The 128776-nt window shown below is 43.6% G+C and overlaps 1 protein-coding gene across 3 annotated transcripts; it reads right to left on the bottom strand.

The window, feature by feature from the left end:
- Positions 1-7532: 7532 nt before the first annotated feature.
- On the bottom strand, positions 7533-113294 carry Xpo6 (exportin 6). 3 transcript variants are annotated; one of them, XM_020159483.2, is made up of 24 exons: positions 112682-113294; positions 81784-81874; positions 78900-79012; positions 77015-77212; positions 69828-69987; positions 67268-67345; positions 58424-58877; positions 54973-55099; positions 47153-47262; positions 40623-40731; positions 39288-39380; positions 38093-38162; positions 34183-34342; positions 28808-28900; positions 23828-23972; positions 22102-22248; positions 21310-21499; positions 16355-16510; positions 15246-15360; positions 14897-15068; positions 13149-13310; positions 10890-10988; positions 10487-10717; positions 7533-8126 (listed from the first exon to the last, which is right to left on the bottom strand). In XM_020159483.2, the coding sequence occupies exons 1-24, from the start codon at positions 112682-112684 to the stop codon at positions 8025-8027; spliced, it is 3378 nt and encodes a 1125-aa protein (XP_020015072.2). In that variant the 5' UTR covers positions 112685-113294; the 3' UTR covers positions 7533-8024. The 3 variants fall into 3 exon arrangements, with proteins under 3 accessions (XP_020015072.2, XP_073915509.1, XP_073915510.1); XM_074059408.1 differs by having other exon boundaries at positions 39288-39377; XM_074059409.1 differs by lacking the exon at positions 81784-81874.
- Between the last annotated feature and the right edge of the window lie 15482 nt (positions 113295-128776).

Genomic DNA, 128776 nt, shown 5'->3' with positions numbered 1-128776 from the left:
GGGCAGATGGCCTGTGACCCCAAGCTCCCAACTACCTGGGCATCTCCAGAGCAGACTGGACCTGGAGAACAGAGGACAGGCGAGGCTCAGGCACCCTGTGCTGTGACCCTGGGTGGGCAGGTCACATTTTAGTAGCCTTGAGCCCCTGATAGCATGCATGAGGCCCTCAGTTCTGACCCTAGCACCACAAAATAAACAAAGAAACAAACCCTCCTGTAAATTCTTAGGCCAGAGAGCAGGCTTGCTGTTAGCAGTGAAAGGTGAGAAATTAATATTCCTTTTTGAGTTAAATTTTATTTTAGTGCTGTATTCAACCACACATAAACTGAATTTGATTTCACATTTGTATCTCTTTTTTGTGCTGAAAATTTTGTTCACTAATTATCTTAATATAGGGCTGGGTTTTTTGTTTTCATTTTTGGTATTGGGATGGAACCCAGGGCCTATGTATCCTGGGCGAGCATCCACCACTAAGCTACAGTGCCAGTCCAATGCACTTATTTTTATGCCTCAAAATATTAATGAAAATATGAATTACCAAACTATAATTGTGGACAAAGCTTTAATATTTTTCAAGTACTTTTGCTTAGTCTATCCTGCTGTGCTGTAAAGTGACCTGAAATTCTCCTGTGGGTACAGATAGGACACCACACTGATAAGTAATCAGGCACTTTTTTTTCATTTGACTTTGAATTTTACGGGTTTTGAAATTAAATTGGTTTAGTATTGTTGAATAGTTATGGAAATACCACTGGATAAAATCCAGTTCTCATGAAACACTGCTCAGTCCCTGCCCCATGTTTATTTTCCTCTGCCTTTTTTTTTTTGACAGATAAAAATCGCAACAGAATGGGTTCTGTTTAAACAGCAAATTAAAAAAATTTTTTTTCTCCTGCCATCAGCTTTGTAGAGCAAGAGGAGGTCAGTTACAGGATAAGGTACATTTGAGCTGGGTGCAGTGGCTCAGGCCTATAATCTCAGCTACCCAGGAGGCAGAGACTGGGAAGATCAAAGTTTGAGGCTAGCCTGGGGGGACAAAGTTAGTGAGACTCCATCTCAACAAATAAGCTGGGTGCACACCTGGAATACCAGCTACTCAGGAAGCTAGGTAGGAGGATCGTGGTCCAAGGATGGCCCTGGGCTAAAATGGAAGATCCTACCAGAAAAACAATTAAAGCAAAGAAAGGGCTGGGGGCATGGCCCAAGTGATAGAGCGCCTGCCTGGCAGATGTGAAACCTTGAGTTTAAACCCCAGTACTGGAGCTGGGGAAATCAGGTACATTTTGTGTAACTCCAAGTCAAGTTAGGAAACTAAGTCTGGTTTGTCAGCTGCATCGACCCTCCCCCACACACATATATTATTGTCATATAAAGCCACCTGGAACCTGCTGTGACCGTCCCTCCTCTCTGAGGCCAGGAAGCCATTCCCTGCCACCTGTTCTGCATCCAGCACCTGTCACAGAGCCTTAGGAAATCTGTGTCCCTGGGTTGAGGCAGGGAGCTCTAAGTCAGATATCCATAACCAACTCCAAAGGGAACCCCAACTCCTGTCCACAAAGAAGCCAGGGACCTCACGCTCAAAACCAGGGCCTCTCCCAAGTGCTGCCCGCCGGGGTTGCCGGCTGAGGATTCTGCAGATCGCTTCCCACGCCTCCAGGGGAAGCAGGAACAACTCGTGCAGAGCCCCACTGTGTGTGCAGCAGAAGCTCATAAAGGGATGGTGGCCTGGCAGGGGTGGACAGGACGGGTGGTCAATCTGGGGCTCAAACGATTCCATTCTCAGCTTTCCGTGCCTCCCGCAGCCAGGCCAGCCCTGGAACTCCTTGGGCACAGTGCCCACCTGGGCAGTGAAGGGAGCCAAGCAACCCTGCAGTTGAGCTGATTTCCCACCTCACCCCATTCCAGCTGGGAGACCAGCTGTGGGCAAGCCATGGAATAAGCTCTGGACCCCACTGTCCTCCCAGCTCAATGGGAACAGTGACAAATGTCTGTCTCTCTGACCAGGATGAGAGGCTTATGGGTAATTGACATAAGCACAGGAGGCTTCCCTGACCCCTCAGGAGGACACAAGCTGCCTTAGTTTCCCCAGTGTGACTAGGGAAGCAGACCAGTGTGCAATGGCAAGGCCGAAGCCACAGAGGATGCAGGCCACAGCTCACCTGGGCACCTGTGTCAAACTGCCAGCCCTTTTGCTCTGGTTATTTTGGAAATAGGGCCTCACTTTCTACCCAGACCAGCCTGGACAGTGATCCTCCTACTTTACACTTTGCCTGACACAGCTGGAAGACCAGGCACACGCCACTGATAAGCTTATTTCACAATTTTTTTTTTTTTGCCCCGCCTGGCCTGGAACTGTGATCCTTCCCATCTCAGCCTCCCAAGTTAAACATGCCTGCACTCAGCTGTTGGTTGGGGGTGGGGTGCTCTCAAACTTTTTGTCCAGGCTGGCCTGGAACTGCAATCCTCCCCATCTCAGCCTCCCAAGTTGCTAGGATTACAGATGTTTGCCATTGCAACTGGCTTCTCCATTTATCATTAAGCATGTTTCCTGTAGGCAGGAAATCCTAGGGAGTAGGTAGGTGCCTGCAGAAGGCAAGCCCTGAGCTGGTCTCCTCCAGGAAGTGAGGGAAAGGGGACATTTTTAGAAATTTAGGAACAGATTATGACAGGTACTTAGAAACCACTTTACTAAAAAGCACTGACACCTTACTTGGGCCCACAAGGTAACTAAAAACAGGAAGAAAGTTTGGCATCTCTGCTTCCATTTTGCCTGTCTCCTTTGCTGTGTCTCTCCTGCAGCCACCTTGGGTTCCACAACTGATAGATAACATCTTCATGACAAAGGTCCGAACTACCCCCAAGGAACAACAGAGCCTCAGGGGCAGAGCAACTCCCAAATGAGGACAATTACCTGTGATAAGGCTGTCCCCTGGAGCAGGAGTGATCATCTTATGGTGACCAGATTTCTCCCCTCAAGTGATGACAGTGAAGAGAACTTCTCTGGAACCCCTCCCAGTTCTAAAACTGAGATAATGGTCAACCAGGCCACACTGGGACTGGGACAGTTGAATAATTATGCATGCCTCCTACCCCTGCTCCAGTTCTTCTGTTTAAACCATCTCTGTGCCCTGAAGATTGCTGGAGTGCTTACAGTGCCCATACCACAGCTGTCTGTTAAATCTTCTTTCTCTGCCCTTCATCGCCACTCTTCTCTTTATTTGGCATACTGGGGCAAGTAGCTGGGCCTGACATGTGGAACCCCTGGAGTTGGGCCTTCTAGCCTAGGACTCTGGTTATAAGAGCACTAAACTTAAGTCCCCACCACCACCCCTTCCCTGCTGGCCCTCCCAAGGCCAGAATCACTTCAGCTCCAGGGTCCTTCAGAGACTAGAAACATGGCTGTCTTGAATCCCCAGGCTCAGGAATCATCAACCCCAGCATGGCACACAAGGGAGAGGGGGAGAGGCAGCACCAGCCAGCTGCAGACTACACAAAATGGGGACTATGCCACCCCTAGGCTCCAAGAACAGTGGTGATATCTGACCATATGAGGACAGCTGGAGACACCAGCATGGGGCAGAGTCCCTCCAGGGCCACACCTTGCTTCTGCCCAACTGGCTTAGGTTAAACAGTCAGACACCTGTGGTTTTTAGAAGGCCTGCAAGACCTGCCAAGGGCGTGTGCAGAGGCCTCAGGGGTAGGACTCACCACACGTGTGACATGATCTGAGAGTCAGGGGTACAACAAGGGTACATGCACACACATACACAGAAAGGTACAGAAGGCCACCTGTGGGGATGTTATTAACTCACTTAGCACCCAGGCATGGTGGCATACCTCTGTGATCCCAGCACTTGGGTGGCGGAGGCAGGAGGATCTTGTGTCCAGGCTGGCCTGGGCTCTGTACTGAGACCCTGTCTCAAAAAAAAGACTTGGGAGACTGTTTTCTTTTTATTTATCTACAAAGAATATGTATTATTTCCATACTAAGGACAGGGGGAATAAAAATTAAGCTTATTTTTTAAAAAGTAAACCTGTTACCCAAATGCCGACCTATGGTATGCCTGTGAAGCTCCTGGATGTTTTATTAAGTAATTAATTTTCCAAACCCTCACAAAAGCCACTTTCACCCTACAGAGGACCCTGGGGGCTCCAGGCTGACTCTGGTCAGCTGCTTGGATGCTTGGGCCTACCCAGGTCTGCCATCAACCCTGGCCCCACCCAAATCCAAGGGCCTTTTAATTAACAGGGCTTTTAAAAGATATCTCAAAATGATACAGAAGGAGGAGCGGAAAAGGGAGCCCTTGAATGAATAGCCTGTTCTCAAGGGCTCTCACTGCAGAGTCCTGAAAGGTCTCTGTTCTGAGACTTTTTTTTTTTTTTTTTTAAGTCCTGGGGTTTGAACTCAGGGCCTCCTGCTTGCTAGGCAGGCACTCTACCACTTGAGCCACTCTCCTGGGCCTAAGGACAGGATCTCATCACACTGAAAATGAGTCAGAAGTCACTGGCTCTGGGTGACTCAGGAAAACCCACAGGGTACATCTGAAAAATCCTCACGAATTCAACATTTTAGGGGCACTGCTCAGAGCGAAGTTCCCTTCTTGGTGGTGGTGGTGGTGGTCACGACGCTCTAGGGTGGAGAGGAAGGAGTGCAGAGGAGTTGGGGGAGATTCTGGCTGGGGTGAGGTAAATGGAACAGTGGCCCAGTGGAGAGGAGGGGGAGGCCAAGGCCGAGGCTGAGGCCTCCCAGAGAGCTGTGGGAGGTGAGCCAGGGCAGATCTGTGCTCACCAGTCTGCTCCACGCCCAGAACTTGCACCACCCATCACCCACTTGGGCCTAGCAGTGGGTTTGAAGTGGGAAGGAAGAGCACTGGTAGGACTTGTCCTCTCTCATCTTTCTATCACTGAGCCAGGCACATCTTTTTCCATCACTCGGGAGAGGAGGCGGGAATCCTGGTGGACAGCTGCTGTCCCAAAATTTTTGCACGTGTCTTGGTTTGGAAGAGGGGTGACCAGCACACTCCCCATAACCCACTCAAGCTTCCTAGAGATCCACAATGTCCTAGTCAGCTCCGGCCTGCAGATGCTGTCACCCCTCTGCCTCTTTACCTTCTCCCCGAGACCCCAGCCTACTCACCTGCCCACAGGTGAGTTCCTCCATATGCTCCAGTGACCCACAGCGAGGCCTTCCTTGGCCCTTAGCCCCAGCTGCTTCCTCCAGAATCCCTCCACCCCCAATCACAGAGCTGGGCACATCGTTTTACGGCAATCTGCCGGCCTGTCTCCCCACTGGCCTGTGAATCCTTGGGGACACAGGCTGTCTCTCACTAATCTCCAAGTCCTTCATATTGGCCCAGCACCTGGCTCGCAGATGACTTTGACAAATTGTGTGTTAAGTTAATGAATGGCCATCAATCACAGTTCTGCCAAGGCACAAGAAGCCAACTAGAAGCACCAGCTGCTGTCCTCTCTCCAGTCTGCAATCTCAGCTGTCCTGCAGCTGTGTTACAGAGGGGCACTGGGATGAGAAGGTGCTCAGAAGCACACAGGCGCCCTGGCTGTGTCAGCCCAGGGTTGATTTAGTCAAGTGGCCCCCGTGGAGCCTTTCTGCTCAGACACCTTGCAGCTCCAAAGCCACTTTTATCCTCCTTCAGAACAGAAATCAGGCCCCAACAGCAGCCACCACAAACTTCAAAATCATTTGAGACCCAGAAGTTATGGAATCTAGCTTATGGAAACAGACAAGTGCAGAGTCATGTACCCAGATGTTCACAGCAGCATCATCAGTAATAAAGTCATACAGATGGTGGTGGTATGTCTCCATGATGGAATGCCACCTGTCACTCACAAGCATGCTTTTGTAGTGTATTTAATAGCACAAGGAAACAGTCCCCATGGATTAAATGTATAAAAAAGGGAGAGAGGGAAGGAGGGAGGGAGGAAGGAAGGAAGGAAGAAAGGGAGGAAAGGCCGCACATATTTGGACCCATATAAGGGAAAAAAGGAAAGAAAATGGTATCAAATATCAAAGGTTATTTTCTCTGAGCAGTGAGATTATTTTTTTAAAGAATTTAATGCACATTTTATGTGTTCTACAACAATCATTTAATAGTGGGTAGAAAAATAAATGCTGTTTAAAAAACAAAACTCCCCCCTGCGTTGTGTGAGGCAAAGGTTGGGAGTGGAAGATGCCCTAGGACTTCTGAGGATGAAGACTTCACTGCTCTCTTCCAGAAGTCAGTGGCTGTGTCTCTTGGTAAACATAAAGGACACACACGCTCCATGCACTCCCAGGTGGCAGGGACAGACTCACCAAATAGCTTGCTCTTGCCCATCTCCATCCTTCCCACCCTGTCCTCCGAAAATAAAGACAATTTCCAGATTTGTCTAGGACCTAAGAGCTCATCCAATCCCACCCTGTGCCAGTTCCTGCGTGGGGCTCTGGTCCCCTACTGGGGAGGAGACAGGCCAAGAACTGAGAGCTCACACAACCCTCAGAGCTGGGGCCATGCCCATCTGCCTTGTTCCAAACCCCTCCAGCCAGCCTGCCCACCTTCCTCCCCAAGGCCTTTGTTCCTCTAGCCCACGTCCTGCCTGGGCTCTTCTGCCCCAGGGTTGGGTACATAGGTGACAAATCCACTATTTCTGGGCATGCAGACAGACTCTCCTACCTCCAGGAGGGCAAGCAGGGTGGTATTTTACAGTTTCATGAGAACTGTGTGCTCACTTTCTGCAGAAGAGCAATTGGTGCTCCAATTCCTCTTTTCCCAACTCTGAGTGGAGGTTAGCTGCAAGGCTGTGGCTGACCGAGAGCAAAGGCAGCAATGCTTGCGCACGCATGTGCTCTCTCTCTCTCTCACACACACACACACACACACACACACAGAGCCCATCCCACAACTCCCTTTTCCCCCACCCAGTTCTGCCCACAAGCCAGTGCCCAACTGCCCCCTTCTCTGAAACTTGGCTTCACTTTCTAGGGAGATGTCATTGGGCTAGGTGTGACTCCACATCACAACCTACCATGGTGTGCCTGTCCTGTCCTGTCAGCAGGACACCTGAAAAGGAACTGCTGATTTGTTGTTTTGGAAAATGAGGACATGTGCCGTTTCCACATGTGGATGGCTGAGAAAGCTCAGCTCTCATACACAGCGGAAAGCCTGCGCCTCACCCACTCCCAGCTGGCACACTCCTCTTCTCCCTCTCTGTCCCCTCCAACCTGCTCTCCTATTGTCCTCAGTCAGATTTCAGTCCCAAGGAACAATTCCTGACTGGGCCTCTAAGAGGGGATCCACTTGTTCCCTGGGAGGTGAGGAGTCAGGACCTAGGCTCACTGTCACAGCAAGTATGAGAAATGGGGACCGTTTCTTCACATGGCTTAAAGGAGATGTTATCTAGAAGGTGGGGCACAACCGACTCTATGCCAGCCAGTCTCCTCTGTGGTGCTTCCTCACAGCACAAGGCTTCAGGCACCATTCAGATGGATGCTGGCCCGAAGGAGGCACCAGTAGAAATAAGGTTCCCAGCCAGCATTTCTATAACAACAATGTAAGCATTTTATTTTCTTAGTATCACAATGGAATGATGAGAAAACAAGAACAAAAACATAAGTCTTTGCAAATCTCTGACAAAGCAGAGACTTCAAGGCAATTGGAGGGGTGGAAGGCTCGACAGAAACAGTTCCGGTCGGTCTCTCCTTAGCTGCTGGGCCAGGGAGAGGCGGGAGTGGAATGGTGAGAAGGTGGCACTGTTGTAAGCTGTCCTTGGCAGTTCTGTCCCATGACTGATATGCACATAATCTGCACAGACCACTCATGGGGGCACCCAGCCACTTGCCCCTCTACCTGCTCCAAATGCTGGGACTCCACCAGTGCTAAGGTGGATCCTAAGACGGCCCTACTAGGTGGCAGCAGGAGGGTGGAGGCAAGCTGTGCTGCTCAGGGTGCAGATTCCAAGGAGTGGTGAGACTTGTCTGGGATGCTGTGCTGCAGGCAGAGGTGGTGTGACAGGCAGCTCAGGCCGAGCTAGAGCTTCACAGTGCCGGGGGGCAGGCTGTCGTTGCAGAGCCGGTAGTAGCGTAGGTCGTTGACCAGCCTGTGCACATTCTGGGTGAACGAGGGTAAGTCCTGAAAGGCAGGGGCACAGCTACAGCCTGGCCCCTGAAGGCCTGCCTGTCCCCAACACCCCAGGGCCCCACCCACCAGCTGCTTCCACACCTGGGCCCCAAGTGTGCTGTGGAGCTATGCAGACCTTTTACACAACTCAAAGTTCCACATGTAAGGCACTGCAGAGAAAACAAGAAACAGCTAAAAATACTCCTCTAGGGCTTCCATGGGCCAGGAACCACAGCAATTAATTCCCAGATGTCAGGTCTTTATACAGCAACGTGGCCCTGCAGTGCTGCTTTTCTCAGCCTGTCCCCGATTGTGCACACAGGGAGTGGAGGGTCCAGGCTGGAGGGAGCATGTTGGCCCCCGAGCCCAGCTTCTCTAGCACCAGCCTAGCTGCCCCTCAACCCTCTCCTTCCCCACCTATGGGGTGTTGGAGACAGACTGTGAAGAGGGGCAAGGTGGAGAGACTTGCAGACTGGACTTCGAATGCTCCCCGACCCACTGTGACACCTTCCTGGCTTTAGTGTGGGGTGCTGAAAGCCTACCATTCAGGGTCTGTAAAAGGAGAATAGAGAACAGCAGACAGAGTCCTGCCATAGACACAGCCAGCTCCCTGCCCTGGCTGGTGGTACCACAGTGATCCCTTCTTCAGCAGCCAAGGGTCCTCCAGCTCTCCGGCCCCAACATTTCTCCCACTGAGTGAACTCCTCTTCCAGACTCAGCTCAAAGCTGCCTCCTGCAAAGAAGCTGCTCGGAGGTCTCCAAGCCAGCCAGGTTGGTACCTATGCTCACACTGCAGCTCTGTAGCTACAATCCCCAGCCTGGATCCTGCTCTCTGGCTCTACTACTTCTAGATTCTGTACTGCCACTTGCCCACCATCTTCTGAGTCTTGGTTACTTGTGAGGTACAGTGAACAACAAGAACAGCAGATGCACTGCAGGTTACTAAAAGCTTAACTGGCCCAGAAAGGAAAGTGCTGGGCACAGTGTGGTCCATAGGGGGCTCTGTGCTACTCCCGCTGCACTTGAGTGGAGACAGAAACAGGTGTCCAGTGCCTGGCATTGGGCTGAGGGGCAGCTGGCCTCAAACACACAGCAAACAAATGAATGAACAGAAAGTATGATTCCTTGCTCATTCGAAAGAAAACCAACCGAGAGATGTCTTTTAAACCAATGGCTCTCAAACACCAAGCTAGGACTTTCTTGGTAGAATACAAGAGCCCGTTCTTTTCCAGTTTTAATACATACACTGGAGGCTTCTGATGAATATCCTGATTTGGAAAGTATTCTTTAAATCAAGAAGTTAACTGATACCAACATCATTGAACACCGATCACTAAATACTGGAGTTTAACACTATCTGGAAACAAGAAAAACCCCCCAGTGGCTGGAGTAAGCTTCAAGCTTAAGAGAGAATAAGACAGATCCGAAGAGGAAAGGAAGATTCCAAGACAAATGACAGTAGGATCTCAGTGTGAGACAAGCTCTCCTGGCACTCTTCACAAGCGAGAGAAGCAGCAGCAGTGTGGCCAGCAAGAGCTGCAGGAACCAGCCCTGAAGCGGGATGGGGATATTCTGCTTAGGTGCAGGAGTTAAGACACCAAGAATGCGGGGGAAAACACAGGCTTCTCGGCAGCTCACCACAGGAGGGTCGCAGAGGAATAACTTGTTCTGTAAGAAGAGTTCCAAGAAGGGTCTACAGAGAGGAGATTTGGACACCTGGCACGGGAAGAGGCAGTGACCTCTGTCCTAGGACAGGAAAAGCTGGGCACCATGGGTCCTGGACACCAACAGCGATGCTTCATGGGCCTCCAGAGCCATCAATGCCCCAGCGCCAACCCATGGGACAACCTAAGTTGGGCAGGTCACCCAATCTCCCTGAGGTGGCACTGGAGGGTGAAGACCTGGAGCAGCTTAGCCCACATAGTGCTGGGGCCAGGCTAGAAAGAGCTCTGGGAAGAGCCGGGGCGTTTTCTAACTCTGGGGACCCAGAGCTGCAGCTCCCAAGCACCGATCTTCTCAACCTGTCTGCAAGTTTGGGCATAGTGGCAATGTAGCTTTCATTATACTTAATGGGACTGACCCTGTAAGAGCTCATTACCCATAGGAAACCTTTCCCTCTGGTGGGGTGGAGCATGTTAGAGAAGCCAAGACAAAGTAAGTGGTCTGCTAGGGCCAGGAGTGGGAATTCAATGACTGAGACTTCCCTCAATCTACTCTCACTCTCTGCCGCTGGTGAGTCCTCTAGCAATGCCGGGACTGCCACCAAGCTACTGAGAACACAAAGCACACAGAGGCCCTAATGTGCCTCTGCTGCAGCTGTCTCCCTCACTGAATGGGCGACAGGCTTGCCACACGCCCTCCTTTCTCCTTACCCGGTCCAGCTTGAAGTTCCGCCCCAGCACATTTTTCTGGTTGGTGTCCACACCGTCGCAGCCAGTCAGGAACTCTGGAAGGAAGGCTGAGAAGAAGCCCTCGAAGTCGACAGATGCCATGTTGTAGATGGCAATGCCTATCTCCTCCTGCAGAAGGTCATGGGACTTGTGGACCAGGACCTGGAGCAGCACATTCACAAACTGGAACAGCATGGTCGTCCGGAAGATCTTCTGTAGACCGAGGTGCAGAAAGAAGTGTTGGTCACGAGAGCTCACTCAGGCCCCTGAAGCTGCCCTGGCCCTAGCCTACGCTCCATTATGCTCCCCAGCTAGGGACTTGAAGAGGTGGAACTGAACCCAGGATGCTTGGATGCAGGAATCTTTCCAAGAGATGGGCACCTACCTTGTGATACAGCTTCTGCTTGGTGTTGAGCGTCTCCAAGTAGAAGAGATTTTGCTTGAAAAGATGGATGTCGGGCTGGAGAAAGGACTGACCAAAAGCCTGGGAAATAAGACCACCACTTTATAAGCAGCCTCAGGCCCTCGCTTTGACCCCATCTCAATTCTCCTGTCTGCTCAGATCTCTCCAGTGCACCTTGTAAGTCTTAGTGGCTAAGTCTTCCCCACCAGGTCTCACTTCTTTTGGTCTCCCCTTGCACCTTAATCAGAAACCACTAGTGTCCTTTTAAGGGACTGTCTTTGAAGCAAGAAGCAGCTTACAGTACTAGTCAGCAATCAGCACACACCAAAGCCTGCCTGCCTGCCTGACTCCCTGCCTCGTCAAAGCCACCAATCCCTTTAGGAGCCCTCCTGCTCCTCAACTCCCAGGGCTCCTGGTCCACAATCCTTGAGGATCCTTCTCAACCAGCTACCTCTGCCTTGGGGTTGAGCAACAACAAATTCTGAACTGCCTTAGAATCTGTAAGTGTAAAAGTTACAAGTTCAGAGGCAAAAGCAAATGATCCCCCCCACCCCAACACAAAGTGGCATGCTCCAATAGAAAGTGGTTGGAGATGGGTGGGGAGAGGCCCACAGGAACCCTCTATAGAGGAAATGGCCAGCTACTACTCTGCCATTCTGTCCTGAGGCCACTATAAGAAGTAGAGCTTGTAATCCCTGCTGCAGCAATGGGATCTCCATGATGCCAAGAAGTCTCCACCATTTGTTAAAGTCAGGTTGACTGAAGTGACACAGTGAAGCTTTGGCACTGTAGATCTGACCAGCATAGAGCTGTGCCACTACCATCACCATCGAGACATACGACATCTCCCTCACACTGAAATGTTCCCTTCACCACCTTTGCAGCAATCCTCTGCCCCGAGCACCAGGCAAGCACTGCCCATTCTCTAACCCTGAAGTTCTGCCTTTCCCATAATGACATACAACGGAAGGGCACGTGTTACACAGCCATTGGATATGCCTGTTTCATCTAGCACAGGCACTTGAAATTCACCCGGGCTATGTGTGCCAACAACGTGTTCCTTCTTTTCCTGCTTTTGAGTAGTGTGCACGCCTGTACTAGTTGGTTTCTCCATCCACCAGCGGGAAGATACTTGGACTGCTTCCAGTTTGGGTCAATTATGAAAACAGCTACTATAAACGTCTGTGTGAACATATGTTTCACTCAACGTGAGCAAAATACTTAGATGTAGGATTGCTAGGTCAGAAGCTCAATTATATATCTAACACTGTAAGAAATTGCCAAATTTTCCAGGTGCCAGTGGCTCATGCCTATAATTCTAGCTACTTGGGAGGCTGAGATAGGGAGGATCGAGATTTGAAGCCAGACCAAGCAAATAATTTGCAAGACCCCATCTCCAAAATAACCAGAGCACAATGAACTGGAGATATGGCTCAAGTGTTAGAGTGCCTGCTTTGTGAAAGTGAAGCCCTGAGTTCAAACCCTAGTCCCACTAAAAAAAAAAAAAAAAAAAATAGAAAACTGCCAAACTATGAAAGTATGTTCCAAAGTGGCTTTTACTAGCCTTGAGTGTAGGGGGAGGGGGAGGTGGGGGGGTGTGGAGAACCAGGCCTCAGTGTGCAAAGCAGTCTTAAGATAGCAAGGATGGAACCAGAGGAAGCAAACACCCAACCACTCCAAACCCAAGTCCTTGGTAGAGATCAGAAGATGAAGGACTCCAAGAAAAGTTTCCACACAAGACTATGAGTGTACATGCACCCCCATGCATGCTATGCGTTGGCAGGGAGGCTGAATACCTCCTTGGACTTTCCTATGAAGAAAAGCATGTACTAAAGAAAAACATAATCTTCTAGCTGAACGAGGGTTTCATATCATAATACACCTGAGTTTTCAAGTGCACTGATCTGACAGTGAGTGGTAATCCATAGGGCAGCATTTTTCCCAACATGGCATGAACCATGATGACCCCCCTACACCCCTTCCCCTCTCCCTCACCATGTACTCAATGCTGCTTCACTTACCTCACAACAATCCCCTGAAACAGGCAATGAGGCCCAAGACACTAATTTACTTGGCAGGTATTAACAGGCAAAGCTGGCTTCAGACCCATGCCTGTAGGACTGTGAGAGCTGGGTTGGAGATGTAGACTGTATGCCAGAGAAGAACTCAAGGAATGTTAGGCCACGGGACCAGGCAGCACCAAGAAAGACCTGTCTGTTTTCGGTCACGCTGAAGCCTCACCTGCATGATGGCACTGAACTGGGGCTCATTCTCCATTTGATCCTCTGCCACACTCCTCTGCACACTGGCCAAGACTGTGGACTTGAAGAAGTACCGCCAGTTGTGATGAAGTGTCCGGAAGAGGAGCTCAAACAGCTCAGCCTTCACATCAGGGGAAGGGCGCTGAGGAGACACACACAATTGACCTTGACCTTCTTCTTTGTGTGTGTGTGTTGTTTGAATCCAGGGCCTCAAGCTTGCCTAGCAAGCCAAGCCCTTAGCTTTTTTTTTTTTTTTTTGATCTTGGTAACTTTACCCAAGCTGGCCTTGAACTCAATTCTCCTGCCTCCACCTCCTGAGTGCTGGAATCATAGGTGTGTGCCTCACCTGGATGCTCACACCTTCCCTTCTTGTAGTTCGGAGGACCACTCACAGCCTAGGCCCAGTGCAACACAGAAGCCTGAGACATCTGGTGACAGCACACTTCTGGTCCAGAGGGCATCAAGCCCTGTGGAGTGGGCAGTTCACAAAGGAGCACTTCAGCAGAGATAGGCCTGCACCTGAGCAAGGTGCACAGGTCATTACCAAGGGGCCTTTTTTCTGACAGAAGCACTTGGCTTTGTCCACTGGCTGTAACATAAAGAAGTAACAAGAATCCGGACTTTCTCTTCAGAAAGCAGCTCACTTGATCTGCCCTGTCTTCCTAGTATGCTGCTCTTTCCAGAATAAAATGCTACCGCAGCTGACCTGCTGGCCTCAAGCAAATTCTAAAGCCAAGGTGCCTCAGAAGCAGCTGTGCTCTCCACAGACAAGGCGAGGTAAGCACCTAGGAAGCACAGAAAGAACCGCTGAAGAGAGCCTTGCCGTGGAAGCCACAGGCTAGGTTAACTACCGTCTAGGCCTCTCTTCTCGTCTATGGCAGTCAGGATTCTGGTGCAGCACGCATATCTCACTTAACCAAAATCTCCAAGTCATTACGGACATGCAAGTCACATTATTCCAAGTGTATCTGTAGAACTCAAGAGACCTTTAATCCAGAGAGAGTTTTAATCCAGCTTTGATTAAAATTAAATTGGCACCTGAGGCATGCTTCCACAGCAGGAAGCTGTAGAGGGTGCACAGAGTCTCAAGAGGCCAAGCACCTGCTTGAGTTTTGGTCAGACAGTTAAGCTTAGCTTTTACTTCCCTAACTATTAGCATAAGCCCCAGTTACCGCTGCATTTATCCTGGATCTTACCATGCTGAGTGCCTGTTTTCAAAGGATGCAGCCCTTTCCTATGACAAGGAAAGGTTTTTCTGAATGGTTTCAAGACCTGCCCTGCATCCCTGAGACCTTGGAGGAAAGTACATTTGTCACAGTGTTCAGCTATAGAAAACCAGATAGTCACATCACATTATAAACTGCTTGCTACAGGAAACTGACTACCTAAACTAACCTGCTATGCTGACACCAGAGTAGTTCTAATTTACTTGACCAACTTAACAAGACTACCAAGTTAAAGACATTCTTTTTTGGAAACAAAACAGAACAAAACCTATTTTATAGGAGTACTAAAATAACTCATGAACAGACATTACAGCACATGCAGTGAGTGTAAAAAGTGGACTGGGGTTGGTATCAGTAGGAGGGATAGCAGATGAGAGAGTATGAGGAACGGAAGAGGTTCGAAGTATATTACATGTACACATATAAAGACAGTATAATAAAATCCACCAAATACTATTTTAGAAAGGGGGGGCTGGGAGACTAATGCCTTGGCCCCACCTACCTCAGCAATGATGGGGTACACCTGCTCCATGCACAGGGCAATGATGCTGGGGAGGAAGGGCTTGAACACCTGGCCAGGCTCCTGTACCACCACCTGGAGGATCTTCAGGAACTTCTCTACCACCCGGCAACCAGTGCTGCCTTCATGGAGGATGCTCTCAGCCAACTGTTCTCTGCAGACAAGAGAAAACCACACAGTAAAGCAAGACCTGCTTCTTTGAGGGACTAGCATGACAACCAACACTTGTGGTGATTGAAGAAGAGGGGCAAAAAGCCCCAGGATCTGTAGCCGGCCCCCGCACAGCTTCCCACCTGACTCTGCAGAGCCTGGGCAACGGGCATGTGGTTACCTGGTGAACATACTGAGGAATGTCTGTATGGTCTGCTCAGTGAAAGACACACCCATCTGGACTCTAAGGCCTCGGAATAGAGTGAGGAAGAAGCTCAGCATCTCGTCAGTCACATCTGAGTGAAAGGGCAGAGCAAGTAGTCAAAGCGTGCGCTGAGCACAACTGAAGCCTTGCTGTCTGCACTGTCATCTCTCTAACGCTTCTGATGGAAGACATTTCCCCAGTATCCTCACAGCCAATGACGGGAAGTGGAAAATGCTTAAGGATCTGCTGACCAACAGCTCCAGTTCAGGGAAACACTGCCTGACACCTTGCATCAGGAACCGGAGGTCTCAAAGCCTCGCTCATTACCCAGCATTCAGCCACGGTCAGCTTTTACTGCAGGACCATTTTGTGCTCACACAGATGAAAATACTCAACTGGGTCAACACCCGAGCACCTTAGCTACTTCTGTCTGTGACTGGGTGTCTGCAATCGACTGGGCTTAAGTGGCTGAAAGTGGATAATGAGGGTGTACTTGGGACGTGTGGCCCTGGTCCATTATGTGGACCGACTATAGAAACACTGTTCCAGTTAGTGTGGTTTTACTTACAGATCTCAGCAATCATCTCACATGGTACATTCTGGTTCTCATCACACAATTTGCTTGCACAAGATAAACAACGAATATGCTGAGTAAGAGGCCCTCGTACTTCTCTCATAATATGACAAGTGTACTGTAAATGTGTTCAGGAGTACTGAGCTGGAGCACCTCTATCAGTGACAGCGGGTGAGGGGAATGATCTCAGCCTTACTCACCTTGCCACATGAGTAAGCAACATGATCTGAACAAAGCCTCTTGCCTCTCTCATACACTGCCCACTAACTACTCTCTCATCCACTCATGTTCCCTCCTGGGGGAAGGCAAGGACTTCAAAAGGAAGACTAGACAGGCAGCACCACATCAGGTGCCGCCTACAAGCAGTCCTGCCCTATGCCTTCAGTGCTGCTTCCCTCTGCTGAGTAAGTACAGGCCTGCACTGGCTGACCCAGCATGCCCTGCAGATCTAAGCAGGCATGTGGCTTTTGGTAGCACCCCTCACTCATGAGGCCCTTGGGTTAGCTCCTACCTGACTGATGGATGAAAGCCGGAAAGAGGGCCAGGGAGACCTGAACAGATTCCTGCAGTGACTGGTAGCAGATCTGTCGGGACTTGGTGGACTCTCCAGAGATGTTCTCCACAATATCTTCCAAGACACTAAGTGTCTGGTGGATGATCACTTTGGCTGCAAATCAAGATTAAGCTACAGGTTATACACTGTCTGAGAATAAAGTACAGTAAGAGGGAACACCAGGGAAGGGGAAGAAATTTGCAAATGGGTCAGTAAGAACAACACAAACAGAGTCTTACTAAAAGAACATACTCTCTCTTGAGAGAGTTAAAACATTTCCCTCTTTCTCTCCTTCTCTTCCTTTTTACTACCAGACTCCAGTTGCTTGCCTGAATGATTTTGGCTATTTCGCCTTACCCACCCAGGCCCATACAGAAGGAAAAAAAGAAGTGTACCCCATTAGATTGTGGCTAGACAGTGAGAAAAGAAGCATCAGCAGGTAAGCATGGAACATGCAGCTCAAACTTTTTCCACCCCAGCTGCTAATCCACATGAACCATGCCATGCAGGGTAATAAGTTGGTCAAGAATAAATTATCTGACCAACCCACTGGCCTCCCAGGCCTGTGCCCTGATAATACATGTATCATTAATGTATATATGCATTACTGAAAAGACATCTCATTCTAACAGTATGCTAATATGTGACTTCACAGTACAACTCCATGTAGTATGCAGGGAAAACAGAGGTAGTTGTCAGTCAACACAGGAGGGGCACAGAGGTCTGGACATGAACTGCAGATGGTCAACAGCTTGCCAGAGCCAGGCACCTATGGCTTGCACCTGTAATCCTAGCTACTCAGGAAAAGGAGATCAGGAGGATCTCAGTTCAAAGCCAGCATAGGCAAATAGTCCATGAGACCCCATCTTGAAAATACCCAGCACAAAAAGAAAAAGGGGGAGGGGAGTTCACGGCTGGCAGAGTGGCTCAAGTGGTAGAGAACCTGCCTAGTAAGCATGAGGCCAAGTTTAAGCCCCAGTACCACAAAACAAAACAAAACAAAAATTCCCCACTCTAGATGCCTTGAGTAAGACCCTGGTGAATACCTTGGGGATGGTCAACAGTGCCGCCTTTGCAGGCTTGCTGTGAGGATTAGAGGCAAGGCTCAAAACAATCCCAGCAGAGCACCTGGCACAGAAAGTCCAGGGCAGACAGCTGCTGCTGTTCCCCAGCACAAGGAGAGACCCCATGGCTCAGCCATCATCCACCTGGCAGTGTGCTCTGGACTGCTCTGAACCCTGCAGCTCACTAGCTGTGAAAGGGCTAAAGGTGCTTCCGCAGATGGAGTGGCAGAAAGAAGACGCACTCAGGAGCTGCACATGACTAGCTCTGAGCTCTGACTCTTCTCGCTGCTGAGTTCTGGTTTGCTCACTGGAAAATGCGGGTCAGTAACATCACTTCACCCACAGGACTGAGGATGGAACAAAACACTGGCTCCTAACAGCCCTGGTCACAGGAATGCTGGAAGGTGAGTGCAGACACCAGTGGCTCATGCCTGCAATCTTAACTACTTGGGAGGTCGAAATCAGGATGATCACAGTTCAAGGTCAGTTAGGGCAAAAAGTTTACAAAACCCCCATCTCAACCAATAGCTGGGCACAGTGGTGTGTGCCTACCATCCTACCTAAGGCAGAAAGTGTAAAATAGGAAGACTGCGGTCCTGGATAGTCTGGACAAAAAGCAAGACCTTATCTTCAACATAATCAGAGCAAAAGGCTAGAGGCATGGCTCAAGCAGTACAGTGTCTGCCTAGCAAGCCCAAAGTCCTGAGTTCAAACCACAGTACAGAAAAAAAAAAAAAACCAAAACACCAAAAAACCTACTATAAGCACACAGACTTTTACCAAGATAGGAACCCATACAAGGCAGACATTTTCCCAAGAGTACAGAAGGCCCTGGAGAAGTAGTTTAAAGGGAAAACTCAACAAGAGTCCATAGACCAAAATCTAACTTTGTACACTTAACAGAAATTAAGACAAAGGACTGAGGTATCTACAAAACTTTAAAGGATATAGAGTAGGAGAATGGGTTAGTAAACTGTGCAACTTCCACAGGGACAGAGTATTATAAAACCAACAAAGCTGACCTCAGCACTCAGGAGGTGGAGGCAGAAGGATCTCTAGTTCAAGGCTTCCCTGGACCACAAAGTAAGACTCTTGTCTAAAAATAAAAAAACAAAAATCAAAGTAACAATACCACTAAAATACATGTTTTCAAGAAAGAGGCAACGAGGTAAAGCAGTACGGAGCTCTAGATGTGGAGGCATTCAGACCCAGACTCCTGACCCCACCACTCTCTAGGTCCTGAGTAACTTCTACCCTTGGAGGAAAGGTGCCTTTCCAAGGAATAGACTGGCCACACTGCCTCAAAAGCAAGACCAGCAGAAATGATGTAACAAGCAGTACACATTACTGCACCAAACTTGCTAGGGAACAATGAGACAGAATAAAATCAAGGAGTGTTCTGCAAGAAAACACATCTGGGCTCTTCAAGAATGCCAATGTCAAGAGACACAAAAAGGGGGATGCCTTCTGAATTGAAGATTAGAGATGTCACAACTGGACATAATGCATTGGCCTGAGATTTTAAAAAGCAAAAAAAAGACATTTTGGTGACAACCAAGGAAATCTTTAATCAGAAGGGTTTTGTTTTGTTTTGTTTTGTTAGCAGTACTGGGGTTTAAATTCTGGGCTTCACACTTGTTAGGTGCTCTACTGCCTGAGCCACACCTCCAGCCTGGGGAAATCTTTAATGTGACCTAAATGTTAAACTGATACTGTTCTAACAATGTTTAACACCTTGGTTGTGCTCATGGCATTTTGGTTATGTAGAATACCATGTTCTTTAGTATTCAGGTATGAAATGTCAATGTGTGCAACTTACTTTAAATGTCTGGGATTTTTTCAAAAGTGTGTGTTGGGGGAAGAACTTCAGCACAAATGCAGCAAAACATTAACTACTGGTGAACCTGGGGAAAGACAGCAGTTGTTCATTTTCTTATTCTTTCAACTACTCTAGGTTTGACATTTTTCAAAGTATAAAGCTGTGAGAGGAAAAGGAAAGCTTTCCTTCACCACTGTGGAATGAGGACAGGAGAGGCTCAAAGGGTTAGAGAGGACCTCACGAGTAACACATACTGAGCTCCCTGCCCAGTGCCTGCCCGGTAACCTCAGAAACCACTAGCCATGCTTTTACTTATATTCACTGGAGAAACCAGAAATGCAACTTGGCAAATATTTCCAGCACATGGTAGCCTCACACACTCCACCCACTCTGAGGTTAGGTCATGGACACGCAGCCGGCTCTCGCCAGTGAAATATGAGCAAACGTGGCACGCATCACTGCCAGGCAAGAGCTTAACCACCTTCTCCTCAGTTCACCACATGCTCTCCCCAGTGTGAGTGCACACTGAGACAGAGCTCACCAACCTAGCGCCTTAAATGGTACACGCATCTGCTCCTGTGACCAGGGTTGACAAACAGCATGAACAAGACTTAATTTTTCCCCCTGCATTAAGCCATTAAGCTGCTGGGGTTGTTTTGTTACCACTGAGCACCACCTTGCCCATGCTGACCGATATAACTACTGTGTCTGTTAAACCTTATAAAGCATGATTCCCTAAGAGCTATATATAATCCACGGGCAAGTTACTTAAGCTTCCAATACCTCCGTGCTTTGCAATTGCAAAGCAGGCACTCTACCACTTGAGACATACTTCCAGTCCACTCTGGTTATTTTGGAAATGGGACCTCACTAACTATTTACCTGGGCTGGCCTCAAACTGTGATCCTCCCAATCTCAGCCATCCAAATAGTAGGCTCACAGGTGTGAGTTACCAGTGCCTGGTTCATACCTCAGTTCTTCATGGGTAAAATCAGGATAATTAACATTCCTTAACTCATAAAGCTAATGTCAAGACTAAATGAATTACTGAATTTTTGAAAAATTCTTAGAACCAGGGTCCAGCAAACACAGACTTTGAAGGTAGATGTTGGAAAAGCCAGCAGTTTGAGGATGGACATAAAATCACTAAGACCAGTACACAATATGCCCTCAACACATTAGCTGTTCTCTTCTATGTAACTATCAAAATGCTTACAGTATAAAAAGGAAAATGACAAAGTGTAGTTAAAATGCTTACTTTCCAAAATACTAAAATCAGTGATTTAGGAGTTCCCTTTTTCTTGTTTAAAATATTCTATTTTAAAATTTTTGTACAGAGAGCACTTGTTAATCTTCTGATTATGTTTTTTAAAAGAATGCTGAGTATTTGACTTCCTACAACATTCACAAAGCTCTTCTGCTGACATTCTATAAATGATACCATCTAATGTTTCATTATTTCCTTATTGTGAAAATAGGCTATTTTAAAAACATTTCTACAATATTTGATATTTCCGGGAGATTTTTCAGAGAAATCTAGTATCTTATCCTTGAACTAGCCTTCTCCTGATTCAATTTTTCTCCCTATCAAATTGAAACAAACTTCAAGTGCCACTGAGAAGATACTCTTCTCAAGTCTCTGTATCTGGAAAAAGGTTAGAACACCTCAGAAGACAAGACTTGTCTTCAATATCCCAGAGAAGAAGGGACTGCTCTGTTTGCCTACCCAAAATCTGAAACAGATGACTCGAGCATCTTCCATGGACATTTCCCTTAGGTGTCCAGTATTTCTTACGCTTTACCTAACAGAAAGGCAGCCTGCATTCAGGAAATACATCCAGCTGATGTGTTAACTGAATTCCATAGGTAAGTAGGATTCTACTCCAGCACCTGAAATTTCCACTCAGTAGCAATTTGATATGGACAACTAAATTCACCTCATGAGCTTAGGTGCAAATTTCACTACCACAAGGAAGAGCAATGTCTGCCTAGCTAAATCCCTGGGTTGTCCCTGTCCAAGAGCTACTCACTGTCATCCAGGGCCATCTTTCTCTGTGGAGCAACAGCATTGGGCTTCAGGCCACGGTAGTCCCGGGAAAGGGCCGAGATGAGGCTGGCGTGGCTGATGGAACGCACAGGCCACTGCTGCTCACTCTCGGGGAGGTTTGGCCATGGCAGCAGCAAGATGTTCGAGAGCGCACGGCACACCAGCACCTGAGCCTAGAGGAGACCAGAAGGCATCGTAAAGAGTCAAAGGGCAACTGAAAGCCATATACCTTGAACTCAGGACCCAGGCTCCTTTCCTACAGCCTGGACAGGGCCCATAGTCTACCTCTGAGATGACCCATTTCTAAGGAGACATAGAAGTAACCCTGGAGCATGGTCTGGCATAGCCAGGCTCAGCCTCCAGAGGCCTTCACTGGTGCTCAGACTTCCCTCTAATTTGTGCCTGCAGCATTACAGAGGCAAAGCCCCACTGCAGACAGAGAATCTGCTGTGGCCCTTGGCTGCTGCCTTTGACATCCTGAGAAGCCTCTCAAATCAGGGCTGCAGGACACTTCATCATCAAGGACCCTCGTTGAACAGTCAAATTACCAGTTTTCAAAGCAGCCCAACTTCTCTATGTGTGGGGAGCACTGAGGTTGTATCAGCATTCTGAACTTCAGTGAGTGCCATAAGACTATGCTGATACTACCCCATAAGCAGTTTACTTAGCTGGCATGCCTACAGACTCAGTGCAAACACAAAGCAGCCTCTTCTGCCTCCGCTTCCCTGGCCCGAGCCACCCGACTCTGGGCTTGCCAGGATGCCAGGGCTCTTACCTTATCAACAAGTCGCTGGGCAGAGGCATCAGTGATCCTATTGAATACCTTCTGGACTGCAGGGATGCTGATCAGAAAAACGGGCCGCACGGTGGTGGCAAGTGAGACCAGTAAGTGGCATGCAGATAGCAACAACTTGTCCTGGACCTGGAGATGAAGAGAACATGCTGGCTAACTATACCCCCATGTGGCTGGCATTAGACACCGTGCCGGGGCACCACAAGCTCAATTTGGCTCATGGCTGCAAGGCTCCTGTCTTCTTTGCCACATCTACAGCTCCTGCCCTCCAGCCACTTCCACTCCCCATTCCTTCTCCACAGCCATGACACCTTTGACATCAGTCACATCTTGGCTCAGAACCTACGTGGCTCTCCACTAGCTGCTGCAGTACATGCAACCCCGGCAAGAATCCCCACATTACAGACTCTTCATCTCACTTCCTCTGGCTCTAAACAAGCCAACATCTCCCCTGCCTGTCCTTTCTGTGCTTCCATCACACCAATCTCTCCTACTTCTTTCAGCTCAACACGCCTAACAAAGTGTGTATGATAACTTCCAAATTTTTAAGAGCAAACCTTTTTGGGGGGAGGAAGATTAGATTGAATTCAGAGCTCCTGTGTATTAAGCACGTGCTCTACTGCTGAGACCCACCCCCAGCCGCAAGAAAACTTTCATGTGTGGTAGAAACAGCACACCAAGAGTCAGGATGCACAGAATAATTTAGGAAAGAAATATCAGTGTAATTTCCCAGAACATAAAGTATTCCTATCTTTAATGCCATAGGCTCCACTTATTCTAAGGTAATTACCTAGAAGGATAAAGCTGCAGTCATGAATACAAGCATCCCAAAATTACTAGTAATCACTCTTTTAATGGAAGCAGCCTGAAAGTCTGACAACAGGTAGACAAATTATGGAGCACATACCTTAGGGGACATTGTAACTCTTACAAATCCTAACTATAAACAACATAAATTTATGGAAAACAAGATACTATTCTTATTAAAAACAATACATTGACAAAGGTGGTACAAAACACTGTATATGATTACAACTACAGAAAAAGAAAGTAAATGAAGCAAATATCTATATGGTCTGGTCACATAAATTGACAAACTTCTTGGAAAACAGCTTAATAGAATCTGGCAGACTTGACATGAATATGGGCTTTACTCAGCAATTCTACTCTGGGAATCCATGGTCTAAGGTCCACTGGCATGTAAACAGAAACACACAGAGATGTAGCATGCTTCTATCAACAGGAAAACCCTAATACATCCCCATAAAAGAACAGCACTGGGCCACTTGAAGAAAAACTGAAGCTGTTCTACATATACAGAAGAAACCAAAGCAACATCTCCAGCTAGCTACAAATTTTCATTTATGTATGTAAAGTCACAGGAAAAAAGTCTACAAGAACATGCAACTGACTACTGGCAGTGCTCACCCTGGGAAGGGATTAAAGAGCAGCAATACTTTTTAGTGAGTAAACTTGAACAATGTTTTACTTGTTCACAATGAGCATGTATTCATGTGGGACTTAGAGAACTAAAACAAAGTTTTATTTGAATGCATGTGGTCTATAACTGAAAAGGAACATGAAATAACACAGTTGTGTTACAGTGGTAAGACTTGTGGTTCTAATGCTGTGTGATACTGTGGTCTTAGTGTAAAAGCAGGTATAGGGACAGAAGGACAGACAAGAGTTAGATAAAAGGTCTTAAGACCTTGGTGCTGATCAGGGGCGTAATTGCATCCATGGTGGTAGAGACGAGTGTCACAAACTGCTGCGTGTTCTGCCGATGGGCTTCACTGCAGTACTGTGCTAGCCAGTGGGAGTAGGCCTGGAGAGCAGCCAGCGACTGGGCGTGCCTGCGAAAAGGAAGGAAGATGTGATCCACAAGGGTCAGGAGAACACAGATTAGTGTGAAACTTATTTTCATCCCCTGTGCTGTTCTGGGACACAGAGACAGTATGGAAATTACTGACTTACTCACACAGGACCTAAAAACTAAAATACTCATCATATGCACATGGCCTTCTTGAACACAGACTGAAGTGAATAAATGTCTATCAGATCTAATCCTTCCTGAAACACATGAGTTCACCTGAGAAGATGGTAAGTTATAAAAACAGAATTATCAAAATTCAAGTGATAATTATGTTGACTTTAGAACTAGTAAAAGTTTAACATCCAAAGCTACAAACCAAGATGGAAACAGGTACAAGGTATTATAAATTTGTACGATAGCACTGACACGAGAAGTTAGGCTTCCCTCACATCATCTCTCTGGCTAGAGCAGAACTAAGGAAGCAAACACTGCACTTGGTCTCTGCAAAGGGGGTACTGCATTGCACGTGTAATAAAACATATGTCAACAGAGATCACAATTCATCAAGATGAGAAACACTGAATCTTACCAAGTAACATTGTTGTCTAAGAGCTTCTAAACACCAGACCCTGTAATATACCTAAATGTCATCTCTCCCCTTTCTGTAATAATGATAGAAATCTGTGTGGTGACACTTTGAGATAATATAAACATACTGCTGTCCATGGCTGGGGCATCACTGGGGGCCTTGAGTAAATTATCACATTGCTGGTTGCAAACTGTTGATTTTTCTGTCTTTCCTTTTCTATTCATTTGCTGGCAGTCGTCTGTCAAAAGAACTTTCCTTCCCCTCATCTTTTTTGGTTTTATCAATACAAATGCAAGACTTGTTTTATTCAATGTAGTATAATCCATTATTCTCCTTATTTTTTCTTGATGATCAAACTTTCAACTAGGAAAAACCCTTTCAAGCCAGTCCATTGTGTCTTTCTCACATGCTCCTGCCATTCATGAACCACTACCTCACATTCTCCAAGATCTCCTGCCAAGGCCTTACAGCATTTCTTCAAGGAGCTCTGATTTCTTTTAGTGGAAAAAGTATTTTAGAACCGAGACAACGCTTCATGCCAGTAATCCTAGCTACTCAGTAGGCAGAAATTAGGCAGATCACAATTTGAGGCCAGTCTGGGCAAAAAGTTCATGAGACCCCTATTTCTGTCAATAAAACCCGGGTGCAGTAATGTGCCCAGCTATGCAGGAAGCATAAAAGGGATGACAATAGTCTAAGCCAGCCAGGGTATAGATGCAATACCCCATTTGAAAAATACCTAAAGTAATAAGGGATAGGGGTGTGGCTCAAATGGTAGAGCAGCTGCCTGGCAAGCACAAGGCCCTGAATTCAACCCCCCAAGATTGCTCCATGTCCTCCTCCCCCAAAAAACTATTTTAGAAACCCAGTCCTGGGGGTCTGAAGGGCTGCACTGTTACTGGAGTGTCACTGCTTCTGGGACCAGGTAGATACCACTTTCTAACCAAAAGCACCAACAATTACAGGGCAAATTCACACTAAGAGCCTTCTGCTGTGGTACAAGAGGAAAGATGTCTGCTTCTCCACAAGTCTCTCTCACACATACAGGAGCACATGCATGCGTGACTGGGGGACTGCTCTACACTACAGGAGAAATTTAATGTGTGGTTTATGATTAGGTAAGCCTCGAATCCAAATATACATTTGATGTTCCAGGGACAATTGTGGACATTTGAATACAGACTACATATTAGATTACATTACTGCATCCATTAAACCTTTTGAGTGCTGACAATGGTACAGTTACATAGAAGAATGACCTTATTCATAATAGATTCATGCTACATAATTAATGGGTGAAATGACATGTCTGCAGTTTATGTCCAAGTGGTTCAGACAAAAAAAAAAAATTGTAAATGTGCATGTGTATAGAAAGCAAAAATAAGAAACAGTAAGAAAGATGGCCTGATGACTCCAGGATAGAGGTATGAGGGCATTTATTCTATGGTTTTTCCCATATTCTATAGGTTTGAACTTTTTCAAAATGAGAATTTGAATAGGAAAAGGTACTAAGTACCCTAAAGAAAGAAAATCTGGAGAGTGGGCATTTGAAATTCATAGTAAGCAGGCAGGTATTTTATATTAAGAATCCATTAATCCTTTATCCTTTATTTAAGGAGGAAGAACACTGTCATGGTTTGGATATGAAATACCCTCCACAGGTTCATGTGCTGAACACTTGGTCCCCGCTAGTGGTGCAATTTGGGAAAATGGAAACTTCAGGAGGTGGGGCTAACCTGGAGGAAGTAGATCACTGGGTGCTTGCCTTTGAAGATCACACCTGACCCCAGTCTCTTCCTCTCCTGCTGCTTCCTGTCGGCCATGAGGGGAATAGCTCCTCCATCCTCCCCACACCAGCTCCTGCCTCTGTGATGTTCTGCCCAAGCACATGAGGTCAACAGACCATGAACTGAGCCCTTTGAAAACCATAAGCCCAAATAAATATTTCCTCCTCTAAGTTACTTTCTCAAGTATTTTGGTCACAGCTATGCAAAAGTCAACAAATGAAACATCAAAGTTAGCCTTTGAAATCTAGGGTTTCAGTCCAGTCTAGCACACTTAGGAGTTCCCCAAAGATAAGAGGGGCTCTGGAACTTTCTGAAATTGCATGCACATTGTCAGGTTCATGAGCAAACTCATCTTTTTCACAGATGCCTCACAACATCATTCTGCAGTTCTCAAAAAGGAAAGCAATGTTTTAAGAAAAGAAAAAGTTTAAAAACCATAGTAAATAAAAGATTCTTTTCTATCATTTATTTAATTTGCAGCTCAAGAATACTCTAGAACAGACTTTTTGTAAAAAATCACAGTGTATCTATTTTAGGCTTTGCACACCATTCTCCCTGTCACAACTAATGACTCTGCAGCTAATGTGTAAACACAGTCACTGTAAATGAATGGGCATGGTTGTATCCCAATAAAACCTGTGTTCAATAAAAATCACAAGAGGCCACTGTTTTGGATTAAGCTTGTACACTGGGCCCCAAGAGTCCCATCTAAAACTCACAATGGAATGAATCACTCTAACTGAAGTTTCACATCACTACACTCGAACTAACCTGTACTGTTTATCTTATGATCCTAGAATTCAGGATTGAGAAAGAACAGTCAAATCAACCAAACAGGGTAGTTCCGAGTATCATAATACTGACGTTCCCTCTGCCCTAACCCCTACACAAAAAAAGAAACCTGAAGTAACCTGATGTTAGCCAATCAGTTACTTTTCTATTGGCTGTCTCTCTGTTGTTGTTTTACAGGGAAAGTAACTTTGAAATGAGCACTCGCCTTTTGTTTCTGCCTTCTTCAGTCCCTTCTGTCTTTAAAACCACCCTCCTAGCCAGGTGCCACTGACTATAAACCTGGCTACCTGAAAGGCTGAGACCAGGAGGATCACCACTGAGGCCAACCCAAGCAAATAGTTTGTGGGAACCCATCTCCAAAATAACCAGAGGAAAATGGAGGTGTGGCTCAAGTGGTAGAGCACCTGCTTTGCAAGTGTAAAGTCCTGAGTTCAAACCTCAGGACTGCCAAATAAATAACCTAAGGGTCTTAAATATTTAATGTGCAAATACCTGAGCCTTATACCATCCTACCAAAATCATCATTTCTGAAGGAGCATATACCCCATACCGTTCTCTGCCATGTTGAGATAGTATGACACGTTTTGCTTTTGTCCACTGTTCCCTCAACCCTTGTTATGTCCTAAATGACTACAGCAATAGGGCAATTTTTATTTTAAAATATTTTCCCTTTCAGCCTCACTTCCTGCAACAACTTCATGGCACCGAGAGGTAGTCTTCTGCTATTTATAACAAGTCCTTCCAAACACAGCTGAGAATTACATTAAGAATGATTTTTTGCAAAGTCCCTAGATAGCCAGGAATGGGGGCCTAGCTATCAGAGGAACCAGCTATGTGCTCAGAAGTTGAAGTTTTCAGCCCCATCTCTAATCTCCGGGGCAGAAGAGGACTAAAGATCCCCTGGTGATTTAATCAGTCAATAGTGTCTTCATACAAAGGCATCCATAAAAACCTAAGGAGGCTGGGAAGGCCAGAGAGCTTGTGGACAACCACACATGTGGAGGGAGGCCCCTCCCGCATCTTCTTGCCTTGGCCAGCTCCTCCCCTGGTGTTCATTGGTGTCCTTTATAACAAACCAGTGTCTCCCCAAGTTCTGTGATACACTCTAGCAAACTAAGGAAACCTGAGGAGGTGGTTGTGGGAATTCCCACTTAGAGCTGCAGGCCAGAGCATAGGAAAAACATTCTGGGGTCTGCAACCAGCATGGGAAAGGCACTGAGGAAAGGACAGTTTTGGGGACTAGGCCTCCACCTGTGGGCTCTGATGTTACCTCCAGGTCATGTAAGATGGTTCCTGATGCTTACCACGGAGAAGCCCCACATCCCACCCCTGAAGCATGTCATCAGTGCTTTCTCCACACATCTTCAGTTTCAGTGAGTGATGTTTAAGGTCCCAAAGGACATACAAACTCTTTTCTCACCAGAGTGCACTCCCTAACTGCATGGCTTCCACAGCATGTGCCTCCTGCAATGCCCACTCTACAGAATCTCCTTCTCCTCAGGCACCCAGTGCCCAAGAAACTCCACTCACTCCAGCACCCCCTGCCCCAGACATACAAGCCAACAATCTTCTTCTTTCTGGGTTCCAAGTTTAAGGACTTCACCCCTACTGATGGCAACTGCTACTGTTCCTTTCCTTCCACCAAACCATTTGGAGGTGGAGCACAAGGTCTTGCCTGAGAAGGCGCAGAAACCAAACCCTACTTACACATCAATGAGGTCAGGTTTCAACACCGATGGCACAGCTGTTTCAATGTTGTACAGTTTTATCTGAGATCCATACAAAGTGACTTTAACCAACCTGTTGGCAAAGAAGATGAGAAAGAACCTTCAGTGTGAGGAATAAAATGAACAAACTGACAAGGTACCAACAAAGAAAAGGACTGACTTTTTCATACAAAACAGAATCAACATTAGACCTTCAATTTTATCCCAAGGAAATAATCTGAGATGTATATGAAGGTTATATACAAGGACACTTACTAAAGCATTAATTACATTGTCAAGAAGTCTAAAAACAATATAAACATCCACCACACTGACACCTATAGAATGCCTCTATAAGTGAGAATAAACAATATTTTTAAAAAGCACACCTGCAATCTCAGTACTCAGGAGGCTGAGGCAGAGGAGCATGACTTCAAGGACAGCCTTAGCTACAGAGACCCTATCTCAAAAAACAAAACAAAACAAAAAACAGGCAGACATACTCTTCTAAGAGTATATGTAAACAGACTGACAGAAACCTTCCATAAAATCTGTATTGTTAAAACCAACCTGGCACCAACTTATTTTTGACAAAGGCGCTAAAAATATACGATGGAGAAAAGACAGCCTCTTCAACAAAAACTGCTGGGAAAACTGGTTAGCAGTCTGCAAAAAATTGAAACTAGATCCACAAGAGGCCACGAATAGCCAATGCTATATTCAGTCAAAAGAACAATGCTGGAGGTATCACAATACCTGACTTCAAACTATATTACAAAGCATTAACAATAAAAACAGCATGGTACTGGCACAAAAACAGACATGAAGACCAGTGGAACAGAATAGAGGACCCAGATATGAAGCCACACAACTATAACCAACTTGTCTTTGACAAAGGAGCTAAAAATATACGATGGAGAAATAGCAGCCTCTTCAACAAAAACTGCTGGGAAAACTGGTTAGCAGTCTGCAAAAAACTGAAACTAGATCCATGTATATCACCCTATACCAAGATTAACTCAAAATGGATCAAGGACCTTAATATCAGACCCCAAACTCTGAAGTTGATACAGGAAAGAGTAGGAAATACTCTGGAGTTAGTAGGTGTAGGTAAGAACTTTCTCAACGAAACCCCAGCAGCACAGCAACTAAGAGATAGCATAAATAAATGGGACTTCATAAAACTAAAAAGCTTCTGCTCATCAAAAGAAATGGTCTCTAAACGGAAGAGAACACCCATAGAGTGGGAGAAAATATTTACCAGCTACACATCAGACAAAGGACTGATAACCAGAATATATAGGGAACTTAAAAAACTAAATTCTCCCAAAATTAATAAACCAATAAAGAAATGGGCAAGTGAACTAAACAGAACTTTCTCAAAAGAAGAAATTCAAATGGCCAAAAAAACGCATGAAAAAATGCTCACCATCTCTAGCCATTAAGGAAATGCAAATTAAAACCACACTAAGATTCCACCTCACTCCTGTTAGAATAGCCATCATTAGAAACACCACCAACAACAGGTGTTGGTGAGGATGTGGGGGAAAAAGGAACCCTTATACACTGCTGGTGGGAATGCAAACTAGTACAGCCACTCTGGAAAAAAATTTGGAGGTTTCTTAAATATCTAAACATAGATCTGCCATATGATCCAGCAATACCACTCCTGGGGATATACCCAAAGGAATGCGACACACAGGTTACTCCAAAGGCACTTGCACACCCATGTCTATTGCAGCACTATTCACAATAGCCAAGTTATGGAAACAGCCAAGATGCCCCACTATCATGAATGGATTAAGAAAATGTGGTATTTATACACAACAATGGAATACTACTCAGCCATGAAGAAGAATGAAATCTTATCATGTGCAAGTAAATGGATGGAACTGGAGAATAGCAACCGGAGCAAGGTTAGCCTGGCTCAGAAGACCAAAAATTGTATGTTCTCCCTCATATGGGGACTTTAGATCAAGGGCAAACACAACAAGGGGACTGGACTTTGATCACATGATGAGGCAAGAGCACACAAGGGAGGTATGAGGATAGGCAAGAAATTCAAAAAAAAAAAACAAGATAGCATTTGATGTCCTCAATGCAAAAGAACTAATGCTGAAACTTTAAAGCAACAGAGGCCAATAGGAGAAAGGGACCAGGAACTAGAGAAAAGGTTAGTTCAAGAAGAATTAATTTAGAATGTAACACATACGTACAGGAAAGCAATGCAAGTAAACTCCCTGTATAGCTATCCTTATCTCAACTAGCAAAAACCCTTGGTCCTTCCTATTATTGCTTATACTCTCTCTACAACAAAATTAGAGATAAGGGCAAAATAGTTTCTGCCTGGTAGCAAAGGGGTAGGGGGAGAGAAGGAGGGGACAGGGGGAAGAGGGGAGAAATGACCCAAACATTGTATGCATATAAGAATAAAATAAAAAAGTAAATAAATAAAATAAACTATAGTATGGTAGCTAAATAAATTTGGTCTAAAGATTAAAAAAAAAAAAAACCAACATGGCTTTTAGCTTAAAATCACTTTCAAATTTTCTAAAGGAAATGTTTCAGACAGACTGATAGATAGTAAAGAAAATACAGAAAAATACACATTGTAGAACCCAGGTGGTAGCCACATGCATGCATACATATATGCATGTATATATACATAATGGATATTCCCTTCACTGTTGTGAAGGTTGGAGATGTTTATGGTAAAACACTGAAGTAGAGAGATAGGAGAAGCAAGTGCCTGTTGAATGAGCTAAGGCATGGCACAGCCCCAGGATGATTCTCTCAGAAGCAAGGTGGGCCCACTGGTTGCTCAAGGCTTACTGCACACAAAGGAGCTCTAAATGCATCACAGGCTGTGGCTGGATTCTCTGGGCTACTGTGCATGGAAAGCTGGGAGTACACCTATCAACTGGGAATCTGCTACCATGCAACCCTGGTCCCAGCCCACGGGCAGACTCTGGAAAACACCAGCTCTGAAAAGCACCCAGGACTGATGCATGAAGGCCCACACTCTGGAAAATGTTCCTCTCTGGAAAGGAAAGAAAGCAAGACTTGATTCCAAATAGAAAACCATAAACTATTCGGGGTTGGAAAGCAGTTAGAAAGGGTACTTAGGGTACTTTTAGTGAGTCAAGAGAGGGAAGGCAGGGCAGCGTGCTTGCCTAGCACTCACAGGGCCCTGAGTTCAATACTCAGTACCACAAAAAAAAAAAAAAAAGTGAGGGTAGAGAGCCAAGTTCTTAATTTGAAGTTCTAGGATGTTCTGGAGTCAAATAGTAACTCTTAGTAAGCAAATACAATGACACCATGCTCCACACTAAAAATGGACTTCTAAATGTCTTTTAACAGGCCTGTGCTTAGCTAGGCACCGACAGTCACGCCTGTCATCCTAGCTACTTGGGAGGATCATGGTTTGAGGCCAGCTTTGGGCAAATAGTTCTCGAAACCTCCAAATCCAAAATAACCAGACCAAAATGGACTCAAAGTGGCAGAGCACCTGCTTAGAAGCATGAGGCCCTGAGTTCAAACCCCAGTCCCTCTCAAAAATAAGAAGCCTGTGCTTAGCAATTTGAACACTAGGTTTATTTAATGTGACCTTTAAGTTAAGTTTAAGTTAAGTTAAAACACACTAATCACACTGGCTAGTCTAGTCAGGTGATGTAGGCACACTCTAGTCTATAAATGCAGACAAAGCAGCAAGTATTGCTCAGTACTGAGCTTAAAAACCTAACAACTCAGGAGGAGCTCTCAATGTGATCTCACCATAAAGTCAAAATGACTGACAGGCATGTCTATATCACTTAACAAAGTAAAATAACAAAATGGACATCTTATCCATAAAGTTAAAGCAGGAAGGCATATCCTAACCCTGCTAAACATCAGTGCAAATGGATGTAGCACAGGTCCAAGAAAACAGACAACTCTGGAAGCAGAAGTGCTATAGTTTAGAGCAAGAGCTCACATTTGGACTCAGGAAACATCTGGACTCCCTCTCATGAAGCAAATGAACTGCACAAGGTACTTACTACCAATGAGCCACAATTTACTCAACAGGAAAATGGCAATACTGGTCTCTCAAAAAAGGGTATAGCCACTTTTGAAAACTTCCCACTACTGTATGCCACTTTTATTTTTAATAGTAGCTTGGCTTTTCAGGGACTTAAAATTCTGAGTTATTGAAAGTGGGTATTTATACCAGGAGTCAGTAAGCAACAACCTGCAGGCCAAATTTGGCCCAGTTTATTTTGTATGGTACAAACTAAAAATGGTTTTTATATTTTTAAAAGGTTATAAAAGTATAAGTACACTACAGACCATATGTGGCCTGCAAAACCTAATAAAATATTTAATATCTTTGGAATTTGCTGACCTGTTTTATATCATTAACTATGAGATTAACAAAACTTTTACCTTTGTGTAGAAAGTTAAAAAAGAAAAAAAAAAAAGAAAGCATGGTTAAGGAAAAAGAGATATGTTACTTCTTCATATAGTCCTATAACCATGCCATTGCAAAAATAACCACCTTTTTTAAAAATAAACTTTAAGTCACCAAAAAAATAAATAAATAAATAAATAAATAAATAAATTCTGAGTTATTTCTGTTTTTAAGCCAAGATGTAGCAGCCTGAGAAAAATCGGGTTATGGATATAATTCAGTCTGTTGGGGCTGTTTCCACATGTGTTACCAGTGAGGAGGCTACTGAACCAATGAAAGCATCAGGGCTCAGGGCCTTTGGACTGACCCACGCCTACCCAGCTTTGATCTCATCAACCCTCTAGTTACCTTGAAATGGTCCAAATTCCCCATTGCTTACATCTGACTTTTAGTGTGCAGACTGTCAGGGAGGACTGGGTACAACGAACAGATACACCTGCATTTCACACAAGGGACACAAGGGATAGCAGGAAGAAAAGGAGCTAAGTGGTAAAAGGTTGGAACCACTCTTAGACCAGGCCTGGAGGATAAGACAAACCACTGACAGCCCTCCACACTCATGGCAGCTGGCATCCTGCTCAGATATACTGTCCCTTATCTTAATGTCGTTTAATCCTATGGGAAGACTATACACACCAACCTCACCTGGCTCTTTCTGAGTCCAGAACTGATTTTCTACCTATACATATGCAGCGAGTAACAGCTGTGTTTGTTTCAGTGCTAGGCACGTTCTAAGTGCCTTACTTACAGTAAACCTACAAGAAATGATTTCCTCTCCATTTTACAGATGTGGCATCAAAGTTCAGAGAGGCTAACAGTTCACTGCTCCACACTTGCTTGTCTGGGCAGAGCTGGCACTCACAGCGCACCTCCTGTGAGAAGGTAGGAGTCAGCTCTGAAGGGGATCAGGCTGCACTGTGCCCACCTACCTCTCCACCACAGTGAGGGCATCACTGAACCGCGCAGCAAACACGTCCCCAATGAAGTACTCAGCTAAGCGGCCCACAGCCTGCAGCAGGGAGCTCAAGTCTCGCAGGGAGCAGTGCAAGCGCCGGCAGTCATTCTCCGCGGTGATATTCAGCCTGTGTCCTGGAACACAACACCACAGACTGTTGTTCACAGGAAGAACACACTGTAGTTCACATAAACAGCAGTTCCACTCAAGCTGCCCAGGGCAAAACCAATCAACCCACTCATAGCTTCCTGCTACCAAGCAGGGACACTGGGTACAGCCTCCACCTAAAGCTATACCCACATGTGCTCCTGGTGCCGGGGGAGGGACAGACGGCCTGGGATGTGCTAACACAGAGGAGCACAATCTGATGCCTCTTGAAGCTGGTAAGGCATTGACACCACCAATTTTATATACAAGGAAGTGTACCAAAGAAGGCCCAGTCAGTAACATGCCCAGCATGGTCCTATTTCTAGAGCAGACCTGGCGCTCTCATCTTGACTCCAAACCTGCTGCCCTGGCACATGGCTACTTCAAAATAAAATCCCCCTGGGTGAAAGAGTCACCCCTACAAAATGACAGGGCTGTGCTATCATGCAATTTACTATTTTTACAACAAAGTTAGAATGCATTAAAAAAACTAAGTCCTGGGCCCCTTCCACTTTCCGTTACCCTCCCAACAATCCCTGCCATCCTGACCACTCCCCTCAGAACTTGCCCAAATTTGTCTAGCAAAGTGTAGTGCCTAGAAAGGAAAACAAAAAGGAAGTACTATGTGTCTTAAACTACTAGTCAGAACCACATGAAACTAGAGGGCTGAGCACTTCTATCTGAACAAAACTGCAAGTCCACACAATTGAACTCAGTTTCTATATGCCATTAAAGGTTCGTGTTAACCAAAAGGGCAGGTGGTTCTTCCCTATTCTGTCTGCAAGACAGACTGACACACAGGCAGGAAGTACCACAAATCCTGCCCATCTCCAGCCTAGTTACCTACCATCTCCCTTCTCACACACACCACCCCCCAAAAAAACACGCAAGGCACCAACTAGGGGGAGGTGAAAATCTATTCATTCTAACCCACACTTTCTTCTACTTGACTGAGGCTTATATTTTTCTCCCCAAAGTACTGAGCATCTATAAATCAGAAACTTTAGATGAGACCACTGCAACATATAGGTTTAGAGAGACTTTTAAAATGTCCCTTCTTTCATAAACCAAGTCATCCTGAAGCAGCCTACATGTGCTCTAAATCACATCCCATGAACGGCTCTAACAGAACCAATTATAAATGAACCCAAGCTGAACAAAGAATGTAAATCTAACATTTTTATTTGTTGTAGAAGAAACAATCTCTTAGACAGGAAAAGTATGCATGGCTAACTAAAAAAGTAAAAGGGGTTACTTATAGCTAAGGGAAGCTGTCAGCGAGGAGTAGCAAAGCCAAACACAAAATGGATATAAGGAGAACAAGCAATGATAGGTTTCTTAACTCACAAACAGTAAGACAGTGAAAGCAAGGATGACCGGTGGGGGCAAAAGAGGCACAAAGCAACTGATAGGTAGGGAACTGATATGCCACACAGACACAGAAATGTTTTGGTTTGGTCTTACATGAGGAAACAGAAACAAGGTCAGTGGTGCAGAGGAAATGGTAAGCATTCCAACTCTTCTGAATGTGAATGCTCTAACAAAACTGAGGGGGGCGGGGTGTTTCTCAGCTGAGTGACAACTTTATAGGTTAAAAATACACCCAATTGTCACCAATGATCACAATAACAGAAAAGGGAAGGAACTATGCCTGACTCCTACCTACACAGGATCCCGGGTGAGACTCAGAATGATAGGCTGAAGGGCTAGGGGGTATAGTTCAACAGTACAGCACCTGCCTAGCATGTTCAAGGCCCTGGGTTACATCCCCAGCACTGATAATGGGGAAAAAAGTCAAAGGCTAAGCTAGAAGGTCAATGCAAATAAAAGAAGAGGCTACAACCTATGAGGGGAAAAGAAAAAATGGTTTCTGCTGAGAGCCAGTAAGTCTGACCAATATAGCAGGGGCAAATGTTCACAGGAACCAAAGACAAACTGTACTCAGCAATTTCAATTTTTTAATAGCCTTTGCATTGAAAACTTGGCTTCTCAGCCACTAAAGCATGGGGGAATGCTTCATCTTGGATAAGAAAGCTCCTGTTAAAACAGGAAATAAGTATTTTTCTGGCCTGAGAGGTTTTGCCACTTAACAGGCACCAAGGATCAGTACTGGAAATGTGATTTCTAAATGATCTGGAAGAGCCAAGTGTTCTGTGAAAATGCCAGTAAATGGGCTTCAATGAGGACAGGTATATGACATTTGACTTAGGGAAAAATACATCACGTTATCCATCAAGAATGGGAAGCTCTTGAGTTATCATTAGTCTTAGCAGAAGGAGGATTAAGGACTCACTGCATTTCACCTAAGGACAGACTGGACACGGCATAAAAAGGTCAACCACAATACTCAACAGGAAACTGAGGAGTCAGGTGGGAGCAGGGGTACTCATTTGATTTTTTTTTTTTTTTAGAAGATCAAGAATTGTAGTGACATGTGGGTTTGAGGCCAGCCTAAGGTACACAGCAAGCCCCTGTCTTTAAAAAAGAAAAAAAGAATAACGCCCTTGGGGTCTGGAATACATTCTAATTTGAATAATGGCCCTGAGGAAAAGACCATCTGGATATATTGTACAGTCAAATGATTTTCATTAGTGATGACAGGCATTTTACAGGCATGTTTATTTTGAAAAGTTCCTTTTCAAAGTTTGTGTAAGCTGTTCAAAGTCAGGGTCAGGACTTGAGGCATGCCAAGTCCCATCAGCCTCCTGAGGCCCAGTGGATTATTTCAAAGCTAATAGTCATGGACACTAGCAGTCAGGGGCCACCAAAAACGACAGTCTCAGAAAGGGGCCCTATGGAGATCTTGTCACAAATGACAAGCTAGCCCACGAAGTTACTGCCCTCTGGCCAGCATGGTGCCAGGCTGAAACAATAGGGACAAGACAGTGGGACTGAAGGTCCAGGCGTACCTCCTACAAGTTAACACCATGAGGAAGAGCGATGTGAAATGGCAGAGGAGATGGCAGGGCAGGAAGCACACGTGGGACTTTATAATACTGGTGTTTTCAGCCATCAAAAAATGAATGTCACTTATGGCACCTTCTCATCACTCCCTATTATACCTTGTTGGAACTAGCACTAATCATGTGACCTTGGGTAAATTACCATCTCTGAACATCATGTCCTATTCTGTAAAATATGGGTATACCACACAGGACAGTGAGGAAACAACACTGCACCTGGCATGTAATGAGTGCCTGAGAAACGGAGGCTATTATTAATATTATCAGCAAAATATCAAAGTGCTAACCCTACACCCCAAGCAGGAGACCTGTGAAGTGCAGCCCAAAGCCTTTGCAGCTAGCTGTGGGCAGCGCCTCCTGCAGGCCACTCCCAGTAGAAGAGAACAACTGAGTGGGGTGTTGTACCCTGACTGCCTGCTTGGATCTGCTCCTCTGTCCTTCTGGTCCTACAAACCAGAGAAGGAGCCCATCAAAGAAAGGTCTAAGGCCATTTTCTTTCCAACATATTTGCTATTTGAAAGGACATAAGGAAATACTGTAGGATTTTCAGTCAGCTCTGTGCTCCAAATTCTCTGGAAATCAATGTCAGAGCCTCATCGTTTACCTCCCCCACAGCTTCTCTGTATCAGGGACTCTTAAACACTTGTCTATTTAGAAGTGGGGAGAGACATGGGGAAGAGCAGCTGCAGTGGGAAAGTCATAAGTGGCAGGAGTTACTGTCAGTCCAGTTTTTTTTAAATGATAGGTTAAATTTGAAAATAAAAATCAATTTACCTGACCCTGAAGTAACTATGAACTGCTGCAATCCCAAATAAACTTCCAAATTGTCCTGAAGAACTGGGAACTAAAAACAAAGAGAAAAGGATTTGTTTTTTTTTAAAAAAAGGGAAAAAAAAAGAAAAATCATAAATGAAAGTTTTAACAGCACTTTAACATTATGGGAAGAGGGTCTGGATCAAGAACTTTTCTTCAAGAACCTTTACATGCAGCTAAGATGAGGTGGCTGGCTCCCCTTCAGTGTTCCCTCCACCCCCAAAATTCTACAGCTAAAACCACCATCTAATACCCAGACTAAGAAGGAAAACAACATATGAGTTTGATTTCTTTTTTGTGCAAAGTCAAGGATGCTGGGATATGAATATTACAGTCCTAGCAGAGGACACAAAGCTCCAAAGTGACATACACCTTCCAGAGCGCTGAGACAAGGCCTTATCTCCCTTCAGTTCACGGGAACTCAAATCCCTGCTCTTGAGAGAAATATGCCTTGCTAATATCTACAGGCAAAATGAAAAGACCAGCCAAATTATTTGGAAATAAGTTTTCCTTGATCATATAGCAACCAGGATTTAATAACGAGAGCTGGGTCTTTCTTTCTAAAGCTGCCTTGTTCACTGTAAGACAAAAGCAAGACTTACATGGGGTCCCCTTGTAAGTGCCTAGGAAGGGCAGATAACAAAGTCAAATGGTGCTTTCCACTAGAGAACACCATGCAGTTGGGTCATGTATGAAAAGCTGACCCCAGTAAGCTTGCCTTTGCGGAAGATAAGAATTTAATGAAATCATCCTTGTAACTAAAGATTCCAGCACATAAACACTGGCAGAGAGAGCCAGTGTTTCATAAAATAGCATTTCTTCAGCAAGGCCTAGCCACCTTCACATCACTTGATGTTACTTGTTTTAAGGCATTTGTAAAATTCATATTATGTCTAAGAGCTTCCACAAGTTGACAGTAAATTTGAAGTCTGGCTATGGTAATTATTATTTGCTGTTTAAAAAGAGCTGGGGTGGGGGAGGCTGGAGGTGAAGGTCAGTGTACAGTACTTGTCTAGCATTCATTCATGACGCCCTGGGCTGTATCCACCAGCACAGGGAGAAAAATTATATAGAGGGCTTGAGAAAAGTGAGGGAGAGGAGAAAGAGACAGGTAGACGAGCCATGTGGCTTCAATCCCCCTTCAAATGGTGTTTACCAGAGTGGAGAAGGCGTGCGTGGGAAGGAGCTCCATCACCTTGGCCACCACCTCCAAGCTCTGGCGTAAGTACCGCTGCCACTCTGTCTGCTGCTGTGGAGGAAACAAAGGCATCAGCTCTCCAGCAGGCAGAATCCTGTCCTCTTCCCTGCCAGGATTCCCTTGCTTTGTCTGCTCACAGACATGAAATTTTGAAGAAACTGAAAATGATAGAACCAGGTTATTCGGCACCTTAAAAATGCCAAGTTAGAATTATGTTTTAGTCCAAAAACTGATTTCATAAAAAGCTACTTCCTCAGAACACAAATGATCCACATAAAATAACCCACTCTTCCCCTGGGGCAAAGACTGAATTGAAGGGCCACCTGTGAAAGGTTCAGGTGCCCTTTACCTCATCCCATTGATAGGCATCACTCACTTGCCCACTTCTGAGACTGTCCATGGCTAAGTTTCTGTGCCTGTAACTGTCTAAACCAGCAAGGCTCAAGGAATGGTTCACAGGTGAACAGCATAGCATCATTCTCTCCTGGGGGCCTGTCACCAATGCTAACTCTGTGGCCCCCACCCCCAGACCACCAGAATCAGCATCTGTTTCAATAAGCTGTTAATGACGCACATCCAAGCAAAAGGTTAAGAAGCACTGGCCCACACCATAGTTCCTAGAAGAGAAAGTCAAGTCTACGAAGCACCTATTATGACCCCAGCACGCAACCAGCCCCGCCACATATGCTGCCTCGAGTAACTGCCAACAAAGGCTAGTATGACTTGTCATTCCCCTTTGGGAAGATAAGGAAATTAAGGCTCAGAGAAACTCAATACAGCACCCCCATCTCCTCCATGCCTAGGTTACATGCCCTTAGGACATTTTTCTCTTATCATTGTTGGTGCACCAGCAACAATATACATTCTAGGCTAATTCTTTAAATCAGTTTATAAAATACATTCAAACCTCCATTCATTCTAGCCTTACTATTGAAATACCCCTTTTAACTATTTCCACTGGCATACAGTTAGGTACTCTTTGTTGCCCAGGGTAAAGACCAGAGGTGGGGGTGCAAGGCAGGGGAAATAAAAAACAAGAGTTCTCACTAAACCACTTCTCATTGTACATGTTTTCTCTACTTAGATTTCTAATCCCACAGGTACAAAAGCCTATAAAGCATTTTTACAGTCAATGAGACAAAATAGAGATAAAAATTTCAAATGAACAACTCAAACCATAAGACTGCTCTGATTTAAGAAGTCTCTAGAGAAGAGTTGCAGGTTCTAAACCTCCATTCTCATTTCTATCCCAAGGCAACAATGATTAAGGCTCAGTTCAGGTGTGCTGCTTACGTCATCATCCAGCGTTTCATCATCCAACTCCTCCAGCTGGGCCTGGTTGTATCTGAACTGGATTCGATTCAACACCTCTGTGAGCAAGAGGACCAGCGCATCTTCGTACCTGTGTAGGAAGGAGACTCAGCATCAGGTAAAAAGAAGCTTTTAGCCTCATGTGTTGATGAGGCATCCTGCGCTATGAAAGAAACAGTGCCCACAGTGGATCACCACACACAAGAAGAATGTAAACTCCATGGCAAAGACATGTGAGTGGAGCAGTATCATGGGTATTTAGATACTTAACTATGTTTCAGGGACCACATATCTTCTTAACGGATGACCCTTTTACCATTATAGAACATTCGTGTTCATCTCGGGCAAAAATTTTTGTTTCAGGGTCTCTTTTGTCTGGTCTTAGTATTGCTAGCCCAGCTCTCTCTTATTTGCATGGAATATATCTTTCTTTCTCTTTTTTTCTTCCTCCCACCCCATCCCTTTGTAGTTCTGGGGATTGAACCTTGGGCTCTGCACATGCTAGGAAAGCACTCAACTACGTAAGCCATGCCCTCAGTCCTTTTGTTTTTTGAAATAGGGTCTCAATGCTACCTTTGTTCAGACTGGCACTACAGCCAACTGAAAGATTAAATTTTGCAGCCTCCCTTACAGATAGAGGTGGTTCTTGAGAAAGCAAAAGTCATTGAGCAGGGCTTCTAGTAAAGCTTTGGTTGCCCAATCTATCCCACTTCTAAGTCCTGTTACCCAAGCATCAATCTTTGACAATAAGGTGGCTGTGGAGATGGAAGCCATACCTATGCATAAGGCTGGTAGATAAAACAGCCTATTAAAGGATTCAAAAATTACTTGGTATATAAAATATGAGAAGACCTTGACAGCCAACATACCAATCTGAAGTCAAACTTTAATGCTGTTATAATATCTTCCTTGAGGTTCTTCAGATGAAAGATGTCAGGGACAGAACTGTGTCCCTCCTCACCCTAATTCATATGTGGACATACTATCCATCAATGTGACTATATTTGGAGATAGGGCCTACAAAGAGGTAATAAAGGTTAAGCTCTTAATTCAATAGAGCTGCAGTCTACACAGAAGAAAGGCTAGTGAGCAAGAAGGTGGCCAGCTATCTGCAGAGCTCTCATCAGAACCCTAATCTCCCAGCAACTTTATCTGGGCCTTCCAGCCACCAGAATAGCAAGAAAGCAAACTTCTGTGATTTAAACCACCTGGACTATGGTATTTTGTTATAGCAGCCTGAGCAGACTAATACCAAAGGTAAATAATATGAGAGAGAAACCTAGAACTTCAAGAAGGAAAAGCAAGAGAACTGGCAATTGTCAACTGTTATACTGATAAGTATAATAGACTATTTCTCTGCTCTTAGGATCTTTAAAATATGGGTGTTTGATGAAAGCAAAAATTAGAACATGGTTTGATAGGTTTTCAAAATAAGTGAATGTAAACACCCAGTGACCATCATGTAAAGGAGAGGGGGTAAAAGAATCTATATGGTGGCATGGTTTATGACAACCACTAAAATAAGCCCATACAGTCAAACATGTAATAGACTCGTTGAGAAAAACTAAGTGTGCATATAGCTAAAATCAGTCTCAAAATAAATGAAGCAAAAACTAATAGAACTGAAAGAAGGCACAGACAAATCCACAATTATGTTGGAGAAACCACATCTCTCAGCAATTGACAGAACAAGTAAAATAAAGAAAACATGTGTAATACTGTCAACTAACTTGACTTAACTCACACATGCAGAACACTCCAGCCAATAGCAGCAGAATCCAGGTGCACAATAGTCCCCAAGAAGACTAGGTTATAAAACAAACCTTAATAACTTGGAAAAAGACTGAAATCATACAAACTGTGTTCACAGGCCATAATAAAATTGAACTAGAAATCAAAAAATACACAGAAAATCCCACAAAATCTAGAAATTAAACAAAGAGATTTCAAGAGAAATTAGAACATATTTTAGAGCAAATTAAAATGAAATGCAACATATGAAAGCCTGCTGGATAAAGCTAAAGCAGGGCTTAGAGGGAGAACAGCGTTAAATGTGTACATACACAATGGGAAAAAGCCCAACTGACCTCACCAATTCTAAGCATTAGAAAAAATGATCTATGCTGGTGCCCAATAAATACATGATGAGTAAACAAATAAGCAAAGACATAAAAAAGAACACAGAAAACAGCTATAAGCCAGACAGCCATGAAGGTCTGAAGCACAGTCCTGGATAGCTTTTTCAATTAAACTAAGACTCCATTCCCCTGCTCTCAGGTATAGGCTGGGCATGAATTTCTCCTACCGGGAACTAAAAAGTTACTAAACCTCTAAACCCAATTAATATTTTTATTAACTTATCAAATGTCATTTGTAACAAAGGCACTTCCTCTATTAAAAGCACAGCCCACTCCAAAAGAAAGCAGCAACTTTTCTCACGCCTACCCACATTTGTTTACAGTCCAGTGTAATGTCACCCAAAATCCCTGTGCTCATCTATGGCCAGCACTTGCCAGTATTCTTGTGACAAAGGGGTTCACAGGACATGACTCAATAACTTTAGAGTTGCTTCACACACTCAGGTTTCCTCATCTTTCTGTAAAAATAAGTTTCTACACAAGTGACTCCCAATACATTGATGAGCACAAACGGAAGTAGCAGAGAACAGCCAAGAGAATTAAAACTTACTTAATGAGCTTATTTAATGATATTTATTTAATGCCAGTCACAGTACTTTACACACATTGGCTCATTCCACTTAAAGGGCTGGGAGAAGGCACAACCTTCCTTCAAGCACAAATGAGAAAAAAAGGAGGCTGAAATCCAGGCCTTTCCTACTACCACCTCAAAATGGCAATCAGCAACCATTTCAGCAAGGTTTGTCACAGCAGACTTCCTCTATTAACATTGGGATTCAAGTTCTCTAAAGTCCTACTAGCTCTGATCAAGAAACTCTCAGCATTCTCGCTGAGCAAGGAACACGCACAGTTCTAATTTCCAAGCTCCTAGGACCAAAAATAAATCCACGTACTTTTGTGTTTCTAAATTTGTAGCCTATTATGCCTAACACTTTGTGATGATAAATGATGCAAAACCTTTAAACCACAAGGGACAGGAACTGAGCACTGCCTCTGTGACTTAACCACACCTACGTTTCCAATTGAAGACACTTCAGACTACTTCCTGCAAGATCAATCGCTTCTGAAATTCTGGTGCAAGCCACAAATATGATTCCAAAAGCACCCACCTGTATTTCACCAGTTGAAAAACACACAGTTATATGCTCTCAGGTAAAAGAAACATGGCAGTCACCAGCAGCCAGTGCTCTTTGCCAGCTGCACCTATGAATAGCACATCTCCAGTACTGGCGCCCTTGTGGAGCAGTGACTGCCCAACTTGTCCAACTTTCATTTGAAATCTTCTGAGCACACCCCCTTGGGTAAATGTATAGCGCAAGGGGTTACATAAGCCACAACTCACCCAGTGGGCTGCCTGGTCCACTCTTCTTTGTAGTCAACTGACTTAGACCACTAGAGGGTGTCTGACAAGATAAGCACCAACCTTTAACAATACTCTACAGACCAGCTTTGAAGGGCTTTTGTTTTTTAAAGGCAGGTTAAAAGTGCTTTTTGTTTATATGTTTTTGTTTTGTGTGTGTGTGTTTTAAAAAATAAGTCACGGGGCTGCGGATGTAGCTCAGTGGTAGAGCCCAGTATGCACAAGGCTCTGGGTTCCATCCCCAATACTGCAAACAAAACAAAATCAGTCATAAAATATAAAGCCTTAGTTAAGGTAATAACCACACAATCAGGGAGAAAACTTCCTCCTGTTTAAAGTGTTCAGCCAGAACAACAGAGGACTGTGAAATCAGATGCCCATGCAGGCAGGTCAGCTAAAGACCATTAGCCTGTCCAGAGGCCTTGTCACATAACTCTGATAACTACACAGATAAGTGGCAGTAATATTTTCCACTACTTGTTCCTGCTGTCATCATCAACACCATAACTATTTGAATGCATAATATATGTAGATCCCTGGATGTTTACACACAATGATTCCCTGAATCCTAACTATCCTGCAAGAAAAATATTAGTACATCCACCTTGCAAGATGGGATTAGCACATAACCTGACAAGAGCACTGTTACCACAAAGCAGAAAAGGAATTTAAACTCTACCACTGATCCATCTGTTGGTACAAATGATCTGCACACTGCACAGGTAGCAAGAACGTACACACTTGACAGTAACAATCTGCTAGTGTGTACTTACTTTCTCAGGTGAACCATATTCTTTACAACTCCATCTGACTGTGCTTTAAAAAGCATTTTCATACTACTCACTTCTTCAGTTCTCTCAACAAGCCTGAGAGCTACAAAGGAGTATCAATCTCTAGATAGAAATCTCAAGCACAATCCCAGGACCAAAGGACATGCCTGCTTGGTATACGATAAACACAAGTACTTAAAGTTGGCCACTTCACTGAAAACAGGATCTACTATTGTATACTGAGGTTTCTGATGCATGAACCTACTCATAACCACATTTGACCAGACAACTTAGCTGCTATTCTGTAATCACAAAGTAATGTTTTCAAACAAAAGAACAAATGCTTAAGCCTAGAATGCCAATATTCTGTTTAGAATTTTAAAAACTCATAAAAACTCAGCAATGAAAAGGATTTTACAGATCTAGTCCAACTTGTCTTCCCAGGTTGACTTTCTCTATCTCCCTTCATTTAACCCATTTCTGGGAAGGGATGTTCACTAACTCCACCACTATGTGGTTTGGATATAAAGCATACTCCCGAAGACTCACAGATTGGAGGCTTGGTTCCCAGTGCAGCAATGTTCAGAGGTAGGGCCTTGAGAGATGACTGGATAGTGAGAATAGTGACCTGATCAGTGGATTAATCCATAGATGAGTTCATAGCTAAATGAACTATTAGAAGGTGGAGCCTGGGTGGAGAAGTAGGTCACTGTGGTCAAGCCCTGGAAGGCTATGTCTTACCCCAGCCTCTGTGTATATGTGTGTCTGTCTGTCGCTCATGTTCTGCCTTACCACAGTCCAGCCAATAGATTATGAACTGAAATCTCTGAAACCATAAGCCAAAATAAACCTTTCATCCTGTAAGTTGTTCTTGCCAGGTATTTTGCCACAGCAATAAAAAGCTGACGAACACAGCCACCAGTCACTGGTGCCATTTATTGACAATTTACAATATATCAAGCATTCTAAAGATGTTAACCCATTAATGTCTCAATAACTACCGGCATCATTACCATTTTATAAACAAGGAAACAAAGCTACCAAAGGTTCCAAGTACAGGCAAGTCAAAACTGCAAAACCAAGATTCAAATCTAGGGCTGTCTGATGCCCGTCTTGGCATCCCCACTGTAGAACCTCAGCCACTCAACAGCTTTCACATTTGGTGCCCACTTTATCTGAAAAGGTTCTTATCAATAAAGACAAGACAAAGAAAGCCAAGGCAAAGACAAGAAAACTGTAAGCACTCCCTTAACTAAGTGGATAAAGTACCCAGTACAAGCTGGATCGTAAACTATGCGCCCGAGAAATGGAAGAATCAGGTTTTGTGTAATGAGAAACTCTTCTAACACTACCATGTCAAACATAGGGTCTGTGCCTCCTTCAAGCCCGCCTGTGCAGCATGTGACTGGAACATAGATAGATAAGAAAAGCAGCCACTATATTTTCCCTACCTGTAGTTCTACTATTCTATAATTCTTTTCCTAGCATGCTGAATCCCCAGCTTCCCTCCTCCTCTCCCCACCCAGTGTCACTAGATTTATTACACAGAAAGCATGCTTTCTGCCTGTAAACAAGAAAAACGGATTGAAAAGCATATGAAGGAAAACAAACCTTCCCTCATTTTCTGTGTTTAAAAAAATATAATGAAAAGTATAAAAGTATTTATCTCTGAAGTATAGGATTATGGATAGCTTATCTTCCTTATATTTTTCTGTATCTTTTCCTATTTTGAAAATAAATATGTTTTTTCATGACAGACATTCATAATTTAGGAAATTTTTCTCTGCAAAGGGAATAGGAACATAATAAACCCAAAGTTCCTACCAACTAACTGTAACATCATTATTGACACATGGGAAACCCTGTTTCTTTTATACACCCAATGACTTCCCTTCTACCCGCAGTGGGTTATTTTAAAGCAAATCCCAAGTGTCATATCAATTCATTCAATAAATACTTGTTTTAATCTCTAAAACAAGAGTTTAAACACACACACACACACACACACACACACAAAAGCATTATGATACCTAAAAAATAACAATATATATTACTTTAATTAGAAAAAGTGTTCTAAGAAAATAAGACATATAAAGAAAAAAGATGGTGCTCAATGGCATTACTTTCTGAACAGCTTACATGACTTAGGCTCACTGAGCAGGTCTATCCGCTTGGGTGTCCCTTCAGGCCACAGGAATAACTGGCAAAAATGGCTATCACTATTTATCAGTGTTTGAGGTTTACCTGTTGAGAACTGCTTCCTTGTCTCCCAGACGACTTTTAATTTTACTTGTCAGATAGTCCAAAAAGAGTGTCCAGATATCCAAACAAGAGAAGTAACCTTCATGAGTAGGCTATGATACAAAAGAAATCCAGACAATGAAATTACTTAATGCAACTATTGCTTAGAAACACACACCGCTGTTTACTTCCTCCAGAACAGTAAAACCATAGGCCTAGGGTCCCTCCACTTCCTGGTAACCACCACTGGGGGCTTTTAGTCAGTCTTCACCATTGGACCCCTTTGAAGCTAACACAACAAGGACACCATGGAACACATCATGGGGAGATACAAGGCAGGACAAACTGATTACACAATATGCCAAATGAAAACCTATCCTAAACATCTGAGACAGTGTGGAGAAGATGAAAACCTATCTAAACATGTAAGATAGTGTGGAGAAAGCTCTCACAGAACACTCAATTCAAATCTATTATAGAGAGAAAAAAATCAAGGTCCAGAGATGAGTTGTTAAAGGTCACAGACAGGAGCAGGTCCCTTTGTGTTCCCCTCCCTCTATGCTCTCTTTGCATTACAAACCACCACATAACCAAAAGTAAGTCAGAGTGGCTTCAAAGATGACAGGTTTACACTTTGAATGTAAGGAAGCATTTGAAGATATTCCTACACGTAGATGGAAAGGAGCTATGAAGTAACATCCTTAGGATACTGTGTATTTGGAAAAGTGGGGGTGTCAAACAGGCTAACAGTATTCTCAAACCAGGTGTCAAACAAGGACAACAGGTAAGATTAGAAGTGCAAATCTTTGCAAGATCCTAGAATCTGGACTATTGTTAACTTAAGAGTGTTAAGGTTCTATTTCATGCAAAACCCAGGCACCATACTGTCCAGACACACCCAGTTTCAACATGTAGCCCCCAATCTGAGAGATCCACTCAATTCTGGCCACATACAGTAGTCCCTTGGTTTTGCTAATGACTGCTTCACTGAACCCTATATGTGGGGGCAAGATCAGATATGGGAAGAAATAATACCACCACTTTCTTGGATCATTTCTTTCTTTTTCTGATCCATAAGGAAATACAGATGTTTGCAAGGATGTATGAGGAATATGTCCAAGAAATAACTAACAATAGGTGGTAGGTAGCATGCCATCAGAGTTCTACACCCAAGTTTAGCTCTCAAATAGAAAAACTGTAATTAAAAAACCCATTAGGAATACAGGGTAGTGGGGAAAAAGGGGGATGAAGAAGAGTGGAGGGTGCTGGACTGATTTAAGCACAATATATCTACAGGTAAAATACCAAGGCAAAATCCCCACTGAACAACGAAAGACACAATGAAGGACAGGAATATAAAACAGGCCATGCTAAGGGGAGGGTACTAGTAGGAGAGGGAGGGTAAATGAAGAGGATAAAGAAGAGTGAATATGATTGGTACAGTTTCTATGTATGTATGAATATGGGACATTGAAACCTGTTGAAGTTACTGTAAGAAGGGGAATGGGGTAGAAGGGAGAGTAATGGAGGAGATGAAACAAACTAGGATATAATATATGCATATATGGAAATGTCACAACAAAATCCCCTGTATAATTATCACATACTAAAAAAAAATGTTAAATAAATAAATATAAATGAATAAATAACCCATTAGGGATGTAGTTCAGTGGTGGAGAGCTTGCCTACCATATGCCAGGTCCTGGGTTCCACCCCTTGCACTAAATGATAAGATAAGGTAAGGTAAAGATAAGATAAGATAAGATAAGATGAGATAAGATAGGCAAGCAAGCAAGCAAATAAGCAAATAAATAAATGCCAATTAAAATCCATCCTAAACCCAAAGAACAAGCCTAGAGCTAGACTTCTCCAGCTCAGTCAGAACGTGGCAAGTGCAACCCGAGAAAAGTTAGGTGGCTATGTCCTCTCTCTGCTTCATATCTGGCAAGCCCAGAATGCCCATGACACACAATGAGCCAGGAAAACCAATGAATGAGCCACATGACAATGACATGGGTAGACAGGCCACTGTACTTGCCCACTCAGCAGATGCAGTCTTGTCATGGCTTCAACTCGCTGAGTTTCCCTGAGTTACCCACCAACTCCTCAAAAGAAGATCAGATGCTGGTGGAAGTGTTTTGGAGAAAAGCTACCACTGAAGTCCAACTGTTTTGGCTACACCAAACACTTTACAGTTATACGTCCTCATATATGCCTCATATATGAGGATAAATGTCTATTGCTAAAATAAAAGGAGGCATATATACTATTGCATGACCTGACATACCACCACTCACATGGAGACCCGCAGGCCCCTTTGTGAGGCCCACATGCTGCCTGTGATCTGGCCTTGGCCGTAAGTCACAAAGAGCATAGGCTAACTTCACTTTCCAAGTCATCCAAACATGAAAAGCCCTCAGAGACCCAGTGTCTTTAATGTATCTATCCTCAGATTTACTTTTCGGATTCTGGGATTCCTAATCCTTAAAAATTCTGACAGCTATCTTTAAGAAACAAATACTACCTCTCATACCTTCCAAGCAGCTCATGGCATTTCGTATTAATCTGCAATGGTCTCCTATTTGCTCTTCACAGTAGCTCAAGGCTTGCCCAAGATGACAAAACAGCTGAAGAGCAGAATCAGGAGTGTGCCATGAGCTGGGTTCAGAGTGCTCCCGGCCCTGCCACCTCAAGCACTGCTTTAGGAGGAAAGGGCAAAATGAACCATTACGGCTGCAAAGGAAATGGTGAGGATCTATTAAGACTGGGGGCAGAAAGGCAAAAAAGTCTCAGGCTCATACAGACGCCCAAGAGGCTCAATGGCTAACAACAGTCACAAGAGTCACAGTGGAGGCAGTGCCTGGGGAGAAGTGGCTATGGATTGAAGCAGAATACTGAAGTTAAAGAAGAATGCAGAAAAAGGAAGAGAACATAAGAAATGGTTTAACAAAGACACCAGCACCATCCTCTCTATTTTAGTACTCTTCTTTCAAAATATGTTTTCTAGCAGTAAGACAAAAATACTGAATACACTCATCATAACCCTCTAGATAAGGACATATTTTCCCACTTTGCAGATAATAAGATTATGATAAAGTAATATCATGCTGTTAGGGAAGAGATGAGAATCTGAAGCTCTTCAGACCACTTAATCCTGTATTCTTAAATCTCACTTCAAGAACTCCTCAATGATCAGACCATAGACCCAGGGTACACAATGCCACCCCTCCCTTTGCTCTGTCTCTCCTACAATAAATTGGGACAGAACAGGCTCCTGATCCTTCTCCCTCTGCTTGATGCTCAGAATCGCATTCTGTCTAGACATGAAGAACTTCTATCCCTCAGATGACCAGCTTGCACCCAGAAAGAAAGGTTCTTACCTAAGAGGTGCAGAGAGCAGGAGGGAACTAAGCTGACAATGATCTCCAGGTAGAGAGGGCAAAAGAAGCTTACTGTGTGCTCTTAATCACATGTCTATTTCTTTTCCCAATATATAAATGTAATAATAATAAATAAATGTGAAATCACTACTTCCCATTCAGTGGAAAACTAACATAAAGAAGGTCAGTGAAAGAATCATGAAGATAAAACACCAGTGAAGATTTTGACCTCTCTCCTGCAGCCCACCATCTTAGGTGAGGAAACGGAAATCTATGGAAATTAAAATGACTTGCACAAGGACACAGACAAAACAGAAATAACCAGAGCTCAAACACAAAGCTTTTGGGTACAAGTATGAAGAAGGTTTAAGACATGTATATTTTATTCATTTTTTTCAGTACTAGGGATTGAACCCAGGGCCTCACGCATATAAGGAAAGGCAAGGGCTCTACCATGCAGCCACACCTCCAGCCCTAAAATAGGGTTTTAGCTTTCTTCTATACCTTATATACCAAAAAGTCTCAATTTACATGGAGAGTGCATCTCAGGACATCCTCACCCCTTCCCCATATAAGCCTTCTCTGACTGTAGATCAGGCTCTTGGTCTTTTCTTTCTGTCTCACTTGTCTCGAGTTATTTATGTTACATGCACTCAGCCTTCTCTCAAATGCTTGTTTCCTGTTCTCCTTTAAGGTCTCTTGAGAAGTTTTACTGTGCTTTGTTTGTTTGTTTTCTTGCAGGGCTAGGGATGGAGAGCCCAGGGACTTGTGCAAGCAGGGCAAGAGATCTATTACTGAGCTACACCCCCAGCCCAAGATGTCTCTGAATCTGTCTCAAAGCGCTGCCATCTCTCTGCTCCTCTCCTACATCTCCTCTCCCAGTCTCTTCCTTACCTCTTCCATCCCTGCCCCCCACCCCGACCCCTAGGCCTGGGGAGCTCAGCCTGTTTTCCTTAATGCTCAGCACTGGCCCCTCTACCAGACATCTTGACACTTCTTTAAGCATGGGTCTGCCCTCCTCCTCTACCTCCTGGGCCCCACCCCTACTCCCAGGAATGGTTCACCTCACAATGCACTGGGTACTGTAATTATGTACCCAGCCCCTCTTTGAGAAAGGCTAGCTTTCACACCAAACCCTTGCTCCAAATCTCCAATCATACACACACAACCCTCCCAGCCTAGACCTTTGCATCTTCTGCCCCACTGAGCTGCAACGTTAGAGGTTCAGAAAAAAGAGTCTACTGTTAAAATCAATAGCCCTTATGGACCCAGCAGTGGCTTATATATCCTTGATGGATGCCAAAAGAAAGACCTATCTGAGTACTTGAGAAAGCATGTCCAATAACAGTCACTGTAGCACAGTTCAGCCACTCAGAACTGCCAGTGGACAGTTCAACAGTGGGATGGGCTGTCACACAACAGCTCACCAGGACATAACAAACAACTCACTATAACACAACACCATGAGCAATCAACTGCCACAAACACAGTTTTTACAAACAACGTCAAACAAAAATGCCAGACCAAAAAAATACACACAATACACTTCCATTCAGAGTGTATGTTCTGACAGGCAAAAGTAGCCCATGAAGGTCAGGACTAGGGTTACTTCTAGGGAAAAAGGAGGGAAGTGATTTGGGAAAGGGAGCGAGGGGTTTCTGGGGTATAGTAATGTTCTATTTCTTGACTTTGGAGGTAGTTCCATGGGTGTGCTCACATGGGGAAAATTCATCATGCAGTATACATATGCTGTAGGCACTTTTTTGTATGTGACATACTTTCATAAAAAGCTTCCTTAAAAACACACACAAGCCAGGTGTAGTGATGCATGCCTATAATCCCAGCACTCAGGAGACTGAGGCAGGAGAATCTACAGTTTAAGGCCAGTCTGGTTAGCAGTCTGCAAAAAACTGAAACTAGATCCATGTATATCACCCTATACCAAGATTAACTCAAAATGGATCAAGGATCTTAATATCAGACCCCAAACTCTTAAGTTGATACAAGAAAGAGTAGGAAATACTCTGGAGTTAGTAGGTATAGGTAAAAACTTTCTCAATGAAACCCCAGCAGCACAGCAACTAAGAGATAGCATAGATAAATGGGACCTCATAAAACTAAAAAGCTTCTGTTCATCAAAAGAAATGGTCTCTAAACTGAAGAGAACACCCACAGAGTGGGAGAAAATATTTGCCAATTATACATCAGACAAAGGACTGATAACCAGAATATACAGGGAACTTAAAAAACTAAATTCTCCCAAAACTAATGAACCAATAAAGAAATGGGCATGTGAACTAAACAGAACTTTCTCAAAAGAAGAAATTCAAATGGCCAGAAAACACATGAAAAAATGCTCACCATCTCTAGCAATAAAGGAAATGCAAATTAAAACCACACTAAGATTCCACCTCACCCCTGTTAGAATAGCCATCATCAGCAACACCACCAACAACAGGTGTTGGCGAGGATGTGGGGAAAAAGGAACCCTTTTACACTGTTGGTGGGAATGTAGACTAGTACAACCACTCTGGAAAAAAATTTGGAGGCTACTTAAAAAGATGGACATCGATCTACCATTTGATCCAGCAATACCACTCTTGGGGATATACCCAAAAGACTGTTACTCCAGAGGCACCTGCACATCCATGTTTATTGCGGCACTATTCACAATAGCCAAGTTATGGAAACAGCCAAGATGCCCCAGCACTGACGAATGGATTAAGAAAATGTGGTATCTATACACAATGGAATTTTATGCAGCCATGAAGAAGAACGAAATGTTATCATTCGCTGGTAAATGGATGGAATTGGAGAACATCATTCTGAGTGAGGTTAGCCTGGCTCAAAAGACCAAAAATCGTATGTTCTCCCTCATATGTGGACATTAGATCAAGGGCAAACACAACAAGGGGATTGGACTATGAGCACATGATAAAAGCGAGAGCACACAAGGGAGGGGTGAGGATAGGTAAGACACCTAAAAAACTAGCTAGCATTTGTTGCCCTTAACGCAGAGAAACTAAAGCAGATACCTTAAAGCAACTGAGGCCAATAGGAAAAGGGGACCAGGAACTAGAGAAAAGGTTAGATCAAAAAGAATTAACCTAGAAGGTAACACCCACACACAGGAAATCAATGTGAGTCAATGCCCTGTATAGCTATCCTTATCTCAACCAGCAAAACCCCTTGTTCCTTCCTATTATTGCTTATACTCTCTCTACAACAAAATTAGAGATAAGGGCAAAATAGTTTCTGCTGGGTATTGAGGGGGGGAGCAGGAGGGGGTGGAGTGGGTGGTAAGGGAGGGGGTGGGGGCAGGGGGGAGAAATGAACCAAGCCTTGTATGCACATATGAATAATAAAAAAAAAAAAAAAAAAATTGAACGCCATTGCTCTGTGCCTCAGTGTTGAAACAAAAACAAATCAAAAAAAAAAAAAAAAAAAAAAAAAAAAAAAGGCCAGTCTGGGCTACATAGTGAGACTCTATCTCAAAAAAAAAAAAAAATCAAAAATAAGGTTGGCTATGGTGGGCATATCTATAATCCCAGTTACTCTAGAGGAAAACACTAAGAACACTGTAGTTCAAGATCAGCCTGGATAAAAGATAGCAAGACCCCCATTCTGAACTAATAAGCCAGGTATGGTGGTACACTACTGTACTCCCAGCTATGCAGGAGGCATATGCAAGAGGATCATGGTCCAAGGCTACCCCTGGGCAAAAAGTGAGATCCAAAAAAACTAACTAACTAAAGCAAAAAAAAAAAAAAAAAAAAGGCTGGGAATATGGCTAAAGTGGTAGAGCACTTGGCCTAGCAAGCACAAGGCCCTCAGTTCAAACTGCAGTGCCACCAAAAATAGAAAATGAATAAATAAATATTTCTTCAACAAAACTTTTTATAAAATATAAATGTATATGCATGTGTAACATAGCAGGTCACTAAGATAAAAGCTCAGTGAAGACAAGGGCTTTGATGTGAAGGCTATATGCCTAGATCCTAAAATGCAATGGGAGCTCAAGAAATATTTATTGAACAGGAAAAAAGACGGATGATCACCAAAACATAACTATTGGAAACTTCACTACATATAATCTTCTTCGGGAAACTGTTGTGACAGCCACTAAAAGAAGAAAAGGCCCTAATTCCAGACTTTCCCTCTCCCTTGCTTCTCTCACATCACAGTGGTGAAGAGCACAGGCTCCATGGGTTCAAATCCTAGCTCAAACTTACTAAATTTAAGGTTCTGTGCAAATTAGTCATTGTCTCTCCATCTGTAAAATGGAGATGATCCTAAGACATACCTCAGAGCGTTGTTATGAAGATTAAATGTACTATTCTTCCTACAGCATGTACCATGTGACTGTGTGGGAAATAAGAGTTCCTTCTCCTGGAAATAACAAGAACCCTCTTGTCTGGAAGGCAGGGCACTGTGGGGCTTTACCTGATGAAACGTGTATTTGAACAGAAGTGTCAGAAACTCCACCACAGGAAACTGGGAGTAGGACTCGATTCTCCTTAGGTGAACACTCACAAAGAGCCGCAGAAAGTCAGTAAACTTCTCAATGTAGCTAAATGAGACAAGAAGACAAAAGGTGACATAAGAAACACAAGCCACCACTTTAGAAGAGAACTTAAATTCAATCCAAGTTTCTTTTAGTACACAAATAAACAAATTTATGTTTTCAGATAAAAATATAAAGGCCTGCAGCAATTACCTACGAGACAGGCAACCCTTCATTCCATTACCACCTGAAACATAGCAGAAAAGCAGCTTTAATCCTCAGATACCACCTGCCAACACTTGTCATAAGCTAGCACTCACTCGCTTGTGTATTTCCTATCTAATCATTAGTATTATGAGTTAAGTGAAATGAAATGGTGCTAAGAAGTTGACGAACAGATTATGATGTCATTTCAAATCTAGAAAGCTGGTTTCCTTTGCTGAGAGGCCAATATCAAAATGAACTGTACTACAGACAAGACCAAGATGATACAAGGAGCCATACTCAGGCTTGTAACCTAGTGTTCATTTCTCCCCCTCTGGCTCTGGGTGCCAATGAAATACAGTGCATCTACCCCATGCTAGAAGGCATGTTCAGCTCCAAGGGAGGAAGGTGTTAAGAGAGTCAGACAGGCCTCAGGGACAATTTAGCTGCATGTTCACATTTTGCAGGTGAGACCCAATGAGGTCATGTATTGGGCCTACTGTGTCTTAGCCAGCTTGTGGCAGAGGATACTGCCATTCACTCCCAGTCCAGGGGCCCCAAGAGCTCTTTACTAAAGACACAGTACATTACCACTCCCATGTCATTTTAAGCCCAAAAGATCAGAAAATGAAATGATCACACCTTCAAAAATCATAATTCAGAAACCAACAAAAAACGTGAAGACATACATACTAAGCCTTAGCTGAGAAATAATGTCTAAGAGCAAGTCTGAAATTCCTAACTACAAAAAGTTAGGTTTTAAAGCAGAAACATGTGAAACAAAAAGGGAGAGAAGACAACCACTCTTTAGAAGAACAAAAGTGGCCCAGAAATAAAATGCCCCATGCTGCTCCTGGGATGGGCCTCTGAGAGTGGTCAACCTGACTGTCTGATTCTACAGCTGGTTCACACATGTAGGCTTATTTACAGCTTTAAAAAAATAAAAGATTAATTTGTCCAAGAAGGAGAATGGCTGTGTCTGTGGATCATAGAGTCAAACACTAGAAAAACAGTAAGGCATTACAATCAATTGTGAGAGACAGGAAAATATAAGGGATTCCTTGTGCTGCCCCTAGTCACTAACACTGGGGAGAGCAGCAACGGCCTACTCCCCGTTCAGCATGCTGGTTACACTGTACCTCTATATGGACGTGCAAAGCCCTTACCGAGCTTACTGCTCCCCTTCTCATGAAACAAAGAGAAGTCAGGGGTAAAATACCCAGCAATCTCAGTTTTAGTTTAACCTCCAACCCAATTCAAAACAACTACAGGGTCGGATGTAGCTCAGTGGTGGAGTGCACTTGTACAGTATGCACAAGGCCATGGGTTGGATTCCCCAGCACTGCAAGAAAACACACACACACACACACACACACACACACACACACACACACACAAAAAACAAGTCTGTTCAGTAGCTGAAAGTACAAATTTGATTCCTCTTCATTTTCATTGCCACGCCCACATTCTGGTACAAGCGCTAATGAACAGTAAAAAGTTAAGAAAAAGGCAATAGAGGAGAGAAGTCAAGGCCCTGGTTAAGCAGCTCCTGAACAACTTGAGAGTGGACAGAGTCCTTTAGAATTAGTGTGAGGGACCCAAATGCCAAGAGGCAAGCACACAGGATTGCTTATGTCACTTTACTGCTTCCAGGAACCTCTCATCTTGCACAGGGCAATAGGAAGCATAGAATTAAAATACAAAATCAAGAGTACAAAAGTGACACAGAATAAAATCAGAATAAAACCTATATCAATCCATGATAATCCATCAGGTAGTCTGTAACCCCTAAACACAACCCAAGTGTGAGCTCATACTGCACTTCAAGGAAAAATCAAAACATCTGATATTCCATGTTAAAAAGCTATGTATTTTTCATTAATATATGAAGACAAGACCTTTCTTAATCAAAGTTAGAAAGAACATGAAACTGTATAAATACTGAAGCATTTGAATTCATATAGAAAGTTATTACTAAGTACTGAAGAAAATGATCGCATCAGATTAAGAACTATTTTGTGATTATACCAAGCAAATGTCACACGAAGTTTGTTTATAATGAATCAAATCAAAATAATCTTATGTCAATTTTTTAACCTTAGAAAAACTTTAAATGCCCAATTTAAAAGGCACTGAAAAAAAAGTTTAAAAAAAAACACTAAAACTTTCTTAATTTTAGGCAGTTGACTTTATAATTTGCTACTTATTCTAATAACAACAGACAATGAAAGGAAAATTGAAATATTAACAATTTTTGCTGCCAGGCCATTTGTAAATATTTACTAATTCAAGACATTGTATCTGCTCTGGGTGTTTGTCAACAGCCCACATGGTAGTTGAAAATGCAACTTCCAATCACCCTCTTTTTTTTGGAAGTTTGAGGGATTTTGAACTCAGGGCCTCACGCTTGCTAGTCTTAAGTCACTCCAACATCCCTCAATCTCATCTCTATTCAGCAGTAGCATCTTGTTAATGAAAGTTGTAAGACACAAAAATGACATCATCTGCAAATGAAATTAACAACCTTGCCTCAGACAACTATGCCAAAGTCATCTTATAAGGAACTTTAATAAAAATCATCTTGGGAACTGTAGATTCTGTTCAAGAGGACAGCAGCAAAACAAAACAGGTGTGCCACACTGACCTGCACCCTCATGAGCATCTTTCCTATCTTTTGATGAACAGCTGTCATTTGTATAAAACTCAAAATACTAACGCTACTCCTATATACCACAAGATGTCCACTGGGAAAGAGTCCAACAGTGAAAGCCAACAAGCAGCACCAAGTGAAAAAGGGTGACAGAACCCTTGTACCTCCGTGGGCCTCTTCTGTTCTCGCCTATGTAGGCAGGAGCCGGCGCTCTCAGTTCCTGCACACCTGAGACCTGCAGGCAGATAGTGAGGAAGAGGGGCAGAGGCGTGGACGGGAGGACAGGAGGCAGATGGATGGGGAAAACACACAACAGGCCTACACAATCCACCATCATTGTCTACAATCAACTCACTTCCCTTAACCACCCTAGCCCTTCCAGCTCAGCCTGGACTTGCTATATACACCTACTTACCTTTCCGTTCCTCACCAGGAACCCCATATTCTGAAACCAAAGGCTTTACCGACAGCATGCAGCACGCATAAGTAGTCAGCCCTTTCTCAGGGCACAGCCAGCTCTAGCCAGTTTGCATTACCTCTCATCGAGCTCCTCTAGCCTGCTCTTCACCGTGTGGGCATTGTTATCCCTGGTGATTTTCTGCAGGAGGTAGAAGGTCTGCTGGAACATGCGCAGTAAATACTCCTCAAATTCCATAGGCACACAGTTCTTGGACATAAGTTCATTGATGCAGGACATGGCCAGCACCCCAAGTCGGCCACGCTCCTGACCCAAGACACAGTTCTGGCTGCTACCATTTACTGATGCCATCTTCCTGGCCCGGATATCACAGCCAAAGCGTGCAAAGTGGAAGATGGTGGTGAGGAGGGACGGGGTGATGCTGGCAGACAGAGGAATCCAACTGAAGAGATGGGCCAGGCACTCCAAGGCCAGGGAACAGATATACTCACTCTCTGCATCAAGGATGGGGATGGGTTGATTCAACAGTTTGGCTGAGCTAGGGCTCTGCAACAGGTTACTCAGTAAGTCGCCTGGAAATTTTAAAAAACCTTTTATAAGACCCAAAGTCAAATCTCTTATAGACCACTGTAAGTAATTATTCTCCCCCCTCCCAAAAAATCCAATTTAATTACCTTTGAAATAAAAAAAATAAAATCAATATGCTCAATGTTGAACACCAATTACAGAGGCTGAGGTGTGGGTCATTGATAGAACACAGGCTTAACAACTTAGCATGCACAAAGCCCTAGGTTCAATCCCCAGTGTGTGCAGACACACACACACACACACACACACACACACACACACGTGTGCACGCACACACAAATCATAACAAACTAACAGTATAGCAAAATAAGATACTGATCCTGATTCATGAGGGAAAAAAAATCTGGCATAATCTTTAAAGTTTTGACCTAAATCTGGTTTCAGTGAGATTTGCAGGCAGTTTCCCAAAAGTAGAGGAAATACTAAGGGGACTCTTCTCTAGCAACAAAACACCATGCTGACCCAAGTTTTCCTTCTCCTTCTTCTGCTCTCTAAAATCATAGCCTTTCTTACAGAAAAACAATACATGCTCACATAAAATAAATAAACCCCCTTAGCCCCATGTATGAAGTTAGACAGAAATGAGCTAAAGACTTAAATCAAAGACAAAAGTTGATAAAACAAAATATAGGAGAATCTGAGCCACTACAAGAGAGGAAAGACTTATTAAAACAACCACAATGCAAACCTGAACAAAAAGGCCTTACGAGGGCTGGGGGCGTGGCTCCAGTGGTAGAGCGCCTGCCTAGGAAGTGCAAGGCCTGAGTCAACCCCAGCCCCACAATGAACAAACAAAACCTAACCAATTCAATACATCACCTACTAGTTCATAGTTTCTAACAATGAACACATTAAAGGAATGTGACCAAGCAGATGGTAGACTGCAAGAAGATGGTGACAATTTCTAACACCAAGAAGGATAATTTAAAAATATAAAAGAAAAATGCTGTATATCAACAAACACCACCCCAAGATGAAGACAGGCAATAGATAAGAGAAATGCAAAAGGGCAGTCAGTATATGAAGAGATACCAGATTCATCTGTCATTAGAAAATGCAAATTAAAGAGACTGAGAAGATCTGAATGTGGGAGAATGCCAAGTGGGCAGAAATGTTCCCCCACACTGGCAAGAGAACAGCCAGCACTCTGGAACCCTATTTATGCATGTATCCTGATATCGGACCCTCCCCTCCTGATGTGTCCAAAGCAGCCTCACACAGGCCTAGAAGGGGGCAGGCAGAGGGCCCTGAGTGGGGACAGTTGGAGGCAATCTGGGCTCCTCGCCGGGGAGAAAGGACAGGTAAGATGCTTGGGCAGAGTGACCAGAGGCAGTGGTCTAAAGGCACAGGCAATGCTTAGCAAGACCTCAAAAGACTACTAAAGAAAAAGGCAGAAACAGAACTATGGATTATCACACCATTTATATACTGAAATACAGGAACATCAGTAAGTTTTTCACAAGAACATGTAACCAAAAAAAGGGCACACATAATATACATTAAAATGGCTATTCACTGTGGGTAAGAGGGGACAGGAGGAAAAAGAGTATGGAAGGGAATGAACAAGAAACAGTGAGAGGGCTCAAGCTACGAGCTGGGCAGTATGATTAAGGCCATGCTTGCACTGTGGATTAATCTTTAATCCAAGTATTACTACAAACCTCAGTTCTCAGTTTGGTCTAGAGACCCCAGAGGGCTCCCAAGGCCTTGCAGAAGGTCCACAAATAAACTTTTTTCTTTTTCCAGTGCTAGGAATTGAACCCAGACCTCACAGATATTAAGCAAGCACTCGACTATACTTGCGTAATTTTTTAAGTAAATTTTATATTAAGATATATTCATTATGCAGGGGAGATACGTAGTGACGATTCTGATTAGACTTATATTGTATGTTAGTTATGCACTTGCATAATTTTTTAAAGCACTGAGTTAAAGGAACTCACAGAGAATAAAACAGCAACAAAATTATTTTAGGGAAAGAAAACTTTTCTGACATAAAGATGATTCAACAAAATCAAAGGGTACATCCTGCCCCAAGGAAAAAAATGACAAAGTGATCACTACTAAGAATTCTTACAATGAATAAAGAAGACAGGCAGAAAAGGCCCACATTCAATAGAAAAAACACCTAGTTCCAAATCCTCTAGAGCTGCATTCAAAGCCAGAAAGGGGTGCTGTGTCTGCCTATGAAAATAACTTAATCCAAAGTTCTCCTTTGAGTATAAAGGTGACGTTTTCTCAATCTTACAAAAACTCAGGTAATATACTACTCCCCATTTCTTCTCAAAAAAGAATACTGGACAATAAAACCATGCAAATAAGCCAGGCACAGTAGTGAGAACTTGCAGTCCCAGCTACTTGAGAGGCTGAGGCAGGAGGATCACTTGAGCCGTGGAGTCTGAGACCAGCATGGGCAACTCAAGACCCTCTCTTAAACAAACAACTAAAGAAAAATACTGCAAATAAACAGATTAACCAAAATGAACATTAAGGAATGAAGAAGCCATGCAAAAAGGATTAATGCCAGCACTGAATTAAATACAGCATCAAGACTAAACAAAGGTAAGGGCTGGCGGAGTGACTCAAATGATAGAGTACCTGCCTAGTAAGGGGGAGGCCCTGAGTTCAAATCCCAGTACCAGCTAGGCACTGGTGGCTCACACCTGTAATCCTAGCTACTTGGGAGGCTGAGACCAGGAGAATCACATTCAAAAAAATTTTGCCCAAGCAAAAAAAAATTAGTGATACCCCCATCTCAATGAATAGCTGGGTACATCTGTTATTCCAGAGACAGCAGGAATGCAAAATAGGAGGATCACAGTTCAGGGTGGCCTAGGCAAAAAGCAAGAACCTATCTCCAAAATAACCGGAGCAAAAAAAAGAGTTGGGGAATAGTTCGAGTGCTAGAGTGCCTGCTTTGTAAGCGCGAGGCCCTGAGTTTAAACCCCAGTACCAAAAGAAGGAAAAGAAAAAAATTACTATCTCTTGTAGAAAAAGCACCTCAAGGTCAACAATCCCTTCAATTTAATATCTTCTGCTAAATTCAAGTAAAACTAAAATTTAATGTTTTTCTTAAATATAAAAGTTTACGTTATGATGCCACCGTCTTCTTATCTGCATCTGTGAATAGAGAAATGTGTACAATAATCAGCAAACATTATTTCATGCTATTTCTATGTAGTGGACGATGGGGAAATAGTTTACATTTTGCTCTGTACTTTACAGTAGCAGGTGTGAAATGTGTGAGCCCCAGAACTTCTTTACTCTGAGGATCCCAAAGAGCTTTTGCTTCTGCAGGTTATTTCCACTGATATCTGCCATTAGAAATTAAATGCATGAAATGCTCAAATACTTACCCCACCTAAAAACAAACATGTTAGCTAAATAGCATTCCTTTTAATGAAAAAAATCCCTGTTTTACTCCACAAAATTAGACTAGCACTGTTTTGGAAATCTCTTTAACATCTGGTTTCAAAGAAGATAGTTGGATTCTCTCATCTGCTTCCTAGATTCGATCTGTTGCCATGTGAATTAAAGATGCATGAAAAAAATTCAGTTTCATGTGGAAATTGAAAAAGAAAGATTTTTAGATATCTTTTCGAATAACCAGTTATTAACTAATATGTTAAAATTTCTCACAATGTTAACTGCAATGTGAATCTGAATGAGCTATTTTATTCTGTTCACTGGTGAGAAAATGGGACTAAAAGTAACAATATCTTAGAATTTTTATGAATACACATCTAACCTTTGGGACTCCAGAGGAGTGTAAGGGGACTTCCCAGGGCCCCAAACCTATTGAGAACTGCTACTTTATACTAATGTTGGGTAAATATAAACAAGTCCATTAATTTTTCTCAGTCTCAGTCTCCTTGGCCTAAACGGAGGATTTTATTTTATTAACAGGGTATGATTTCCTTATTAAAAGTAGACTTAAAGTCAGGCAGTGGTTGTGCACAGCCATAATCCTAGCACTTGAGAGGTTGAGGTAGGAGGATCTGGAGTTTGAGTCCAGTCTGGGCTACACAGAGACCCTGTCTCAAGAAATGAAATAGGGCTAGTGGAATGTCTCAAGAGTTCAAACTCCAGTACCTTTAAAAAAAAACCACCTGTAATCTCAGCTACTTTGGAGGCAGAGACAGGGTAGTGGTTCCAGGTGGGACCAAGCAAAAACCAAGAGACCAGATCTGAAAAGTGAGCTTTTAGTTTAGGACTGGGGTATGCTCAAATGGGAGAGTATACCCTGAGTTCAATCTCCTGTACTGTTGTCCCCCACAAAAAAAAAAAAAAAAAAGCCACCTACCACTTATGTTTTTATTTGCTTGGCCTTGAACTGAAAGTACTGAAAGCTTCATGTGCACATTCTTACGTTCTCATTAAATGCAACTGCTCATTTTAACATCTCTAAGGCAGGAATTAATGTAAAAACAACATGCGCACTCCATAACCGAAACATACGCAGGACAAAGACAACAGAATTACACAAAGGATCATGTTTAGGTGGGAAGAATGAGCCATTATCTTTTCATTCTCTCAAAAACAAAACCTTTTAACATTGTTTTTCAGTAGAGATTATTTACACACTGGGCACAGTGCTGCACCCATAGTCCAGAAGGATGAAGTAGGAGGATTGCTTGGGCCTAGGAGTTGCCCCACCCCACACCTTAAAAAGGGCTGGGGGAGAGAACACGGATTTTATACAACGTAACTGCTTCAAGGTATTTTAGTAGATTATGAGGGTTTTTAAAAAATTATATTGTAATCAATGTGGTTAAAATTACCGAGAAACAGGGATAATGCTTCATGGTGCAGCATTTCCAACACTATGTGAGAAGGCACCCTGATCATAAAACTGTGACTGTAAAGGCCATGCCCTCGCAGCAGTGCACACCCACCCATCCCAAAGAGGTATGTGGGGGCTAGGTGTGGTGGCCACAACTATAATCCCACACTGGAGAGGCTGAAGCAGGAGGATCAAGTTAAGAGGTCAACCTGGAGTACATAGCCATAGACTCTGACTCAAAAAAAGTAGTATATGGACAAGTCTGGTGCATTCACTGACTTGGAAGAAACCGCAGTGGCTGTCACACTTGTGACAGGCTTTCATGCAAAGATCCCCTTTGGCTTTTTGTTTTTTAACTTTCTGAGATTTCCTATGTTTTCTATTCAGTCTGCATTTACTCCCTCAGGGTTTCTCAACCTCAGCACTATAGAAAAATGTGGGACTGGATGAACCCTCAGCGTCCTCTGCACTGAGTCTGATCAGCAGCATCCCTGGCATCCACTTACCAATGCCAAACAGCTCTTGCACAGCAAAACACCCCAGTTGAGAACCGTTGTCTAACTGAAACCTCAATTCAGTGAAATGAGGGGAAAGTACCCAAGCAGGCCTTCAGGGAGGAGATACGAACACAGGCATTGTACTGTGACTGGCACTCCCAAACCTCATCTTTCTACGTGTAGCTGTGAGATATATGAAAAGGTATCACAGGTACGCAACTGGAAAAGAGTTTGGGAAGTAGCACAGTGCATATTGTCTCAATTCTTTCCCTCTTTTCCCCTTCAGTATATGTATGGCTCTGGATGTGACCACACACCATGTGGATCAGAAAGACACAGCCCCTAAGTTTTCACTACAGAACAATCAAAGCCAACTTCAGCATCTACCTAATTTCATTTTGTACTTTTTTTTCCCATAAGACCAAGCAAGAAGTACAGATGAGAGGAGACTGAGACAAAGGCTACAACAACAGGGAGGGGCAGCTGGGACCAGGGACTCTGCCAGACTGTGTGCCCAGACTTGGGGTGGTGGATTTCTACTTCCCCACTGACTGTGGGACCTCTGGCAAGCTGCCCTCCAGAGTTCCCGTTTTCTTGCCTGTAAAGGAGAGAGGAAATCATCAGGTGCTCTGCAGCAGGCCTACAGTCTACTGAAGCTGTGACCACCATGCAGCAGGGTTAGGAGATTAGACAAGTTGGGTAACTATTCTGAGAAACAACCCACACACACACCCCCCTCAAACCTTTTCTACATCCAGACTGTGTGTTCAGGTTGTTGCAAGGACCAGTTTGCAGAGTTGCAGACTTTGTTTGAATATGAGCAGATAGAAAACTATACCACAAACAAATGTATAGGCAGAGACAAGGCATGTAAGGAAACTCTCCAAACGCTGATCAGAGCGAGTTACCCAGGAATTCAAGAGGGGTGGGGGGCACTGACCAGGAACTATTGTGGGGTACGCTCAGGAATTAGTTTGGCTTATTCACTGAGCCCTAAGCTTTCTCAGAATAATTTTCCTCTACAAAACTGAGCTTATGGGGTCAAGAAAATCTCTTGAAAGTTTAACTTAATTGTGTTGTAAGTGCACAAAGATGAGTGAGCAAAAGCAGCAAAATAAATGCTGATTGGATCATCTGCACTGCCCAAATAATGGAGCAACATCCGCTGACTTCACTCACAAGTATCATAAAGAAAAAAAAAACATAACAAATGAACACGCAGTTCTTTTTAAAGGGGAAGTACACCAACTTAAGCGTTTACTTACTTCTTAGGTGCCCTACCCTCCCAAAGCCTCAATTTTTTTAGGTTTTTCTCAACTACTAAAATTCAAGACTTCAGAACATGTGCGTGTCTAAAAAGTACCACTCATGAAGAAACACATGCTTAGGTTCTGTTAAACAGGAATGTCAGGTTATCACCTAACCTCATGAAAACTTAGGCAACACATAAAAGCAGTAAACACACATTTTTGATTAAGTATGATCTAATATTCCCTAGCCTGGCCCCAAGGAAAACAAAATCTACCGAAGTACAAATGGAGTTAGATCAGAAGAAACCTGAGAAAGTCAACTACAACACTTGGCTATTGGCACTGGAAAATGATCTCAGAAAAACAAGTGTGTCTGACCACAGCGAACTGCTGCAAAGCTCACTGCCCACTAAGCTGGTACTCCACCATGCAGAGACAAACCTAACACAAAAGAGCCCATCTTGGCAAACCATTCTTAAGTGAAACACAAATTTAAAGACTAGGCAAACTGTGGGATACTGCATATGACTATCCAATCACAAAATCAAATGTCTACATCATTTGCCAATTTTTTTAACCATTCAAATACTGCAAAATATAAATCGGTGACACCTCAAATACTCACCTTAGGAATGATGTGTTTGCCACCAGGTACAAATAAAGTTCAAATTTCTGGGTGTTTTAAATATACTCCCTAATTCTGGAATAGTTTTTAATCTAAGTAGTATGGTAAATAAGTGTCTAGCAGTCTTTAATCCTAGTATGATAAACTGCATTTGAGATTATTCATGTACTATGAGCAGTCCTCAAAACTCATGGCATATTTCCAATTCTATAGAACTCTGAAAGAATTTCACCTTCCAAATACAACAGACTACATGAACCGGCTTGGGCTTAGAGATGCTGATTTCAACAGCCCATTTCCTTGGAGAAGTGTGGAAACAGTTCTCATTAGTCACATCAACCTTTACAGGAGGATGATACATGTGCCAATTCACAGGATGTACTCTACTTGGAAAGCATCTGTGATCATCTAGCGTAAACAGAAGCATTTAGAAACTAAAAGTTCCTGCTCAGACACAATTTCCTCTTTCCATCCAGTCTTGAGTCAATGACTCTAGAAATAGGTGTTTACTTAGATGAGTTCTGAAACAGGTTATTACTAGAACTATGCTTTATGAGATTATTCTTAACATTCTTTTTTGTTCGGTACTGGGGTTTGAACTCAGGGCCTCATGCTTGCTAGGCAGGCACTCTACCACGTGAGCCGCTCTACCAGCCCAACATTCTTAATTATTTACATTAATGGTGTAAATTCAATGCTGATTACTACACACTGGTCCCCAATGTACCCTGGACAACATGGGAACCCAGTACAGTGGGGAAAACAGTGTCTCCAACCCTACATCCTGTTCTTCAAGCCACTGGCACCTCCTGTGACCCTGCAGAGTGGCAAAGTAGATCTGTCAAGTCCCCAGCTCATACAAATGTTGGCACAAGCAACACAGCAGGAAATCTGAGAAAAACAAAGAGGCCACAAACTAGAAGGGTCAGTCATTATAAACTGACAGGGATGGAGGTGGATGGCACAAGATCAAAGATGACATCTCCATGATGGGCAATGAAGCAGCAAAATGTGCTATTCAAAATATTATTAGAAAATCTAAGTATTTAAGAAAAAGTAGTAAAAAGCTAGCTATTCAGAAAACATGAGCAAAAAAAAGGACAGAACAGATTAGGGAAGATTCAGCATCTATATGGAGGTATCTGAGCCACTGCTATGCCCTGCAGACACCCCCCAATTGCATTTAGCTAGGAATGCCATAGATGGCGGCAGACCATACCACTTTCTCCTGAGGTCGGGGATGGCGGTGGGGTGGCAGCAGTAACAGTGTGTTTGTCCCAGACAGTTTCCAAGATACCTACCAAGAAAGAAGAAACAAGTTCGAGAGAAATATAAAGTCTATCATATATAAAAGCCAAATTTTAAAAAATGATTTGCTGATGACTTTGATTCCACATGAGAATTTAAGCACCCTTCCTCACCTGCATATCTCCTGGCATAGCTAATGGCTATGCCCATCTACTTCACTTGCTGCTGCAGAGTCCTATCCCTACTCGGGACCTCTACTACTTCAACCTCCACCTTGCCATGTGGCTTCTCCCCACTATTTCCTCCAACATTGCTCTTTGCCAAAGTCACCTGGTTGTTATGTCCACTCAGGGCCCACTTTAATCCTTATACTCTGTGGCCAGTCCACTGTTCTGGGTCACTGTCCAAACTTCCCTGAGCCCATGGGGCTGCTTTTCTCTGGTTTCTTAAGCATGATTCCACTCCTTTCGCCCCTACCACCACCTGTGCCCATCCACCCTTCCCTTCGCTGACCCTCTCATTTCACCCTCTCTGCCGGAGCAACTCACCCTCTGCCACAGCTTCAGCCAGACATCCTGAAACCTCTCAACTTTCACTCTCTCTAGGACCAAACTCATTCTGACTACACTCCAGGTCTGCCTCACATGACAGGCATTCATTCACAGGCCTGCGCATCTAGCTGCTCCCTGGACCAGGGAGCCCAGACTCAGCCTTCTTCCCCACAGACCTACCAGTGACCTTGTCATGTTCTTCACCAGATAAATAGCACCACCCCTCAAGTTTTGGCGCCTGGCCTCACCTGTCCCAACCTCCAGGCCACCCCCAACACAAGGCTTCATCATGCCAAACCTGTGCCTTCAATGTGCTTCCTTCCTTTTCAATCTCTGCCCTGCTCTCCTCCTCCAAATCCCAACTGACCTGTCCCATGACCACCTGCTACCTGTCTGTCCCTCCCAACAGTGGTCACCTCCTCTAGGAAGTCTCTCTGCCTACCTACGTTTGCCTGCATATGAAACTCTCATCTAGAGTAGTTTTTTAAAATGTCATTTTATTTTATTTGGCAGTATAGGGCCTTAAGCAAGCACTTTACCATAAGCCACAACCCCAGCCCTCTAGTGTAACTCTTAACTGCTATTTTTTAGCTGTCTCCCTCAGGAATGTGTAAATTCTTGATGATGGAACTATTTTATTCCTCCTGTGCTTCTGCAGAGCCTGGCACATCAGATGATCATAGGAGCTTGTGAAAATTTTTTATCCCCCAAATAGTTAATATTGAAACATGGATAACTCTTAAAAACATGATGTTAGTGAAAGAAACCAGACACATTAGATGACTCCATTTAATGAAATGTCCAGAATAGCAAATCCACAAACAGAAGGTAGATTAGTGAACCCCAGGGATTGGAGGGACAGCAGAATGGAGAGTGACCTCTACTGGGCACAGGGTTTCTTTCTGGGATGATACAAATGTTCTGGAATTAGACAGTGGTGATGTGATGGCCACCCAACTTGTGGGTATACTTAAAAACCACTGAATTGTTGCATTTCAAAATGGTGAATTTTATGGCATGTAAATTACATCTCAATTCTTAGAATATTTTAAATGCTGGCAGGTACAGGACATAGAAGCGTAAGACATGCTCACTATGATGTAACACCTAATTGGGTATTAATATTAATGGCGTGTCTTGAATGAATAAATGTTCTGAGGTTCAGCCTGGGATTTAAGGAAGGGTGAGGGTGACAAATTCACCTTCAGTCAATCATTCTTTCAACCAAATTTAAGTGTCCACCACATGCCAAGCACTATGGTAGATGTACAAAAGAAAGCTCCCAGAGGTCCAAGAAGCAATCTAGGTGGAGCAGCTGGAATTAAAAACACTCTTTCTCACTCCAACCCCTTCCAACAGCAGGCCTGAGCTCCTGGCACCTCAAGGGCTTGGCCTGGTGGCCAGGTACTGTACACACAGCCCTGCCAAGCAGGCCCCACCAGCAGTGCCACCACAGTACTGCCCCTGGGGACACTCCATCTACCCCAGGCCTCATGGGTGGTGTGCTTCCTGTTCATTCTTACTCTTTACACATTGTCATAAGGCTCTAATTAAGGAGATGCTATGAAATGCCCCATATAACTACAACCTAGGTACAGATGCCAATTCCACACCTTGTCACATCTCCTTACACAGAATGGGAATTTTTCACATCAAGCTACTCCTCCAACTTCTCCTGATTTTAAATTCAGATTATCTTCAATGAAGAGCTTGCCATCCACCTACTTAAACTCTAGTGTCAGCATTTTCAATCACATCCCATGACATGGATGGCATCTCATTAATTGTAGTTATAGTGAGGACCAAGTAAGGAAAGATAGGGAGGAAACCAGGTTACAAGTCTATTCTGGAGTCCTACCACGGGCTAGCCAGTGGGTTATGCTATGGCTGCTGGAAAACAGCACTCAACTCCTTCCATTTTTGTGGTGAGTCTCACCAACAGCCAAGAGGCTGAACAAGCTCTGGGCACAAATTGCTCACCTGTCAGGAGCCCAAGCACGGTCTGCACCTGGTCCAGCAGCAGCTTCCGCAACTCCTCCTTCCGAGCCACACTGAGGTCCTCACGGGGACAAGCTAGCTCTTCTGAAGTCGTCTTCAACATGATCAGCCCAAGGGGGGTTGTCACAGGGGACTGAATCAACTGACAGGAAAAAGCAAGCTCTAAGCAGTGTCAGACTAAGAGGTACAAAGAAGACTTAGTAGCATTAAATATGTGAAGTACCTTTATGTGTTTAACTTTATGTGAACAGACTACATAAGTCAATGTTTCAGAAAAATGTCTGAAAAGTCATTTATGTAGCTTTACCTTACTAACCATTCAAAACATATTCCTCAACTTTTTTAACAACAAAATTCTAGGGCTGGGGGGCATGGCTCTAGTGGTAGAATGACTGCCTACCACATACATGGCCCTGTGTTCAAACCCCCAGTACCACAAAAAATTAATATAACTACATAAATATTTTCTAATACCATTAACTTAAAAACAGCTAGAAAATAATGTTCTTTTATATCTAAAATGACAATTACTATGCAAGTCCAGATTCTCAACAGTTTTGGTTACGTTGCCTCAGTAACCAAGTTTTACACATACACCACACACAAGACAGGCTGGGGGGAGGATCACATTGAATTTCTGTTGAGGACAAACTACACATATCCTGGTGATCTCAAATTATAATGGAGATGAAAATTCCTATCACCTTGTATTTCTGCTGTACCTTTTCCATGGTAAGATATATTTAATATACACAAATATTTACCACTGAGTCCCAGCTGCCCACCATACCCAGTAGAGTACCATGAGGTACAGGTTTGTAGCCAAGGTGTGTATTAGGCTCTACCATCCAGGGGTGTGTAAATACTCTCTGATGTTCACCTAACAATGCACTTTTCATAATATGCTCCATTGTCAAGGGACATATGACTGTACGTATGTTAGGGGTACACATATTTTATATAGTAGTGATTAGCGTATATATACATATAGATAGATAGATCAGTTTGTGGTATCTTTTCAACATTCAGGTTGCTAAGTCAACTTTTACAATTCTAGATTTTAGATGTATAACTCTACATGCTTCAAGAAAATTCAAGATTAAATATGGCAGAGCTGGGGACATGGCTCAAGTGGAGGAGCACTTGCCTAGCAAGCACAAAGCCCTGAGTTCAAACTCCAGTACCACCAAAAAAAAAAAAAAAGATTAAATAGATTAAATGTGACACAGCAGCAACACACATATGTCATTAAACTGCTACTACTCAGGGTGAAGAGGGGAAATTTTTAAAAAATAAACTACTTATACTACAGTTATGTTTTTACAAATACCTACGTAGCAAATTAAACTGCTTCTTCTAGGACTTGTAATAGTCTCTCTAGCATAAGTACATAAGAAACAGAAAAAAAAAGTTACCCTTTCAATAGCCTGATACTACTTACATCTTATCATTTTCATGGAATTCACAATATTATTATTATGTTTTGTTTTTTGGTTCCAAAAATAATGAAAGTGAGTTGCCACTGAAGGTCTCTGCTGAGTTACATGCCACAATCTACTGAAAAGCAATTTAAAGAGCATTTCCCCTTTTCATAATTAACTTTAAATGTAGTTCAGGGCTGGCACAAGTGGTAGAGCGCCTGCCTCACAAGTGTACTCAATCTACTGCCAAAAAAAAAAAAAAATGTAGTTCATACCCTGATATAAATGTTTGTCACTTAAGTGACAAAAGCTTTGCTAAGGGGCTGGTGGAGTAGCTCAACCAGTAGAGCATCTGCCTAGCAAGCATGAGACCCTCAGTTCAATCCAGCTTTATAAACTTTGGGGAAGAAGACACACAGGAACTGCATCCATACAAACCAGATATTCTTCACTTCAAGAAATTCCTTTTACTAGAAAATAACTCCCCCATCACAGACCAAGGAAAAGCTCATCTCCCAAAAAGAAAGGAAAGCAATGAGCAGTGAGAAATTAGGAATAATTCAGTGGCCCTCAGAAGCAGCACTATGCAATGGACAGGGTGGTAAAAATGTTCTCCAAAAACTGGGCATGAGTGCTCACACCTGTAATCCTAGCTACTTGGGAAGTGGAGGTCTGGAGGATCCAGGGTCGAGGACAGTCCCCACCTCAACCATTGAAAACTTGGCATGATGGCATGCCCGTCATCCCAGCTACATGGGAAGTGTAAATAGGAAGGTCTTAGTCCAGGTCAGCTTGAGCATAAAAGTAAGAACCTACTTGAAAAACACCTGAAGTAAAAAGGCCTGGGGGCATAGTTCATGTAGTAGAGGACCTGCCTAGGAAAGCTCAAGGCTCTGAGTTCAAACCTCAATACCATAAAAAGGCCCTCTATAACTACCAGCTTTTGCCAGGTACAATGGTGTACGTTTGTAATCCCAGCAGAAGAAGGAGCATCACAAGTTCCATGCTAGCTTGGGCTACATGGCAAGACTGTCTCAAAAAGAAGAAAAAATCCCAGCTCTCTTGATGCTAAAACTTTAAGAACATCTTCCACAATTTTTCTCCTTATTTTCTACAAAACTGAAGTATTTCTAACACTAACTTAAATTGAAATAATGCACTAGAAGAGGAATAGGAGCCCCACCCCCACTCAGTCTCATTCCATAATAAAGCAGAACTGACCCTCCATAGCCTCTCTGTCATTTGCAGAACTCTGGGTCATCAACTGTATTCTAAAAGTGTCCCTCTTCCCTCTTTCATTCTGTCCTTTCTCCTCTACCTCTTCTGTCTCTATTTGCCCCTAATCCCTCATTCTTACTCTCTCAACTGTGAATGACCCATACTGACAAATACTCCATGTAGAAATCCTCACTTTCTATAGGTATGAAATACTTCTGGGCTCCCCAGAGGAAATTCCTCCTACAGTATGGACAGTATATCTTAAAGTGGTCCCTTCTCTCATCACTTAGTGGAAGGAGAGAAGGTCAGCAAGAAATCAGATGAAAAAGAAAAGTCATTCTTCCTGACAGCTTTGGTTTTTGTGGCTGTTCTCATCACGTTTTTATTGAAATGATACTTCTCTTTACCATCTTCCCTTTTACAATTAAGGTTCTACCACAGGTAATCTCTGCAGCTAATTTCAATACACAGTATCTTTAGGTTGAAAAACACATTCAGGCTTCTAGTGAACTTCTGAAAAGGTTCATCAGTTTTTATTAGACACCTAATCAGAGAAGAAGCAGTAACTCCTAGACTTTTGGTCTTAATTATCTGAGCCCACACACAATGTCACCAAAGGTTTGGCTCAGCAGATTTCAGGAACCTGAAAAACAGATTCTGGAAAGGTGCCATGTGTGTGCTGATGTGTAGAGTTGAGAGTGGGAGAAAACTGAAGTAAGTTTCTACTTCAACTACTTCCTTCTCCAGTGCTTTAGAAAGGACACAGCCAACTCACAGGGCGTTAAGTTGCTTCTGGGGCCCTGAATCAACTCATCTACACAGGGTATGGTGGCCACCACAGTTACAGCATAACCTGCAGATATTCCTAACTGTCACAGAGCTTTTTAAAAATACAAAATAACAGAGCTGGACATGGTGGTTCAAGACAGTAATCCTAGCTACTTGGGAGGAAGAGATGGGGAGAATCAAGATTCAAGGCCAGCCCAGGCAAAAATATTCATGACACACCCATTTCAATCAGTGGCTGGATGTGGTATTGTATGCCTATCATTCCTGCTACAAGGAGAAGTATAAATAGGAGGATCACAATCCAAGCCAGCCAGGCAGAAAGTGAGACCCCATGTCAAAATAATAACCAATGCAAAAAGTGGTAAGAGTGCCTGCCTAGCAACACAAGGCCCTAAGTACCACCAAAAAAAAAAAAAAAAAGACAATGAAGACAAAATTATGCACTCCAGACTGCAAACAGACCAGGATGGACTTGAGACTAAAAAAAGATTAGATGGTTTACTCAAAGGTTGGTGTGATGGTGAATTTTATTTCAAAACAAGTTCAGTCTTGCTTAGCACCTGAAGAAAAGGTTTCCTTTCTCATTAGTCTATGGAATGTAAGCAGTGACCAGCTGGTGTGGGTAAGTGGGAAATGACACACTGGAAAGAATTACAGACATTCAGCCTAACCCTGTCACTTCACAAGGAAGTGGGCAGACTTGCTAAACTCAAAGATATTTTGACACACAGGTGGATGCAGAACTCAGCCTTGGGCCTCCCAGTCTAGGCCCTTGCCATAGTGTAGAGGGTTCAAAGTTGGGAAAGCTTCAGAAGGTCACAGAGCCATTTGTGAACAAATGCAAAGGGGCAAGTGGTAGAGACGGAGGTAGACTACAAGCCTTTTTAACCCTCTATAAGAGCTTCAGCTGCAAGTGCTCTTCCCAATTCTTATTTCTTATAAACAGACTTCAAAAGCAGATAGGAGATGCTCTGTGCTTCGCCAGGAAGGAAACATGCTCCTCTCACCTGCTACAGCAGGACTCTGGCTCTCCACCTCCCACTCCCTGGCTGCCTCTCCCAGAACACTACTGACAGACACAACTGAACTCACTTAGCCTAACCTGTCCTGACCTGTCCATCTCATCTCAAACAGCCATCCTCAACTTGGAGTGAGGGCCAGAGTCTGTAAGAGAGAGAGAGAGAGCCAGGACAGCCTCTGGCCTCATGACACACCATTCCAGCTTACTGGCCTCTTCACCATTCCTCAGGTTCTTTGCACTTGCTGTTTCCTCGCCCACAACACTGTTCCCCTAGACACCCGCACGGCTCACTCCATAGCTCCTCCTCTCAGGTTTCTGCTCAAATGTCTGTTCCCCAGAAAAGCCACCCACCAGCATGCCATCTACACACCTCACTGTCTCTTGCCTTACCTGGAGTTAGTTTTCGTGATAATACGTGTAACATCTCAAAGTGTTTTCCATTTCTTTTCTTATTGTTTCCTATTGTTTACTGGTGCCTCACCTGGAGATTATAAACTCCACAAGGGCAGGTACTTTGCATGGTAGTCCTCCCTTACCCAGCTTCACTTTCTGAGGTTTCAATAACCCATAATCAACCATGGTCTGAAAACGTTAAAGGGAAAACTCCAGAAATAAACTACTCAGAAGTTTTAAATTACATGCCATTCTGAGTAGCCTCATAAAATCTCATGGTATCTTGTAACAATCTGCTCTGGTGCGAATCAACCCTTTGTCCAATTTGTGCTGGCTGTACACGCTACCCACCCATGTCAAAGAGTCACCATCTGCACTATCAGATCACAGTCCCAGAACTGCAGTGGCCAAGTTCAAGTAGCCCTTATTTTACTTACTACAAGCTTAAAACACAAGAGCTGCCATGCTAGCCACTCCTATGTGCCCCAGAGAGGCCATCAAGTGCTTCCTTGAAGGGACAACACGGAATACAGGAAGGCACTCAGGAAGAGAGTGGGCCCATATTCACTTAACTCTCCTTGTAGAGACTGTCATAATCATTCCTTATAGTTAGTTATTGTTGGTGATCTATACAGCACCTGGGTTATAAATTAAACTTTATCATAGGTATGTATTACACAGTAAGCACAGGGTTCAGGACCATGAGTGACTCCAGAGTGTGGCTTGGTATGTGTCCAAGGTGAGGACACAGCTGGTATTCAACAATTTACTGAATAAATGCATTAATCTCCTTTGCAGAATCAATCTGATGAGTCTCCAGATAAATGAATCATTATGTAAAGCAAAACTCAGTTTTGTTTTACAAACTGTGCCACTTTGACAGGCAAACTGAGAGAAGCAATAGGGCGGCTTAATGTTTTTAAATTGCTGCGTCATCAAATGGTCTGTAGGAACAGCAGGCAAAACATTAGAAAATTATATTGTTCTGGAAAACCCTAACCTAACCCTAACTATAGCCACTTTTTCAAAGAATGTCACTTCTCTAAACTGTACATAACATCCATTTCCTATTCACCCACCACCTCAGCAACATGGAAAAATGTTCCAGCCTTGCTCATAGGACTCAAGTGGGCAATAGCACCCGCCTAGGCCTGGAGGCCCACCTATTCTCAATAGCTTCTAATCCTGACCCAGAGTCAGGCCTCCTCCTACGCCCAGATGCACATTTCCTATGTCCCACTAGACAGCACACAGAAGGAACACATAAATCCTAAATGCCTTCTTAGGCTGGTGGAGTGACTCAAGCAGTAAGAGCAACTGCCTAGCAAGCAGGCCCTGAGTTCAAACTCCAGCACTGCCAAAAAATAAATAAAAAAATAATAAAAACTACTAGTGCCTGCCTAGTAAGCATGAAGCCCTGAGTTCAAACCCCAGTACCACCAAAAAAAAAAAAAAAAAAAAAAAACACACTATGTTAAATGCCTTCTTGCCAAATTGAATTCACAATCCACCTTCTGCCCAAAACTATGTCCTATGTCCTTTCCTTAGTCCTTGGCCTGGAAAATATATCTAAGCCAGAAACCTGGAAGTCACTTGAGGTTCGTCCCTTCCCTCACCACTACCAACTAGTCAATGACTAAAGCCTCCTGCCCTGTCCCCCAGATGCCTCACCTCCATCTACCAGATCAGGGTTCTTCTGCTTGGCTCAGATCTGCCTCATCTTTCCAGGACTTCCTAACAGGACATGAGCTAGAGTCATCATTCCATCATGAAAGTGTGACCATGTTTTTGGCCCTCAAAACTTATCATTTGGTCCCAAGAAAGGACTATGAATCATACATCAAAACCTCCCTGCCCGCCCATCAACACAGCCTCTCAATCAAGGACCTCACACCTCACCCCAGCACCACTGAGCCTTGCTGCAACAGTGCTGCACTATGCATACTATTCCACTTCAGAAAGTCACCTAGTGCTGGCTCGCTCATTATAGTTAATACTGCTACCTTCCCACTAAATTCTGAAACTACCAGAGTCCTCCATCCTTACTCACGGCACTGGTGCAACACCAACCAGGCTTTCAAAGACTTGCTGAACATAATTTCCCAAGAGGTTAACAAAGCAGCTGGTTTCCTCCCCTTCCTTCTCCACTGCACAAAAAGACAGCATGTCTCAGGAATATAAAGTGAAGTGAATGCAATAACCTATCCTACAATAATCTTGCCGCTGCAGTTTCAAAACACTAATCTCAAAACTCTCCAACACAAAGAAACAATCACTTCTACAAACAAACTATTTACAAGACAGAGTTTTCTCAGGTATATCCTTACCTGTAAGATATTAGTAAAAAAGTCATGGTAGAACATTGGCCAATCTTGACGTCCAATATCAACAATAACTTTGCAGAGTTTATTCCGGATAAAGTAAGGTAAGGTTTTATGGTGAGCCAAAAGAAGTTTGGGCAGGCAGCTGCGTATTTCCATCTTATCCTGAGATGGGACCCCAAGCCACATTTTATTGATCAGATTCTGAAAAACAAATATACATGTTTTAAATTAACAAATCTAGATGCAAAAATGACTGGGTTTCATCCCATGGTTAGCTATAACACCCACCCCACCCACCCCTACAAAAATAATAGTTTGGGGCCTTTGGCAAAAAGAGATATAAAAATATTAACAGCCTTCTGAGACAGTAATCCCATTCCTGGGAAGAGCTGCTAAATAATTTAACATGTAAAAAGTTGTATATGAAAAATCTTTCTATCATGCCAGTCTCTAATAAGCATCAAAAACTAATGACAGAAACAACTGTCGACGGGCACCAGTGGCTCATACCTGTAATCCTAGCTACTCAGGAGGCAGAGATCAGAAGGATTGCATTTTGAAGCTTGCCCAGGCAAATAGTTCATAAGACCCTATCTCGAAAAAACCCTTCACAAAAATAGGACTGGTGGAGTGGCTCAAGGCGAAAAGGCCCTGAGTTCAAAGCCCCAGTACTGCAAAAAAGAGGAAGGAGGGAAGAAGGGAAGGAGGAAAGGAAGAGTGGGAACAACTGTAATGTTTAAAAGTAGGCAAATAAAAACTAGAGGTGTGGCTTAAACAGTAGAATGCCTGCTTTGCAAGCTCAATACCCTAAGTTCAAACCCCAGTTCTACCCCCCCCCAAAAAAAAAAAAAGAGCCTGGGATGTAGTTCAGTGATAGAGCATTTGCCTAGCATATGTGAGGTCCTGAGTTCAATCCCCAGGACCAAAAAAGATAAAGACAAAAAAAAAAAAAAAAAAAAAAGCAAATAAGCCAGGTGCGGTGGTACACAAGTAATTCCTGCATTTAAGAGGCTGGGAAAGGAATACTGTAAGTTCGATGCCAACCTGGGATACATAGCAAAACCCTGTCTCAAAAACACAAAAATAGGTTCATGCATGATCATACACGCCTGTAATCCCAACTACTTGGGAAGGAGCGTTCAGGAGGATCATGGTTTGAGACCCTTCTAGGCAAAAAGTTAATGAGACCCCATCTCAACAAACAAGCCAGGATGGTGGTACGTCTGTAATCCCAACTACGTGGGAGGCACAGGTAGGAGGATTGCGATCTAAAGCCAGCTCTGGGCAGAAAGCATGAGACCCTATCTGGACAATAACTGAAGCAAAAAAAGAGCTGGGGGCATGGCTCAAGTAATAGAGCACCTGCCTACCAAGTGCAAGGCTTTGAGTTCAAACACACATAGCACCAAATAAATAAATAAAGTGACTTATTAGACAGTCGCCCAATTACTTATGAGACTGTACTGCAAAGGTAAGTTGGGGTGCAGAATACAAGATAACATGAGATTATTTAAGTGTACACAGAAGATAAGAATTGGAATAGAGTTAACATAAACGAGTGTTTTTGTGGTTGGGGACACTGGTGTTACTGGTGTCACCACTCCTCCCAAAATGCTTTTCTTCAGTTTAGCTTTCTCTTTTGAAGTGCAGCAGGAAAGGCAGAGGCCCTCGTCACCAAACACAGTCCAGATACTGAACCACAGGGCCGACGCCCACCCGCTCTTTCTGCAGTTGAGAGGAGAACAGAGGCAGTGCCAGGGTGAAGCCCCTGGCTGAGTCTCCTCCGCTTCCCAGTTGTCTGAGGATCACAATTAAGGTCTAGTGCCAATGGCATGGCACTGTGACCACCAATGACTTCAGTGAAGTATAAAATGGCCTGACAACTCACCTCGAAAACTGTCAAACTGTACATCATCACATAGTCATTCCTAGTGCTGGACAGAAAATACAGGCACAATCTCCAGGCTCCTATTTGCTGAGCAAAGTTATTAAGAAGCTCCTCTGTAAAAGTGAGATAGCAACAAAAGAAGACTGTAAAACACATGAAATTAATACAGGACTGAACCATTTATCACTTTTTAAAATTTGCCTCTCCATACAATACAAATGGTATCAAAACCAACCACCAAACCTAGTTGATTCTTTAAGATAGAACAAAAAATCATGCACTATTCTGACTCTGAGGTGGCCATTAAGGCAGACAGTGCTCTCCAATATCTGAAAGCCAGGAACTACTATGGATGCATTGGCAAGCAGAGATGCACTGTTAAAAGTTGTGATTTAGGTAATGTGTGGGGAGCAAATTACAAGAGTATCATTTCACCTTCTTAAAAATGATGGCTAGCTGCTTTCCTCAGACATAAGCTGTATTCTCACCACTCCTCTATGAGAAACTTCAGTAATGTCTACAATGTTCACACAATGACAGCTAGAGAGGCAGAGGAAGAGAAACTAAAAAAAAAAAAAAAAAAAAAAAAAAAAAGCCTCACAAAGACAAGCTCAGAAAAAAATGTAAGAGAATTCAAGTTGGCTAACTCACTTCAATTTGGTCAGTTTTGTTTTAAAATACCAAATACCCTCGCCCCCCGGGTTGTGAGAGTAACAATCATGTCTTGAGAGTTGCCAGGTGCAGCCCTGTCCACACACAGAATCATTAAAAATGGTTTTCCTCCACCGTAGGCAGTGGAGGAAAAATTCGCCAGGCAGCAGGCCATGTCTCTAGACCTAGTGCACTAGCTGTGAAATGTCACGGCTCGCTGTGTTCCCTGCAATTTAGGTTAAATACCACAAGGCAGTCTCTTTAAAAATTCCATAAAAGGAAGATGACAACCAATCCTGATAATTAAGCAAAAGTCTCTATGCATTCCAGAGATGAAAGATGAAGTCAAAGCAAAGAGAGAGGGCTGGTGGAGTGGTTCAAGTGGTAGAGCGCCTGCCTAGCAAGCATGAGGCCTTGAGTTCAAACCCCAGTGCCACAAAAAATAAAAATAAAAAAATGCCGGGAACCGTGGCTGGAACAGAGGCCCTCTGGGGGCCACTATTCACTGAGTCTCATCCCAAGCAGCAAGCCACTGCTCCTCCTGATGCTTCTACTTCCTGTTGAAATCGCCAGACTCATGAGGTCCCACTAAGCACTCTATCAGCATCTTTGGCCCTAGTAAGTAACTGACCCTTGCTTAAGGGTAAGTGGAGCCCTTTCAAGACCAGACCTCATTTCTGCCATCTCAATAGAAAATGCCTTTAGTTTACCCTTTGACCATAGAAAAGAAGCAAAAAGTGTTTCTAGCCCATACACTCAAATAATGCTATCAAGAAAAGCTACAAAGAGAACTGAAAGGAGACAACCTACTGCACAGAACCAGACCTCCAGGTTCTCCTTGGCCCACATTTCAATTAGACATTTGTAGCATCTGGTTATTTAAAGCTATTTTAAAATCAGATTCAAGTGTGAACATGCTATAGAAGGTTCCACTTTTAATTTATAAGCACGCAAGGTGAGCAACATTTGATTTGCAAACCAAAAACTAAGAGAAAAACCAAAAGCATATTACAACCTAAAAAGAAAAAAAAAACAGACTTCAAAGAAATTAGAGCGTGAGACTATAGTATACTAGTTAAGGGAAAGGTACTCCATTTCCTTTGGTAAAGAGATCTTCACTATGGTACTCCAGTGGCCTAATACTAACCAGGGAGTCACGATGGGCCAGTGGCAAGGCAATAAGAGAACCAGAGAAAACAGCAGGGAAGATCTTCTTAGCCAGATGCCTCACCACTGCTTGGGCTCAACTTCCATCAGTGACCTCTTGTCTGTAAATTCTGATGCTCTACAGTGCACATCCTCAAAACAGAAAGACATGTAGGGAGGGGGCAGATCCAAAAAAGACACTGAGTTTAAAATTAAAAGGGATAAGAAGGAGCATCTATCAGGAGATGATGTGATGTTTAAAGGATGGAGTGGATAAAATGGAGCCACGGATCTTCAACAATCTTCCAGAAAAATCTGAACCCCAACCAAGCTTTGGGCCACAAGTGGAATCCATCATGACATTTAATTGGCCAACATGGTTAAAGAAGCAAGGGAGACAGAGAAATGGTCCTTTGGGGTCCTGGAGCCACAGAAGACCTCAAGGAGGTGGAAATAACTAAGGTTAGCATAGAGCAATCAGAACCCAAGGAAAAAGCCTTAGGTTGGAATACAGAAAAGTATCTTTCATTCTCAAGTTCAGCAGTGAGACTCACAGGAAAAAGACTGCTCTATACCACAGTGGCAGAAATCTGACACTCAAATGCTCTTTAATTAATACTGTGTAATGAAAACAAACATCAAAAATGGGTTCCAGAACATGCACAGTTCCCAGGAGACAGGAAGTGACTCTACTACATCTCTCTTGTTTGAAGCCTTTATCAGAATAGGAAAGGTAACAGTGGAGTAAAGGAAAAAGAAGGTAGAAGCCCTCAAAAGTAATACCAGACCTCTGCACAACAAAACATGTTCATTTTGTAAACTCATGAAAGTTGCAGGTTTCTCAAAAAAGTTCAGCAATACTGCCGAAATTAGGAACAAAGGGCGGTGAGGGAGTGGGGGGGATTACACTTGACCAAAGGAAAGAAAATCCTCACTATATTACTATCCATTGATGTGCCCTTGAGCCAGGTTTGCAACCAGCAGAAGCAAAAGACAAAGAACAAGCAAATTCCCAGGACCAGCCAAGGCTACCAGCTCCTTCATCCCTGCCTGCTATAAATGACTGTACGACTACCACTGCACTCACCTATTTCACGTTTTCTTTCATTGGTCGTACAATCGTGGAAAAATTCTGTCATCAGACTTTCCAATGCCCTGAGGGAGGCTTCTTCTGATGCCTGACAAAGAAATTGAAAAAAACATCAGTAAGCTGTTCCTCAGTCCCTTCCTCAAAAGACCTGGGTTCAGCATTCTTCAAATATGCCAGAGAAGCCATGTCTGAGTAATCTGTCATATTTTGATTCAGGGCAGTTGTGTCACCCTGCCCACTGCATGGGTTCTTAGGGTTTCTGAAGACACTTCCGGAGTCATGAAGTCACTTTCAATCTTATGTGAGCAGTCAACAGATCAATGAAAGCCACGCTGAGAAGGGACTCTAAATCCGACAGCAGCTCCACACCAGGCCCACAGAGACCCAGACTCTCAGCAGAGCTGCTCAGGAAGAGAGGAAGGGAGGATGGGCCAAAGCCCCCAAAGCTCATCTCTTCGTCTTCTATATGGAGTCCCAAACCCACTTTTTCATTCAGCAGCAGTTACAACAATGAGCTAGAGTCAAACTTCACATAAAAGATGGGTGTGTGCTGGGCACTGATAGCTCACACCTGTAATCCTAGCTACTAAGGAGGTAGAAATGAGGAATATCGAGGTTCAAAGCCAGCCAAGGCAAACAGTTCTCAAAAGCCATCTCAAAAAAATCCTTCACACAACAAAAAAAAAAGTGGGGGGGGGGGCCTGATGAACTGGCTCAAGGTGTAGGCCCTGAGTTCAAGTCCTGCAAGAAAAGAAAAGATGGGCATGGTAATACACACCTGTAATCCTAGTACTCAGGAGGATAACAACTTTCAGGCCAACCTGGTTCCACAGTGAGACACTATCTCAAAAAAACAAACAAACAAACAAACAAAAACCCTTCACCTGGCCTGTCTGCAAAAAGGTGAGAATGAATCCTTGCTGGCACTGACTTTTTACTTGTTTTAACTCCTTTCTTCCTTCCCGCCTCACTTCCCCAATCCTCTCCATTATCCCAGAGAGCTGATGGTAGGAACCCCATTTTAAAGTGGCAGGCAAGACTGGAGGTTTGGCTCAAGCAGTACAGTGCCTGCTTTGCAAGCCTGAAGCCCTGAGTTCAAACCCCAGTCCCGCCAAAAAAAATAAAATAAAATAAAGTGGCAGGCCCACAATCAAATGATTTATGTGTCAAACTGTGACCCATCAGAGCCTCCAACTGCTGACTGACTCTTGTGGAGACTGAAGAGCTTTGGCACGAGCCAACACTTCTCAGGACTGGTACCAATTACAGAAGCTAGGCACAAGCCCAGCCCCATCGACTAGCACAATGCAAGCAAGTATCCTGATGAGAGCATGGCCACAGTTAACACAGTGGCAGGCGCAGCTGTGCCTCCACACTATAGTCAGTGCTGGCTGTGTAGACTGACCTCTGACCTGCTGAGAGCTGAATTCTAGCACAACAGTCTTAGTACTTGTGCGATGAACTTTCTTCTCTGAATTTTACAGCTCTGATGAAAAATCCTCTTTCAAACATTTTTGTCAATTTAATTGAAAATTATCCTTCACTGACAAACCAACCTGCTCTATTAAAATTATCTACTAGTTGGATGTGGTAGCACACATGGAATTCCAGCTACTCAGGAGACTAAGGCAGGAGGATCAGTTTGAGGCCAGCCTGGGCAACGTAGAGAGACTCCATCTCACAAGGAAAAACAAAAAAATTGAAGACTGAAATCTTTTTAACTTGTTTCAAGTGTTCATGTCTATCAAAAAAGCTTCACTATTCTCACTGACTTTATTAGTAAATGGTATAAATTCAAACATCTAGAAAAAATTTACACAAATGAAAGATTACCTTGATCTACTTCACAAATCAAGTTTGCTGTGCCATTTTATTTGAAGAAAGAATTTGATGTTTAAAATTAAAAGGCTGTAGGAAGATTTCGAGGAGTTAAGGAAAATAGCAGACATGAAAGTAACTCACTGCCAATAAATAAATAAACAAATAAATATAAATCAAGAAATATCTGGCCAAGCATGGTGGCTACTCCTGGAATCCCAGCTACTCGGGAGGTAGAGATATACAGAAACTCAGTTCGAAACCAGCCTGGGCAAAAAGTTAATCAAACCCCATCTAAACAAAAGTAAGTTGGAGGCAAAGGTAGGAGGACCATGCTCACAGGCCAGCCTCGGAGCAAGAAACACAAAACCCTATCCAAAAAATAACTAAGCAAAAAAAGCCTGGGAACTGGGCACCAGTGGCTCATGCCTATAATCCTTGCTACCTGGGAGGCTGACTGGAAGAATCGTGGTTCAATGCCAGTCCAGGTAAAAACAGTTCATGAGACTCCCATTTCCAAAATAACCAGAGCAAAAATGGTCTGGAGTTGTGACACAAGCAGTAAAGCACATGCTTTGCAAGCTGAAGCCCTGAATTCAAACCCCAGTCCCACCAAAAAAAAAAAAAAAAAGTGGGGGGGGGGCTGAGGGCATGGCTCAAGTAGTACAGCACCTGTCTAGCAAGCACAAGGCCCTGAGTTCAAACTCCAATTATCAACAAAAAAAGAAGAGGAAAAAAATACATGTATATCTGGAAATGTTAGAAGAATAATTGCCTGGCATGCATAAGGCCCAGGTTCAATCCCCAGTACCATAAAAAATTAATTATAAAAATTAAAAGAGAAAAGAATTTGTTCAACTACAACCAACTTATTAATTTATTTACTTAAAATAAATCAATAGTTCTTTTGGAGCGAAAATGGGTTCCTGAGCACCAAGGACACATCTTCAAATCACACCTCTTTACAACTTTTTCTTGTGTCCAGTCATTTTAAGGCAGATCCTGGAAAAAAATAAACCTGAACTCATGACCTCCAGGCATTCAACCACCAAAGTATACTTCCCCCTGGTTCTTGAGGCAGAGATCTGGGAGCTTAATGATCCCTGGCAAGTTCCTGACCATCCCCCAGAAGACTCTATCCCCGTTCTCTGTTCCCACTCCACCTGCCCCACACTCCAGGCTCCTGCCCATGAAGCTATGGTGCAACGCAAAGGGCAACAGAAAGGAAAAAGAGAAGGGCCACCAAGAATCACAGGTACACGCTCCCACCCAGTGCTGGACAAAGGGAGCTCCAGAACCCAATCCCGGGGCATCCCCAGGTATCCCTCAACAAGCACAGACAGCAAGCTATTTGCAAGTTCAATCACTTCTGTAATTTCAACACTAATACCTACCTCATAGTGGGTTAGAAGAATCAAATGTGGTGATCCATGTAAAACTGTCAAATAAACTGTTCAGCATTATCTAACTACTAGTTATGGCTGCCCTCGTTTTCACTTGGCCTTAAACACCAAATGAAAACAGGCCAAGGCAAGACCAAGGCAAAACAGAAGTGGTTAAGGCTACTCTGAAATCAAAGACTCCTGGCCTTGGTGCTTTATCCCAAATAGATCTACTGGGACTTTTCAGAATAGATTTCAGAATGAAACTATGTAAATTTTACAAAGGATTTAAAAAAAAAAAGCTTACTCAGGGCATTTGTCTACCATATACAAAACCACCCCAGGTTCAGTCCCCAGTACTTGGGGAGGCAGGGGGCACGTTGGGACTTTGCCACAAAGTCATTCAAGCAGAAGTACAAAGACTAAAGGGGTAGGTGTGAAACCTGCACTGGAGAATTTCCTTTCTGCCCTTAAGGCCACTGGAACCCTTGCCAGCTGCTCCAAGTGAGTGGTTGAAGTCAAAATCCAGGCTGAGGTGGGTTAAGGGATTAAGAGCAGTAAGACTACACTGTGGGGAAATGAGAGGGACAAAGAACATAAAAAAACCAGATGACAACTGTGTGGTAGGGACATACAAGGTCAATTCCCAAAGGAGATTCAACCTTTATCTCCTGCGCTGCACTGACTAGTTTATGAAGGATACTCAGGGTTCACATATATCTGACTGCATCCCCCCCTTGGCCTGGATTTATGCCTAGGTCTTAAAGAACCAAGGTTAATTTAAAACTAAGTGAGACACGTCTGCAGGTGGATTTAGCTTGCAATTTACCAAGTTGCAGCCTCTTCCATTCTAGAAACTTCTGCCATGTCCATTAATGTACAGACAGCCTCCAGACCATTCCATGTAGTCACAGAATATGACTATCCCCTCTTCCAAAAAGGACTCTCCATGAGCCAGCTCAGACATGGTAGTTGTATGATTTTGTACCGAGGGAGAGGAAGACCATACTGTCTTCACACACATTCTCCTAGTTAACATCCATCCAGCAGCCCCGATCTTCTGTAACTTAATTCAGTTTCCTCTTAATCCAGTATGAGTTGATAGTGGGAAAGGAAGGTGATGGAAATCAATGCATAAATCACAAGTATGCTGATTATTTCACAGCTTATAGTTGGATGATTAAGGTAAATATATGAAATACAAAAATGCTACTCATGGGCTGGAAGTGTGGCTCAAGTGGTAGGGTGCTTGCTTTGCAAGCTCGAAGCCCTGAGTTCAAACTCCAGTCGCACAAAAAAAAAAAAAAGAAGTTCCTGATGCCCCAGGGTGTCTAGCAAAATGATGTAGGGGTTATCTTCATCTGTCCAAAGCAATCATGCATTGAATTTATTCACAATGCACAGCCAAAATGGATCAGCAATGATAACATGCTGAACCCTCTCATTAGGAGAGGAGGTTCCAGTTTCACTGTTATTACCTCTCTTTCTTTAATGGGTAATCTTAAAGATAGCATTGTGCTTTTCCTTTGTTTGGTGAGATATATGTATGGGGGGAAGAGGAGAAGAAGAAAGAAGAGGGAGGGAAAGAGGGAGAGGGAGAGAGATACTCTAAGGAAGTTTCTTAGGAAGAGCACTGAATGATGTATTTCTTTTACAGTATAATATGGGCAGTGACATGCAAAAGAAATGTGTATTTTTGCTAGATGTCAATGTTCTACGGATAAATAAGCACAACCCTGCAATGGACCCAATAATTCAGTTAAATTTATGGGTTAGTATTTAAGTCTGCAGTAGACCATGTGTATGCTAAGTACAAATCCCCTGATTCACAGTGTTGGTATTAACCCATGTTGAAAATGCTGTTACTGGTCAACAGATTACAGTGATATGCAACATTCAACACAAACATTTAGTCATTAACATCTGTAAGCCAAATGTACCCAGAAGTCTTCATTTTTATCAAATACTACATTAAAATAAGCTAAATCATTAAAAAAACAAAACTGAGACACAGTCACACACAAAAAATTTTAGCTGGATTACAGATTAAAATGTGAAAAGCAAATCAGTGAAGCTGTTAGAGAATAGTGTCCATGGTCTTGGGGCCATGAGATTTTTTTCCCTACACATGAAGCACTAAATACAAAGGAAAAGAATAACATATTAGAACTTTTATCAGGTGGCACAACAGAAGGAGTATAAAAGAAAGCCGCAAAATGAGAGAAGATATTTGCAATATGGTAACAGAGAACTCATTATCAGAATATTAAGTAACTTCACAAATTAACAAAGAAACAATCTTTTGGCTAAGCAAGTAGTTACTTATAAAAGGTACTCAAAAGACCTACAAGTAAGTACTCAACTCCACTAGTCATCAGAGAAATACAAACTGAAAACAAAATACTACTACTCATCCACCAGAATGGCTAAAATTTTTTTAAATGACAATAGTAAGTGTTGACTGAGCAACTGGAACACATATACCACTGGTGGGAACAGAAGAAACTTTACAACCACTTTGGAAAACTGCTCAGTAGCTATGCAGCAGGGAGGAGGACCAAAAGAGAAACAGACAGGCTGTGTTCTGATATTCAGACAGGGAGAAGGGATGAAAAAGCAGAAAGAAAAAACTTAAAGAATTAAAACATAAAAAAGGTCACATTAAAAAAAAAGGTCACATAGCACTGGGGGAATGAAATAGCCAATGAAGTCACATGCAGCCATATGTAGGTTGAGCTTTGCTTTTTGCTTCTTTAACCTGCTTGCAAGGGTATATAGCGTGAGACCCCTTGGTTCTCCTCTGAGTCTTTGCCAGCACAATAAAACACTGCTTTCTGCTAAACTGCCTCAGTGTCCCGTATCTCAGCTTGAGATTTCCGCAACAGCTAAACATGTGTATATCTTATGACCCTTATTTCTCCTTGATAATAACCAACAGAAATTTGGGCATATATACCAAAAGAAATGTCAACACAGGGCTGGAATGTAGTTCAGTGGTAGAGCACTTGCCTAGCATGGGCAAGGCCCTGAGTTTGATCCCCAGCACCACAAAAAAAAAAAAAACCAAGGGAAGAAAAAGGAAGGGAGGGAGGGAGGGAGGAAGGAAAGAAAGGAAGGAGGGAGGGAGGAAAAGAAGGAAGGAAGGAAATGTAAACCACATGTTCACAGCACCATTGCATATAATACCCAAAAAGTCAAAGGAACTCAAATGTTTATTACCAATGGAATGGATAAACTATGGTTTATTTATACAGAATTTGTTATAAGACAGCATGAGGACTGCTGTTACAACATGGAAGAATATCACAAACATAATGTTGAGTGACAAAAGCTAAAAACATATCCTTGATTATTCATTTTACATTAACCTTTTAAAACAAGCAAAACAAATTCCTGGTGTTATAATCAGAATAGTGGTTATCTTTGGGGAAGAAGAATTTTTGAATTCTGGTAATATTCTATTTCTTATTTGGGTTTTTTGCTTGTTGGGGGGGGCGGGGCGGTGAACTCAGGGCTTCACACTTGCTAGGCAAGCCTCTACCACTTGATTCATGCCCCCAGCATGATACTCTATTTCTTCATTTGAATTTTAAATTACAAAAAAGGTTGATCATTTTTCCTTACTATCTGTGCTTTAATTTTTAAAACTTCATGCCATACTTTTTTTGGGTAGGGAGGAGCAGTACTGAGGGATTAAACTCAGAGATCTGCCTAGCTAGGAAAGCACTCTACCACTTCAGCCCCATCTCAGTCCACTCAGCTATGATCCTCCTGAGGAGCTGGGATCATAGTCATGGTAGCACCATGCCTAACCTTCATGTCAGACTTACTTTTTTCAAGTTCAGGTTAGCATTTTCAGATTCGAGAGAGTTTAAAATTGTGTTCTTCTATAAGAACAACTATTCAGAGCAATCCGGGAAACTGCAGGAGGCATGCAAGTAACAGTCTAGTGTAAGACTCCTGAATTCCTAGCTATTGTTGCCTATCTGTGTTCAGAGCCAAGGCACCCAGACAAGGTACTACCACCACATCCACCTGTGCCACCCAAGAGCCACTTGGCTCGCTTCAATAGCAAATGGCATACACACTTAAAAATCCTTGGACAGAATGATAAGCAAAGGTTGGCTCAGAACATACTCTTAGAGATCTACGTATGTATCTAAAAGGAGCCAAAGTGTTTTGTTACAGAAAGTTAACATATGTCAAGTTGCTAAGCTCCCAGCTGTGTTTGCCTGGATTTGATCTGCTCCTTTTAGTGCTACTCCCAACTCTAAGGACTCCCTTAAGAGTCAAGCAAAGCTCACATCACAGCAGGAAACTGGAAAGGAGGAGAAAGGTCACACAATTTGCCATCTCTTTGACTCCATATGCTCTATATCCACCACAAATATCATCAGACTGCTGACTCTTTCTTCATACTACTTCTTAGGTTTGTACCTTCTCCCTCACCACCATTTCTACCAAGTCCTACTTATCTCCTGCCTCAATTACCAGGTAAATTCTAAATATAAATTTTCTGTCCCAATTATTCTAAACCTGGCTTTACAGAGCCTTTAAATCTGGGCTGACTGAGAAACTCCAAACTCAATACTAAGTAATTGATACTGCAATATCCTACAGAAGTGGCATATGTATACATGGCCTCAGAGCCCAGAGAACATACTGACTCTGAGGAAAAGTTTCCCAGGTGATATCATGTATTTCGCGCCTTGAAAAATGCTGAGAAGTTTGCCAGGAGGAAAAGAGGAAGAAATCATTCTGGTTCCACATGACTCCCCACAGGAAGGAAGTCTTTGCTCCATCTCAACACTCATGGTCTCATTAGCAAGGGTCTACTCCCATCCTGACGTGCTGCTGGGTGTACAATTTTTAGTTCAACCTTCAGGAACTTTCTCATCAAGATTATTGCATGGATTCGTTCTCTGTTTTCATCTTTTGTTTATCTCTGGCGAGCAGTACCACAGACTTCTGCCATAATACTATCCTGTGGCCATTTCAAGTGGCCAGACAATTAAAGATTAGGCTAAGCTCTGTAGTTCACACCTGTAATTCCAGCTACCCAACAGGTGGAGATCTGGAGATAGAGTTTCAGACTGGAGGTCAGCCCAGGAAAAAAAAAAAGGTAGCAAGATCTCATCTTGACAAAATGAGCTGGGCAGTGGTAGCACACTCTTGTCATCCAAGCTACATGGGAGGGAGGTGCACTTAGGAGGGTAGTGGTCTCAGGCCAGCCCAAGGCAAAAAGCAAGACTCTACTTGAAAAATAACCTAAAGCAAAAAAGGGTTGGAGGTGTGACTTAAGTGCTAGAGAAAGTATAAGGCCCTGAGTTCAAATCTAAATACAGCCCCAAAAAGGGGGGTGGGATACAGACTATGGGGTCAGGTTCCCTGAGCATCTTCAAACACACATCAGCCTTGGTCTAGGCTTTTAACTGGTCACTTTTCCTCTTGTGCACAACTGAGGCTAGAAGAGTATTTCACACATTGGGTTCTTCTGAGGATTAAATAAAATCATCTCCATAAAGTATGTGGGCTAAAAGCCACAGCTACCACTGGTGATTCTTAGATGCTAGGCTTCTCTCTAACCACAGCATAAGCTGTCTGCAGAGGGACTCTGCTTCATGTCTGCATTTTCTACATCTAGCAAGGACTGGTGTTCAAATATTTCACAGATCGAATTCAGGAAGATCAAAGAAGACTGCTGGTATCACTTTCAGTTTCTCAGGAATACTGGTAATTCCTCCGAATTCAAGATGCATGTGACTATTTAAATTCTTCCTTTAATGACCTTGTTCACAAAGAGACTCACTAAGTCTCTTGAAAAATCAAAGACCACTACCAATGTTTCTTTAAAAGCACTGAAGCTGGCTAGGCATGGTGGTACATAACTGTAACCCCAAGTACCCCAAGGGAGAGAGGTAGGAGGATCAAGGTCCAAGGTTAGCCTCAGGCAAAAGTACAAGACCCTTCTTGAAAAATAAACTAACGCCGAAAGGGCTGGGGGCACGGTTCAAGTGGTACAGCAAGCGTAAGGCCCTGAATTCAAACGGCAGTACCACCAAAGGGAAAAAAAAAAAAAAAACAAAAATACTTAGCTGAAGGTGGACAACATGGGGCTTTGTCTCTGAAGATAAGACGTCTTAGTGATGGTAACCCTGATTAAATCTGTAACCGTTTACCTAAGGGCCTCTAAAGCATAACCTTCCTACAAAATTGGAATGGGGAGGTGGGGAAACGACTTTGTTAAAGAAGCTTTCATCAAGTTTTCTGCTACCTTATCTAGGAGCTACACCTGTGTATCCACCAGGCGGACATCAGACGGGCATCCTGCCTGCAGCTGCAGGTTCATGGCCTCCTTCGAAATCAAACCCTAAAAAAATGAGGACTAGCCCAAGTCCCACAAAAATACGGCACTCAAATACATGCCAGCCTGTGGCACATCCAGCATGATTTTCTTACTCTATTTGCTTGTATAGACAGGTTTCTGAGAAAATTCTATACTCGCTGCCAACGAGGTTCAAAAGTATGCAAGAAAGTATGGCATAATTTCTTATGCCATTAGCAAAGAAATTCAACCTCCTGTGAACTTCTCGGAGCATTATCAGAGTCTAAACTCTCAAATGGATACTCGTTCTCCCCTCCACCCTTCACCACAGCAAAGAAAATAGAGGGAAAATGCTTCTTTAGCCTGTAGCTTGCACATAAGTATGAAGTGAGATACTAATCTTAAAATAACATGTATGGCAATCAGATACTAATAAAAAATAACAGGTATACCCCTCCTGAAGACACTTAGCTCAAAAAGCTAGAAAGCTCAAAAAGCACAGGAAGGAGGCCCCAAACAAGAGAGCTACACTCAGAAGGAGCCTCCCTCTCATCTTCCCCTTCGCCTGGTCATGCTCTTTCTGTCTCAATCTACAGGTACTTTCCTTCTAAAAACCCAAACTAAACATATCTTATTGAGGTAGAACTTACTCTGTATCTCTCTAGAAACAAACTGGTGAGGCTAGCTAACCTTTCGAAGTCTAGCTGTCCAAAGGGTAGTCACCAGAACCCAGAGGTTCTGAGTAAACAAACTGGTTCAAAGACTCCTGCTGGTGAATGGCAAGCAGTCCCCACACAAGCCCATCCACACCCTCATGGTGGCTGTTTCCTTAGTCAGCCTGTGATAGAGAGGTAAGGCAAGGCAGAACAGAGGGGGACAAAGGAGTACCAATATATACTAAGGTAGTAACTGTAAAAACTAGGTACAAAAGTTGCAAGGGAAAAAAATGTCTTTTACTGAAGCAAAGAGCACCACAGCACATTATAGGGACGTTCTAGCCACCATTCTGAACATGCATCTGTAGCCAAGAAGCAAAGTGATCCATTTGCTCCAGAGGGGCTCCTTATTGTCTTGCCCACAGACTGAATCTCACCAATATCTGCCCTTTGGGAGCAACCATAGGCATAACTGCACAGTGTCATCGCAGAGATACTTAGTGATCACAACATATACTACAGTTGCATCTAAGCATAACTCTAGTCATTAAAGGGCACTTTCTGCTTTTGAATAAAAACTGCCATGCAGCTGATTAATGGCTATACATTTCTTGTTTTTCTCAGGTTTGCACAAAGTGTCAAATCAGAATCTCAGTCTCTTCCATGAACAAAAGAGATCTGACAACTGCTGAGGACCAGGAGTCAGAAGCAGGATGAATGTCAGGTGTCTGGGTAGAAAGCTGAACTGGCCCCTCTGTGGCAGTGATAAAGTCAAAGTGGCGTATTCTGTCCCCATGGGAACTAATTAGAGAGAACATCTTTGCAGACAGAGGACAGTCCATTTTATGCTGGGAAAACCTATCCATGTACTCCTGGACAACACATTAAAAATACAGCAACAGGCTAGTAGAGTGGCCCAAGCTAGGCTCACCTGCCTAGCAAGCATGAGGCCAAAGTTCAATCCCCATTGCTGCCAAAAAAAAAAAAGCAAAACCCAGCAACAGTCACTCATTAGCTACACTGGTTTCAAAATTTTAAAACAACTCATCTAAAGAAGACTAAAGAGTCATGACAAGTAGATGCTATACCTGATCCTAAACTGAACCCTGAGCTCAGGGAAAAAGGGAAAAGCTATAAAGGACCTAATGGGCAACTGACAGAATGGAATACAAATGATATATTAAATTCATCGAAGCTGTAAGTGGAATGCACTTACATAAAAGAACATCCCCATTAGGAAATACGCTACATAGGGGCAATAGACTACAACTGGGCAACTCTGAAATACTTCAGAAAAAATATTGTATGTGTGAATGTATTTATGTGTGAACATACCAGAAAGAGAGCACAAATAATAAAGCAAACAGGGCAAAATGTTAACAAGTGGGCTTGGGTAAAAGTTAAGTCTTTGTGCTACTCATTACTTGCAACCTTTTTGTCAGTTTGAAATGATTTCCAAATAAAAGGTTTTAAAATCTCTTCTGTTGGACTGGTGTCCCCCACCTTGCTCCTCACTGCTCCAAGCTGATGGCAGATGGCAAAGAGAAAGAGAAAAAGTGGCATAACAGTGAAAAGATTCATTTATACTCTCACACGCCAGGTTTATTTTCCCCCCATTTTGAAAAAGAATGTTGCACAGCCTAGATGTTAAAAAATGGGCAACAAGCATATGCACTAGGAGCTAAAGCATATATATTTCATATACTTACTTATTTATATACCAGTCAGATGGCTTTAATTAGATAACCAAAAGAGTATATGATAAAAATAGTCATCCTGCAAGAAAGTGCCCAAAATAAATGAGTAATCAGCCAAGAATAGGCATTCTCTTCACCATCCCATCTGCTTCTCTTTTCCAGGTACATATCCCAGAAGACAAATGTTTCTATCTGCAGGCCTACTCAATTAAACTCCAGACACATACTGCGTACATGAATACAAGAAATTCTAAAACAGGATCACAGAATCTTAAGACAGAAATAAACAAACCCCAGAGAACAGCAAGTCCAGGTTTGCTTTAGCGATGAGGAAATGCAGCTCAGCTTCCTCCCCAAAGCCACCTAGTTACTGTGAAGTCCCAAGGAGGCCAGAGCCACTTCCCAGTCAGCTCCTCCACTGGGGAAGGAGCACAAGGAGCTCTGCTCCAAGAGTTTTATGCACTGGTGTTGCCATGCATGAGATAAAAACAGGAGATGAATGGGTGTGACACTGACAGACCACTATCAAAGCATGCTGCAAATCTAAAATCACCCCATGTAAATAATTTCATTTCAGCTGCTGTTGCTGCCTATGCTGTTTTTAACAGCAAGTCTCTTTTGTAAAACCCATACCATCTTCATTCTAAGTTATTACCAGATAGAACTGGCATTTTAAATAACAATTATTCCTGCAATCCTAGTTATTTGAGAGACTGAGATCAGAAAGATCATGGATCAAGGCCAGCCCAGGCAAACAATTCATGAAGCCACATCTCCAAAAAAACTAGAGCAAAATGGACTGGAGGTGTGTGGTTCAAGTGTAGTGCAGAGTACCTGCTTTGCACTTGCAAAGCCCTGAGTTCAAACCCCAGTCCCACCAAGAAAAAAAAATTAGAATAGCATTTTCTGATTTTGGCAAAACCCTCCAGACTGTTTCCATACAAATTGTTGGGGCTGGGGAGCATAATCACTTTCTTTCCCCCTCCAGGATCCATCTAGTGGCACTGTATTCTCAAGAACCCAAGCACAGATCAAAGTCCAATGTCCTCCTGGTTACTGGCAAAGCTGCCATGCTCTGCTTCCCATTCTAAACTGGTTTTACCACCCCGCCCCCAAGCCAAAGGAAAAAGGGCAGGAAAGCAGGCATGGCACAGGACAGACTTCTCAAGGGTAGCAAGTGAAAAGAGTTTAGGCACTTAGCCAGGCAGTGTTTTGATGCAGTGACCTCACACCTGACAGGTGTGGGCCAGTGGTGTGGTATTCTCCCTGGTGTACCAATCAGAGAAATCACTTCTGTGGAAAGGAAGAAGGCCCAGAGAATATGCTCCAATGTTGCTCCCATCTTGGGGACAGACATCCACCCCCAAATGAAAGCCAAAACAAGAATGAGGCAACACAAAAAGAGGGCCTTCTACACAAGCCAGGAGAAAACAGAGGCTTCATGGGCACCAGTACTGCCGTTTAGAGAGGCACACAGCCAGGCATTCGGGCAGAGGGAATTACAGACAGAGTGAGGCCTGGCTCCACTGGGTACAGTTTGTGTAACTTTGGGCCAATCCCGAAATCTGCTGGAGCATCCCTGGTATGAAATGCAATCACATGCGTCTACTGTATGTGATTTTAAAGTAGTATGTAAGTGCTGCTAAGAATCCTCTCTCTCACTGAAGGTTTCTCTATGTGTGCACTCAAGTTTATTTGTTTTTGTAGTACTAGGGATAAAATCCAGGGCCTTACACATGCTAGGCAAGCACTGTATCACTGACCTACATTCCCAGTTTTTGTTGTGTTTCAGTGTACTGGTGTATGAACTCAGGGCCTCACGTTTGCTAGGCAGGCACTCTACCACTTAAGCCACTCTGCCAGCCCTGTTTTGTGTTGAGTATTTTCAAGATGGTGTCTCACTAACTATTCGACCCAGCTGACTTTGAACCTCAATCTTCCTGAATTCTGTCTCCTGAATAACTAGGATTACAGACGTGAGCCACCACAGCTCGACTCCCACATGCTTTTATAAAGGCAAAATCTCCTAAAGTTGTCACTAGCTTATCCCTTATCCCTCTGAATACAACCAGCACCACCCTAATTCTTAATTCTTTAAATTCTTAATTGCTTCACAGTAGTAGTTGTGAAAGCTCTCAAGTCTCATTCTCAATGGCCAAAACGGGGATAGTGCCCCATACAATAAAGAGCAGTATCACAGAAGCAGCTGCCGGAGGACCTTTGACAGCACTGCACTCCACAGGAAGTGAGAGGGTGCCGCACAAGCGGAGATCTGTGTTCAGTAGGAAATACCTCTTCCTGGCTGGGGTTCTGAGCACTCCTCCCATCACACAGATGTCACTAGCACAAAGGAAGACGACTGCACATGATCTCTAACCAGGGACTCTCATGGCTCAACTACAAGTCAGTGCAATTTCTTTACTTTCAACTACAATTTTTTTCAAACTGTAACTTATAAAATACAGAAAAACATTATCATAATACTGGTTCTATACACCCCACTGGGATAGAGGCAGAGCAGTGACAGCAGCAAGAAAGCAGATGGTAACTTGGGGGGAGGGGATGAACAGGAGAAAGGAAACAGGTGCTTAGCTCCTGCCTAGTTACCCAACCCTGCCAGGATCCTTAGCCTTGCTCACATCCTAGACAATTAAGAGATGAGCCCACACAGTTTCACATCAGTCTCCAGTCCTCAGCAGGGCAAGAGGTATTAGTGTGGGAGAGGGGCACTCGCACTCACTGTCCTCACCACAATTTCCAGTCCACCCTGCAAGAATACCGGGAAAGGAGAGAAGTGAGAATAAAGACCTGCTTTCAATGCAGTCCACCTCCCAGCTCTGCTCCTTTACTATGAGCGCCTGCACAAACTCAAGAACAGCAGAAATCCCACGCCATTCCAACAGGTAGCCAGGCCCACCCTGTTGTGCAAATGCCTTCACATGAATTACAGGCATGGGCTCTGGAGCTGGCTGCAGATCTGCACTTAATTGACTTCACCTCTTGCTTATCTACATAACCTTGAACAAGTTACCTAACCTCTCTGAGCCTCAAGTTTCTTGCTTGCAAAATGAACTTCCAACGGTCCTCCCCTCCTCAGTAGGTAGTTGTAAGAATTAAATGACATAATGTATGTAAATCCCTTAGCACCCTTAACCATAAATGAGCAAAACTATTTCACTACATATTTTACTGGTGAGTCAATAAGCTATTTTCTTCTTAAAAAAAAAAAAAGGAAGAAACCAAATAAACAAAAATCCCACATAATAAGCCAACTAATGCTTAAAAAAAAAAATCCCAAGAATATAAATGCCTTCACTTTCATTTTTATAGGGGTCCCCTACCAATGCTGCAAAGAATGTGGGAATGACTCACATGCCCTCCAGGTCTCCATGTGGGTTTGGGACAGTAAGGTTTGGGATTAGATACTGATGTTAACAGCAAAAGCTATTCTCGTTTTAAGGAAAGAGAAACTGCATAGAATCTACCAAATAAACAGTTAAGCCTAGTTAAGAAGGGGAGGAGGCCCTAACGTACCTGTACTCCTCAGCGCAGCACCTGTGGCACCACCAGGAAACTCAGTGGTCTACCAAACAGAAACCCTCGAACTTGGCTTTAATCCCCAGCACAGCACCAAAAAAAAAAAAAAAAAAAACACCTCTGCCCTGAAGCCCCGGCAGCTTTGTTACCTGGGTTCCACCAAGTCTAGAGTTTTCCTTGGGTAAGAAATGCTTGCTCAAGCCTGCTTTGTAAATTCTCTCAAGCACCTTTTCACTGCCAGCCAGCAACAGCATGGTCAAGGCCCAAGGCCTTTGCCACCTTACCGGGGGGCAGTGGGGGGGGGGGTGGAGAGGTTGTCATGCATTACTTGATTACTTGGCCTTCTTGCTGTCTCCACACTCCCCTCCAGACCCCACATATCCTGAGCCTCAGCTAGACAACAAAGTCTCCCTCTTCCCTCCACACAATAGCTGCTGCCACTTCCCCTTTCTCCTTAAAAAAGAAGTCACCCACCTCTGTGACACCCTGCCCAGCTACCACTCTTGAGCTTCCTAAGATCACACTGAACACAGTGCTGGTGAGAACAGTAATTTGGTGCCACCTCAGTGGAAGACAATTTGGTAAAAGCTGTCAACATTTTAAATGCACAACACCTGCAATCACACTTTGGGTGATTTTTTTTTTTTCCTACAAAGTTTAAATGTAAAAGTATCTTCATGACAACACTGTAAAACAAAGGATTGGGAAACAGGCTATGGATATAGCTCAGTGGTAGACTGCTTGCCTAGCATTCACAAGGCCATGGGTTCAATCCCCAGACAGCAAAAGAAGAGGAAAAGGGGGAAGGAGGAATAGGGAAGAGGAGGAGAAGAAAAGAAAATCAGGAAACAACCTAAACTTCCATCAAAGCAGAGTTGGTTAAATAAGGTATGTGCCTATCAAGGAATAATGTGCACTATGAAAAATAGAGAAGAAGCTCTAAACATGCATTCATTCCTCAGTACTGGAGGGTGATTAGTTACAGAATCCCCCCAAGGATATCAAAATCTACAGATACACAAGCTCCTTATATATAATGGTGTCGCGTTTACAAGTAGCCTATGTACACCCTCCCGTATTCTTTAAATCATCTCTAAGGGCTGGCGGAGTGGCTCAAGTGGCAGAGCACCTGCCTGGCAAGCTTGAAGCTCTGAGTTCAAACCCTAGTGTCATCAAAAAAAAAATTTAAATCATTTTAGATTTAGATTAGCTAATACCATGTAAGTGGCATGCGAATAATTATTTCGGTATTATTTAGGGAATGGTAAGAAAAAAGCTTTTACATGCTTGGCACAAAGGCAACCATCAAAGGCTAATTACATAGTGTGCATCAGCAACAACAAATCCTCGAACACACTGAATCTGTGGTTGATCTATAGATTCAGAACCTGCAGATACAGAGGACTACTACATATGTACATGAGTGTATATTTGTACACGTATATAGGGAATGTCTAGTATGTATTTATTTTTTAAAGGTAATGTGACAGCATACATACCACCTATCTGTAGAGTGGGGGGTATACACACACACAGCTGTCTCTAGAGAAAGGGACTCTGAGGTCAGGGGAAAGGAAGGCAGTAAAATTTTCTTTGTATAATCTTTTGTACTATTTTAAATTTTCCACAATGTATATTTGCTTTAAAAAATAACAGAGTGAAACTAGAAAAAAAAAGAAATTGCCTTCTAATGTGCAAGCATCCCCAGTAGCCCACAAGTACAGACTACTTCCTATTCCTCTCTGTGCTCTCAGGGTCTAGCACACAGTAGATGCTTAATGTTTGTTGCAGGAAAATTCTTTACACGAGTTACTCAATAGTGAGAACTTGACACTAACTTAACACTTAGCACATTGTACACACAAGGCACTGTCCTAAGGACTGAACATGATTGACTCCTTTCATCCTCAAATAACCCAGTACATAGGTGAGCAAACTAAGGCCCAGAGAGATTAAAGTACCGACGCTGGAGCACACAGTGAGCAAAGTGCAGATCCAGTATCAGTCCCAAACCAGAGCCTTAAACTTCAGGTTATGCTGTCCTTCAGATACCTAGGAACACATCAAGTTCACTGAGCACTGAACGCTAAGCACTCCTTATTAAATGCTGGCTGCAAATCTCCTGTCCTTAACTCCTTATTTCAATTACACGGAAGTAAAATGTGGTAAGCCACCAACTAGTTAGAGACTAAGACAGCATTAACCCAAGCCCTGAGGCTACAGGAATAACAAACTCAGATGCTCCACCACACGCTTCTGCTACCAAATTGGGGTGAGGGATGCAGCACATACCAAATAAGCAAGCAATTCTGCAGCCAACAGCAGCCAGGTGTTCTCCAAATCAATTCTCACAGTATCTACCTGGAGACAGTGTGGGACCCCACAGGTTGAGCGCACTGTCTTTTGACCTTGCCCCCCAGTTCTGGTGTCAATCACTAAGACCCAGGTTGTTTTACCTGTGCTTCTGACTAACAAGCTATAAATCTAGGTCCCCACAAACCCTCCTTGGGTTCGATTAATTTCCCAGAGTGGCTCACAGAACTCAGGGAAACATTCATGTTTACCTGCTATTATAAGGGATCTTCAAAGGAAACTGATGAAGAGATGCACAAGGCAAGGGATGAGAGAAGGGACATGGAACTCCACACTTCCCCTGGTGCACAACCCTCCAGGAACCACCACATGGTCAGCTATTCAGAAGTTCCCCAGATCTAGTCTGCTGGGGTTTTTATAAAGGCTTTTAGGTAGTCAAGATTCACATCACTGGCCATTGGTGATCAATTCAAAGTCCCAACCCTCTAGTTCTGTCCAGTCTTTTCTGGTGATGAGCCCCCGCCTGAGACTACCTGGGATTGCCAGCCATCATCAATTCACTGGCATACAGAAGACATCACTTCTGAGATTCTAGGGACTGCAGGAGTACTACACCAGGAAACAGAAGGCCAAATACATATTTCACAATTATCACACAAGCTCTGATGCTTCTGCTGATTCACATCTTCCTTCTCTCCATTGCCACTCCCCACCCAAGGGGATCAGACTCTGGGGAAATAATTAACAGACTAATCAGAACAAGACATTGACTCCATAACCTATGAATTTACTAAGGAATATTTGCTTCTGTAAATAAAATTCTCCATTACATGGAACACTCTGTGTCAGTGGGTGTCTGATCAAACTCTGAAGGCTCCTTCCCATTTTGGAAAAAAATTCCGCCTGAGGAATGAAAACCACTCATCCAAAAGCACAGTAGTTCCTCCCAGTGAAAATGTCAAACACTGAGAAACATGTTCTGGGCCCTTTCTCATTGTCCTCTTCATCCCTATACCACTCTTGTTCTTAAGCAAAAATTCCTACTTTCTCAAGGTCTTATGTGTTAGTTATTGCTACAAACAAACTTACTCATTTGTTTTAGGCTGGCTATTTTTTTAATGACACAGATAAACACACCTTACCTGCAAGTTCTCAAATCAAATTCCAAATCAAGGGTAACCTCTAGACTTCCTGCATATCTCCAGCTTTCACTCTCTAAGCACCACACTTTTCCTACTTTGCCCGTTTTTAAGTTCCATCTTACCCCAAGGTCCTAATGCTCTTTGTCCTTTGACAATAACTGTAAACTATTTCTTGACCGACTAAATATGCTGAAATTGAGACTGCTGCCAAAGATGGATTATCAATTTATAAACTACAATAATGCAGATTCAATTTAAATGTTAAATCATCATTGTCTTATGCTCTAAAAGATACTGATGCAATCCCAGCTACTCAAGAAGCTGGGAAAAGAGGATCATTTATATGAAATATACATAATAAACATCTCTGTGAACACAAAAAGCAGACTGTGACTACCAGGGGGTAAGGGAGAGAAATGGGGAGAGACTGCTGGGTGGGTGCAGGGCTTCCTTTGGAGTGATAAAAAAAAAAAAAAAAAAAACTCTGAAACTAGAGTAGTGATGGCTGCACAATAGAGTAAATGTACCTAATGTCACTGTTTGTTTTCCCAAGTGACAGGGTACTGAGGATTGAACCCAGAGTGTGCTAGGCAAGTACTCTATCTGTGAGCCCTATGTCACTGAATTTTGTGCACTTTAAAATGTCAAGTTTTGCCAGGCACCAGTGGCTCATACCTATAATCCTAGCTACTCAGGAGGCAGAGATCAGGAGGATTGAGGTTTGAAGCCAGCTCTGAACAAATAGTTCTCGAGACCCTATCTCAAAACAAAGTAAATCCAAAAAAGGGGTGGCGGAGAAACTCAAGTGGCAGAGCACCTGCCTCACAAGCATGAGGCACTGAGTTCAATCCCCAGTACTGCCAAAAAATAAAAGAAATAAAATGCCAAGTTTTATGTCATATGTATTTGACTACAATTTTTTTGAGGCAGAAAGAAGCCAACCTAAACAATACAGACAGACCTTGTCTCAAAAAATAAATAAATAAAGTGATGTCTCCCAAAACAGACAAAAATAAAATCTAACGTGGTACTAACTTTTCCTATATGTACACACCCCAAAATATTGAAGAACAACAATCAGAAGCCTTTTCTGGAGAGAAGGGTGGTACTCAAGGCCTCCAAACACTCTACCACTTGAGCCACAACCCCAGTCCTTTTGCAGTGTGACTGCAACCATATTTAAAAAGTAAACAGAGCTGATGGCTCACATCTGTAATCCTATCTACTCAGGAGCCAGAGATCAGGAAGATCACAGTTTGAAGCCAGCCCAGGCAAACAGTTTGCAAGACCCTACCTTGAAAAAAACCATCACAAAACAGAGCTGATGGAGTGGCTCAAGGTGTAAGTGCTGAGTTCAAACCCCAGTACTGAAAAAAAAAAAAAAGTAAACAGAAAAAAAGACTAGAAGGAAACAAACCAAATGTTACCAGAAGTTGAATCAGATGGTAGTAATTTCTTGGTGGTTTTTGTTTGTTGGTTTTGTTTTTTGTGGTAACAAGGTTCCACTAAGTAGCCCAGGTTGGCCTTGAACTCCTGATCTTCCTACCTCAGTCTCCCATGTGCTGGGATTATAGGCATATACCACTACCCCTGACCTCTTGGGTTTTTTAATACCTATTAAATATTTTACAGAGTTCAAAATAAATTATAATCAGGAGAATAAGCAAAATCAAGAGATGGCAGAGAAGATTTTGTGGCTAGATAGAGTTAGTATCAACTTTAACTGAACTAGAAAAAGGGTACAGAAATTGAGGTAAACGATTGGTTACAAATGTTGCAAGGTGTGGCTACTGTGGGTTTTTGTCCTTATCTGTTTCAATACATTCCTGAAGAGTATAGAGAAACTCCCTATAAGACTTTAGGAACTTAAATACATGGAAAATTATCTCAAAATAAGATAGCTGAAATAAATCTTTGATAGACCACTTAATCTTTCTCTAAAAACAGGATGCAAAATGTAGATGAACAGTTTTCTGAGCAATAAAGTCCATGGGTCCATTCCCCCTGAACTAAGTAACAGAGTAACTGCCTTCAGATATCACCTGCTGCCTGGTAGAAGGCTTGTTCTTCAACATTCAAAGCTTTCACAAACGCCCCTAAACACACCAGTTGGTTCACCATTCCATCTTGCAGCTCCACCTGCCCAAATACCCTACTGCTTCCCTGCCTTATACCCCAAAATCTCTGCCCAGACACTTCCCACATCTGCTTTCAAACTCAAGCTGGAATAACCTCCTTTGGGAAGATTCCCTGATAAAACCCTCCTATTATTAAGTTCCTGTTATCTGGCCTTGAACCCACGCTGGCCTGGAACTTGGGATGTAGCCCAGTCTAGTCTCAAATTCATGATCCTTCTACGTGCTGGGATTACAGAGGTGACATTACATACCAAAGGGTCTACTGAGTATCCTACTAAAAGCTGTCAAGTCAAAACTCACTGTCACTATTGAGGCATACAGGGGAGTTCTTTACTAGTTCTCAAAATGTTCTCAAATACTGCTTGGAGGCATTGTCAAATGGTTTCAACCTTTTTCTCTTCATGAGAAACCTCATTTACAGAAACACCAGGATGTCATTTTTCAGCACTTCTCAGTGAACTATATCTGACCACAGAGCACCACAGACATGGACAGTCACCCCACTGAAAAATGAAACAAAGGCCACATTGTGCTTCTCAATCACATATACCTGGACCTTTAGCTTTCTTGTGATGATTCAGGCAAAATAGGTAGAAAGACCCTACCTAGAATTCAAGATCCTCCTGCCTCAGCCTCCTGAGTGCTGAGACCTACGGTGAATTGTTTTTCAGGGATGGAACCCAAGGACTTGTATCTGCTGGACTGGTGTTCTATCACTAAGCCATGCTCCCAGGCCTGGTACTAGGGTTTGAACTCAGGGCTTCACAACTGCTAGCCAAGCACTTACCATTTGAGCCATGCCCCCAGCCCCTACATTGATTCTTAAACCATAAATGTTTTAAGGTATAACCCAAAACTTTCAAGAAATTTCAGGTTTACAGGAGCAACTGTGACCTACACCTACAGAACAGATGCTTCCCTCTAATCAGTCTACACTATCTCAGCCATGAGGGGAGTTTCAGTGGGAAACTAGACAAAGCCTAAGTTAATGAACAATAGTACACTAAATTACACTCCAGTTCATAAACCTAACCTACAGAACCAGCAGAGGAGATCACTCCACAAGGAAACTTCCGCCCTCCAATGAAGCCAGTATGCCTGTATATTGTTTCAGATTTTTTGTTTTGTTTTGTTTTAGTGGTTCTGGGGTTTGAACTCAGGGACTTCTGCTTGCTAGGCAGGTGCTCTACTACTTGAGCCACTCCACCAGCCCTTTTTTGAGTGGGGTATTTTCGAAATAGGATTTCGAAAACCATTTCCCCAGGCTGGCTTCAAACCAAGAAGAGATCCTCCTAATCTCTACCTCCTGAGTAACTAGGATTACAGGAATAAGTTATCAGTGCCCTGCTGGTTGGTTGGTTTATTTGTGGTGGTACTGGGGTTCAAATTCAGGGCCTTGCACTTGCCACGCAGGCAACTGAACCACACCCACAGCCCACCATTTCCCTGTGCTCTTTCCTTTTTTAGTGGTACTGAGTTTTGAACTCAGGACCTCACACTTGCTAGGAAGAAGCTCTACCATTTGAGCCACATCCCAATCCCAGCCCATAAAAGGTTTTTAAATTATGTTTTGACAAATGTGAAACCAAACAGGAGGTGTACATCTTCGTTTATATGGACCAAAGACCAAAAGGGTATGGTGGCTTAGAAAACTGTCAGATCCCACAGAGCCACTGTGATTACCCTTTTATTCAAGTGCACAGCATCAGTATGCATGAAATGTTAGCGTTTTGGTTTTTTTTTTCCCATTTTTTGAGACAGCGTGTCGCTATGTAGTCCAGTCTAGCATGGAACAAGCCATCTCCTCTACCTCAGCCTCCTGCATCTGGCATTACAGGCATGCACCACTGCATGTGGCATGTTAGTGCTCTTACTCTGACAAAAATCAGCCCTGGGAGATTCATCCTGAAACTGCTTAAGCAAGTGTGCAGGCTACTTCAAATATGAGCAATCTGTCAGCATTCTACAGTTATCCAGCCAAATTACATTTTTTAAAAATATTGCCTGACCCAACCAAAAAATGTACAAAGAGGAGAGGAGGGCAAGGGAGGGGAGGGGAGGGGAGGGCAGGAGAGGAGGGCAGGGGAAGGGAGGGCAGGAGAGGGAAGGGCCAGTAGAGACACTAAATCCTTCAAAATATAAAATACTAAACCAGGCACAGTGGCTCATGCCTATTGTCCTAGCTACTTTGGAGGGGAAAATCTAGAGGATAGCAGTTGAAGGCCAGCCCAAGGAAAAAGTTTGCAAGGCCCTATCTCAACCAATGGCTTTGGCATGGTGGTCCGCGTCCATCATCTCAGCGAGGCAGGAAGCATAAAGTAGGAGGATCACAGTTAAGGTCGGTGTAGGCATAAGAACAAGACCCTACCTTAAAAAATAATCAAGGCAAAAAGTGCTAGGGGTGTGGCTCAAGGGGCAGAGCGCCTGCTTAGCAAGAACATGGCCCTGAGTTCAAAATCATCAGTACCACCAAAAAACCAAAAAATAAATTAAATATAAAATAACTGCTGAGGAAATTGTGGTTACAAATGTTCCAAGATACTGACAAAGTAAAAAAATATCAAAAGTGAGGAAGGAGCCAGGCACCAGTGGCTCACACCTGTCATTCTAGATACTTAGGAGGCAGAGATCAGGAGGATCATGGTTTGAAGCCAGCCCCAGCAAACAGTTCTTGAGATCCTATCTTGAAATAACCCATCACAAAAAAGGGCTGGTGGAGTGTTCAAAGTGTAGGTCCTGAGTTCAAATCCCAGTACCACAAAAAAAAAAAAAAAAAAGCCTGATGAACTTATCCGGGCGCCAGGCTCTTCTCATTGTACCCTTCATATGAAAGTGAACCTGCTGGACATGCTAAGCCTCATGGGCTTCTCAGAACTGAAATTCAAAAAGGCTAACAACCTGCCTCCTTGTGGATGTCTATGTGGAGCAGCCATCACGGTGCTATTGACAGCCACCTTCTCTCCTGTCACAATCCAGGATACACAGAGGTAACTATTTATTAGCAAATGTCGACCATCTGGCCCTTTCTACTGCCCTGCAAAATTTTACAGGTTTCAACTTTACTTGATGAGATGCACCATTTTCTGGGACAATACACCAGACTTGCTACATTTTAAGTAAATATGTGTACGTATAGGTGTGTAGGGTCAAGAAGAAATCTAGTGATCTATAAACAACATGGACTTTGGGCTTGGACTAAGTAACTGTGGATGGGCTTCTAAACATTACCCTCCCTGAGCCTCAGTTCCTTATCATCCTAGACTTCAGGATGGGAACATACCACCTACCTTGCAGGGTGGCTGTTAGGGAGTACATGAGGCACAGTGTGTAGTATACCCTAGGCCTCTGAGCTACGGCTATCACAGAATCAAATTATGAAGTGCACTTTTTCTTCCTCTAAACCCCAATTTCCTTCCCTTCCTTATAGCCTCTTCTACCTCCTCAGTCCTCTGAACGTGGCTTTCATGGATTAGCTAGTATCCACAAACAACACCTCACCCACACTCCCACCTATTCCCCAGAAGTTCTCCCACATAGCCAGCCATTCAGCTGTGGAACTTCCCTGTATGCAGGCTACCTACACAGCATTTGTCCTAAGCACATTCCTGACTCACCTGCTGCCCACCTCTACCTGCCTGGGGCAAAACAGCTCTCAGCACCTGGTGATTGCATAGACTGGAAAAATAGGATGTTCACTACATTCATACACTTATTTCAGCCTTACCACACACTCCAAGTTCTGTTACTATCATTTTTAACCTCAAGGTCAGGGGTCTACCTTCACCTTTAGGGTTTAATTTCACTCCTGACTCAATTACCTAAATAGCTGCTGGATCTGTACTAGGCACTGGACAAGCAAAGAGCTTGACTCACCTAGCATGGACTCTTAAAGAGAGATCCTGCTAGCTCTCGAGCTTAGACTGAGGAAGGAGGAAGGAGGAAGGACTGGGGAAAAGGGCAAGATTTCACATCATGATCATCAAACATCTGAATGATTTGACACTGCAAGAATGTAGTCTTTTAATAGTAATATAATAAAAACAATAAAAACAAAAGACCTAACTATAATTTAAAAATGATACATGTTAAACTAGTGGCTAGGAAGTCTCAAAGAGATGGTTTTATGATGACCTTGAACATGGTAGGTGAGCCTCACCTGCAAATAGAAGGGCAGCATGAGCAAAGGCAGAGAAGTATGAAAGTATACTGAGTGTTCTGGGACTGACAAGTGCTTTTCTGTGGCTGGAGAACAAGGTACAATTTGAGAAGTCTTTAAAAGATATTCCAAATAAATCACCTAAAGTATTTAATAAGCCATCCTCATCCCTACTGAGAGACCTACAAGATAAGAAAATCCAGGATCCACATGCTTCTCACTACTCTATTCTGATGACAATGGGGAGCCTCTGCTCTGAACAGTCAGGGTCAAGTGACGTGCTCATATTTGAGCCCCAAGACCTGGGGCAGGAACACACCTGGAAGGCTGGAAGAACAACAGTCCAAGATGGCTGGAACAGAGTGAGCAAAGGGTAGAGGACAGCACATGAGCTGAGAGCATAAGTCTGACAAGTCTAACAAGCTGGCATGCTAAGAAAGCAGCTGCACATGAGCAGTGGGGCTAAAGAGAAAGGACTAGACTGCAAACTCACTGAGCCTGAGGCCTAGGTCACTCTAGCTGCTGAGCAATCAGTGAGATGGGGAAGAAACACCAATGACATGGGAGGAAGCCCAAGAGCACATGTGAGTGTTCTGCAGGTCAGTAAAGACTGATTTAAGGGTTATTTAAGGGAAGCGTGTTAAACTTGGCTGATGCCACCGATCAAACAAGATGAGGACTAAGTTAACCACTGGATTGAGCAACAGTGGTAGGAGGAACTCTGACTAGTGAGCCCAAGACAGAATGGAGGGCTGGGAGGTGTAGTTCTGTAGAGCACTTTTACAAAGCCCCTGGGTTGAATTCCCAACACCAGAGCAAGGGGAAAAAAGGGAGAGAGAGGGGAGAGAAAAAAAGAGAGAGAGGACAAAGGAAACAGAATATGTAAAGTGAGGACTCAGAGACCAGGTATAGACCACCCTTTTCTAGGGTTCTCTTGCAAAGGGGAACAAAGAAATAGGGCAGTACCTATCAAGAAAAGTAGGAGTGAAGGTTTAAGATAGGAAAAGTAGCTGGTAGAGTGGCTCAAAGCAACAAAGCACCAGCCTAGCAAGCATGAAGCCCTGAGTTCAAACCCCAGTACCAACAAAAAAATAGGAGAGAGAGAGGCTGGAGGTGGGGCTCAGGCTCAGTGGTAGAATGCATGCCTACCAAGGGCCAAGTGCCAGGCCCTGTGTTCGATCCACAGCACCATCCAAAAAAAAGGTGAGAATTGTAGCATATTTGTGCATTGCATTCTATGCCTAGGAAAGCCCTAAACAGTCCAAAACCCAAGTGTTTATTCCTTATCTCGCTTTCATCTGACACCTACTCTTTTGTATTATCTTTACTGATCTGTATCTGCTTTTTGAAACCAAGGGTAAACAACTTTTATTTGGAAGGCCCTTTTCTTCCTTGTCCAACTGTCAAAGTCATCCTTATCCTTCAAGTCTCAAGTATGCCCTCCCGGGAAGCCTTTCCTGACCCTTCTCCTCAACCCAGCTCCCTCAGTCTATACCAACAAATTCTTCCCACCAATGTATCTTTGCAGCAACGTGTTTTTGTATGATGCAGTCTCTTGTATTTATCAGAAGGGTGACAGTTCTGAGCACCCATTTTGTTTGTTTTATACTGCTAGAGATGAAACCCAGGGCCTCCTGCACTGAGCTGTACCCCCAACCCCACAGCACTGACTCTTGAGCCAGACTGCCTGGATTTGAATCCCAGTTCCACCATGTGGTTGCCATGTGACCCTGGGAAGATGCCTTACCTCTCAGTCCCTTGAATGTCATCATCTGTAAAATGGGAAATAAAAATGCCTACCTCCTGGCACTGTCAGGAAGAATAAGCGGGTGGCTGTGTGTAAAATACACTGAGTTCTCTATGTATTAACCATGCCATGTTACATTGTAGCCTAGCTCCTGAGATTTTAAGCTTGAAAACAGGACTTCAGTAATTATCTCATGACTAAGTAAACTGAGACACTAAAAAGCTTTGGCTTAATGTAGAGGCTTATTTCCCTATACCACATTAGTAGGGGTTTTTGCTTACCAGGTAATTTCATCATTTGAAATATATCATGTACTTTTTCAAAAGGTGTTAATTTTTTTTTTTTTTTTTTTTTTGGTTTTTAGTTTTGTCTTATTTTGTTTTGGGTTTTGAGACAAAGTCTCACTATGAAGTCCAGACTGGCCTGAAACTAGTGATCCTCCTACGACAGCCTGCCAAGTGCTGGATTATAGCTTGGTGCCAAAACGCCCGGGTAAAGTCTCTCCAGACTATCTCTAAGGATATGACCAAAATACAGAACCTCTGAACTGCTGAACCTGAACGTGAACCCTTCCTATCATCTCCTCATGCCAAATTGCTTCTTCATGCCTCTTCAGACCTTCCACAGAACGGTGTACAATGTAACTCTGCAGACACATAAGTTGACATATATCATGTAAGTGGGCAAATTTAAAATGTGATTTTGTCTCCATTACAAAGGGACCACTGACAGTAAGTAACATTAAAAAAAATAAGAAGCCTTTGTAACTGATGCATGTTTTAAACAACTGAAAAAGAAATGCTAATTCAAATAAAAGCTCAATTTTATAAAAAATTTTCCATTTGCAGTAGCAGCTCATTTACTACTGAGAACTCTTCAGAGAAGTAGTAGGATGCTCTTAACAGGCTATGCCACTCCAGAACGGTAGGAATTCAAGCAATCATTTGAAATGGAATACAGCTAGCTGCTTTGTAATTCTGTCCTGCAATCACAAATCTTTAACTGGTGGTGAATGTGCAGGTTAAGATCTCTCTTCCCAGAGGGGCAGTTTAAAGAAAATTCCCATGCTCCTATGGCCTGCTATCTATCTCAGACCAAACAGCGGGGATGACATTGCAATCATCTTTCCCGTGAGGTGACGCAAGTACAGCAAAAAGCGCAGGCTTTGCTGTAGAGCACATGGTCCAAATGGCAGATCCAACACCTTAAGCAGGTATCCTCCAGCAGGTCTGTTAACCTCGTACCCACCGCTTAGTAATAGCAATCATGTAACCTGGCAGAGGTGGTGTGGGTAACTGATACTGAATGAAAAAGCAATAAATGCAAGATAGACAGCTTATCAGAGATGCTTAATAAATATTAGAGTTTTTGTTTTGTTTCTTTGGTTTTTAGTTTTTTTGGTTTTTTTGAGACAGGATCATGCCATGAAGCCCAGGGTGGCCTTGAACTCAGGATCTTCCTGCCTCTGCCTCTCAAGTGCTGGGATTACAGTTGTGTATCACCATGCCTGATGAAATGGCAGTTTTTACCATGTTACATCATTTTCAAGTCTTACTAGAGTTTAAAAAGAAGAAACTAAAAAGGCTCAAACTTAGGCTAACTAAATACTCTTAAAAGTCAAGTCAGTAAGAAGAAAGTCAGTAAGAAATGGGGAGGAAAAAAGTTCTTGGAATGAACAAAGAACTGTGATTCCAGGGAAAAGACAATCCTCCTGTAAGACACAAACCAGGCACTGACTTCCTGACCTTTAGGAGACAAAGCCCGCCCCACCCAAACCCTTAACCCTGGAACAACTACAGGTGAACCAGTAAGCACCAAACACAGAAAAGGATGTAATTAGGTGATCCTGGACACCTCACATCCACTGTGGCCACTCCCTTTGTGTTTAAATAGCTTAGGACTAAGTTACAAAACCCTTGACTTGCAACTTACCTCCAGAAAATGTGTCCACGGAGGTCATGAAGTAAGTGACAGCTTCACATTAATTACTCAAAGGTGGGTATTCCCATAATGCTCTACTGACTCCCAATTAAAGGAAACCTGAGCACAAGGGGGCTTTGCTGGCTCTACGGAGAACAAACAAAATTCTGTCGAAGAAATGTTCTATGTTCCCTAAAGGGAAATCCTTGTCTGTCTTCTCACCTGTACATTCTCTAGGGCGTGGCATCTAGTGGCTCCTTAAAATTTACTGACAAATTTGCACACTCAGATTCCCAGCTGCATTATTCACAACAGCCAAAAGATGGGAGCAACACAGGTATCCCTGACGGATGAATGCACACACAAAATGTGGCACATGCCCACAATGGAATTCAGCTAAAAGGCAAGGAAATGCTGACACCACCCCCACCCCATGGATGAGTCCTGAAGATACGCTGAAGTGAAATAAGTCAGTCACAACAGGACACATACTGTATGAATCCCCTTATGAGGTGCCTAAACTAGTTTGACTGACAGAAACAGAAAGTAAAATGGTGGACACAGGGGCTGGGGGAGAGAGACTGCTGACAGAGGGGAACAGGAGGTTAGTATTTAAGGATACAGAGTTTCAGTTTAGGGAGCTACAAAAACTTCCAAAGAAAGATGGCCATGAGAGTTGCACTTAATGTCACTGAACTGTAAGTTAAAAACTGTAAGTTAGATGTGATGTCTATTTTCCCACAATTAAACAAAAATTTGACAAATCACTGAAAGAATGAAGGAATCACTAAATATTACCTTTGAATTATTCTTGAGAAGTCCTATCTCTACATCATAGAGAAACGAAGTTGGAACTCAGAATTCAACTGATCTGTGCACGTAAAGACACACTATATACGGTATACACAGTAGAAATTATGCCATGCTGCTGAGCGTTAGTGGTGTGTTTCACCCAGCTGACTATATGCCCCACAGGGATCAGGTCAATACCTCGGATCCTCTTTCTATACCTGGAACCTAAGACACCATCCACAGACTCCTTGAAAACTGGACAATCCCACTGGCCTGAACATCTGCATTACAGCTGTGACTGGGTCCCTTTCTCTACTACACCACTAATATGACAGGGGTAAAACAAGTGGCCTTAAGAACAATGCCATCCCTGGAGATGCTCAAATCCAGGCTGGGCAATCACCCACTCACTGTGGGTTTGCCACATGCCAGAGCTGAGCAGAAAAGAATCAGACCATTTCAGGCTAAAGCGATGGACACATAAGACACAGAAACTGTCACAATGGCAAGGGACCAATGCTCTACAAAGCGATGTTACCACAAATCTCAGGGAGGACTGAGAGTGTGGGTCTGGAAAATGACGCTCCCTCCTCCAGAAGAGCCTGAAAGGATAGACAGTTTTCCAGTGTTACAGACCAGAGTGTAGAGCAGAAAGAACAGCAGCCTGGGTGTCCAAAGAATCCCACCGCTGACTCTGCCTTCACCTATGTAAGTGGCCTCTAAAGTCCGGCTCTCAGTTTCCCCACATGTAAACCTACAGCTGGAAAAGATGCTCTCCAAGAATCCTGAGCTCCAAAGACTTAGGAGCTCAGACTGTCTAGGTTCAAATCTTGCCACTGTCCCTAGAAGAGTCGCTTGACCTTCATCGGAGTGTTTAACTGCTCTATGCCTCAATTTCCCACTTCCGACCGGAGGATTATTGTAATAATACACGTCAATCATTTAACACAGGGCCTTGCCCACAAGAAATAAATAGTCATGATTACCCTAACAAGCTGCATTGTGAGAAGCAAATGCCAGATGCAAGGATTGTGGCCGCAGCACTTCCAAAGCCGTCCCAGTCCTGAGCCATCCCTGGAGGGGCGGGGGGGGGGGAGGAAGAGGGGGATGGGAACGCACAGCCAGCCTGCACACCCTGCACGCATGTGTCACCGGCCAGGCTCGGCGCGCGCCTCTCCCCCGCCCCAGGGACAGCAGCGATGGCTCAGCAGCCCCGAGGCCCACCCCTCGGGCCGGGTCTCCGGAAAGGAAAGGGGCGCCGGCCCCACTTACCATGCTGGCCGGGGAGGGGGCGGCTCAGGTGAGCTGGGTCTTGGGCTTCGCACGCGTCCCGCTCGCACAGTTCAGGTCATGGTCCCGGCAGGCTCGGGAAGTCCCCCGCCCATGCAAAGAAAACCCCTTCCCCACCCGGGCCCGCGGGGACCCTCTAAAAAGAGCACGGCCTCCCGGTCCGCCTCATCGGGGACCCCCGGGACAATTCATCCAGCCCCACTGCACCTTCCCAAGGAAACTAAAAAAGCAGGAAATGGGGCTCGGAGGCGGGCGAGGAAAGCAGAGGCTCCGGGCCCCCGCCCGGGCCCGACCCCCGAGGGGGAGGCTGCGGGCCCAGGCAGGGGCTCCCCGGCCACGGAAGACAGAGACGGCGGCGGGCCCGGCCCCGAGGCTAAAGGGGTGGAGGCTGGAGGGGCCTTGGCGGCGCGGCGCTACCCGGGCGGCCGGCTCAGGAGAGAAGCCCGCAGGCCCGCGCTGTCCTCACCACCTCAGCCCACTCGGCTGCCGCCGCCACCCCCCAGAGCATCCCTGCGCGCGGCCGCCCCGGAGCCACCCGCTCGCGCCGCGCTGCCGCCCTCAACCAACAGCCCCAACGCGCCGGAAGTGGCGAGCGCCGGGCGGCCCCCACAGCACAGCCGCCTGGGCTGCGGCGCTGGAACCGGACCAATCCGGAATCGAGGAGGGGAGGCAAAAGGGCGGAGCCTCACCTGAGGGCTCCCGTTGGCTCCGCCTCCATCTGGCTCCGCCCCCTGTGTCCTCCGTCAGTGCGTCGGCGCGCAGCCATCTTGGTAAAGGAAGTGGAGGCTGCCATCTTAGTAAAGGAGTGGTTTTTCTTTCACTTCCCTCACTCATTCATTCCACAAATCTTTATGGAGCGCCTTCCAGGTGGCGGGCACTAAGCTAGAAGTTTGCGGCGCAGGTGCTCTGCCCTCGTGGAGCTTTCGTACAGTCATTCCGCACTCACTTTAGCCCTGCCATGGCCCCGGGCACTGCTGTGGATGCTGGAACCAGAAAATGCAAAGGATGAAATTACAATTTAATTTAATATCTTAATTGACTTTATTTCCAATTCTAGAATCAGGCAACACTTCATTTAATAAAACCGAGTAAGTGTTCCAATGAGCCGAGCAGCAAACAGTCTTTTTAAATTACCATTAAAGACCATATCCTTTCAATTTTTATTAGTTTGTAAAACAAACTTTTTTTGGTGGGACTGGGATTTGAACTCAGGACTTCGTGCTTGCAAAGCAGACATTCTACCACTTGAGTCACACCTCCAGTCCATTTTGCGCTGGTTATTTTGGAGATAGGGTCTCTTGAACTATTTGCCTGGGCTGGCCTCGAACTTTGATCCTCTTGATCTCAGCCTCCCAAGTAGCTAGGCTTACAGTTGTGAGCCACCAGTGTCCAGCCAAACACAAGTAGAGCATGGTTTAAAATTCATGGAAAATTCTATTACTTCTAACTTCTGGTTCTAAATATGTAACTTTTTCTGCAATTACATTTTAATTATTTGGTAAGTTCTTTTTGAATATCTACTACCACCTTAAAGTCTCTCATTCAATAAAAATTTGCTTGCTTTTCTATCCTTTTTCCAAAATCTACCACATTCTCCTTCTGTCTGCTCAGACCAACATATTGATACTTTCCCTACAGGACCTCAAAGTTTAAAGATACACTTTGTTCATTTATCTCCAAAGGTTGGTCTTATACATACAAGAAGGGCTGGAGAAAGCAGAAACAGAAACAAACAAGGGATTGTTCCACAGTTACTATTCTTGTAAGGCTGGGCTAGGAAGACAGAACAATAGAAAAATAACTGGTTAACATCAAGTCACTTTTGTGTATGTGAGGATAGGGGCAGAAGGAATTTCATTATCATACCTATTAAAACTGGCCTGTTCGAGAAATTTGGCTTTTACCTCTCTAATCCTGATTTCTAATAAAGATAAACAGCTTAGTTTCAGTTTGATGAGGTGACGCTTTAGCATCAGTGACTCCATTTTGATTTTTAGCCTGGTTTACTGCAGGAGCAAAAATGAATACATTAAATAGAAAATAGCAGTGCTGTGAATAAAACAAAAACAATAAATGGAGGAGAGAGAAGGAAATGTCAGCTGAGACTGAAGGGTAAAGGCAGGTGTGGGAAGCAGGATCACCACCTAAGGAGCAAGTGCAGAGGTTCTGAGAAGGCAAAGAATGTAGTGGGTTGCGGCTCCTACCCTCCAACTCACCTCACTGTGACAGTGCTGCTTTTAGGAAATAGTGTCAGGCTGGACACCAGTGGTTCATGCCTGTAATCCTAGCTACTCAGGAGACAGAGAAGCTCTCAAACTCCAGTGTGAATCAGTCTCCAGAGGCATGACAAACCAGGGATGGCTCTGCCCCACTCTCATTCAGTAAGGCCTAATAATTTGCATTTCTAACAAGGTTCCAGGTGATCCTGATGCTCCACCACCAGTGGAGAACCATCTATCTAACTCATGTCAAAAGACAAAGTTACAACAAACTCAGTTTAAAGACCTTCATTGGCTTTTACTTATAATTTGAGAATCAAGCAACACCTCATTCCAGAAAACAGGAGTATCACAGGGAGTGATAGGAGAGCCAAGGAGGTTGGTTTCACAGAAAAGGGCTGAGCAAAGCAGAAAGAGAAACAAAAAATATTGGTCATTTTAAAGTTACATTTCTTGTAAATGTTAAGACAGAAGGAACTTCCTTATCATGCCAGCTAAAACTGACCTGTTTGGGAATTTATTTGGCTCATTCTCACTGTCCTGATTTCTCAGGAAGTCAGATAACCAACTTAATTTCAACTTGGTGACAAGGGACTTCAGCATGAGTGGCTCCATGTCAGTTTGGTGTGTTGGGCTTGGTGCAGGAGCTCAGTCCAACCTATGGCCTCCTGTGGATTTTGCTTGACCCTCCTTCCTGTGGAAAGAACAGCTTAGTGGATTTTAGAGACAAGTCATTTTAAAAGTATAATGGAATAACTTATCAGTTTTAATCATGATAAAAACAATGAAAGAAAAATACAGAACACCATAACTCTAAGAGAGTTATACATTAACGTAGGGAAATGACATTTAGTGAAGCCATGCCCTGAAGTAAGATCGAGTTTGCTAGGAAAAAAGAGGAGGCATAGAACATTCTAGGCAGTAGAAACAGCACTAAGGCCGAGTTGCCTGTCCTTTTTTTTTTTTTCTTTGTAAGAGTTGTTTTTATTTTTTTTTTTTTTTAGTTTTCATTTATTCACATGTGACCTATCCTTTCTTATCTCGGTTTACTGGGATGAACTGAAGCTCTAGAGTGAAATACATCTAACGCAGAATCCAGCCCTCAAATTCACTAGCCAAGGTATTGAGCACGTCTTGGTTTCTTAACTCAGAAATTCAACTGTGAAATTCAACTCAGACTCATGTAAAGATATGCTTTGGAGGGTAGGCATGGTGGTACATTACTGTAATCCCAGCTACTCAGGAAGCATCGGTAAGAAGATCACAAGCAAGGCCAGCCCAGGCAAAATCATGAGACCTTATCTAAAAACAAACTAAAACCAAAAGGATTGGGGAGCATAGCTCAAGTGGTAGAGCGCTTGTCTAGCAAGCCTGAGGCCCTGAGCTGAATCCTTAGTGCTGCTAAATAAATAACTCAATAAATGTTTTGGGCACCCATAACTACCAAACTGAACCTCCGGGGCTAGGTGAGTGCCAGCAGGGTTGCCAGGATCCCAGGATCCATCCATTTTCTTGGCTTTGCTCTCCTCTGTGCTTTAAATCTGTCTGCATATGGCTGCTGGGAACCGCCAGCAGCCAGGACCACACACTTCCCCCTGCACACCCAGCAAGAGGTCACCACCTTTGCTCCCATCCTTTCTCAGCAGTAAGGTTTCTCCTGATGGTCCTCACAGGCCCGGGTCTGCCCATCCCTTATCCAGCCACAGTGAGAGAGGCTGGAGTTGCTGAGTAGCTTAGACGATGCTCCCTCAAGCACATTTCAATTCCTCTGAAGAAACTGCATGTGTGAGGTCTCCACATGTCCACTACACCTCCACTGCCATGCTGAGTGAAGATTCAAATCCAACAACATAAAACATCTAGCAATAAGACCCGTAATAAATGGCAGTTATTATTAATTTCTCTCCAGGAATTTTTTTTTGTCCAAGTCAACTAAATAGCACTTTGTTGTTAATATTAATCTCAAGTATATCTTGTTCCAAAAAAGATTTAAGGCTGCTATTACTTGTTGACACTGCAAGGGCAGCCCCTACCCATCTTCTCCTCCCCTCTTGTTGCTACTGCCCTCGTCTCTTTCATTTCATTATTCATTCAACACACTTTCAGAGAGTTAGTATCAACTTTGTGCCAGGCCTTTTGCTAAAAAGAAGACATTCAAAATGGACAAGATGCAGACGAACAGTTCATTGCCAGATGTCAGCAACAGCCACCCAAATGATTATAGCGCAATGTGAAAGATACTATAATAGAGGGATGCAGAAACATTTAAGCACACAAGGGAGTAGAAGCTGAAAAGCTGGCTATTAGAGGTAGTTGGAAAGCTAGACAAAGATGGTAATCTTTGGGTTGGGTTTTGATGGATGAATAGAGGTTCACCTGACTTAATGCATAGTCATTACACCTTTTTCTATTCCAAGCTGTCTTCTACTGTGTTATGTCTCTTTCCATAGCAAGTGACAAGGTTAGGACTCTAGAGTAAGAACTCTGTCATAAGGAAAAAAGGAATATATTATCTTATGCTTCAGACATGATGGATTCAGACTCTGAAATGAGTTACCGAATTCAGTTTTTCTCTACTTGTTGGTTCTGCTTCCTTGATTGGAGGTCCTTTACCCACATGGTGACTCCTGGCATGTCCAGCCTTTATTACCTCCCAAGTTGACACATGTCCCAAAAAAATCATCCTATTGGCTTTGTGTGTGTGTGTGTGTGTGTGTGTGGGATTGGGGTTTGAACTCAGGGCTTCACACTTGCAAAGCAGGTATGAAGCATGGCTCTATTGCTTGAGCCATGCCTCCAGTCCATTTTGTTCTGGTTATTTTGGAGATGAGGTCTGGCAAACTATTTGTCTGAGCTGGCCTTGAATCATGATCCTCCCAATCTCAGCCTCTCAACTAGGTAGGATTGTGCTGGTAGAGTGGCTCAAGTGGTAAGAGTGCCTGCCTACCAACTAGCTAGGATTACAAGTGTGAGCCACCCACCGGCACCCAGCTTTTTTTTTGGTGATGCCAGGGTTTGAACTCAGTACCTGTGCTTCTACACTTGAGCCACTACCACTTGAGCCATGCTCCAATCCCGCATTCAATTGGATCGAATCAAATACCCACTTCTGAACCAATCACTGTGGCCAGGGCAATGTAGTGCTCTGATCGCTCTGATTGGCTGGACCTGGGTCACGCACTACATGAGGTAGCTCTGTGATCCTATCAAAGTCTGAAGAATTCTCCCATTTTGAAGATGAAGAAACATGTAGGTTTCAACAGGCCTTGGAATTTCAGTGACACTGGATGTGGATTTAAAGAAGGAAGGAAAGGGTGAGAGTGTGGCTTCCTCTGTAGGTGATCAGAACACACTCAGCTTAATCTGACACTCAAGGCCTTTGAAGCTCTGTAGCCAGAGTCTGGGTTGAGCCTTTACTCCACCTCTTATATAGATGTGGCCTTGAGAAAGACAAACGCTTTGCAACCCAGAGTCCTAATCCATAAAGTGGGATTGACCCTAGCACGTACTTAACTGAATAGATACTGTACCCATTAGATTCTATTAAGAAACTCAGATTATGATTAGAATTGGCAAGGGGGCTATTTTATTTAATTTACTTTTTATGGTGCTGGGGTTTGAACTCAGGGCCTACACCTTGAGACACTCAACCAGTCCTTTTTTTGTGATGGATATTTTCAAGATAGAGTCTTGTGGACTATTTGCCCAGGCTGGCTTTGAAACTCGATCCTCCTGATCTCTGCCTCTTGAGTAGCTAGGATTGCAGGTGTGAGCCACAGGTGCCCAGCAAAGGGGCTATCTTAAAAGGAAGGATAGAAGGCAACTCTACAAAGGATAATACAACAGCCCAGGTCTACTAATGAGACAGGAGTTTCAGACTCCCAAACTACTGGGCTTCCACACGTCAGGCCTAGCCAGTCACCTCTATACACCAGATAGACATGATGCCAGGTGCCAGAGGCACACACCTGTACTCCTAGCTACTTGAGAGGCTGAGATTAGGAGGAACGCAGTTCGAGGCCAACCTGGGCAAATAGCTTGAGAGACCCCATCCCCAAAATAACCAGAGCAAAATGGACTGGAGGTGTGGCTCAAGCAGTAGAGCACCTGCTTTGCAAGCATGAAGCCCTGAGTTTGAACTCCAGTGCCACCAAAAAAAGAGTGAGAGAGAGATGGTAAAGGGCAGAGAAAGGAGATTTATTACCCAGCACACCACTGGAAGAGGTAAAGAAGACCATCTTCAGCCATCTTCAGAGTGCAAATGTGAGTTTTAGTTTTAAGTAGACAAAGAATTAGGGCGGGGGGGGAAGGTATGCATCATTAAATAGTCCCCATCACTGGTGTGTTCCAGAGGTCACATGGAGCCTGGTTGACCATTATCTCAGTCCTTTTTTTCAAGGGTTCCAGAGAAGTTGTCATCACTTGAGGGGAACGATCTGGTTCCCATGAGATAGCTGCTCCTGTTCCAGGGCGCAGCCTCATCATCATAGGTCATTGTCCTCCTTTAGAGGGGTGGTCTGTTCTGCAAGTCTCCACTGTTCCTTATGGGAAGTTTCAGTCCCTTGTCATAAAGATCAATCATTCCTGTCCTTCCTTGACTCCAAGGTGGCTGCAGGAGAGACTGGCTCAGAGCAAAGGCATCAGGTACAAAATGGAGGTAGAGATACCAAGTTTTCTCCTGCTTTTAGTAAATTCATAGGCCCAAGTAAGGAGTCAGTGCTTTCCAGCAAAAGTAGTTTAAGAGCCTGGCACTGGTGGCTCACGACTGTAATCCTAGCTACTCAGAAGGCAGAGATGAGGATCACGGTTCGAAGCCAGCCTGGATAAATAGTTCATCGTGAGATCCCTATCTCAAAAAAAACCTACCACAAAAATAGGGCTGGTGGAGTGGCTCAAGGTGAAGGCCCTGAGTTCAAACTCCAGTATCACAAAAAAAAAGAGAGAGAGAGAGATGTTGAGACGGTGGTATGATGAGATGGAGTGATTACGTGTACTGAACTCCTCACCAACCCACACGGACCAGCAGAATGAACAGTAGATAAACTTCTTCGGGTGTTTTGTTACTGCAGCATAACCTGCTTTACCCTGACTGGTACATATAACTGTGACTAGTAGGCAATGGTTCTACGAAGATAGGCCCTTATCGAACTGTGCTTTCTCAATATGCCCCTAAAATAGCCCCAATCTAAATTAGTCTGATGAGTTCACTTTTGTTTTGTGTTTTGTTTTTGTTGCTTTGTTGTTCTGTTTTGTGTTTGCAGTGCTAAGGTTGGAATTCAGAGCCTCATGCTTGCTGGGCAAGTCCTCCACCACTTGAGCCATGCCCTTAATCCTTTGTTTTGCTTTTTGAAACAGGTTCTTATACGTAGCCTAGGCTGGCTTGGAAGCAGCAATCCTCCTGTCTCAGGCTCCCGAGTCTGGGATTACAGACATGCACCACCACACATAGTCAAAAGGTGGCTTTTGACCCATGAAATGAGTGCAATTGAGCATGACTTCCAAGGTTAAATCATCAAAAGCTTTATAGCTTTTGCTTGGGACTTCTGGACTATTCCCTCTTGGGCAAACAGGAACCCTGAGAATGTCAGTACTGTGAGAAAGTTCTGGCTAGCCAAACAGAAGCACTAGATGAAGAAGGAGAGCACTACCTGACCAGTTTCATCTGTGAGGTGCCAGACCCGTGAGTGAAGAGGCCATCTTGGATGGTGGAGTTCAAGCAAGACTTCCAAAGACTCCAGCGCCAGCCTGTCTCTGACTACAACCACATGAGAACTCCCAAATGAGAACCACCCAGCTAAACACAGTTAGTCCTATGAGAGGTAATAATAAATTGTTGCTTTAAGTTGTTAAGTTGATTTTGATTTTTTTTTTTTTTTTTTTGCCAGTTCTGGGGTTTGAGCTCAGGGCCTCACACTTGCTAGGTAGGTGCTCTACCACTTGAGCCACTCCACCAGCCCTTTTTTGTCTTGGGTATTTTCGAGATAGGTTCTCTTGAACTATTTGCCTGGGGCTACCTTCAAACCATGATCCTCCTGATCTCTGCTTCCTGAATAGCTAGGATTACAGGCATGAGCCACTGGTGCCTGTCAGTTGTTAAGTTTGGAGGTGATTTGTTGTTACAGTTTGGATAGGTGTTCTCCAGAGGCCCTGAGTTAAAGGATTGGTTGTCTGTTTGGCACTTTTGGGAAGTGGTGGAAACTTGGAGTTGGGGCTAGTGCAAGTGTCAACATAAAAGTATCATGAGTGCTTTAAGGAAATCAGAAAACAGTTTTTTTTCTGAGTCAAATAGGAATGACCATGGCCTAGAGTCATGGATTCAAGTTACCCTTGACACGTTCCATCATGGAAAAGATCACACAAACTTTTACAGTCACAAAATACAAGAAAGTCATGAATCACACAGGTGGGGTCATCACACAGGTGGTAGCAAATCTATAGGCTTTGGTGTTTTTATCCCATTCTTAGCTTTTGGAATGCTGCTGGTGAGACACATCGATCTTAGTGACACATTCCAAGAGTTTCATGAAAACGTCAGGTCAGATCCAGAGGTGGAGCCTAAGTGGCTTATTAAAAGGGGCCAAAGATAGGTCAGGATAATTTTGGCTTTTGCTTCGTTTTGATGGTACTGGGGTTTGAACTTGGCCTCACGCTTGCTAGGCTGGTGCTGTACCACTTGAGCCACTCAACAGCCCTTTTTTATGATGGTTTTTTTCGAGAAAGGGTCTTATGAGCTATTTGCCTGGGTCTGGCTTGGAACCTCAATCCTCTTGATCTCTGTGTCCAGAGTAGCTAGGATAACAGGCGTGAGCCACCAGCGCCCAGCTCATTTTGGCTCTTGACCTACAAACTCCCATCTCTCCACAACCCCACGTTGTACTCAGCCAAGGTCAGTCTGCAGGATCTTTAACGTCGCTGCAACTTCTTCAGAGAACCTCGGTTCACAGATGTCTTTAGTCAGCAGGGCATGTCCTCAAACGGTATTGTGGGACCCTTGATCCTACTTTCTCTCTTTCGCTTCCTGGCCATGAGGTGAATGTGTGACTCTGTCATTCACTCTCCACCATTGCCATCTGGCACCAGAGCCTAAAAGCAATGGGTTCGTCTGATCATGGACTGGAACCTCTAAAACTGTGAGCCAAGATAAACCTTTTTTCTTTATAAGCTGATTGTTTCGGGTATGTACTATCATGACGGAAAGCTGACTTACACATCATGCAGCAATATATAACCAGAGCACCACAAGGAGTCTGTCCTTTGAGGGAAGTAATGAGCCATCACAGCTCCTTTCTTACCAGATTATGGAAAATGAGTTGTCCATACCCTCAACCCACCAACCAATGGGTAACCACCTGCCATCAAACCTGACCAATCATCTGTGGCCTTGAAAGACAGGAAGTGCCTTAGGTACCTGCTGCACCTCCTTGCGCCCCTCTAACTCCAAGTGTCACCTAAAAGCTTCGGTGAGTCCCAGGCCACTTGCATGTTATGAGACCCCTCCACTCGAACTCACCTTAATTTTTAGCTAGTTGTTTAAAGCACTGGCTTAGAAAACTTTGGAAGAAATCACAAAGGGGTAACTAACCCAAGGCGCGTGCATCGCTAATAGAAAAGCATGTTGTGAAATCACCACCTCCCTTCTCAACAGTATGTGTTATCATTGTTTTTAACTGAATTATTTCCCAAAGAGGGTCTAAATTTAGGAAACTCAGTGTGTTCTGGAACAAATATACATGTGTATATATATATATATATATATATTTTTTTTTTTTTTTTTGGAGACAGGGTCTTGCTAATGTAACCCAGGTTGGCCTGGAATTCAAGATTCTCCTGCCTCCACCTCCAGAGTAGCTGGAATTATAGACATGTACCACTGTGCCCAGAAATAATTACTTTTTTTAAATGGCAAATGATAATGGTGAAGATAGTGGAGATCACAAATAGATCCAAAAATGTGTGACAAAGGACAAGATGAGCCCCTGTCCATGGACAAATGGATGCAAACTGAATGCAAAATTCCTCCACTTTACATGCAGATTGGAACTAACAAAAATTACACATGAAGTGTAGAAAATTAAAAAGAACAACTTCTTTTGAAGCCAATGACAAATGAGGAAATAAGTCTAGGCTGTAATAAAGGAAGATATAAAAAGACTCATTAAATAGTGTAGGTGTAAAATAATCAAAGGCTTAAATACAGGTGCCACCCAAGTGGCAGCTGTTCCTTTGTCCTCTGGCTCCTGTGCAAGCTGTTTTTCACCCGGTAGCAACCGATCTGAAAGCAAACCTCATCACAGCTTTAAGTTTTCCAAAACAACCCTTTCACGCCAAAGCAGTGTCTCCAACAGGGGGTGCAGCAGAGCCTAGCAAGAGACGTCTGGCTGTGTTGGCAGGTCCTTGTCACCAAGTCAGCAACCATCATAAACCCCTCACACCCCCGGCAGCAGTCACTGTGACAAGTAAAACCACACTACATATTTCCATTGCTCCTGGGTTTCCTAGAGCAATAGGGATATTTTATTTATTTATACCACTTGAGTCATGCCCCCAGTCCAATAGGGACATTCTTTACTAAAAATTTCATAAAAATACAAAAGAGAGAGCCGGCACCAGTGGCTCACACCTGTAATCCTAGCTACTCAGGAGGCAGAAATCAGAAGGGTTACTGTTTGAAGCCAGCCCTAAGCAAATAGTTTGTGAGACCCTATCTTGAAAAAAATCCATCCCACACAAAAGGTCTGTGGAGTGGCTCAAGCAGTAAGAGTGCCTGCCTAGCAAGTGTGAGGTCCTGAGTTCAAACCCCAGGGCCACCCCCAAAAAATATCCAAAAGGGAGGACTTGTATGACACACCCCAGAGCAAACAACTCAAAACCATTCGTTCCCAACTGCTGCTTTCTCCCATAATGCTTCATTGCTGGATTGCTACTAGATTTTTTTTCTTCTGGAGTCCCTCATCTCTCAACGCTGGATTGTCTAGTTCATCTCTGCTCTCCCCAGAGTTTCACTTCAAACCTCCAGTTTCTCTCCTCGCTTTTGCACAGAGGTGGCAACTCTGCCCTCATTTTTTCGGTCCACACTCAGCAAAGCACTCACCTGAACAGAGCATGCCATCCCTGGCGGGTGCTCTTCCCTGCCTACCTGAACACGCCCCAAGCCCAGCACCTCTCACACTTGCTCAGGAGAACTCTGATCAATCAGGTCATCTCCATCTTATCAGGGAATAATGATACAAGGGATCTCTACTTTTTTTTTTTATTTTTGCTATCGTTTGGATCTGGAATGTCACCCAAAGATCCACGTACTAGAGGCTTTAACCTCAATTTTCCTAGGAGGAGCCATTCCTCCTCCCCCCAGGTTTTGAAGTTTGGGTGGGGTCGGCCTTGCCGTTGGGTGACGGAGTTACAATACTATTTCCATTCTTTAACTAATAAAGCTGGTGCTGTGTATATGCTGTATTAGTTACTTTTGCTTGCTGTGAGAAACCACTTTTAAGATTTATTTTCGCTTATGGTCTCAAAGGACTCAGTCCATGATCTCTCCACCCCATGCACTTGGGTGGCATATCTTGGCAGTAGAAGTGAGTGACAGAAGAGGTTCTTCACCTCATGGTGTACAGGAAGCAGAGAAAGCGGAGGGGAAGGGACAGGGGACCAGGTATAACCTTCAAAGTCACGCCTCCCCTGGGACCTACTTCCTCCTACTAGATGCCACCTCTTAAAGTTTCCGTGACCTCCCAAAATAGCATCAACTACTGGAGCCCAAGTGTTTAACACATGAACCCCTCTGGGGAGGCACTTTATATCCAAACCACAACATATACATAAGTGTGCCTATGGGTGTGTCTACAGGACAGGGTCAAAAGTAGAGTGCCAGATCAAAGGATAAATGCCCAGGTTTTTGATGGATCGAGCCAAATCACCCTCTGTAGGAGCCATGTCCTTCTACCAGCAACCCACACTGGTTACCAGGAGAAATCGTCAAACTTCTTGATTTTTGCTGGTCTGAGGGATGAAACCTCACATCTTAGTGTCATTGAACTGTTTTCTGTGAACTGTTTATGTACTTTGCACTTCTTTTCTATTTGCTCTTGGGCTCCTCAAGTTTTCTGGAAATTAGCTGTGGACTACAGGGATTAACTATTTGTGATACGATTGTAAATATTTTTTCAGATTGTCATTTGTCTTTTTTTTTTTTAGTGGTATGGGGTTTGAACTCAGGGTCTTATGCTTGCTAAGCAGGCACTCTACCGCTTGAGCCATTCCACCAGCCCTGTTTTGTGTTGGGTATTTTCAAGATAAGGTCTCAAGAACTATTTGCCTGGGCTGGCTGGCCTCAAACCATGATCCTCCTGATCTCTGTCTCCTGAGTAACTAGGATTACAGGTGTGAGCCACAGGTGCGTGGCTGTTGTTTGTCTTTTGATTTTGCTTATTTTTTTTCTTGAAGAACTTTTAAATCTATTTTTTATAGTTGAATTGATCTGTCTTTGATGGCTCTGGACTTTGATTCATGGTTAGAAAGGTTGTTCCCATGCCAAAGTAATAAAGGAATTTGCCCAAGATCTCTTCAAGCACTTTCATAGCTAAAAAAAACCAACAACAAAGACAAAACAGGTAAATCATTGATCTTCTTGGAGTCTATATTTGTGTAGTGAAAGGTATGAACTGAGCTATTGTTTTGAGCCAGGAGAAGCCAAACCCTAATGAGGAAGAGACTATGGAGACTCCAGTCCCAGAAAGAGGCCAGGTCGGTGGCCAGGTGCTGATGCATACAACAAAAGCAGTGCCAAGTATAGATGCCAGGACAGCAGGAGACAACACCATGTCCCGGTAGGGGTGATGGCAAGAAGAGAACCAGAGGGCAAGTCCAAGGTCCCAGCCAGCAGAGGGACAAGGAGACCAGGAGAAGAGATGGGGAGACTGTTTTCTTGCTCCAGACAAAGCCTACTTGTGGCCTGACCTTCAGAACACCCTGCAGCTCCAGGATCCATTACCTAGATTTCTATTAACCTGATATCTGAAGGCAGATGAGAGACAGTCATAACCTTCTGAAAATTCTTATTCTTATTTTTTTTGGTGGAAATGAGGTTTGAACTCAGGGCTTCAAGCTTGCAAAGCAGGTATTTTACCACCTCCAGTCCCTTTTGCTTTGGTTATTTTGAAGATGAGTTCTCCCAAACTATTTGCCCAGACTGGCCACGAGCCACAATCCTCCCTATCTCAGTCTCCTTCATAGCTAGGATTACAGACATGAGTCACTGGCACCTGGCTTGAAAATTCTTATATTTAAAGGAGAGTCATATGTATCAGCCACCAACCCTAACAAAAGACCAGAAGCAGAATAAAGGCCAGGGGACTATGAGAAAGAAATCCTGACCAGGAGGGCTTCATGTAGGAGGTGATGACATTGTAGCTGAGCCTTAAGGAATAAATGAGCTTGTAGCAGATGGGAAATTATTTTTAATTGCAGAGCATCACTTATACAAACCATCTTCAGGGGAAGTGACATCTTCACGCTGTTGACTTTTCTCTTTGAAGAGTAGGTTGGCTAGCCAGGAGTGGTGGGGCACAGACATAATCCCAGAACTCAGGAGGCTAAAGTAGGAAGATTGGGAATTGGAGGTCAGCCTGGGTTGTATAGAGAGACCCTGTCTCAAACAATCAAACCATAAGTTCTAGTCTTTTTCATCACTGAGTAGCACTTCCCAGTTCGCTCACATAGATTTTCAGCATTTTTTATTAAGTCTATTCTTAGATCTTTTTCCTTTTCTGTTGCTATAGTAACAGGGGTCACCCCTTCCATTATGTCATCTAAGTGGCTGGTGTTGACATAATGGAGAAGGTATTGATTTTTTTATTTTAATTTTGGACTCAGCTAATGAAGGGAAGGTTTTGTTTGTTTTGCAGCAGATTCAGTTGGGATGTCCAAGCATAACCATACCTCCTGCAAGTCATGGCCACTTTACCTCCATTGTTCTCATTTCCAGTCATGACTGAAGATCAAATGCTTCAGCCCTGCACAATGTGAGGAGGAAGAGGAGAGAGATTTTCATGTCACTTACGGCTTTACATACATTCTTCCCTTTGCTCTGCCTCCTTTCTCTTTATGTACTATACCCTATTGCTATTCTATACCCAGATCAAATGTCACTTCCTCCAGGAGGCTGTCTTTGGCCTCTTGGACCAAGCAAGTCAGGCTGATCTACACCATGAAGGACCTGCATCCACTGTGCCTCTTGAGGGGTGAGGACATGTGATTTCAATAGGGCTCTCCAGAGCTGTAAGCAAGAAGGCAGTGTGCTCACTTTCAGGAGCCTGCCCTGCATTTATCTCCCATCTCATTTCCTATTGTGATTTTCCTCTTCTCATTAAATACAGTTAGAAGGAATTGAAATGAAAGGTCTGATATCAGCTGGGCGCTGGTGGCTCATGCCTGTAATCTGAGCTACTCAGGAGGCAGAGATCAGGAGAATCAAGGTTCGAAGCCAGCCCAAGTAAATAGTTCTCAAGATCGTACCTCAAAAAAAAAAAAAAAAAAAACCACAAAAGAAGGACTGGCAGAGTTGCTCAATTTGTAAACCCTGAGTTAAACCCCAGTACCGCAATAAATAAATAAATAAAATAAAATGATGTATCTCACTTCCGACCAAATTCCACCAGTCAGAACTGAACCACATGATCCCATCCAACCAAAAGGGAGGCTATGAAACGTAGTCTATCTGTTTGCTAGAAGGAATACAAAACTGGGTTTGCCACTATTGCAACCAACCAATCAAAATATAACCTCACTGATATATTCACCATTATAATTTCAGCCTCTGGTCACATTCCTGACACCGAGCGTCTGCTCGATAAAATTTATGCAGTCAACAAAAGAATGATCTGTGGCTATGGTCTGAATGTTTGTGTCCCTCCCAAATTTATAAATTGAAACCTGATCACTGATGTGATGTTAAGAGATGGGCCCTAGTTCTGGTGGAGTGACTCAAGTGGTAAAGCACCTGCCTAGCAAGTGTGTGAGGCCTTGAGTCCAAGCCTCAGTACTGCCAACAAAAGAAAAAAAGGTGGCACATTGCCAGTTGCCAACTATAATGCTAGCTTCTCACTACTCAGGAGACAGAGCTAAGGAAGATCGAGGTTCAAGGCCAGCCCAGGCAAATAGTTCTTGAAACCCTATCTCGAAAAATACCCTTCACAAAAAAGGGCTGGTGGAGTGGCTGAAGCCCCTGAGTTCAAGTCCCAGTCTGCAGAAAGAGAGAGAGAGAGAGATGGGGCCTTTGGGAGGTCATGAATACTCCAACCTCACCAAGGGGATTTATCCCCTTATAAAAGAGGCCCCAGAAACCAGGTATGGTAGTTCACTTCTATAATCCCAGCATACAGGAGGCTGAGGTAGGAGAATCTTGAGTTTGAGGTCAGCCTGGACTATATATTGAGATCCTGTCTCAAACAAAACCAAACAACCTAGTGAGTTCAAAAAACCCTAGTGAGTTCAGAGGCCCTCTTCACCATGTGAGAACACAGCTAGAACACCCCATATGTGAACTAGAAAGCAAGACCTCACCAAACACTGAATCTTCCAGCTTCTTATCCCTGGAGTTCCCCACTTCCAGAACTGTGAACAATAAACTTCTGTTGCTTATAAACCATCCAGGTTATGATTCTTTGTCATAGCAGCCCACAAGGAGTAAGACATCTGTTATGTTGATTAATCTTCACAGTGATTCTCATTAAGCTCAGAATGGTTACATACCCTGCTGAAGGTCATCTAGCAAGTGCACAGCAGAGTCAGCACTCAAAGCCAGTGCTCCTTCCACTGTCCCATGCTGCCATCAACCAGGTGGATCCATGTGCTGAGAGCA

This window comes from Castor canadensis, chromosome 17 (assembly GCF_047511655.1).
Source record: "Castor canadensis chromosome 17, mCasCan1.hap1v2, whole genome shotgun sequence".
Lineage (NCBI taxonomy): Eukaryota > Metazoa > Chordata > Mammalia > Rodentia > Castoridae > Castor > Castor canadensis.
The sequence above is the reverse complement of the archived record's forward strand: the minus strand, read 5'-3'. Positions and strand labels throughout refer to the sequence as shown.

What these genes read in the sequence shown, in the direction of transcription:
- Xpo6 (XM_020159483.2), bottom strand. An exon ending in TTTTTACTAATATCTTACAG is followed by an intron (nt 69,988 to 77,014) that starts GTAAGGATATAC and finishes TTTTCCTGTCAG; the next exon opens with TTGATTCAGTCCCCTGTGAC. An exon ending in TTCCTCAGTATGTTCACCAG is followed by an intron (nt 15,069 to 15,245) that starts GTAACCACATGC and finishes TCTTGTCTGCAG; the next exon opens with AGAACAGTTGGCTGAGAGCA.